Source organism: Nymphaea colorata, chromosome 6 (genome assembly GCF_008831285.2).
Source record: "Nymphaea colorata isolate Beijing-Zhang1983 chromosome 6, ASM883128v2, whole genome shotgun sequence".
NCBI classification, from domain to species: Eukaryota; Viridiplantae; Streptophyta; class Magnoliopsida; order Nymphaeales; family Nymphaeaceae; genus Nymphaea; species Nymphaea colorata.
In genome coordinates this window covers 12,090,965-12,235,143 of record NC_045143.1, presented here as the reverse complement: position 1 = coordinate 12,235,143, position 144,179 = coordinate 12,090,965, and the positions used below count along the sequence as shown (strand labels likewise).

The window sequence follows — 144,179 nt, the reverse complement described above, 5'->3', positions numbered from 1 at the left end:
GCTCACATTTATCCTCCCTCTCTCTCTCTCTCTATCTCTCTCTCTCTCTGTCTAAGTTTTCTCTCCCAATAGAGGTTTGCCAACTAGCAACAAGCAAGGGCAGCTGCAGCCATCGCTTGCATATATGTATTCACATATTTGGTTATTATAGGAAATCAATGAAATAAATACTGAAGTGTGTACACATCAGCAGTACCAACATTCTACGTGTACTGAGAGCTTCATGCAATTTAAATCCCCCACAATGAGTTATCCATGGTCCGTGTTCATTGTTTTATATGTAAAACAAATGATATGCTTACAACTCATTGTACAGTTTGAAATGCTGGACTAGAGCCATCACGCACTGAAGTTTTCATTGCCACTCAATCCAGCCAAAAACAGAATTATTCTAACCTGGAGACTAATGAAGTCATTGTAGGTGTCGTTGAAGGTCATATGTATGTACACATGTTATACTTTTTTGTGTTTGTTAGGATCAACTCTAGGAAAAGATGGCTATCTTTTCTGAGGGAGCGATTGATCAGTCTGGAACTGTGACATTCTTTCTCAAGTAATTGGAGAGGATAAATATGGCAGAGTTCACACCATGGGGCTTGGTGTTAAGTGCCTCACATTTTTCTAATGCTGGTCCAAGCAGAACTGAGCTTCTCTAATGAAATGAACAACTAACAGTCAAAGTATCCATTCTAATAGGGAAAATCATGGAGATGGGTGAAGAGATGATGACTTTGAAGTCTCAACTACAACAAATCTTGGATGCTGCATCATCAGGTTCATGCAGTTAAGTCATACATAATTTTCATGCTTTAATTTGTTATTCTATTAAATAGTGTCAGTTTTGCGACATATCTTTTCTTTATACGAAGGTCTGACCACCTCTTGATTCGATAATGTGCACTGGATCTTCTTTTTTTGGTGTTTTATAATTGAAACTTAAATGTATCAAGTACATTGAAAATTTGATGTCTGCACTCTAGTAGTCTCATTAAATATTTTATAGTTTCAGTACTGTTGAAGGTATTTAACACCTACTTGATTATGACTGAACACTTACATTGTTGTGTATGTTATTTTTCCTTTAAGTTAAACTCTATTTTGCTATGCAATTTCTAATTTTCATGATACGTGGCTTTTATGAGGGAATTTAATGGTGCAACAAAAGTTGATGGTGACATTGTATGTAGTTACTTATATACTCTGGACTTTTTGTGAATGAACTTATTGATCATGTTCCTTATGCAACTCCTTTCTTCATATACATGCTCTTAATGCTAGTTGAAGAGCAATGTTAACGTAGAAACTGGATTTAACTAATATAGCTATGAGGTTTGTTCTTAGGCAACCACAACCTTTTCTGATATTTTTTTTCATTTTCTAACCACCAAATTGGGGTGCATTTGTTTCACTATTATTTGTTGACATGCGGATGTATCTGTTTGCCAGCCTAGTCAATCCTTGTTGTGTAGCTTGTTCAAATAACCATTCAGATGAACAAGTTTGATCCAATCAAATGATGTACTCACATTGGAAAACATGTTCGATCCAATGAAAGGATGTAGCTGGAGAAAAACTTGTGCATATGTCCATAGTTATCATGTATATATATTGTTTTGTATGTATCCAAATTTGGAAAGTTGTAATACAAAATATGCTATAAAAAATTAACATGAACATTTACTGATGTCTTCATGCATTAGAAAAAGAAGCATTTGCTGACCAAAATATTTAATGATGCAGGCACTATGTCAATATAAGTCGGTATACTGAAGTAGGTACAACATCAGAAAAAACCAGGCACTATGACAATATAAGTCGGTATACTGAAGCAGGTACAACATCAGAAAAAATGAGCCCTTGTGATTTTTGATGAAACAAGACCCTCAGAAACGATGGATCATCAGTATAGACCCTTTTTTAAGCCATACGGCAGGGATTGCTGCTGTGGTTGATGTTAGTAATGGTTGACATTTACTGACGTGCTGCAAAACGTTAGAAAAGATTTCAGTGACACGCTGTTTGGCATCAAGCATGACATCAGTAAATGTTTTATTGACCAAGTGAAAAGTGGTTTTTTTTGTAGTGTGCTCAACTAGTTTTGTAGAGGATGGAGTGAGGGATATTGAAAACATTACACCAGAACCAAACAGTTTGCATGTGCACAGACTTGATGAGGCACAATCTGCCTTCCAAAGACACAAGAGGGACTTTCCACATTCCCAATTTCTAGTCAATCTTCAGCACTAATTGCTCACACCAATCTAATTTGAGGGTACCAGAAAATAGAGGTAAGCCCAGATACATGACAGGAAGGCTATTAACACTCCATTATGTTGTCCCTATCAGCTCCTACATAGCATGCACATTCACCTTGAACTAATCAAAGTTGACTAGAAATCGAGACCTACTTCTCATATTCAACAGGAGTATCTTCAAAGACAACGAACCCTTATCTGCATTACAAAAGACGAGGAAGTCATCTGCAAAAGATAAGAGAGAGGAAGATTGCCTAAGAATTGAGGAGGCCTAGGGACCCTAATATTTTTGCTGTTTACAAAATCTTTGAAACGTCTAGAGAACACTTCCATTCTGACAACAAGAAGGCCAAGGTAAAGGGAGCCTTCTTGTTTCAAGCCTCTTCTCATCTTATGGTACCATTCACCTGCACTTTAAATGACACCGAAGACACACATACCATTATACGCTGAACCAAATCCATCAAGAAGCCGAATTCAAGGAGAGAATTTTCGAGACAACTCCAACTCACCCTGTCATAAGCCGATGTCAAGGTCAATGGGAAGTGAGCCCTTGACTAGTTTCTGCAAAGAATGAAAAATATCATAGGCTCATAAATATTGAATATATGATATAGAAAGATAACCAATATTTACACCACCACTCTTAGCCATTTATGTGCCCACTGCAACGAAATGTGCCCTCAAAAGATTGGCCGAGTCCCTTAAAACATGTGAACGTCATGTTTGCTCAATCCAAAATTATGTCTAATATATATTTTAGAATTTCATTTTCTGAAAAAAAAAACTCAGAAAAATATCAGCATCAAAATGCATGAACATTTTTAACTATGAGTTTAACGTGTTCAGGATAGGGCTATACACCAGCCGAGGTCAACTCAAGATCGACTCAACTCAAAAAACTCAAGTTCTATCGAATAGGGTCGAGCTCAAATCGAAGACACAGGATCGAGCTTGAGCTTGACTTGTTTACATCGCTTTTATTAACTTAACGTATCTCATTTTTTTTACTCATTTCTTCTAATTCAACTATGAACGGCTATCTAGAAGATGATCTAAAGAAAGGACGCACATATTCTGCATCCAAATATCCCATAAAGAAAAACTTTAGCAATAGAAAATCTCTTATTTGTTTGAGTAGAACCGAGTTTAGATGCGCGGAGTTCTTATAATATAAACTTGACTCATTTAATATCTCAATCATAAATTTAACTCGAACTGGAGTTCGCTCTATCCGGAGATGAGCAGCGTGGTATGAAAAGAACGCGTATATCTCTGTTTTATATGTACTTAAAAGACAAAGAAAAATAGTGAACCGGAACACCTAAAAAAGTTCGGCGGCTATCTGCGGCCTCGCCTTCAGAGGGCGGAGGTCAATCGCCATTTCGTGCTGCAGGTACACAAGAAGCTGCATGCAGGGTCAGTCCCTATGGAGAAGGTGCATGTTTCTCGCCCACCAATGCGCCAATATGGAGCAACTCAAGGCCGTCCATGCGCTGTTCACAACCAGTGGCCTGCACCGGAACATCTATGCCATCAGCAAGATCGTCTCATTCTGCGCCACCTCCCCCTCCGGCGACGTCGGTTACGCCACCCTTCTCTTTTCCCGGCTTGCCTCCCCAAATCCATTCATATACAATACGATCATCAAAGGAATGGCCATGCGTCGTGATCCTTATGGTGCCATCTTCTTCTTCAAGTTAATGTGTCGGGACCTCGGCGCTGACCACTATGCCTTGTCTTTTGTTCTTGGCGCTTTTTCTGAGCCGTCAACTGCTGTCTATGGCAGGCAGATGCATACCCACATCGTGAAAGGCGGATATCTTCTCCATGATGTGTACATTCAGATTTCCATTCTGCGGATGTACTGCGATTGTTTGTGTATGGTTGATGCGCGAAAATTGTTTGACGAAATGCCTCAGAGAGATGTGGTCTTGTGGAGTGTTGTCCTGAGTGGGCATGTCCGAGGTGGTGACTGTGCGGCAGCTCTGCAGATGTTCCAGGAGATGCAGGTTTCTGGTGTGCAGCCTGATGAGTTTACTGTTGCCACGATGATTGCCTCTTGTGCGCGCTGTGGTGCACTTCAGCAAGGGAGATGGATACATGAGTACGTAATTAACAAGAATCCGATGAATCTGGACGTGGTTATGAACACTGCACTGGTCGATATGTATGCTAAATGCGGGTGCATTGAAGAAGCAGTGCGCGTGTTCGAGCACATGGAGGAGAGGAATGTCCTGTCGTGGACTGCCATGATCGGCGGGTTCGCTGTCCATGGATTAGCAAACTATGCTCTGCATTGTTTCCATAGGATGGAGAGATCAGGTATTGTTCCAGATGACATTACAATTCTTGCATTGCTTTCAGCCTGCAACCATGCAGGCCTGGGGCAGATGGGATTTAAAATTTTCAATTCTATGCAAACCAATTACGGGATTTCTCCAAAACATGAGCATTACGGATGCATGGTCGATCTTCTATGCCGAGCCGGATGCTTGTATGAGGCCCTTGATCTGATAAATTCTATGCCAATGAAGCCGCTTGCTTCTGTTTGGGGCTCGCTTCTGAGTGCCTCTAGGAGCCATGGAAACATTGGACTTGCAGAACATGCAGTGGCTGCACTTCTCGATCTTGAACCTGAAGGTGATGGCTTTTACGTGCAGTTGTCTAACGTGTATGCCAACGCTCAGAGGCTCGGGGATGCAGCGAGGGCAAGGAAGAAGATAGGTAATGTGGGTATCAAAAAGACACCCGGTTGCAGCCTCATTGAGGTGGAAGGCATGGTGGCAGAGTTTGTAGCAGGGGATGAATCTCATCCTCTGAGCCGTGAGATATATGAAGCTTTGGATCTCTTGTACCATGATTTGGCTAATGATTCCTTCCATAGTTGTTACCTCTCACATTATGGTGCCTCGTGGCATCAGTAGTAGCATTCATTGAGAGCACACGTTCAGAACTCGATTGTTACCATTTTTCTCATAGCATCCCGGAATATTGTTGCTTCGGGCAAATTCGACGAGGCGGTTGCATTATTTTTGTCTCCAGTCTGAATATCTTGACGAGGTCCGTTGCACACCCCCACCATATCCGACCAAGATGGTCGGAAACAAGTTCCTCCACTGCCAGGAATCAGCCACTGCTTACTTCGAACAAACTCCAGTTGATGAATGCGTAAATTGTTACTGCAAAAGTTGGTTTAGATTCATGTGAAGGACAAAGCTGATGGTTGTTTGAAGTAAAATGGTCATCATGAGACAGGCATCCTTGTTGGTGAGCTGCTTTTCCCTTACATCTCCTGGTGTAACCAGAATGATGACACTGAATACCTAAATGTGTTGATACCGGCTCGGTGTGATGATCTTACTAACTAAAGGCTGAAGGTGAACTGGCTTCATATCGGTGGGATAGTCTAAATTAGTCACCTTGCTACCTAAATGTGGAATAAGTGCCTAGCATATATTTGAGCAGACAAAGTTTGTTATCAAACTCTTAAAGTTCTACTGTTACTAATCATGTAGCACTGGCACAAGCCAGAGATGTTGAAGCCATTTGACAACATTGGATCCATGTCTACTTTCATTGCCATTACCATCACTGAAGCCGGAGCAATGAGAATTCCCAACCATGTAAACCATGAACAACTGCATTGTCTTCCTTTCTCTGCCATCTGTCAACAGATTGTGGAATTGGTTTGACAGGTGAACTGCTCGGAAAAGTATAACCCAGGTCCTATATAAAAGTTGCTATGTTGGTATATGATTCTTCTGGACATAGATGCCTGCAATGCCATGTTTGAGTGAAAATGAGGATCAGGACCTGAGTTATTTGAGCCCGGTGGCAAAGATAATTGAAATGTAAAACCAGTTAGCAAAGGGGTTATGGGTTCCTTTCAACACGGGGAACATCGCATTTGGACAAAACAATGGATGGATGATCCTAACTTCTACCTACTAGCTTGAAAATATTGGTGGTGCGTGAAAGGCGAAAGTCACCCTTGCTCTAAGGGTCTAGGACTGCTTGAGGACTGGATGGTTCTACGGTACATCCTTCAACTTGAATGTTGTGTCTGCCACTTTTTGCAATCCAGTATAGTAGCACCCATGAGAATCGAATTGAAAAGGTATTCTCTGTACATCCTTCAGGCCGATCAGCTATGCTACGGCCCTTGGGCCAGCTTGAAAACATTGAAAGTGGAAACAAGAAGCATGAAATATAAGAACTGGCAAAATCCTGGGTATTTGAAATTCGAAAGAGATTTGCATTGCCTTCCCTTTCTCCTTCAGCTTGAAGAAAACTGACTCATCACGAAGAAAAGAACCGTAATCGTTCCTATCATGCCTTCATAAACTTTGTTCAACATGCGCCACCAGTGAGGATTTTACTGCCATGTCGGTGTCACTGGTTTGATGAGAACTTGGTTTGATGGTTATTACTTTGGTCGGTCCCTGTTGATCTGTTTTGGAGCTGCTGAGTGGTCAGATGTCCGTGTGGTGATTGTATACTTATGTTGCTTTTATGAGTATCCGATTTCTTTCATATCTTTGTGATCTCCTATTGAGTTGTTAGTTGGAGAAGAGAGGGTGCCAGCTTTCAAGCCATTCAATTATTTCTGCCACTATCTGTCAAAATGGTCGGACAATTATGACCCGTTACTCTTTTGATAGGGATGCACCGCTCAATCAAGGCCATGCGACATGCTGTTGTTACTTGAGAATTAACTGCGATCCTTTAGCACGTCACGTTTATGTTTGGAACTCATCTCAAGTCAACATCAGACCGGCAGATCTGCTAAAGCTGAACGTGCAGAATTCTTTTTGGCCTTGTTGGATGCACCTCTAGAAAAAACAGGTTGGATGAAACGTGGTTTTGAGATTAATATGTTTTTGAAACTTAGTTTTGCTGTTTGGATAGCATGCCAGAAGCCAAGTTTTTAATAGTGAAAACCTGGTTTTTGTTTGGAACCAAAAAATAGATTTTGGTATTGTCTTTACAAACTGATTTCAATTGAATGATGGTTAACTTACAATTAGTCAGGTACTTAAAAGTTAAAACTGTACTCCTACTTGGGTGGAAACTGTGCTGGTAACAGAAAAACTGTTGCTTGGACTGGTTGCAGCTGGCCACAATGTCGTTAAGGCGCGGAACTGCTGTGGGTCAGGTGCATACATAATGGACCAAGTTGATGTAGTCATTAACCAAATGGGAACCTATATAGGTCTAAGTTCTCTTAGTAAGTTGGTGATACTACTGCACGTAGATAGGTAGAAGTTCTTGAACCGCAAGTCTTGGAGATCAGAAGTGGACAGAGGCCCATCAACTGGTTGATGTTGTATTAATTAAAGAATGGAAAGGGGAAAAAACAAATGAATAAAAATGTGCAACAGGCATTGGCTGTAGAAAGACACAGAAATACAAGCTCTTGACAGCCACATACAATAAATAATAAGAAACATTTCCTCGTGAAAACCAACCAAAAAAAGTGGGAAACAAAGTACAGAAAAAATCTATTTCCAAGTAGAGGCACAGTGAGTCTCAGAAAGGAAATTGAAAGAATAAAAACTATAAAGAGAAAAAATAGTGACATTCAAGAATAGAGAAGAACAAAGTTCAACGTCATTGCCAACATTGCAAGAAACAAAAGATCATATCAGTAACCTCAACGTCATATCGACCTTAAAAATCTTGTAACAAGTTGTAATGTTTTGAAAATCATTTGACACCTTTATGTACAAATCACACACTAGCAGTAAAGTGGACCATAAGAAGGAACAAGGAAGCAAAAGGTAGGAAACCAAAGAAGAGATGTTGAGAAATAGAGGTTGGTACATGAAAACGAATCCTTTACCTTCATCTCAGGCTTCCTTGAGGACTTGACCTCTTGCCTTTCCTCCATCAGTCTTTTGGGCTGAGGTTTTTGAGATCATCAGCTGAGCGCAAATTGATGACTGCCCACAACTGGAGGACTCCTGAACTGTTCGTGGAAAGAGGAAACATGAAACTTAAAAACTTGAACATATTACTACTAGTTAAAGAAATATTATTTCATTAGGTTTATTGATTACAGCCTTAAAGTTGGTGATTCATGGAAATGATGGTACCATTTTCCAGCATATTACACATTTACCATATAAGAAAATGCATGCAAGCATTTCCCAAATAGGTATCAAAATGCCCTTGGATGTCAAGGCCTCTTATGTGGCAATCAAGATAGTTGAATAGAATGGGTCATCATATTTGTCACCAGCAGCTACTTAATTTAAGTGTTCCCATGGTTATAACGATATATTTGAAGGTAGAACAGAAACAACATATATTCTAATAACTAGGCCTGGGCGTCGGGCCGGGTCTGGGTCGCACTTTTTTTCTATCGGGCTCATCTTTAGTGAGCCCGGCCCACCCCGGTATCTTAATGGGCCGGGCCTGGTTAGCACTTTCTAAGCCTGGCCGGCCCGACGGCCCGTTAGGTCAATCATGGGATGTGGCAATGTTCTCCACTCCTTACATTCAAAAGGGCCTGCTGTTCCCCATGCCTCCCGGGCCGCTGGATGCCGCCATCCAACACCTAAAGTCTTCCCTCTCCCGATGCCTGCTGCACTTTCCCTTCTTGGCTGGGCACTGGTGAGATTCCGGCCATTGTGAACTCCTTCTTCCCACTGGCCGACGGAACGGTCATGGGCTTCGATGGCTACTTTTTGCCTCTACTTTCCATTCAGGTATCTAGATCTATCTCCTTCCTACCCCTTTTTACCCTCCTAGGAGTGAATCCTCTCGTTCATGATTCATAGAGTTTCCAACTTTTGCAACACTATCACACCCAGATGGAGTTCGAAGAGGCATGAGCCTAATTAATGGTGTGTACCACGCGATTCCATTCCAGGTGGGCAAGTTGAGCGACGGCGTATTCGTTGGCTGCTCCTTCAACCATGTGATGGGCGACGGCGAGTCGTTTTGGCACTCCTTCAACCCGGCCCGGCCCGGCAAACCAGTTAACGGGCCGGGCTGGGCCTCGGGCATGGTCAACCAGGCCCGGCCCGTCAAATAATCGGGTCGGGCTCGGGCCGGGCCGGCCCGGCCCGATGCCCAGGCCTAGGAATAACACTAATGATATCATACCAGGACTGGTGCTTCCAAAGTCTTGCAAGATATGCTTTAGAAAAATGTTCCAGATCTGCATAGAACAATTGCAAGAGGAGACTTAAGACAGAAGATTAACTAAACGAATAAGGAAGTGCTTAACGAGGGTGGGCAGGCACTGGTTAGCATGTACAGACACCACTAGATCACACAATAACTCTTGATCTTGAAAAAAGTGAATGACACATATAACTGGCCATAATTTTCCCCATTACCTACATCAGACCTTCATATTTTATATTTCAGAAGTAGAAATCTATAAATTACTATTATGTATAATAAATGATCTTCTATATAGAAATTATTGAAACCTTTGGAGATAGTAAAAGCTACTAGATCTACGCCTCTTAGAGTTAAATCAATTCATTGTGTCTAGATCCTCACTATTGGTCTCACATTGTCTTGTTTAGGTGGCATATCTGAGCAGAACATAACGTCAGTTCTCAAACACAAGTTCACAATTAATAAGAAATTGACGATAGGAATATAAATAGCAACCATAAATGTTCATCAGGTACTATAATTAAAAAGCTGAGCTAAATTACCATAAATATATCTGATAACCAAAATAAAGAATATAGATCTCTTTAAAAACATGCTGAAATAAAATTTCAAAGCAAAAATGGCAAATAAAAACATAAAAAAGAATAAGCAGAAAAAATGAAAATGGAAGCATTTGTGATTCTCCTGACAAGCACTTGTCACCGACAAATTTTGAGTACTTTCATTCAACTACTCAATCAATATAGTATCAATAAAAGACTCCATTTGACTACTGATTTGCAAAATCAATTTAAATAAATAGCAAAGATCTTCATCTTCTTATTGCATCTTCCAGATACGAGCTTCACAAACCACTACTGCTAGGACATACAAGTTGCAAGGACTGTATTAGAAAATGGTCTTATTGAATGGTTCAGATGTATTCTAAAGAAAGCCTACAGATCTCAACCACATGAAGAAGGAAAATTAAAATCCATTTGAGAGGTCAAATTTGTTAATTCAATTACTAAAGGATCACATCATGTGAGGGTCCAAAGAAGATCTCTAAGAAATAAATAAAAAAAGGAAAATGCCACCACGAAACAGACCTACACTTTCACTGTATATAGCTACAACAATATTGACTAAAAGAACAAAGTTGATAGCAAGTAGAAAGAAAATGGGAAAGAATAAAGCAACTCTAGCATGCAAATAAAAGTTCATATATTCCATTACCCAAAGTCCAGCAAGATTTACGTGTGCAGAGAATTTCAGAATTCATCTTAAGAATGTGGCACCCATCAAATACGAGTCCATACCAAACAAATAGTGCATATCAAACCCCATCAAATCTACATATATGAGTCAATATAAATCACACATGTAAAGTGTCAATTAAGTCCACAAATATATATTCTTACAGACCACATACATTAAGTCCCCATCAAGTTTACAAATATGACTCCATACAAACCATGCAATATATATTGAGTCCATATAAACCATCACTGTTATAGCAAGAAAATATAGCACTTACATTTTTTTAGCAATCTACGAAACATTATCATAGTATCTTTCTTCAACATAGTATCTTTGTCATGCAGTGATCTTCATAATACCTTCCTTGTGCAAGAAATTAAATTGCATTAATATCATCAACATAAAATTTGTTACTACACAAGAGTTATTAAGGGAAAGAATAAAAAATGGTTTCATCATCCAACATCAATATCTATCTCTTCTAAATTGATCTTTGCAAGACCATTTCCAACTCTGCAACTAATTTTCTAAATGTTTTTGCTGCATCATGCTACGTATGTTGAGACGTGCTCAACTGGACGTCCTCAACTAGGTTGACCTTCATGTGTTTGTTGTGGAATCTAATCTTCCCCATAATTTCTCGATATAAAATCATCAATCTTATTGATTCAAATGTAATTATGCAGTATACAATCTGCAATAACAATGTCACTTTGTGTATCAACAAGAATGGAATGGCGTATTTAAGATCAAAAATCTAGTTTTTAGAATTTAAAAACAACATTCAATTACATTCTAAGTGATGAATGTCTAAAATTATAAAAGTCTACATCATTCTTAAATGATTGTCTGTTTGTGAATTCTTTCAAATATTGTTAATAACCACATATTGGAGTAAGAAATTAGAGAGTCTTGACATATCCTGAGTCAACAAGATAATGTTTGCCTACATATGACAAATGTTATAGAAACTAAAATAAGACAAAATAGACCAATGAACATGTTATGTATGAGTCTAATAAGTGGTTAAGTTACATTAGCATTTAAAATTAGAAGAAAATCAAAGCTTGATCTGTCTGGAAGTTTTACTAATGTCCTAGCATCAACTGTAGATCCTTTTCATCATGCATAAATAAATTTCAATTGTAGATCAAATGTATAAGAACACATTACATATAGTGAGATAAATCTTCTTTCTTTTGATATCTAACTTGATATTCTACTGAAACTATCATTAGAATGTGTGTGGCATCAATTTTCATCTCAATAAGATTTCCTTTAAAGTATTGTGGAAATGCTTTAAAATGGTTTCTTGAGAATGTTGGAAATGGTCTTGCAAAGATTTATATTGATTATTCTATCCAATGACCATCATAAATATTGCCAACTGTTCTTCCATAGCTACTTATCATCTATCTCGTAAAAGACATTTTTTTTAGCGATTGAGCAAGACAAAGAAAAATCTGTGCATCCATATGAAACATATCATGTGACAATTGTTCATGGCCACAAAGTATAATGACAACCCATGATGCATCAAAAAAGTTCAAAACATGTGTAGGTTATTTATGTAAGAAGTCCATAATAGTTTCACATGGGGAGCCAATAACCCTATTTTCAACTATGCTTTGTTCATACTCATCTTCTATATTGTATTTGAGTTCATCACTCAAAAAATATTCAGTATCATTATTTGCTCTAGCACTTGAACTCATAGTTGTAAGAGGCATACGCCTCATGCCAAAAAAATGTGTTTGGAGGCATTTTTTCATAAAATGCTTCGAAGCACAAGGGTGAAGCGCAAGTGTCCATAAAGTGTATGCTTCATCGGGTTGAGGCGTATGCTTCAACCCAACATATACTCATATGTAAGGTGTACACCTCAAGGACAAAGACATTTTTTATGGTTTAAAATTGAAAATTAACAAAAAAAATTAAAAACTGGCACTGTTACAGTGAACCCATTGGTATTGTACCATTTTCCCCCTTTTCATCCATTGTAAAGCTTATTGCTGTTGCTGCTGATGGTGGAGCCACCACCAAAATCAACTCTACCACTGCTGCTGGAAGGTTCCTTTCTTGATCTTCTCAATTTGTCTTGCCACTCAATATCTCTTTCTCACTCTCTGTGTGTGAGTGCTGCTGGCCCTCCCCCTCTCGCTCAATCTCTACAAAGTGAGGGAGAGAGAGCAGCGGTCTGCCATAGAGGAAAATGGACAGAAAGCAGCCGCTTGACCATCACAATGCTTATTAATTTTTAGGAATGACCCAAAAGGTGAATTAATAAAGTGTTGATACGAACTGTGAATATTAGGAAATTAATTGGAAACTGATTACTTTTTATGAAAGTTTCACAAGTGCGAAAAATCCAGCCTCGTATTTTCTTTTGCCTTGTTCTATTCCTTGCCATCAATTTGTTTCAATTATCAACATCATGACCTCTGTGCATTAACAATTTATCAATGTTTGAAATTCAAAGCATTAACTTTATTAGTTTTAATGAAAGGGTATACATTCTCAACTTGATTCATTTTTAATGTCATGTACATTACTAGCATATAATGCATATAGAATTAACAAGTACTTATTATTACCACATTTTAATTGTCATTATTGTTGTCATCAAGATTGTCCAGAGATACTATGGGTGCTTGCACATATATATGCCCAAATGAATGAAAAGTTAAACTTAAAATCTCTTTGGTGACACTGTGGATAGCATGTCACTGGATTTTTGCATCTGCACACCTCCTCTTAGCATGTCATCTACTTGCATATGATATGTTGTTGCCTAGAGTCTGTTTTTTAAAATATTTTTTACTATTTATTAATGAACTTTGAATAAAAACAAAAAAATATTTCAACGGTTCACAAAGCAAAAAAATGTACTCACAAAAAATTGGTCTACTTTCATATTTTTGTTATTTTACTTGTTTTTTCAAATTTCATATTATTTATATAAATATTATATAATTAACAAATTTGACCATGAAGGTTACACTTCAATCACTGTCTCACCTCACCTCACCTCATGATATGCTCAACACTTTACCTCGCCTCATCACCTTTTACAACATTGCTTGAACTTTCCATGTGTTGTAAATAACATGTAAATAACTGAATTTGTAAATGACATGTGATTAGCATGGACCATATCACTATCAAGAAGATAACACAAACATTATATTTTTAATGTATATAAGACATATCACATTAGTAACAAAGCAAACTGACAGTAAAGTTAGCAAACATACTAAATAGAAAGATTATTATACCTCATTTTTCTTTCCTAAGATGATGCAACCAATTCTTACAAAGATGCTCCGGTAGCCATAAATGTTTCTTCATAACACTCAATATTAAATGTGTCAATGAAAAACATAATCAACTCCCTATCATCTTTAATCTTTACAACTTCATTTATGCAAGTAGTCATCGAATGTAATTCACACCATGCAACCTTTGCTTCATGGTATTCTAGGTGACTTTCTGTTCATTATTGGTATTCAACCATCTATCGGGTCTTGCTTCCAAAGATGAAGCAAATTGTGACATAGAATATGATATTTTAGACTTTTGACAACCATGTTTACATGGTCATTGTGTTAGTGTTTGAGATTTAGATTCTATGATATTTTCATCCACATGTTCTATGTGGGCATTATAGTAAAATGATTTGGCACTTTGATAACTATGACTTACAGATGTAAGAGTTGTTGGAGTTGTGTTATGAAAATCCATGTATTATTCATCTGTCAAAGGAACATATGATGTTTCCTCACTTATACATGTGCCTATAGGTAATGCACTTGGTCCATGCCCATGAGCAGTTGAATTTGAATAGATAATATTCATTTCGTCAATGAATATGAAGTTCCAATCATCTTTAGCATTACGATTACTCTTGCACAAGATATAATTTAGTTAGTTGCTATGTTAATGAGTATTAACAATATATAATTTAGTTGGTTTTTATGTTAAGAGCTTCTTATTTACTTGCAAATAATCATTTCATACCTCATATGCAACATCTATGCACCAGTACTTGGATCCAATCCAAAATTGCTTTGACTTAGCATGTCTTTCATGACATTGTACATTTTCTTCAGTACTCTAAATCAATTTTTACGTCATTCTTTGTCATAGTTTAAGTTATATTCATTATTGAACTCACCCAAAATCTTGTCCCAACCAGCCCTGTCAAACCCATTACATGTTTTCTTTCTATCAGTCGTATTCTTACATATAATGTCTAGGATTAACTTGTCCAATTTTTGGTTCCACTGAGCTTGACTCCTATCTCCACAATCAACTTGGTTCATTATACATTCATAATCATGAATGACATGTATGATGTATCAAAAACCAACTTAGTAAATGAAAATAAATAACCAATGTTAACATAAACTAACTGTAACATTGTTTGTCATAAACAAATATTTTTGAGCCTTTTCCAGACATGTTCTGATTTAAATTAAGAAGATAAATATGAGATTGTTGGAATTTTACTGAAAATGAATTTATGCAAAAGATTTGACATTTACTTGAAACAAATATTTCTTGTGTGTGTGTGTATATATATATACATATAGAAATTGGTAAAAACCAGACACTTAGGTCAGGGATAAAAATCAGACTCTTAATTTTTTGCTAAAAATAATTTTAAATAAAATATAAACATCCTAATACTTTTATAAAAACCATTTTTATATAAAACATGCTTGCAATCAATTTGTTTTTATGAAACATGTTGATTTTTCTATTATCAAAAAGTTGTTGCTATGAGAGCCATTCATGTTTGCTTTTTATAAGAACACTATTAAAACCCAAAAAATGATCAACTTAATATATATTTCGCATCAACTTATCCTTAAGATCATAGGTTAGATTAAAAAAATTTAAATATCATATTTAAAGGGTCTGGTTTTTGTTCCTAACCTAATGATCTGGTTTCTACGTAGCACAATCATGAGAAAGCAATAAAATACATTTTATAGCAATTAGGTGGAAAAAATAATTTAGACAATACACATAACATTGCACAATGATGTTATAAGTGGACGATGCCATTGATGAAAGAAGGAAGACAAACAAAAAGTAAGACTTGTAATGCAAACTGCATGATTATGGAAGCTGAAAGAACAAGTAAAAAGGAAAGAAGTAGGAGATTTGAGCATTTGAACCCCTGCAAACAGTAAAGGTCAAAGTGAGGCTGGTCACCACTAATTGTGGATTTTAACCGAATGCATGTTGACATCATAAATTCATAAATTTTCTTTTAGAAAATGCTCAACAAATTGTCATTAAATGTGAAGAAGGTTTTTAACAAATTGTGGCAAATTGTCTGCTTTTCAACCTACAGCTAAAACCTTTATTACAGTTTCAAAAGCCACCCATAGGTATTGCTGCTTGCCCACATTTGGCCCTAAAGGTCACCAAAACTGAATTTTTCATATGTAGTTGAAGGTATAGTGCCTAAAAAGAAAAAAGAAAAATTTAAAAACATATCTTAACTGCTTGTACCTAGACTTCTAGGATTTCTTTAACATAGTCAAAGAAAAGGGAATGGTGACACCGAAGATAAATTACATTTGGGATAAAGTTAGATGGATTATATAAGAACGTAAGATTAATTAGCAGTGAAATTTAAATTTAGTATATAATTCTATTATTGAATTTGGCAGGGTGAAAAGTACATGCATGTAAAAATTTCTATAAAAAGAAATTTTCTATATTTTGTATGTACAAAGTATTTCAGTTAAGCAACCTATTAGTCTAAGCATGCATAAAATATCCAATATCGATTTTCATGTCATGCTAAGATTAACTTCTTCCACAACATCTATTAATAAGCAGTAAGCACCCATCCAAATACAGCACAAAGTATGAGTGATTGACATATCAACATTAACAACATCATGCAAAAGTTAATATACTTCCAAGTCCCAAACAACAGATGTAAAAGAGTCTTTATCTTCTTAAAATATCTCAAACAAGAACTTCCATCAATCGACAATGAGCAGGGTTATGAACGCATAAATACGAAAAAAAAAAACTGATAGGCAATATGTTTCAAAGGATTCATATTTAAGGAGACTGAATCCATAAAATATCACCCAAAGAAAGACTATGTAAATGAGAATTAGTGAAACACATCCATAGATACACTCAGAAAATTAATATCAGCCCCTTTAATTGGTTAAAATAAAAAAAATAAAAAATATTATTGCTTGTTAGAATAGAGAAAATGAAAAAATTTAATGTCAAGAAGTTGAGTCACATCATAAAATGTAAAAATTTGATGAAAATTTACTAGACAAACAACAGTCATAATTATGCAGCAAAATAAATTAGACAAATGTTCCCAAAGACATTAGTTACTTAAGATGCGTTGTTCTGAGTCTCTTTCTCCTTCCCGCTTCTCTTTGTACAATCAACTGTAAAATTAAAAAATATAAGGTGATGAAACCTTCTTTGTCATTCATTTTAACATGATGGAAAAAATATGACAATGGTCTTCTCTTTCTTTTTTTTCAGACTACCTGTTCTTACTACTGTAGTTGGATCTCTAGGGACCTCATAATCCTATCCTTATATTGCTTTTCCATGGTGAGCCTTGTATATATCTTTTTTACTTTTTGTCTACAACAAATGGTTAAAGAGAAATTTCGCATGCAATAATAGCAAAGGTACTAATTCTCTAGAAAAGAATGTGCCAAGCAAAAAAAGATCAATTGCCTTGTAGCTAAATCAGATGAGGAAGTGGTGTCCAATAGATGAAAGTTGTTGAAAGTCATGGGGATTTAGCATCGACTGTCATGAGAAGTAAAGGACAAGAGATTTCAGATTAGCAGGAGAATTTTACTACCATCTCCAGTTGTTCTTCAGATAAAGAAACACTTTGATCCAAATGACAAATGATGTTCTTTTTTTCACCTTTTTCTTTTAATCAAATCTTAAAGATGGCTTGAACTGGGAAAATGTTTCAAAAGGTTCAACATATTACCCTTGTTATGATACTCATATTAACTCTATTGTACATGTCTAGCTCTTAGCATTTTAGCTTGTGCCAATTGCTTTCAGTTTGTATTTATACACAGTGAGGTTCATCGGTTTTGCATATGTGGACAACTGTATACATGTTATTAATATGCAATTGAGTTGGTCCAACTCACTAGAAGCCGATGGAGGTGATAGCCTTGACAGTTTTGTTCTGTCATTTGATAGCTGGGGAGCTAGACTGAGACTTTCATATACGACTTTGTTTTTCTCTTTTGTGTAACTAACTAAAATATTTTGAACTACACGCTATGCACACATGCATAGTTAACTATTTTGCTGCTTGTGTGCACGTGAATTAGATCAAGCAAAAACATAAACTGAAGGACCCATAATTCAAACCGCAAGCAAAATAGGGAATTAATATACTATTGTGAACACTCATCTCTTACATGGCACGAATGTATCATAATTCTATATAATTTAAGAAAACCATGTCATGGCAGCCTCTGATTAGGATGCCGCTGTACCCTTAACTCTTTCTATTCATTTCTAGAGTAAGCCAAGAAGCATGTCTCGTAAGATTGCATGCTTCGCATACTCTGAACTGCAATGGCATCTCAATGCAGCTAAAGTTAATGCACTTATCCTTTTTTTTCTCTTTCTTTTTGTTTTACTTCTCTAATTGCAACATAAGGTAATGACCCACTGATCGCTCATATTAGAATTGGCTCCCTTCAAATGTTTGTCCGAACTGCCAATTGGATGGTGCGACGTTGTAGCTTGTGAACGTTCGGCCATCACTGGTGGTCACTTGGAAGGAGAGGGCTTGCCCATTGAGGTAGGAGTTGCTCTGCCAGTTTTGGCCCCAATTTCTGGACATGGCCTGCCAGCCAGTCCTCGAACCCTTGATGGACACTGCATGGATATCCCCTGCACCTCCAACGTTGGTGATGAGTACCAAGTTGAAGTACGAGTGTCCATTGATGGTGAAACGCACCCCACCTTTCTTTACGCATGGAACCCTGCTTAACATAAAAGAGAATATATCTTGATCATAATTCAGTTAATTGCTAGATAAAGACCAACATAATCCCGATTATTGCTTCTATATGTAATTAATTATAATCTTACTGCATGCTTCCTTGATTTAATTTGTTTGTACAGTGCTTAAACGGCGATATGCCAAGAGGCAAACCCACAGATCAAATTCTTGACCTCCTTCTCCTTGGTCCCAATGGTCGACCTTAGTCAGACTATTAAAAAAGCACTTGTGACGTATGCTGCTTTCTTATAAGCTTAGAAATAGGGGCATTTTTGGAAATTGGGGCATTATTCTGTGTTCTTGCCCCCTGATCTACGGAGGTTGCTATAGATTCAAATACGTGAGTTAAGCGCCCAACTTTTCAAATTGATGTTAGGATTATTTTCTTTTTAATTTTCATTAGAAACATTATTTACCTGTTAAAATCATCTCTCCCTCTCTCTCTCTCTCTCTCTCTCGCTCTCTCTGCCCCCTCCCCCCCCCCCCCCCCCCCCCTCAACACACACACACATATATCATGATCGTCTTCTTCAAATTAAGGCTTACCCGAGTCCTGGAAGAAACGCATAACTGGATGGATCTCATGAACCATTAATTTTTCAAAAGAAGGATGTAGGTATCTTATTATTTAAAAATGTGAGCTAGGCAGCTAAATGTAAATTAACCATATATACGTATATTATGTTTCCCAACGTATTCCAGAGAAAAAAAAAAAAAAAAAAAAAAAAGCCAATGAGCAGGAACTATTTTGAACATAACTTGATCATCCTTCTTTACTGTATTAATTTTCTGTCCAGAATCTTACTTTGCTGGCTCTAGCTAAGGTTCAATTGAAAGTCACAAGCTGGAAAGAAGTCAAGACCAAAAGTAAGCATACTTAAACCAAACACGAATTACCTTCTGAATGATACAGGAACGATCCCCGCCCTATACTGCGCAATTTGCAGGAAGGCAGGCTCGGCCAAGTCAAAATGTTGAAGAGGAGGATTGCACCATCCCCCGTTATCATTAGACAACCCAAAGTTTGGCGGGCAGAAGTTCGTAGCCGTGACGGTGATGGAACCCGGAAGGCACCATCTCGGGTCGTTGGTACACCACATCTCGTAGCACGACCCGCAGCTCAGGCCGTCGTTGAACAAGGCCGTGCTTAGGGCCGCAGTCAGGGTCCCATAGCCTTGGCTGTACAAGTTTCCATACCCACAAGCCCCCCCTGCAAGAAGAAGATCTCAACAGTAAAGACAGAACAATGGAAAGGGAGACTGAACAGATGCCTTAGTTGCCTTAAAGGGTGGTTTGTAACGGGAACACTTCGTTCTTCGACACAAAATGTTACGTGTTACCAAAAAAGCCCTCATGGGAGATTACATCACGGTCAAGTTAAGGTAGATCCTAATGTTTTGTCTATTCACAATGAGGGTTCGAACCAAACACTCCCATTCTGGTGGCCCTCTAAGAACAATTTCAATATAGATGGAGCATGTAGCTGCTACTTAATCAAGAAAAGGCAATATAGACTCATCCCGGGAAACTTCAGTGTTTAAGCCAGATAAAGAATACCTACCCATGGTGCCAGATGCGTCACCTCCACCATAAAATGTGGCATGGCCATTCGTCCAACCTCCTCCTTCGTAGGCATCACACCTCAAGAAAGAGAGAAAAACAATTATGGATACCAACGTAAGGAAACGAAGCAGGCTAAGACCTGCAGACATGGCTACACAAGGAAACTAAGGGACAACAAGAGAAGGAAGAAGAGGGTGTAAGATTGTAAGTGGGAGATTGTGGCTTCAAGGAGAGGGATAAGGTTGTCTACTTATACAGTGAAGGGGTGATTGTGGCGATTGAAGCCTTCAATAATTTTGGGCTCAAAAGCATGGATGTTAATTTGGGGCACATGCAAGTGTTTGGGACAGGGCATGACCCCCTTTCCATCTCATGGGACCAGCTACCATGTGCTTTTTCTTCATATGTATGGTGGTGGTGTTCATGGAGAAATGAGCCATGACATCCATGCTTCATGTCAATCACCATTACATCGGTGAGTTCTCCAAAAAGTTCTTTTTTTTTTCTCTTAAATTTTCTAAACAAGAGAAAAAAATGCTAGCCTCTTCATGAGAACTTTTTTTTTTTTTTGAACTTTTGAAAGCTAGCCAGAGATGAGGCAAACCGTTAATTACAGTTCAACTCAAAAGTTTAAAATTTAAGTGAAAGGAATCTCTTGCAGGCCAGTAAGCGACAAGGACGAACTTTGCTCATTCGAGAATATAGGAGAAACTTGACGGTGCCGCTACTTGAAAATGACTGCAGTAAGTTGAAAATTCATGGCAGATGTTGCTTGCGGTAAAGTTCAAGTTGGCTGTACTGTTCAATATTGAGCCATAATTGGAACAATAAGGAAGGGGGACCTCCATGGTTTTACCAATACCAACCTAAGGTACATCTTTGTTCAGCGAGATATAAAAGGCCGCTGTCAGTCTATCGAAAGAAGTTGATGCAACAGTATAAACTTATGCAGGGATTGATTAAATGGCTTGATGTAGTCATCTGCGTACCTAACCACTTAATGTGGTTATGTTACGTGGCTTTTGGATTTTCTCACTCTGGGTGAGCAGAAAGAGTAATTCATTATACCACCTATGACGGAGCCGAAGCTCTCACATAATCCCTTGTCTTTTTAGGGTACAGGGTCTGCTTTGGATCCTCATGGTGCCTTTCCTATAGTGTTTCAATTTGTAGATGGGTAATCTTTCATTTACAACACAAAGAGTTGATGCTCCAAGGGTTTGAAATAGGAACGGACTGTTTAGCAGCCCCTATCCTGACTATTGCACTAACCCCCTAGGGGACTTTGGACTTCCTCATTAGTTTTATGACAATCGAGAACTTACAAGCCGTTATTGATCAAAGTAACATATCTCACTCAATGTTTCATATTTGCCACGAAAATGCATCCATGGCATTTTTTCTGAAACTCTTATATGATGATCAATGTTACAAACACAATTTATGATCAGGATCTTACTGTCTTGCTAATTTACAAAATTGGGTTTTTTCTCATTTCTTATGTTTGCACTATACTACTATTTTATATAATACAAAGGAAGTTGTCTAATGGAACAAGATATGCCGATGGTAAAATCATGAGAAGTATAAACAAATTCAATCTCTACCAAGGCATTTGCTTTCTTTATTTTCTCTATTGCATTTAATCATTGGTTTACGTAAATAAGCAAAAGTTTAAAGAGCAGACCCAATTTATCTATTGGACCAAGATATGTTGCTAATAAAATAATGAGAAGTATAACAAATTCAATCTGAAACAAGATATTTGCCTTCTTTATTTTTTCTACGGCATTTAATAAATGGTTTACATGAATAAGCCAAAGTATAAAGAGCACACCCGACCGGTGAACAAAGAAAACAACTGTTACGAAAAGCACCGAACTGGTGACAAAAGAAAACAAACCTGAGAGCAAACCATGGCAAGGGGGAGAAGTTGACGTGCAGGGCCTGCAAGCCCAGGCGAGAGAGAGCAAGACTGTGAGCTATGGCGAGAGGGAAGAGAGAAACACGAGGGTTTGAAAGAAACAAGACCTACCAGGGACTCATACTGTAAATCAAGGTTTAGGAATGGGAGCAGAGACCATTCCAACCTACAGAGGAGTTTGTAGTAGTGCTTCATCATAATAGACTTCCTTCGGATCACCGACAGTTGAGTCAGTTAGTACTCATTTACTTTTGATTTAAGTGGAGTTTTCCACCTCCCAAAAACAAGGTTGAAGCCTTCTATAAGGTATAGAGTTGCAACTATTCAACTTGTGTATCAATGGTCGACATTTCTTTCTGCAGCATAAAGACTTGCATGCATGCATGCCTTAGGTATTCGAAATAGAGACTGGCGGCTGACCAAGCCTCCAAAACAAGTTATATACACCACGACATGCATAAATTTTCATGCATCAATATAGTCATGACTAAAAATGCACATAGTTAATAAAAAAAAGTAAATTTTTGTAGAGAAAAAAAGAGATTTTGGAATTCGATAAAGCTCAAACTGAATGATTGTATTTGTCCATTTATGTAGATCATCATTACCAATATACCCCTCTGAGCAGCAAAAAATATATCTTCATTTTTTTTTGTCATGCTTATGTCATTATCTCACACGGCTATCATTATATCATACACCTATTATTATCTTATACTCATTATCTCATACATTTCTTATTATCTCATATCATCTATTATTATCTCATATATCTGTCATTTTCTCATACTCAAAGTTATTATAACTTTGTGAATATAAAATAATGATAAAGGTATGAGATAATGTTACGAGAGAACAACAGAGACATGAGATAACGACAAAGATATGAGATAAAGACTGGGGTATGAGATAACAACATGTTAAAGTACATGTGGGAATTGAAGTAAATATGTATAATGATAGTAAGATCTATCCCCTGGTGTACGCTCATTTAGTACAATGGATTGACGTAAAGAACTTGATCTCCCAAGCCTTGCCCTTTGGGTTGTGCCAATCCCTTGGGAAAAACTAGTCTTGTAAATGATGATCGATGAGAACCCTTTTGCTTAAGCTCTTATGGTATTGTAGATGGCCGTGGGTGGATCAGGCCATCAAGGATAGAGGGAAATTACCAGCGTGGGAGCTTAGTTAGCCATTTTTTGTATTATTCAGATCAACCATACGAAAGTTTTTTTGGACTTAAAGAAAAAGATTATGCCTAACTTTTCCCCAATATTATAACTATCAAAATAGTAGGTGACCAGCCCTTTCATTTTCTGAAAAAGCCCAATAAAACTATACCTAGGTTTCTCTTCAATGACCTTGATTCAAGGATTATCTAAAAAAAACATCTGATATACTAATAAAAAATCCTTCTGGTTTGTTATAGTTGGAATTTATCTACTACTGCTGAGTGTAGTTGAAGACGCTCGTCCATATTATCGCATACAAAATTTAATAATGTTGGGAGTATTTTTTGTTACTTCATCTTATAAAACCAGCTTAAAGATAAGTTTGATTGATGGAAGTTCAGTCTTTTGACGGTACTTGCAAAACTTGAATGTGTATTAGCAACATGCAAAAGTTACTTCTGATATTGACTGCCGTTGAATTTCTACTTTTATATGAATAAAAAAGGACCTTTTGATGATTGGCTACTACAATATGACGGATTAGTCCAGCATGGTCCATGCCTGCAGTGCGTGTATCTGATATATTTTTTAACGTCAATAAATAGTCACCGAACTTTTCGAACAAGTTGTAAAAGAAACGCCTCACTCGTAAAGATAACTACGAAACGTTCTTTTTTTTTCAAATATCATAATTTTCCTCCAATATGTGCCAGGAAATTAAAGAAATATAGATGATCATGAGCATACATCGGTATATAGGGATAAAATTAAGACGCATCACAGGGAAATCCCGACTTTCAAGATGATCGAATGGCTCTAGCTGCGCACCAAGTCTCGCCGACAACTATATATATATATAATTAATGCACGTATATAGTTGAAAAAGAAAAAAGGAGAATTCGAGAGCATGGCATGTGGATGGTCGGGTCCGCGGCAATCCAGCCATTACTCCCATGGGCTCAACCACACTTGGAATAGATCACCAAACCAACATTCAGAAAAATTGAAAGGTGACTTCTTGCATTATTAGAAAGTTACGGAGAGCTCCATTTTGGTGACCAGAATTTGTCACTTTAAATGAGTCTGATATCTTTGAGTTTTTCAGTATGGATCTCTGGTGCCACGACTCGACGTACTCCATGTTGCGCTCTTCTGGTTTGGTATATCCCAACACACTTCTATTAGTTTTCGTTTGTTTTCCAAAAGAGATAGGAACAATATTTTTTAAGTCCCTTTAGATTCTTTAAAAAACTAAGCTTTTTAAAGTAGAAAATCACATTAGCCTATGAAAAAAGTCAAATGTTTGGGTACTAACACAAAGTTCCGTGTTAGGGCCCTCAAATTATATAGATGGCACTCGTAACTTAAAAGGAAGACTCCTAACGATAAAAACTTAGCCTTTTGTACAATGCTGAAAATATCTACTTTTCAAAAATGAAAAAGATATGTCGCCTCGTAAAGAGTACAATACATGGCCTTCTGTTAACTTAGAATGAGTTCTATATGTAAGATCATTTGGTGGGTCGGCATATGTCTATGAAGAATTTCAGACATTATGGCTGTCTTAACGTAAATATCCGCTTAAGTGATTGCATTTTGGAATATTACGTTATTTTAGATGGTATGGGGTAATTTTGAAATGTATAGATACCAGTACGCAATTACGGACTCTTTGATGGGTTGAATCCGTAATTGTGCTCATTATAAAATGGTAGTGGTCTCTGGGGTCGTGCAAGGGTTACCTGAAACAGTTGTTTTGGTTTCTAGGGTTTTCTCTTCCCCATCTGAGAGAGACCTCACGCGCACCGCACGTACCCTGGAAGACCCTGCTGCGATCTTCCCATGCACCAGATCAGATGGATTCAGGTACGCTTCCGCTTCAGTTTAAAGTTTCGTTTATTTCAATGATTTAGCAAGAGCATGATCCTGTTTAGGGTATATACGTTTGGTTTTGTATATGCGTTATGGGGAGAAATCCCAACATTTGGTATAAGAGCCTATGTTCTTAGTTAAATCGTTGAATTTTTTGAATGATTTTGTGCGTCTCCTCATTTGGTTCTTCCCTGTTCTTCGGCTGCAAGTTTTCAAAAAAAAAAAAAAAAATTGGACAGGGGGCGATGGCCTCCATCGCGTGGGCGATGGAAGCCATCGGCTTCCGTTGCAACCGGAGAAAGGGAGAGAAGGGAGGGGCGCAACGGCTGGAGTCAGGCGTTCTGGCGGGGTAGGAGGGCTGCGACGGCCGGTTCGTGCGACGACCGGTCGCCTTCTGTGCGCCCTACCTTCGTTTTTTGTTTTGAAGGAAGGGCAGCCAGGGACGATGGCGGGAGAAAAGGGCTTCGCCCACCTCCGTTTGGCCACATCCAGCATCGCCGGGGAGTCCACCGTCACCAATCGGCGCCGTGCGACGAACTGATGCCCACCCAATCCCTTGCCGGCGGTTTTCTGGCTGCCGTTTCAGTCGTCCAACTTCAGAAAGGGGCAGAATGTAGCAGAAGGGGAAACCGACCAGAATCGGCAGGTTTCCGGCGGGCGTCGGCCCGCCATCGTGGCGGCCGACGTCCGGCGACGCTGGCGGCACCCGCCGGCGGCCACCCAAGGTGTTGGGTGGCCTGCCGGTGGAGCTTCACCGCCCGCCTGCCGTTCGGCAGGCGGCCGGTGGAGGCGACGCCCGCGACGCTCGGGCGGTCGAGCGGGTCAGCCCGGGTCGGGTCGTGACAGACCCGATCCGGGTCCATCAGATTTTAAAAAAAAAAAAAAAAAAAAAACCTTTTCCCGCCTCGCACCCGAGCCCCTGCGTTTTATTTTTCGGACCGGGTCGGGTCCTGTCGGACCCGACCCGTATCCATTTGGTTTAAGTAAATCGGTTCATTTTTTTAAAACCGGTTTTGGAAAAGACTCGAACCAGTTCATTACGATTCAGAACCGATTCAATCCGATTCAGACCGGTTCGGACCTTCTAGGGACCGGTTCGAACCTTTCAGATCCGTTTCGGACCATTTGGGGACCGGTTCATTCATTTCAGAACCGATTCGAACCATTTTCGAACCGATTCAGGGCTTTTCAGAACCGGTTCATTCAGTTTTGGAACCGATTCTAGCATTTCAGAACTGATTAAGTTGATTTTTGAACCGATTCGTGCATTTTCAGACCGGTTCACTTGATATTTAGACCGGTTCATTGAGTTCTGGAACCGTTTTTTAGCCAATTTTAACTGGTTCAGTGGGTTTTAGAACCGACACGGTCTAATTTTGACCGGTTTGTCCAATTTTTAGACCGGTTCAGCTCTATTTAGGGGCATGTGGGTGTTCTAGTTGCGGTTTAAGAACGATAAGGGCCACTTTAAGGCCGATTCAGTGGTTCTTGACCCACTTAAGCACAATTATGGTATCGGTTTATAAAATTTTGGACTCTTTTGGGCCCACATCATTGAATCATTTGGTTTTGGATTTAATGTAGGGCAAATTTGTATGTAATTTGGTTTATGCATCAGGTTTTGGATTCAATGAATGATAAATTTTGTATGTAAATTTTAATTCATGTATCATGTTTTGCATGTTATTAAAATTATGGGTGTACTTTAGATGAATGTTTGGATTATGAATTTTGATCTTTGGCCATGTCTGTTGTTTTAAATGAGTACGTTTGTACTTTATGTCGCCAAAGTGACCTCTGTTGTACGAATTTGCTTGTTTTAAACATTAGATGATAGTATACTTGATCCATGTGGACAATGATCAGCCCAAAGGAGGATTGTTGTTTGGTCAGGTTTAAGTATACAGGGCAATGAATATGTGATAATTTTTTCAGGTTTCCATGTGAATAGCGAGTCAATCCAAAGATAGGCTCGTTGTTTGACAGGGTTAATCATCTATATTCATTGTTGACCAAGAATACCACTTGCAGTTAGTATTTCAATCCAAAGATTGGATATTAATGTTGCACCGTTACCTTGTGATGGGATTCAGGCCATTGTATTTAAATTCATTTATATTTGTTATTTCATCTTTGTACATGTATTGATTGTGAGCATGTTTGGTATTTTTGTTGTTCTTTGTACAGTGAGTTCTGCTTCTATGATATCTGTAAATTTGAGTACTGTTCCTGAGTTAAATGGTTCGAATTTTAAGGACTGGAAAGAAACTATTATGATTGTTCTGGGTTGTATGGATCTTGACCTTGCATTTAGGGAGTTGTGCCCACCTCATCCAACAGATCAAAGTTTCCATGAGGATAAGCGGTACTTTGAACGGTGGGAACGCTCAAACCGCATGTGTTTAATGATCATGAAGAGGTCAATCCCAGAAAATTTTAGGGGCTCTATTACTGAAAAAGCTAGTGCCAAGGCGTTCCTTGAAGAGATTGAAAAACGTTTTGCTAAAAATGAAAAGGCTGAAACAAGCACTCTTTTGAGTAAACTTGTGACGCTGAAGTATAAAAATAAGGGGAACATACGGGAGCACATTATGGAAATGTCTCATCTTGCTTCAAAATTACAGGCGCTAGGTCTGAGGTTACCCGAAGACTTTATAGTGCATATGGTTCTTCTTTCTCTTCCACCACAGTTTGGACAGTTTAAAGTTAGTTATAACTGTCAGAAGGAGAAATGGACTCTTAATGAGCTCATTTCGCACTGTGTGGAAGAAGAGGAGAGATTGAAGCATGATAGGATAGAAAGTGCTCACTTGGCTACTACGCCTAAAAGTAAGAAAATGAAGGCTATTAAGGAAATTGCAGTTGATCACGCATCCATTAAGAAACAGAAGAAGCATAAGGAAGGCAAATCAAGCTGCTTCTTTTGCAAGGATGAAGGTCATATGAAGAAGGATTGTACTATGTATCATGCATGGCGTGAAAAGAAAGGTACGATTCTTACTTTGGTTTGTTCTGAGGTTAATTTAATTTCAGTACCAAGGCACTTGTGGGTAGATTCAGTTGCTACTACTCACATAAGTGTTTCTGTGCAGGGCTGCCTAAATTGTCGGACGCCAATTGATGCTGAAAGATTCATCTATGAGGGCGATGACATGAAGGTGAAGATTGAAGCCATAGCAGATTTTTTGAGTTATTGTTAAAGACTGGTTGTTATTTGAATTTGATAGAAACTTATGTAATACCGCCTTTTAGACGGAATTTGGTTGTTATTTCCTTACTGAACAAATTTGGTTATTATTGTTCATTTGGAGGAAATAAATTTAAGTAGTTTCTGCATTCAAATTTGAATTCCACTGGTTCTTTGTCTAGTAGCGATAACCTTTATTTGCTTGATATGGTTGCTTCATATAATGAAATCTTGCATGTTACGTCTAGTGGTACTAAAAGTAAAATTAGCAAATTAGAATTCTATTATGTTGTGGCATTGGCGCTTAGGACATATCTCTGAAAAGAGAATATAAAGGCTCATGTCAAAAGGAATTCTGGAGTCCCTTGATTTTGCAGATTTTAGTGTTTGCATTGAATGTATAAAGGGAAAATGAACAAACATTAAGGGGTTATAAGTTTTATAATCCATTCAGTAAGTCTTTCTTTGAAAAGGGAAATGCTCATTTTTTTGAAGATATTGAGTTTGGAGAGGTGATCAGGTTAGAAGCATTGCTTTTGAAGAGGGACCTGAGTCCACTCTATTCAGAAGAAGGCAATGATGTCTCCATACTGAAGAACAAACTCAACAACTTCAAGAAAATCAAGTAGAGGTGCCACTGAGGAGATCCACTAGAGAGAGGAGAAATACAATTTCAAATGATTTTGTCTATCTCCAAGAACATGATGTTGATATGGGCTTAATGGAGGATGATCCTGTCAACCTCCAGCAAGCAATAAAGAGTTCTAAATCTCTTGAGTGGATGGATGCCATGAATGAGGAAATAAAGTCCATGATGGATAATGATGTATGGGAAGTTGTTCCTTTGCCTGAATGTGTGAAACCCATTGGTTGCAAATGGATATTTAAAACCAAGAGGGATTCATTAGGTAACATTGAAAGGTATAAAGTACATCTTGTCGTTAAGGGCTTTACTCAAAAGAAAGACATTGATTATACAGAGACTTTCTCTCCAGTTTCGTTGAAAGACTCTTTCAGGACTATAATGGCACTTGTAGCTCATTTTGACTTAGAGCTGCATTAGATGGATGTTAAAACAGCGTTTCTAAATGGAGACATTGATGAATTGATATATATGGTGTAACCAGAAAAATTTGCTTTAGGTGATGCAAAGAAAATGGTCTGCAAACTCAAGAAATCCATCTATGGGCTAAAGCAAGTTTTCCAGTCAATGGTATTACAAACTTCATCAAGTTATAGTTTCATTTGGTTTCGAAATTAATATGGTTGATGAATGTGTATACTAAAAGTTCAGTGGGGGCAAATTTATCTTTCTGGTTTTATATGTCGATGATATATTGTTGGCAAGTAATGATGTTGGCATATTGCATGAAACTAAGATTTTTAGTCAACAAAGTTTGACATGAAGGATCTTGGATGTGCATCTTTTGTATTGGGGATCCAAATATTTCGAGATCGTTCTCGGGGTATTCTTGGATCATCACAAAAGACCTACATTGATAAGGTGCTTCAGTGATATGACATGAAGGATTGTAAACCATGAAAGACTCCAGTTGCTAAAGGAGATAAGTTTAGTCTCAAACAGTGCCCTAAAAGTAAAATCGAATCTAAAGAAATGGAAAGGATTCCCTATTTGTCTGTTGTGGGAAGCCTTAAGTATGTTTAGGTTTGTACTCGTTTGGATGTTGCATTTATCATTGGAATGTTAGGCAGATACTTAAGTGATCCTAGTATGGGTCATTGGAAAGCAGCCAAAAGAGTTTTGAGGTACTTAAAAAAGAACATAAGATTTTATGCTCACATACAGGAAGTCAGACCAGTGGGAGATCATTAGGTATTCAGATTCTGACTTTGCTGAGTGCCAAGATAATGACATTCAGTCCGGTTTTGTGATTGCAGAATTTTGTCACGAGGCTGCGCATTATGTATGGTATAGAAATACCACTAAGGTTGTTGTGTGACAATAATTCAGCAGTCATGTACTCTTATAACAGCCACAGTTTGTCAAAGTCGAAGCACATTGACATTAAGTTTTTGGACTGTTAAAGAGGGGATACAGAATGGTCAGGTGTCTTTAGAGCATATTGGGACAAACTCTATGATTGCGGATCCGCTTACCAAGGGTTTAACACATAAGGTCTTTCACGAACATGTTGTTCGTATCGGGGTGTTATCCTTGGATGATGTGCTGGTTTAGTGGGAGTTTGTATTTTGTTTGCTCTTATGTATGGACACATATTCAGTTTTCTGCAGAATAAAGTTTAAAGTTCTTTGGTTCCATTCTGTGTTTATGTTTTGATCTCCATAAGGTTTTAAAGTTGGACCAGTTGAGAATAGACATGTTGTAATCACATTACATGTAATTTTCATGCTATACATCCATATCAGATCTATGTCATTGATTATGTTAACATTTGTGATCATTGAAGGTTTAGCTAATTTTTATTATAGCGAAAGCCACTTTGGTTCTGTGTTGATATGGTCATGGACGAGATTGGTGAAAATGACGTTTATAAGATAGCAATTATGAGCTCCTAAGGTTTTATGTAATGTCTGAATGTATTAAGACATATTTGGCCCAAGTGGAAGATTGTAAGATCATTTGGTGGGCCGGCATATGTCTATGAGGAATTTCAGACATTATGGCTGTCTTAACGTAAATATCCGCTTAAGTGATTGCATTTTGGGATATTACGTCATTTTAGATGGTATGGGGTAATTTTGAAATGTATAGATACCAGTACGCAATTACGGACTCTTTGATGGGTTGAATCCATAATTGTGCTCATTATAAAATGGTAGTGGTCCCTGGGGTCGTGCAAGGGTTGCCTGAAACAGTTGCTTTTGGTTTCTAGGGTTTTCTCTTCCCCATCTGAGAGAGACCTCACGCGCACCGCACGTACCCTAGAAGACCCTGTTGCGATCTTCCCGTGCACCAGATCAGATGGATTCAGGTACGCTTCCGCTTCAGTTTAAGGTTTCGTTTATTTCAATGATTTAGCAAGAGCATGATCCTGTTTAGGGTATATACGTTTGGTTTTGTATATGCGTTATGGGGAGAAATCCCAACACTATACTCCACCCCTTGTACACGCAACAAGCATATGCTAGGGGTGGACCATATTAACAATATGTATATTTACTTAATGACTTAACACCGCAGGTACTTGTTGTCTCGTTGTCTCTTACCCTCGTTATTATCTCAGCGTACCTCTGTCATAAAATAATAACATGGGTATGAGATAATGACAGGATTATGATATACAATAGAGGTATGAAATAATGATAAAAGTATGAGATAATTATAAAGGTATGAGATAATAGGTATATAATAACGATAAAGGTATGAGATAATGTGTATGAAATAACGGCATGAGCGGGACAAAAAAACACTTCTTTGCCGCTCAAAAGGGTATATGGGTCAAAGTAATCTGCATATCATGACTAAAACAATCATTTGGTTTGAGCTTTATCAAATACCAAAACCTTACTTTTTTCGGTTGTCTTTTCTGTCTCTACAAAAAAGTTCTCTTTTTCTATTAACTATAGACCTTTTTTGTCATTACTTTATTAGCGCACAAATATTTCGTGGACTGCACATAACCCACATCGAACCTGGAACAAAAATCAAGTAATTGAAGATAATAGAAATATTTATTGTTTTTCAGTTGCCAAGCTTATATTTAGATGATCACTTGGTTCTAGAAGATTATCCAAAGTAGTGCATTTTGATTCTCTACTTCTTAATTATACCTCATGTGAAAACCTTCACAGACCTGCACAAACCACAGGAAAAGCAAACTGAAATTAGATTCTTGCCAAAACAGATGCAACACTGGTCATGCCAACCAGACCACATAAAAAGGATGAGAAATTTCATAACTCTGGTTTTCTAAAATTCTCAATTTCCCATCCAGGCTACTCTAACTGTATATTTTCTCCTAAAAACAAATGCTTCATAGTCTAGTGATCATCTGAATGCATCACTAGACACTACAACAAAATGAGTCAGTGCCCACGGTCTACCCCCAAGGAAAAGGCCGCAGGTGTTGGTATACCAGCTTCTTGTATATGCATATGATCCATATCCATAAGAGGAGTTTATTTTGGACTTGTAATCGCTGAAGGATGAGTTAAGTTTGAAACGGATTGAACGATGGGGTTTCGGTCGAGAGCTACGACTTGCAGAGAGGAGAGGTTTGTTAGGCCGGTGAGCAGGACTATCCACATGAGAAAGCCAGCGTGAGAAGATTCCATCGACTCGATCAGCACAGCGCTCTCCGATCACCGCTTAATGTGGTTCACCGATTCACCATCTGAAACTCTCAAGGATCACTGCTTTTCTGTTCCGTTTTTCCTTGGTTAGCTTCTGTCTCTGTGTGCGGCTTCCTCTTCGTGTTTTTCTTCTTATGGAGCTGGAGGTTGTCTGAGCAGGAAGGATGTTGTTTCGACAGACTTCTTCCCTGGATGAATATGACAAGCTTGTGATTCGGATGACCGTCCCCAAGCCTGTTGCTTTGTTTCTTTCTTCAATTTTTTTTTTTTTTACTCCAACTTTAATCCAAAGGAGATCCCTGAGTTCAACCTTGCAAAGCCATGGATTCGTTGATTTTCTGATTTGGGAGGTTTGATGTTTGCATCGAGACTTCGTTTTGGCACTCCATTTCTTTCTTTTCTCTTTCTGGATTTCTATTGTTCGGCTTCTCTAGTCCTGTTTCTAAGTAGTTTCAGTCGGTCTGGACCTCCGCCCTGGATATAGGTTCATTTCTCCCTTTCGATTTTTTTTTCTCTCTTTTTTGATGATGTGGAATAATCACTGGTTCCATGGAAAATAATGAAACAAGGTAAAAGGGAGATGGCTGATCGGTTACTCTAATCTTGAACAATTACTTTAGGAGATAAGTGCAGCAAGGAGTTTTCTCCTTACATTTTGCTTCTATTTAGTTTATTCGAAAATATCACATAAGAGAAGCATGATACGACAATAAGGATCTATTAAAACCAAAATCTTGATACTGCTCTTAGGTTGTTGGCAAGACAAATTCTTGAACTCCGTAGCTTCTTCAACTAAATTTGAGAAAGCTTCAGAACTTACAAATTTGGAAAAAAAATTTATAGATGTCACCAAAAGTAACTAAATATTGGAAAATCTGGATGTGTAAAAAATTGATTGGATCTGCTGTCAATTGTATATTCTCAAAGCTGGAAACAAGTTAGAAATACCTAAGAAATATTGGCCGATACAGTCCTCGTCTTGGAAGTGAACAACTAAGTTCAACATGTTGTGCCCATTTTATAAGAAGATATCTATGAGAAACAGCAAAATTGCTGCTGAATAGATAAACCCACAAGACACATAACCAAATTAGACTGACTGTAACATGTCCCTTTAGAAAAATTCCTGGGATAAAATTATTTTATATATACATATATCTACATCCATATATCTTAAAATGCAGAGGAAACACAAGGTACTATCCTCCACATGAGAATAGAAAAAGATACTACAAAGAAGACAACTTTAGTCCTGCATGCTACTATGACATCTCTCTGTTAATTAGTTATCCTAAAAGAGAACCCCATGCCTTGTACCTAAGGAGACAAATTCATAAAGTTAAAATTAATTGAATGAGCAATTCAATTAGAGAGGAAGGGAAACAATACTTCAAATTATTGAGTGCTATGCATCCAATGCTGAAAGGAAATCATTTAACTAGATCTTACCTGATGCTCCAAGCACCACCATTTACAAATACCACAATAGGTTTTGGCTCCTCCAAGTTTAACGGTAAATACAAATCCAGTCTATGCAGCGATGCTTGCAATATGCTAAAACCAAATTACATGTTTGGTCCATTTGAAACCTTAAACAATGAACACAAACATTGAAACTAATAGAGGAAAAAAAGTAAGGAACCATATCGTTTTCACTATGCACATGTATGCATATGTACATTGTTGAACCAAGTCATGAATGATCAATTTGACAAAAGTTTTTATCCTATTTGCAACCATACTCCAAAATGAAATATATAGTTGATTTCCCATGCACTTTTCAATATGTCAACTCAGTATTGCCATAATGCTTTAGTATAACTAAATACTGCAAAGGTAGTTCAATGCTGTAGATTGTGCCATTGATCTTGTGAAAAATAAGCAATCTGTAGCATGTTATAATGTATATGAAAGTGAAGTTATAAACTACATTGATAATTACATCATGAGTGATATTAATATGTTTATCTATGAAGAAAATTGCTAGCTTTCACCTCTCATTGAGAAAAACTGATCCATGTTGTCCTCCGTAGCAAGAAGCCTTTCTATTTTCTCTTCCAAAACTGGGAACTTGGCAACCTCTTTTTCAAGAGATTTGATTTTTCCTTTTACGTTTCTTGACTTCTATCTCTAAAGCCACATTTGATATTAACAATTCATGATGAGTAGGCATTCCTTCCAATACTTCTGATGCTTTCACACCAATCCGACATGTGAACACATCCATATTTTTTCAAACCAAGTACTTAGGTCAATATATTTGTCTGTGATCCTAGTTCTGTTTCACCATATGGCCTTGCAACCAGTATTCCCTTAATCTTGTCCTGCACATGGTAAAAGGCTAATCATATCGATGACACAAAAACAAAAGAAAGTTTACTATTAGAAACATAGACATGAAATTAAAAAAAAAAAATCTCTTACAATCATCACTTGTGTCCTTACAATACAACATATTGGATGATGTACAAGTCTACACCCAAAACTAAGCTCTAAAAGACTCAATTCTACTTTATTAGACCTAAGTCATAAAAACATATGCAACATGTCGTCATTTGTCAACATAATCACATAACACAATTAAGAGAAAATAACATGAGTCAACTGCTTTCAACTTACAATTTCATCTCTAAAGCAAGCAGAATCATTCATTCATGTGGCATATATGTAGCTCTGTTTGGAACAATTCTTTGTATTTTTTCAGCTTGAGGCCTGTAATTTGCAATAATAGATATGAAGTAACGTCATAATTTATCTTGTAAAGAGATAGTTGACATGGTTGAAGCTATACCTTTGATTTTTCAGTATCAAAGTGTTACATAAGCACTTGCCATTGATCTGGTTGGATGTCCTTAGGTCTATTTGCTAATTGATCATGTATATTGTTGAACATCATGTAGATGCCTCTAAGATCAGACCTCTAGTTTCTCCATAGGTTAGCATATATAGTGAAAACTCATTTCTTCAATTTTTCATCAATGGTATAACATTGCTGCATTGAATGCACTCATTGTTGACATTGTGAAAATTTTGACACATATAAAAAACTAATATTATAATTTAATGTAACGTTGAAAATAGTTTAAGGGTGTCAATACAAAACTAATGTTACCTTTACCAAATTTCAAAAGTCTTCCTTGTATTCTTTAGGAAGTTTTCTAAAGTAAAAGTGGGCCATGGGTCTCTTGTGGGAATCTCGAATTATTGTCCTGATAAATGTGCTAAGTATTAGCACCTTATTACGGATAGGTTGAAACGTTAAATTATATATATTTTTATGCTTTTCCAATAGGTTGATTAATAGTTGCTAAAGCCTGTGATGCTCTTTGCTTCCTTCAAGTTATATTGGGGCCTTCATAGAAACAAACATCAATTTTATCAACATTAGCATGGTGGAATATAAATATGCTATAATCTTTATTTGCATTAAACATTCCAACAACCTGTGGAAGCATCCTCTTCTTATTGAGTCTCAGATGCAATTATATTGCCCATGTCAAATATGTGCTATCTATAGAAGGTAAACATACCAATACAAGATAGAAACCAAATGAATAATGAACAAGTTGACATGACCAAGATGAACATCTTTTATTCTTTTTCAAACCAAATCAAAATGAAACTTAAGATATATAATAGTAAGCATGTCAAATTGGATTTAATTAAATACATCAAAGTTCACTCATCAAGGTTAAAGAACAAGATGTGTATTAAACCTTCATAAAAATAGTTATGTAAAGACAAATACAAAATCAAAAAGTGCAACCTACCATTGTCATGAACCCACAAAAATACTATCAGAATATAAATCGTCTATATAATTAACTGGTGTTCTCATGTGATGCAAGAATAGCTACTAGGTCATCATGTTCCATATGTAAATGTGTCCATTATTCTGTCGCTCCATAGCTTCAGTTGTTGCATCTAACATCATTTCTAACTAGACACATTTCTCTATCTTCATCATTTGAAAATAACATTGATCTATTGTGCCAAACGTGATTCAGCTCTATGTCATTGATATCTTCAAGCACTCCATCCACATCTTCAGTGGTTTCTACTAGTACATCACAAAAATCATAAGGTCTTTCCTAAATAAGAACTTGTCATTCTAATTACTAGGGTTCTCAACATAAAATACTTGTTTTACTTAACTTGGAAAGACACATAGTTCATCGACCAAGCAAAAATATTTAGAGTACCAAAGAGTGAAACCAAATCAGTCTATTTTAATGTCTTTTTCATATATGCTAAGAACATCATACCACTGACATCTAAATAATACAGAATTTGAACTTAGATGATATTGAACTTCCATGATGTTAGTGATGAAGTGATAGAAAGTAACATCGCTGACTACTGGATTTGGATCCCTAACACTTAAGAAGCACGATGTTTGTATAGTTACCACCAGACCATTGTTTTGTGTTTGTCTCTATTCTTCAATATTTTTTCTATGAAAACTATATCTATTAATAATGTATCCCTTATCCATTAAGTTCATCAATAATTATCACATTTTTTTCCTTTTCCATGCATTCTACAGTCATAAAACCACTCAAGAAATCATAACTTATGTATGCATTCTACTTGACGAGGCCTCTTTCTATTTTGACACCTCACCAATGCCAAGTGTTCCCTACCATGACAACAACAAGATCACAAGAGTTATAATTGTTAATGCATATAAATATAGAAGCACTTGTCTTATTCCTACTAACTTTGTCAAGATATAGCATCACAATGGAGAGATTAAACAATACATGTATATGTACTTATAAGAGAGTTGCGTTCTCTTGTCTAAAATCAAAATATCTACTCCGCCAACTGCACGACCTCTTAATGGAAATCCCATCATGTTTGACAAGGTCCCTTCAACCTCATCATTTTTTTCTTATAATTTTGTTAAATTTAGTCTCCATATTACGTAAGTATTTAAAACATAATTGAAGACATTTATCTATAATGTAACCCTAAGTGATACACCATTTAGTTATGGCTGTAAACCTTTCAGTATGCACAAGTACCTTTTAGATAGTGTTTAACATAAATTAAACATTGTAATTATTGTTAGCTCGACTAGCCAGGGGAATAGTTAATGTAGCATACCTCTTGATTGGGTACATCCAATGATATTGCACCAGCCCCCCTAATTGCATATTTTTTAGAAGATTAATGGTTAAATGTACCATAAATTAAAATAAGATGCTGAGAAGATCATTTCCATTGGACGTGGTATAAGCACAATACTTTCTTGTAGTTAATTTAATTTTATTTGTCATAATGTCTTTGAACATATTTTTTTTTTAAAATATGCACATCTCAATAAGAACAACACTTTCTTTGTTAGAAAGTGTTATTCGGATAGGCAAAGAAAGAAATTGATGTAATAACATGTGACAGTCATGACTCATTAGGCCTTTAACTTTCCTTTCTTTCAAGCTTACATGTTGTGATATATTATATGCAAAGTTACCAGGAGTCTTCATATCTTTAAGAACTTAGCTAAAATATTTTTTTCTTCTTTGCTCGTATAAGAGCATGCACCAAGTAACCATATTTTTCCACCATTCATTTGCTGATGCAATGCATGTTTTGTAGGTCCATGCGCACATTTAGATGATCTTTTGTCTTCCTTCGTATATGTAACAATGTGCTTACGATGCTGTCACAAAAATTTTTTCTATATACATTACATTCAAATTATGACACCACATATTGTGCTCCCAATAAGGCAAAGTGAAGAATATGTTTGCTTTTTTCTAGTTATAAGCTAGTTTGTCGGCTTTGTCATTCAATTGGTCCAATATATTCATACTAAATAGTAGTGTGAGGGCAACTCTATCATCAAATGCATATTTTAATAACTTGAACTTATGATCTACATGCAAAACCTTCGATGCCCCGTGTAACACATTTTACTATTAAGCTTCAGAAAGCAGGAGTGAGTATCCTTATTGCATATAAGAAATAATAGCTTTCCCTTCATATTCCAACCTGATAAGTTTGCATAAGTAGAAAAGTCGTTTATTGTCCACAGTAATGCAGCCTACATTTGAAAGTGTTGTTTAGTTGTGACATCATATGTTTTAACACCTTCATCTAACAACAATGTTAGTTCCTCGATTAGTGGCTGCAATAGAACATCTATTTTATTTCTAGCTGCTTTTGGGCTAAACAATAAGGTCAACATTACAGATGTCTATTTCACATAAGCCATGGAGATAAGTTATGTAAAATTAACATCACTGGTCATACACTATATGAGACACTTAATGTTCTAAAGGGATTAAATCCATCACTTGCGAGACCCAATCTAATATTTTGACTATTTGATGCAAACGTAGGATGCAATTGATTCTAAGATTGTGCATCGATGTAACTCCATCATTAGTATGACCTTCATGATTCCATCTCATCTCAAATGGTATCTTCGTAGACATAAAAAATCTTTTAAGCCCAAGTAAGATTGAAAAATAACATAGTATGTTAGCAGAGGCTTTGCGTGCTTTAATAAAACTTGAAGCACTTGTTGTAGAAGCTTTCTTTTCTCAACATTTTGACAAGCTACAATAATCACACTTTTCCTTGTGTATAGAAACTTTCCAATACAACTTGCAATTATTTAGGAAAACATTGATCTTCTTATAGTCCAATCCTAAGTCTGAAATTTTCTTTTGGCTTCTTTGTATGTCTTAAGTAGTTGCATAGGTTATAGAAATGCTTCAATAATTCAAGTAATTGTTCAAAGCCCTCATTGTTCAAACAATTGAAGCACTTGAAGTGAAACAAATGCACTAAAAAATGCAACTTTGACCAGCGAGTATAAGCAGGGTATAATTCTGTGTTGGCATCATGTACCTTGTCATAGTCCAAATCATCTTCAACATTCCTCATCTCATCACAATCATCCACATTTTCACATGCATCTCTTGCTCATGTATTTCATTACCATCTGCTTCTAGATTATCATCGTCAATGTTTTCAGGAGGTAAGATTGACTCATTGTGATGATACCATCATGTATAAGTTGTACTGAAACATGCCACTTTCACATGATCAATATAACATCTGTTGTTTGCCAAAATCAATTGATACACTTGCAACAAGGATGTTTGACTTTTTCATCGATAATGACATTGTTGTTCTTCACAAAGATGAAAAAAATCATATGTTCCTTGTAAGTACTCAACACTTGTCCTCAACAACATGTCCAAGTTATGTTATCAAGTGATCAATCCAATATATAAGCTTAATTAAACAATTTGATGATATATTTTACCTATTTTTATTAATCCAGCTTCTTCCCTCCATGATAGACACAACAACATTCACAAATTTTGTCTGAAGAACTACCCTTCAACATGTAAACTAGAAAAAATAAGTACATAATAAGGCCAATAAATAGAAATGCATAAATGCATTATACCATTTGTTGTAGTTTTCTGATTGTTTATCATAAGGTGTAGTTGTAAAACATAGCATTTATACATGTAGCAGCATGATTTCTCTTTTAATAAAATATTAGGAGGATAGCTCCCAATGAGATTGTTATTTCAGTCTCTTCCAGCATAGACACACATTCCTTTCTTCTTAGCATATGTACATTTTATCTTGCTTCTAGGAGTGTATGAATAATTATTTCAATTATTTTTAGGTAGTATTTCAAAATCCAACCATGTGAATGGATAGAGGATTTAAACAAATTATTAATTCCTGAAAAATCATATACATAGATCAAATTTTGTAAATATTTTGAGACTCATCTTACAAAATTTGATCGAAGCATCCAACTTGTATGGTTTCTATGTTCGAACAACTGTTGATCAACATATATTTGATACAACTACTCTTATGGTTTCTTTATTATTACATCTGCTGATCCACGTACATCTGATAAGTTTAGAAAAATAACTAAAAAACTAACAGCAGACCAGAAGGTTGACAAACGAAATTTTGTAAATATTTAATAATGAACTTGAATGAATATACGGAGTATCCAGAATGCAAGAATAAAAAGACTGATCTTATAATATATGCATGTATTTTTACTCTCAGCTTACAGATCTATTTTCCAAAGAATATTCTAAATATACAAAAAATGCAATACATTCTCCTTTTTATACTAGATTATGACTGTACTACCATATTCAACTACAGAATATTCAACTAGTTGCCCCAATAGTAAAAGTTGCTAGTCCCACCAAGACCGCTCTTTGAGTTACAAGGCCAGTCTTCAACAGAAACCAACTGAACATCATGGAGGTGAATGTTTACCATGTGCTAATAATAGTTTTTTCAGTGTAAAACCCCAGGGATTACGGTGAGACCAGAAGGTGGGTCTGCATGTCCAGCGGGCCCAACAGCAGAGCAGCATGATTTTCCTTTAATTTGACATAACAGAGAATAATCTCTTATCCAACAACAATATCCCCACATGCAACTTGACAATTCTTTTTCCTCTCAAGAGTGAAGTTCCTTGCTAGACCAATGCCAAGGTAATAACTTAATCGATTTATACATGACTAGTTCTGCAACTTCCCCTCAAGAGGGTCCAGTGGTTGTTTAGAGAGGGAAGAAATTAATTTACCACTGGAGAATGATCTATTCTATTATTTTCCAATTTATCACTAAGTCAGCCAACTGAATTGTCAATCTAAGCCAATTGATTTGATTCATTTTCCAATTTTAATTTTCCACAACTTTGCTTCAGACTGCTAAGCATTGGATTGCATCAGCTTGTATGATCTTGGTCCACATAATAATAGATACTTTCAAGGTCGCAAAGCTGGACTATGTTTGAAAACCATGGCAAGAGGTTGTAGGGATGTTGTTCAAGGTGGATATCCAAATAGTGATTTGCGAATGAAGGATTTGGTGGATCGTGATGAGGAAGGCTATACCAATATATATGCATGTGTTTCTCTTAGTTCCTAATTGTGCTCAAATAACACGGCAAAAGTTTGGAGTTTACTGGACCATACTGAAATCTCAATTGTCTTTTCTTAAGTCCTTTTTTCCTCTGATTATGATCAATTACCACAAACTTGCAAAGTCTTTAGTAGACCTGGGTATCGGGGTTGGGTACCCGGTACCCGGCCTGATCGGGCCTAGGGCCAGGCCTGCCGGCCCAATAACAAATAATTTTTTTTATTTTATTAACAATATATACTTTATTATTAAAAATATATTTTACATTCAAAAAAATTATTTTATATTTTAAAAACATTTTTTTCTTATAACTGGGTCGGGCCCAGGCTCGGGTTTTGGGTATCGGGCCCGGGCCCAGGCTAGGGTTTCAGACATCGTGCCAGCCTGATGCCCAGGCCTAGTCTTTAGCACCCAACTAAAGCTTATTCCAACGAAACATCTATGAGGGAGATCCTCCCAATGTTATTGAAAAAGGGATGAAGTATAAAGAGAGCAAACCAAAAGGATGCATGGCCTCGAGCGACAGTTCACACACCAGTAGCTGGATCGAGCTGCTCACTACAGAAATTCCGTATAGAGAATGTTGTACAAAATAAAACCACAAAAATAATCTGCAGTTAATTGATCTATTGGTTGCTATATAACTATAGCATAAGTATCTCTATAGATTAACTCAGGCAAGAACCAATGAAATATGATGCACTCTAGAAAGGATGGAAGACAAAACAACCATGGTCCAGGAGCACCATACTTAGTTTCGTTTTGTTTCATAGAGTGATTTATCTTCTTTCTTAGTTGAATTCTAAACAATCGAATCTTCAGTTTTCTTTTTCCCAACATTTGTAGTTCCCTGTCCTTTTACTACACCAGGAGACCCATAAATCAAATGAACAAACAAGTGCAAATGAGTACAGGCTGGCTGTTCTACGCCCAACTAAACTAGCTTAGTTTCATCATCAAGACGCAGAGAATGAGGACAAACAAATTGACCACAACTTTCTCTTACAAGATAGAAGAAAATAGACACTATATCAGTCAAGAATGAAAATTAAGGCATTCGAAAGAGATTTAATGCACTAATCCCAAATCAAAAACCAAAAAACCAAATCTAATTCAAGTAATCAATAATGTCAAATGAAAACAAAGAAAAACACAAGAACAGGAAGGAGATAGAGAAAAGGAAAGATATTCAGACCTTGTTCCTGATCCGTGACCACGCTATTGTCAGGTAGAGAGGACCGAAGGTGAAGATCCGTTGTTGCCTGACAGAGACGATCGAGGGTGTGATAAGCTTGCATGAGCGCACAAATGCTTGGGTTTCTATAGGGAGGATGAAAGTTTGGTGAAATGGAGAGCGCTAGAATGAGAAGGGTGGTGATAGACGACACAACTGACATCATAGGCAAAGTGAAAAAGGTTGCCTGTCGGTGGGCATGGAAGATCAAAGGTGCGAGTTGCAAAACAGCTTGGTTTATAAACAAATGTCGTGCAAATGCTTTCAGTAATCTTGACTTCGTGTGTAAAATGTTTCTTTTTGGGGATTGTTCAAGTAATGTTAGCGATCTCTCGCTGGCGCTACAGGGACACCTAGTGCCATGAGGTGTAACTTTTGCAATGCGTGGGGGGTTCTCTCTGGCACACCCAAGCCAAAAGAGCCTCCTTCACTAGTTCTGGTGCTGGTTATCTCAGTGGCAAAGTCTTTCATGACACTATTTTGCTGTAGCACCAGCACCAGATACCAACACTTGCACTCTTCCTTGCAGCACTAAAGCTACCTAAATAGTGCCTGTCATCTCTGATTTTCTTGTAGTGATTTCACAAAGCTCTCTTGTACAAAAATAGTTGGCCACTAGAGTTCTTTTAAACCCACCATACCTCAACGTTCTTCAAGCACTCTAAAAATGTAAGGTGTATTTGATGGGTTTTTAACCATCGAAAAAGTTCTTAGAATTGGTGGAAGAGAATTTTCTTTCACCCATTTTATTTCAATTCATGTTTGATAATCGCAGAGAATATATCTGGAAAATTTTTTCAAATGTTTGATAAGCATGAAAAATGTCCTAGATATAATTTTAAATAACCCCTTAACCAGAGAATTGCATACACACACACACACACACACACACAAGGTAATGAAGCCATAATTTTTTCTTTATTTTTTCATTATGTATAAACTCAAAAGGGTATTGGCTTAGCATATTATATTGAATTGTTATACAATCATTGTGCTGGTGATGATGGAGGTAGAGGACATGCATTTACTCATGCTCTACGTTACATGTCATTATCTTTTTTCTATTATCTATTTGAAGCCATATCAAAATTAACTGTTTGAACTTTGAAGACAATATTTTGTGTCCCTAAATTGTATATGCACAATTGTTATTGGATTTGTTAGCCAGAGTTTCATACACAGCAAGATATTACTAGTTTGTCAAGAAGGATTGAGATCAGTGATGCCCTGTCAGCTTCTAGATTCCTAGTTGTTAATGGTAGTAGGCTGATCAACTGTTCAGGCATTGGAAGTGAATGAGCATGTTGTTTGTGTTCAACTTGCTTGTGCTTTACTATTATGTTGTTTATCATATCCTTTCCAACTGAGCAGTTTATATATTTATGTCTTGTATTGGTTTCACTAATTATTAGCTAAGCGAATATTTATCCAACTCACAACAACAAGCAGTATTTTTTGTGGCCCAAACCATGGCCGTTAACTACATTGCCACTATTACAAATATTTTTGGTAATGGCAGTGTATTAGCATTTGCTAAGGGCCGCCCTAGCTATAGCCTTTGTATCAAAATATCATAGGACCAGGCAGCAGCTATTTTCTAAAATTTTTGGGCACAAGGGCGGTTGTCAAAATGTTTTCGCGACAGCTCAAATTGCTATTTGCTGTTCGAGGAGCTATGGTCAATAATGGGTCTGACCACTTACAGTAGATATATCTTTTGCTGGATTCTATTGCAGAATATATGTATATATATATATAAGAAAATAAAAGAGTTTCTACAAATTGAATGTGTGTCTAGTCATACCAAATGTATACAAAGCCAAAAAAATTATGTAATGTCCAGCTTTTACAAAATGAACTTTTTATTGGATTGACCAGAGTCTATGGCCGGCCCAGTTGTTCAGTGTCTTCACTTTTTTATCTTCATCTACTCAAATTTAATTAATATGTACATGCACATCAGCATTGCAAATCAAAATTTTTTGAAAGTGTGCAAGAGAGAAACAACATCTCTCCCCTAAAGAGAACATATATGATACCAAAAATTGCAAACCTAAATAAACATAAGAAAAAGTAATGTACATTAAAATGCAATTGGATTAATGGATTGTATTTGGACCAGATAGCTAAAAATTGATAAAATGGTAATCGCTCCCTCTTTATCATTAAACAAGTGAAATAGAAATCTATTTTCTAGAATTGTAGACCATGTGCTTCTCCACATCATGATGCTCCAAATATGGTAGTGTTTCTAACTTCTGCTTAGAGTTCCAAAAGGATTATGACCACTTGCAACCCTTCCATTGCTACTCAATGATAACTCTAAAGCCTAGAAAGAAACAACTTAGAAGCTGACATGCATTATCAATTAAAGGTGGTAGATGTTATATGAGCAGAAGAAAAGATGGAAAATCTCCATCAAATGATCAAAAGTGACTGCATAAGGCAAAAATGTAGCATCTTACATGCAAATTCTAGATATGGCTACCGACTGCAAGGACTAAACAATAGTCACAAATATAGTTCTCATATTGTTAACATAAAGTTTATATTTCCAACATTTCTAAAATTAGCAAAACTTGGGGACGTAAAATAAACATGCAGTTTTAACAATTTTTTATTATGGATTAAATAAATATATTAAGCGAACCATAGAACAAAAATGAGATGGAAAAAAACTTCTTTTGCTGGATCACAAGCTCTATTGTTGACTTTGGCCTGTATTTGGTAACTGACAATTAATTGCAGCCACTATTACCAGTACCTGATTTAGCTTGTTTTAACTGAAAAAACTTATCTACATTTAATAATGGAAATATAAATAATCTCAAACAACAAAAATATAAGGAAAGTTTTCAAAACAAAGATATGTAGCAGCACATACATATTCATACCCATATTGTAACAGAAATACAAACATAAGAATGGGGGACGAGAAGGCAATGATGAGGAGTGCTCATTGGAGTTAGCAATAGGCGAATAACTGAAGAGAACAAGATACTGTCAGACTGCAATGATGAGGAGTGCTCAAACAGGATCATGTTCAGTCACCGGTCCATGTTCTCTGCTTGAAATCAATGAACTTGTCATCAGCAAAAACACATGAACACAAGTTTGTACTCAAGCAAATAGGTCTAGAGCTACACCACAGGACCCAGCTAAATTCAGAAACAGAACAATTCATTATTCAAGTTGATCAAGTATTGATTAGTTTGAGCTACACCCATGGCTGTTTTATTTGAAGCCCAGGTATTTTGGCTAGTCTCTCCCATCTTGGAGCTAGAAAATCAACCATCAGCAGTCAAAACATTGGGACAAGAGAACTATATACAAATAATCAACCCAAACGAATGTGTAGAAGTATAAAACATGAAGTTTCATGTGCAAGCATGTCTATCAATGCATCTAACAGAAGCAAATATCCCTATAATGCATTTACCTATGTTTGTGGATTAACTGCTTGATGATAGCAGTCTTGCATATCCAAGCTCTAATTGATTGTACCTTGATCTGGTCTCTGATTCTACTTGCTCTAGTACTTTCTTCAATCATGCAACTATGAGTTTCAAATCTTTGTATTTTTCGTACAAGAGGTTATACATCCATTCTGTAGTTTTGGCTCTTTTGGAAGCTTCAGTTGCTGCTCTTGCATATTCAGCAAACGATGAGTAAAAGCTAAATACATCATCTGGAGAAATACCTAGTTCATAAATATGAACACGTCCCTGTGCCTTTGGTCCCATAACTTTTCTATAAGCAACATCTCTATAAATGACATGACATGAACTCTCAGTCATTCCAGCTAAAATTCATTTTATTTTTTTCGTTCTCTTTCCTACCTGGGAAAGTGAGGTTGTTCCGCCTCTTGTCCCCGAAGATGAGTAATATGTTCTCATACAATGTTGCTCCAATCTGACTTAGCTGGCAAGTGATCCCTGTCTAGGGCAGAGAACAAGACCCTAGGAGGTGGCCGGGTGGGGCCCAGTTCCATCTTTCCAATTCCACTGTTACATGGATCAGGGTTTTTTTTCGTAAAACAAAACTCTCTGTGCACTTCGGAGCATGGTCTTCTGTTAGGACCTCTACGGACAAGAAACCCTATTGGATATACTCTATGTAGGCAAATGTGTCATTTTAAGTTGTGTATAGTTCAGCATGAAAATGTATACAACTGAAAATATTATATAGAGATTCATAACGCTTGTTTGTGAGCTACTGGCTTATTTTGATAAGTCGAATTGTGCATCATCGTTCTGCTTGGTTATCGGCATGCTCTATGTTTTTTAGCTTTTATTCAAGTAACAAAAAATAATATTTTCAGTCATGCACTATGGAATATTTAATTGTAAAACATGTTATGTAAATGTTTTTACCTTCCTCTACAAGATATCAAGCAAGGCTCTTCATTGCAAATGATTTGCATGGTTGACTTTGTTTCTTCTGCTTTGACACTGTAATATTACAAGCTCATGTTACGTTAATGTGTAAAATTAATATGCAAAATCTTGAATTTTGAAATTGTAATATAACAAGAGCATGTTACCTTCGTGTTATTACTTTCCAATATTTCATCAAGTTCTCCAGCTATTCTTAACAACTTATGTAGAGGGATTTTATTCTTCTTCTTTGTCAGTTTCACACGAATTTTCATCATAAAAATGAATCCTTTTCAAGGAACGATGTTGACATTCAAGATGATGAGAAGTAGTGGACAATCAAGCAGATGTGCCACATGGAGATGCAGATGGGGAAAAGATTAATACCTATTATCATGTGTGAGATAAATGTACAAAAGCATAGACCAACATACTGAGACTGGCTGTAACTCACACACGTGCTTCTGAGCAATAACAGCTACATTCCCTCCTGGGGCAAGGGCTGCCTCAACCATAGCATAGCCTATGGTAGGTTGAGCCAATCAAGGACAAGTTTATTACTCCATTCGAACGTAGTGGAGCAAGCTTGCATGGCTCACAGAATTTCTGAGCTCCATATGGTGCTTTTCATAGCCATTTGCCAACCAGTGGGGCAAATGATGTTAGCTCCATATCTTCTAGCTGGGGCACCTGCACGGAGGCTAACCAGTGAAGACCAGTCCATCTAATAGACAGGGCTGAGGAACCAAGGGACGTTACTCCAAATAATTCATTATTCCAGTCACTTGGCAATTCGCTCTCTCTGAAATGTGCCCGGGGCTCTTGCGCCACCACACCTATTGACCCTCATTTACAAGGTGGGCATGACTAGCTCCTTTCATTTCATAATCAGGTTCTAATGATTCCCCTTTTAGCTCGGAAAGTCCATCCATGCCTTACTGGTGGTGTGCAACCTTTACCATCCCGACCCAGCTCGACATCACATTTTGCTCAGACAAATACTCAAACAAAACAATGCACCATGATAATCATTCAACAGGTACCCTCGTGGCAGCTAACTATAATATTATAATGCACTGTACCTTGCATCACTTCACTAACTGCGAGTTACATGGACAAATATCAAAACATTTGTGCAATATATAAACGCATGCAACATCAATGTCTGCAGTGCATCGAAATCGAGATGTTCTGCAACAAGAAACCAATATCATTAGGACCCTTGGTCCATCTTACCTGCATTGCAAAAAATAATTCATCATTATATTCAGGGCTTCAGCCCGCACTAGCCTCACTACCATGCATCAAGTATGCTGGACTCATCACTGGTCCAATGCTGAGTATCATCATAGCATTCATGCCAATGTCTGTCTTGTGGAGCCAAACCATCCAATTAATGTTCCAATTCCCAATTCTCGAAGCTAGATAGAGTGAAGCCTATGTAAGATCAATGTAATTTAAGAATACACAACGTATATCTCTAATACATAGAGGTTCTCAAGTTCAGTGGCCAAGAAGCTGGGGGTATACATTATGATTACAGCATGTAACTTGTCATTAAGTGATGTTATTCATTTCTACAGTTCAAAGTGAGGAAAAGGACATCCCATACCAAGGGGGAGGGTGTGCGCTAACCCCTATGGGAACACTTTCTGTTCATGTTAACATTTGTTAAAAACGTTTTTGTAACTTTGAACTACAGTGAATCAGTTGTATTGAAATATAAGTGTGAACATTTGCTATACCTATATGTTTGGCTCATGAACATGTAATTGTTTCATTTATTGCATTTGATAGATGGAAAATGTAAGTAGGTATGTTGTATATGTACTGATTTTCAGAAACGTTATGTTATACTCAAATAGGGAAAAAAAGTTAAAAGACTTTCACCATCACATAAATTTGTGTCGATAGCAACATTAGGTAGATGTCGTTTAAAGTTTTACTAACTTCCAGAGATTTGTCAATGAAAATTTTTATTGATGTCCACTTGTATGCCGATAAAATTACCAACGTCCATGTCCATTGTCGGTATAGTTTTTGCTACGGCCTTTAAGATTTCAGAAATAATTGATTATTATTGATGAGGTCGGTCATCTATAATAGTCAATCTTTACCTACATGTAGACTGTGCTGGTGATATTATACACCGATGAGCTGGTCTAGTGTGTCGGCATGATTTTTACTGACACACTCTTCACCAAATGATATCATGAAATGTCAGTAAAAGCATTATTGACGTGTGTCTTTGTTTCACTAACATTTTCTCCATGTCGATAGTGCCTAGTTTTTTTTAAATAAAAAAAAAGAGAGAATAGGAAGAAGAATGGAGGGGAAGAAGAAGGAGAATAGGGATTGAGGAGTTGCAGCTAGAGATGGCAAAGGGAAAAAATGGAGAAAGAGGGTGTGCGGTTAGAGGGAGAGAGAAATCGTGAAGACAAAGAAAAGTGAACGGAGAGAAAAGAATGAAGAAACAAGGGGGGAATGGAAATTTTAAAAAGATTAAAATCCATGATTGTAAATTGATTTAGAAAATTGTTTTGAATTCTCTTTTAAATTTAGCTGAAAATTACATTGATTTTTGCCACTTTTAAAACCAATAGATTGATTGAAAAATCTATTGAATTTGGTTTTAAAATCTTTTAGAATCACTAGAAAAGCTTTTAGGAAATTTTTGAAATTTGACTTGAAATTATTGAAAATTGATCTGAATTTGTTCTAAAACCCTTTAAAATTAATTTAAAAAACGTACTAAATTTGATTTTGAATCAACTACGAACCTCTTGAAAATTTTAGAAAAAAATTGAATATTTTGCAATTAATCTCTAAATTTGTTTGAAATGAGGGGTAAAATGGTCATTTGGCCAAATGAAAATTTTGGCGTTCATAAATGGTTGAGACTTCATATCTCTATATTTTGCAGCATAATTGATATTACAATGCTTAAGACTCATATATTTATCAAGGATGACCTGGTTGTGCATATGAAATGATTATATGTTTGTACTGTTATCGTGTTAGAGCGTTTGATCTGTTATTGATATGCAACTTCAGAAATAACCTAAGGCCAATGCAGAGTTTCTACTTTCAGTGGCATTAAGTCCAAAGAATTGTTTTTTCTACTTTTAATAAACATAAGTTGATCTGTCTTGTTGAACTATATCCTAGAGACTTCCATAGAGCATACTAGCATAGACTTGAAAGCCAACTGGAACAATATATTAAATTGAAGGCATGAAAAGTACTGAAGAATTTTTTAATATAAAATCTTTGACCGAGCCTTCTGAAATGATGATAACAACTAGAAAACATGTAGCATTTTGTCAAATATATTTGTTAATTAAGTTGACACTAACTTTACCAGATGTAATAACAAAGTGTCGAGAAAGCGTTGTAAGTTATGAAGATTATTAGAGCTCGTCTTTATTACAAAATGGGAGATGAATGGATGGATGATGCTTTGGTTACTTGCAATGATAGTGACACATTTGACAATACCAATGATGACAGAACATGAAAGGCAAACAAGGCCAATTTTAAATTTTGTTCATGACTATAGGTATTTGCTTTACTGTTTAAATAATATTGGTTTTAATTTGCAATCTCATGTATTGTGTGTGAGTGTCTCTCAACCAAAAGTTCCTGGCTCTGCCAATGGTCTTGGCTGAATAATTTTCTCAACGACAGTTGAAGTAGTCAGTCATTTACACATCTTGATTTAAAATTCATTTTTAGATCCTTGAATGAATCACAGCACCATGCAAGAAACCAGTTTGTCTCTTGCAATCCTATTATTTCTCTTGGAAGCTGATACATTCATGTTGATAGTTTTGCAAGTTGGCCTATTTGTTCTTTGTTGGACATAGAAGTCTTTGGCTTAGATTGGTTTGAGGTTATTATTGTTACTATCTTCTATATATAGTACTAACAGCTGCTACTTAACTATTTTATTTGTGCTTTTATAATGAATTATTGTGTATACTATGTGATGATGGAATTATCAAATAGATTAGTTTTCACATCCTTATCCTATCTAATCATTAAATAATATACCAAGGAATATGACTTGAGAAGAAGGTCTGGGTTCAAGCCAGCTTCGACAACAGAACATGTTGATCTTTGATAGCAGCTACTTCAGATAAACAACAACGATTTTTTACTTGGACGTTACCTCAATGTCAGGCACTTGTGGACAATATGAATACAAGCAACCATCAAGTTTATATAGGAGGATCTTTTTTCGAAAACTTATAGCAGTGATCAAATCACCGGTATAAATCTATGCCGAGTAAGGCAACCACCATGTAAACACCTTCAGCAGCAGCGATGCTTTGTCCCTCGATAGATCCATATGGGCAAGATATAATCACTGTATAGCGAATTCTATAAGTGATGTCAAATTCCTCGCCACAGATTGGTTACAGAGCAGCAATGGTGCTATTTCTGATCAGAGGATTCCACTGATGTAGTATAATGGTGATTTCAGCGGTAGAGGTCTGTTCTTCCTGCACCATATCCCAGTTCAACCCAACTGCAACCATGCAAGAATGGATCAACCAAATTTTACCAAACTTCAACCCATTCCTAATATAAGATAACGGTGCACAAGAGTGTTGACCTGTTAAAGATCATGTTCAGCACTCTAACCCAATTGAAATCAAATTTGGACTCAAAGTGAATGTTTTTAGCTTAATATAGGATGACTCGCTTAATATCTGATGAATATATTGTTCCATATCCTAGTTGACTTTTTTTGTTTTTTTTTGCTTTGGGCCTTGTTATAGGATGGAAGTTAGTAGAACTTGCGACCAAATTCGGATATACAAGCTGGTTGGATCTATTTTCTTTACCAGATGTGGCTAATTGGACTTCACTAGTTGGTTGATCCTTAAGATCCCTATTGTAAGATTGGTTGACTTGTTATAACGAGGATAGAAAGAGTGATGCACTCAAATTATTGAAGAGAGATATACAATTAAGATGTCATAATTAATAAAGAAAATTATTCATGAGAGATGTGCACTCACGTTATGACAATTACTAAAGAACATTATATATATTCAGGAGAGAGCGGCAGATGTACAATCAAATTCTAGGTAGGGGGAAAGAGACAGAGATCACTTAGAAAGAGAGAAAGAGAACTATGCAGTTATGAGGCTTTATAGTAAACAAACTTAAATTATTTCATTTTATTTAATTTATGCTGCTAAACATGCATGATATTTTACAATTTCTTTCTTACCCTCTTATACAAATAAGCTTTTGTGGAAGCTGATCCTTTTCTCTTTATCTCTCCTTTGTGTTTCATTTTAAACCCTTAGTATCATTTCCTTTCCCTCCATCTAGTGCCAAACAAAAAAAAAAAAAAATCTGCAATCATCATAAATTACATACTGGTCTTAAAATCCCAAGATGCCAACCATAAAAAAGGAAGCATTGAAATAGGCAAGTTATATACGTCTTCTTGATTGTGATATGTAACTGCACCGAACATATTGGCCGTCGTGTAGGGACTTGGGTACTCCGACCCGACTTTGGTACCAAAGAAAACGGCGGACCGGACGTCTATTCATCTAAAATCTATGTTAAAACACCTTTGTGATTACCCAAGGACCTGCCACATGCATATTTCAAGATTTCAAAGACAGTTTTTTTGTCTTCTTCCTCCATGCTACTTTAAGAAACAAAAATACTTTTAATGTACCGTAGTTTGTTACGATATCGTTAACCAAAACAGATAATATACGTGCACCCATTTATTATTTTCATATGCATACGCATTTTCGTGATAATATTTTCATTGGTTTTACATGTTTTTTGGGGTGAGTAGGAAGTTAACTACCCACTGTAAAAAAAGAGAGTCCCAAAGGACCCCTCCCCCTCCTCAAATTCCCCTTACCTCAGGCACCATTTAATTTAAGTACCGCATTCCGCCATTTAAGATGGTGGAAACATAGCACTCATAATAAGTCAGAAAAATTGAACTAGCGGCATGCCTCTTTCACTACAATAAGATTCAAAATGTTCAGTAGTGCAGCCAAGCCGGTGCCATCAGAACTCATTTAGGGCATTCCAACATTTGGCCCACAGTATTGACTTCCTCTGTCTCAATGTTTGTTTCGTTTCCCAACCTCCATTCAAACTTCCTGTTTTTGCGCGAGGCACGCCGGAGAGAAGCGGTTTAGCCATTGCTGGCTCTCGACGCAGTAACTTGGCATCGTTCTTTCCAGTCGTCGCTCAACCAAAAGAAAAAGACAGTCACAAGCGCTCCACTGCTGGCTCTGCTCCTTGGCCCCATTGAGGTGCTGTTCAATCATGTTCTTCTACAGTCAAGCGCAATCACTTCTCTCGACCTGTCGCTCGTCCAGAAGAGGAAGACGACCCATATTTGCCCTGAGATTGTGATCTTCCCTTGTCTTGTCCAGACGGCGAGGCGCCATCTCTGCTATGTCGATCAAACGTTTGAGGCACTATCTCCCCTGCATTTAACCAATCTTGCTGCGGTTAGTATTTTTGGTGGCTTACGGTACGCCCCACAAAAGACATTTAGTAGTTCATTTAAAATGCAAATAAAATAATCCATCCTGTAGTGTTTACGGGCTCTTGATCTATTTACTAGCGTTTATGTTGAACTTTCTTGATGTAAAATAATGATGCCATATTACCGCTATCAAAGGCTTATCTATAAATTATCAGGTCCTTAAAGATGGCTGGTAAAATACACATCTGACAATATGAAGAAGTATCATATATAAAAACTAATAAACTATAAAATCATAATGCATATGTTGAGCGTAATTTTTTTTTTTTCCAAAAAATGCAATCTTTTTTTAAAGCCAACCTGCAACAACATACACTTTTCTAAGAATATTTAGAAGATAATTTTTTTTTTTGCTCCTTAAAATGCTAAGAAATGAAGAGTTAAGAGGTTAAAGTTATCAAGTTCGAAAGGAAGGTTCACTCCAGTTTCAAGAAAATCGTAAGTGTCGCTGTGTCGGAAAAATAGAAGTTATTAATTGCTTACATGTATGGCAGAAAATTAAGCATGCAAGCAAGGGAGGAATACTTTTTTGAGAGAAACAAATTTTTGATGATCAAATTCAGAGCAGAGGAAATATTTATTTACAGCCCGCAGTTACCGCTAAACAATTAAATCATTAGATTTCATCTACATATCACACTCTAGCAATAATGGAATTGGAGTTAAGTAGACAAACACATGAATTGATACGTTGACTTCCATCCTTCTCTTGAAAAATTCATCCAAACGCAATTTTTTGTTATAATTCCAAAAAAAGTCACATTTCAAGTCCGTTAATTTGGGTCCGGGTGTTATGTTTTGATGCTGACTATGCAAAACAGGTACATGTATATACACACTTTCATCGTCATATACATATATCTATATATATTAATTATAGCAATAGAAAACACGCATTATTTAAAAAAATTCATTTAAAACATTAAAAATGGGTCGCTCGAATAAAACACAAAAAATGCATTTTTTTAAAACATCAAAAATTTGAGAGAAAACAGATTTTATTAACATTTTTCCCTTTTTTTCATTTTTATACTTAAGATTTTAATTTCACATTTTCCATATTTTATACTTAGGATTTTGGCCACTGTTGTTTTTTCTTTTGTCGAAACGGTAAAGTTGTTTTTTACCGTTTTATACATGTAAAAGCATTTCCATTTGAAATCCAAAAATAATATATGTAGCTTATATATATATATATATGTGTGTGTATGCTGCGACTCCCCCTATTCTTCATTTTTTCATGCAAGCGAATAAATTCCTGTGACATGAAAGTGTGTTAAAAAAAAAAAAAAGAAAAATCATAATTAAAAACTCCCGTGTTCAAGGTAACAGACTCCCCCTGTTCTTCATTTTTTCCTGCAAGCGAATAAATTCCTGTGGCATGGAAGTGTGTTAAAAAGAAGAAGAAAAATCAAAATTAAAAACTCCCATGTTCAAGGTAACAAATTAACTTAATTTGGCACTTTTTCCTTAACCATAAAATTAAATTGGCAAAGCATAAGTGACCTGTTCATAAAATTATGAATAACTGAGAGACACTAAATGCAGCCTCTCAAGGGCAAGGAGAGAGGGGGAATAAAATAGAGGTCTCATCTGGGGAGTGTTGCAGGCCGGCCGATTCGGCGAGGCGACCGCTCAGTTGCTGTGATCATACAAAGCAACCCTATCGATTCCAACTCTATCACAAGTAATTAAGACAGTCCCCGCAGCAGGTCCACCGGTCCCCTACTCTTCCTCATCAATGCTCTCTCTCTCTCTCTAAACCACCAAGAAGGAAAACACTACCCTCTCCACCTCTCTCAGGTCCCTGAACCATCCCTGAACCACCCAAGACAACGAAGAAGAAAACAAGCCAAGCAACAACCGGTTTCTTCACTTCACCTGGGACTCCTCAACCTATGGATCCTCAATATCTCGTCCTCTCCACTCTCCTTCTATTCCTTTCTACCACCATGGTTCCTACAGCATGTATCAGCCCCTACACCGCCTGCTCAGAAGCAGCTAACAAAAGCTGCTTCCCCTTTCCCTACTTCACCTTCCCCTTCGCGCCCTCCACCCCCAAGGGCTGCGGCCACCCCAACTTCCAGGTCGAATGCACGCCAGGTTCCGCCGCCGTCCTCACTATCGGCTACAATAAATTCAAGGTGCTCAGCCTCGAGAACCCGGCGGCTCCGACGGCCCTTCGACTGGGGTTCGTGGACCCAATCGTCCAGCTGTGCGCTATCACGGTGAACAAGACGCTCTTCGACATGTTCAAGTGGCCGTTTTACCCTAGCAACCGGAAGAAGGTCTCCAACGCGTCGGGGCCGCCGGCGATCAACGTGACGGGGTGCAGGACGTCGCTGGGGTGGCTACCGTGCCACCCCTGCGACCTCATCGAGCAGTTCTTGTCGGGGAACGTGGTGACCGACCTCAACAATGCCGAAGACCTCATCCGGAACGGCTTCAAGGTCGAGTGGAATCAATCGGACGACAGGTTTAGGAAGTGCAAGGAATGCGTGGCAAAGAACGGCATCTGCGGTTTCGACGCCTCTCAACCCACCAATCCCTTCCTCTGCTATCCCCATGTCACCGCCCTCAACGATCCATCTGGTAAGTTTATTCTCTCTACCATTCTTCTCTTTTCTTTCCTTTCCTGCGATTTTTCAGAAAAATCCATCCATTATTGTTGGTGATCTGATGGTGAGAGACGTTGCGGCGAGATCAGTTTAAGCTAGGTGCTCACTTAACCTAGGTGGTTCTACCATTAATGCCCAGCTCGTGAGAATGCATGAAAAAATTTCCAAGTTTTTCGAGGCACTGAGTTCTTTTGGGAGTTAAACCTGCCGAGAATTGAGTTTTACCCTTTTCTTTTTTGGTTGTTGGTTACGTAAATATTAGAGATCAAACTTTAGGAGTGTGCGTGTTGCCACCGGCAGGACAACTGCTAAAAAAGCTGAAGCCAACCTTCTTGGGCATGCAAGCTTACAAATTTAAGACTATTTCTTAGGGGTTGTTGTTTTGTTTAGTTGTTTTTTTAGAAAAATTAGAGTAGATTTATGAAATACTATGTTATAGAGTTTTTTGGATCTGTCCTAATTTTTAAGCAGTTTTTCTACTGAACAATAATAGTTTGTTACTAGTGTCAAACAGTTTCTTAAGGTCTCAATTTCTTATCTAGAATACATCAGCTTGCAGTGTAGGAGCGTTCTTGATCCTCTGGTTCCAGGGTTCCGGGCCATTATTTGTCGCTATAAGAACAAGGAGTTTAAACGACGATCTAATTATCGGGACATAAAATCTTATCTTTTTTTCTTCATTGTTCCTTGTCGACCGACATCGAGAAGGAAAGATCCATTATAAAACTTCGAACTAACCGGCGAGATCCTTGTTGAGATCGATTCGCCATTTCTTAAGCGGAAAAAAGCGATTGATATTTGTTATAACGTGGTTGCTGCTCTCCAGATGTCTTCCTCTTGTATATGTTTTTCTAACATTTTCGTTGAATATCATTGTTTTATTATTATAATATTAGTCTTTTCTTCTACTTCTTTCGGCCACGCCTAAAAAAAAATTCACGATCGTTGACCAGCTACCTACTAACTTTATTCTCTAAAAAAGAAAAATCCGCAGAATTAGCAGTCATTCTATTTGGGGATCAGTGCATTTCTGCTGCTCTAAGAAGTATAGTTTAGAATATATGATAGTTATCATACCCATTTTTGAGTTCGACATAAAAAAAAGTAGGAAGCCCTTTGATTAATCTCATGACCTCCCTTCAATGTTCGTCGCCAAATTAAAGGAAGATGTCCACCTGATGAAGGAAATTTAGCTCATGTGAGTTACAAACATGTTCCAATTGGAAGAGGTTTGTCACATATTTTAGCACAACTGAAATCCCAAATCTGTTCAAATTGAAGTACAAACCTAGGGTTATGTATTTCCGGCGAATGAAATCCGAACTTTGGCATTTAAAGCTCATCTACCGCGTCTGAAAAGGTGGTGGCTATCAATTCTAGGAATTAATGGCTATTAACTCTTGAAGCTGACTCAAGTTGACCAAGTGAGTGGAAGGTGCTCAATGAGTTACAGTAGAAAACATTGCCTGCCTGACCAAGGTGGACTCCTCTACACATCACACTGATGGCAATTGGTTGGCGAGTTTGATTTTTTTTTTTTTTAATTTTTTTCAGGAGTTTAGCCCCAGGGCTTGCATGTAGGGATATCAAAGGATCGGATTCGGATCGGATACATTTTCAACCGTATCCGTTTTTTCGGGTATTCATATATTCGGATTCGGATTCGAATTCGGATAAAGCAAAGTCATATCCGAATCTGAAATCCGATTTTACAATCTGAATCCGATCCGAATCCGATTTTTATATTTATATCTGAATCCGAATCCGAATTTTGAACCGAAATTTGTCATTTTTCAAGTATTAGATTGAGGATATTTATCTAAAACTGAATCCGATCCGAATCCGATCCGATATTCATGTATATCCGAATCCGAATTCGATCGGATGTCATTTATTAAATCTGAATCCGATCCGATTTCTTAATCGGATATTAAATTTTTATCCATATCCGATTTTTTCGAATCGAATCGTCGGATATCCGATTCAAATCGGATATATTGATATCCCTACTTGCATGGTAGGCCTTCTCTATCTCTAGGTTATTGGCTGACAACAACTCACGCAAGTTGAGTTGGCTAAGATCAAAATGGGCCCCTCTTCTTTCTGGTTTTGAAAAATAAAATTTTATCTATTCAAACTTTTAAGAATTGCATTTTGGCACCTGTAAAACTTTCCAAAAAAAGTTGTTGGCCACTGTGAAAAAAATTGTTGTCCACTGTGAGAATCCTGCACGTGTGAACTCAACAACCTTCTCATAAGCTATATAGTAATTTTCTAACAAGATCATGTTTGTCATAGCCCATGGTCAGAGTCTAGATTGTGACAGACTGAAAGTCATATGATCAATCAGATATTTCCGGCATATTTTATGATCAATCAGAGTCTAGCTTTTTACTTCCTTTTAACTGTTTAAAGGTAACACCAGATATTTCCGGCATACACTTTTAACATTTTGGGCTTGTGACATCCTGTCAAGCTCGTTGATAGTTTAAAATCAATCTCCTTCTCCTTCGAAAAGCAAGAATATTGGATTTTAATAATGTGAAATGCAGTATAACATGCAAGTCACCGTTGAAATGTCTTTGCAATATAAAATTTGAGGAAGATAAGAAGATTGATTAATTTTGGGTTGTGAAAGCAAGCTGTTTAATTAATTTCGTGGGTATCTTTCCTCTAAACTCTAAGCAGTGGTGTGATTAGTCAACCATAAGGCCCAAATGGCAGACAACTTATCACTGACACTCTATATATATTGTGGATTCTTGTACACGTGACGCCGAGTGGTCTTCTTTCTTTTGACCACGATTCAGCATGTTTCCTTTTTGTTTTTATATCCTTTCCTTTTTTTGGGAAGCCTTTTGATCTGAAGAGTTTGCAGTGAAATATTGCAATTATCAATCTAACCTCTCTCTCTCTCTCTCTCTCTCTCACTCTCTCTCTCTCTATATATATACATATATATATATATATATATTAAAAAGACAAAGCTTAGTCCTTCTTAACAAGGAGAGTAAGTTGTGGCTCCCGATTTTACGTTATCCCAACTAGCTTTAATTTTTGCCTATTTTTTGGCTCACAATTTTCGCTTAATTTATTGGCCTTTTGATGTTTGTGATCATCATCTGAGCCACACATGCATACTATTCAATATTCAAATACATAAAGAGGTTGGAACTGTCCAGGAGAAAAAAAAAATCATCAGTGAAGGAAATCTTTATGACAATTTGGCAGCAAATCCCTGTCAAAACCTGTATAAAAAAAATTAGAAAAACGCAACTTGCCATGAGATCTCGTGAAGATTTTCGGAGTTCTTAAATTCCTGGGGTGTCTTCTTTGTCATTAAAAAATCACCAGAACAGGAGAGTAAGTTGTGGCTCCCCAAATATCGTGCTGTTATTTCTGTTTTTCACGTCCAAAGACGCATTTCTACAAGACTGCGACTTTGCTCAAGCCCGCACTTGTAATTTGCCATTTCTTAAGGCCGTTTTTCTGCTTTCTTAAATCGTAATGTATATCAGTCATTACGATGAGCTAAGCAGTTGCTTTTTGGGTCTTAGAAGCTCCTTTTTTGCATTTTGATAACGACAAGTCCCAGTAATTGCTCAGTGGTCAGTAGGGCTGCACAACGAGTCGAGCCAGCTCGGGCTCGACTCGAACTCGCCCGGTTAAACTCGGCTCGAGCTCGACTCGTTTATAAACGAGTCGAGTTCGAGCTTACAATGAAACTCGAATGAGTAAACGAGTCGAGTTCGAGTTTTAAGAACTCGACTCGTTTATACTAGACTCGACTCGTTTATACTCGACGAGTAAACAAATTTCATCCCACGTCATGAAATTTACTAGATATTTTAAAAAGAAGGACATATTTTATTTAGACGAGCTAATCGAGTTAATCGAGTCGAGCTCGAGCTCGACTTTATTTAATCGAGTCGAGCTCGAGCTTGTGTTAGGTAGCTCGACTCGAGTTCGAGTCGAGTTCGAGCTCGAGCTCGTTGAGTCGAGTCGAGCTCGAGCTGGGCAAGCTCGAGCTCGACTCGGCTCGTGTGCAGCCCTAGTGGTCAGTCCATCAGGCTATGCAGGGATTCGATTCAACATCAGATTTTTAATTTGAAGAAGAAAAGTTGAGGTTCAACAGCTACGTGCTTTTCTTGTCAGGAGTTTAGGTATCAAGCTTCGCATACTTTTTTTTTTTCCTTCCAACTAAATTTGACAAACGATTTCTTAAGTTATGCTAGATTCTATAATTAATCTGACTCCATAAGTTATTTCCTTTAATTGATTTAGTAGAACCGACAATTGTCATGCTTAGAAATATATTTACTCTAAACGTGAGGGCAAAAAATGAATATATATATATATGTATGTATTTTAATAAATTCATTTTTTGGACAATAAAGCTAATTCTGCCGACGAAGAAATCTCTCTCTCTCTCTCTCTCTCTCTCTCTCTCTCTATATATATATATATATATATATATATATATATATATATATATATATATATATATTATTTATTTTTGTGTGCCACCCTATTGGTCCCCTACATTTAGTGCTTTACTGCAAACTTATCCAGCAGCTGGTCCAGACATGCAACTGGTAGTACTACATCCAACTACCCTTTTACAGCATCCATAAGTGACAATGAAAGCCGATGTCATTACTTCCTAGCAACTGCCATGTGGTAGATGCGAGCAATTAATGCCATCATTAAGATACATAAATTTATTACAAACCAAGAGAAAATTGGCATTTTTATTTTCTAAAATTAATGTATATTAACTAGATTTAGGTAATGTTATTAAAATCGAATCGAATCGGCCCCTTGCCAATTCGCTTCGGAGACTGATTCATCAAGGCCGCTCGATTTACGCCTGAATCGGCTGAAATCAGTGCAAAATCGGGCGATCTTTATCGAACAAAGGAGGACGACTGACCGGCGAAGATGGGGAATGCCAGCTAGAGGATGATGAAAGAACCGGTTGAAATAAAGGATAGCATCATCCGAAGGGTTCGAGGAGCGAAACAGGCGAGCTCCTGTATCCCGTTATGGTGCTGGTAGGCGATGGCGATGGTATGGAGCCTAAAGGTACCAGTCGTCGAGCATCCACCTGAAGGAGGAACAAGATGAGCGTCCTCCAAGTTCGAACCTACCACCATGAGAGGGGCAGTTTGTTTTATGATCTTTACAAGATGGATCATTATTCTGCTGCGGCTCAGGCGGCGCCGAAACGACAGGCGAAAGTTACCTGGGTAAAAAAGTCGGACCTTCTGGGTAACTTTCTGGATGACCCTGAAAACCGATGAATTTTTTTTTTTTTCGTTTGATGCAGGAGGGAAGTCGTACGAATTTCTTTAATTTACCACTGGTGGTGTCTGTGGCAATTAGTTCACCGGTTTGAGTTTTTTACCACTTCTTTTTTACTGTCTTTGTGGTTGCAAGGTAGCCGATGGCATGATTGCCTTTTTTTTTTTCTTTTTGAATTGCCTTTTTTTTTTCTTTTTGAATTTTTCATGAGTGAAATTTAAGAATGCAATAATGTTTGAAATTATTTTCACATTATATTCTGGTTATTCCAACGCTTAAGCGGCCTTAATGATATGATTGTCTTATTCAGACATTCTACTGATTACTGCTTATTTAAGAGCTATTTAAGCAGCTAAACTGATATCCATGTATATGATCGTCTATCGTGAGAGTATGTGCATGAGTTCAAACAGAGGCATAATAAAGCAGTGAGGATGAGGTCCTGCTCAGCACCTCCATCGGGCCTGCATGTGCTCATCGACTGCGGCGATGGCTGAGAAGAAACTGTCTCTATATCTTCTCCATTGACTCTGGTCAGGAGGGGCTTCAAAATTGTAATGTAAAAATTGGTTGAATTCTCAATTAATTTGATTAGGTATACGTAAGGCCTTGAAATTAAAGTCGATAAACTGCCTGATGTTATCGCTTTTTTGGCATTGAAACATTCCGAATGATCAACAATCGAATTTCGTTTATGTATTTGAGAGAGAGAGAGGAAGGGGAGCCTGATTTATGGGAATCTGTTTATGCAAATGCCGAATACCAATTAGAGGATGAGGAAACTTTCGAAAACTAACAGATTACATGCAAATGACTGACATCAACTATTTGATTTTTAACCACAGGGACAACAATGAATAACCAAGCTGCTTCAGGTCCCGATTCTGTTAGATCGAGAAGGTCGACAAAAATTGCCATAATCTGTACGTAAATTCCCCAAATCCATCTCTCCATTTTTTCTGCTGGTAAGTTAATCTCTGTACCTAGATGCGTCTAATGATCTTCCTGCTTGTTTCAATTTCAGGCGCTTGTGTGGTCTTTGGTGTAGCTTCTTTTGCCATCTCTTTCACCTACCATTTCTTCAGAAATAGACCTCCTGCCATCACGCCGGACGAACTTCAAGACGTCGCCGTTGTGGGTGGGGACGACCCGAACGATGACGGCAAGATGAAGAAACTAGCGCCCAAGGAGATGGATGATCACTTCCCCACATTCACCTACGCAGAGCTCGAAATCGCGACTAATTGCTTCGACAAGGCGTTGATCCTCGGCGACGGCGGCTACGGTTGCGTTTACAGAGGCTACCTCAACAATGGCAGCATCGTTGCCGTGAAGCGCATGATGCATCAGACCAACACCCTGAACCAATTCCACAACGAGATCAGGATAATGGCGAAACTGAAGCACCCCAATCTGGTCTGCCTTCTTGGCTACTGCAAGGCCGACCGCGATCTCCTGCTTGTGTACGAGTACGTGAGCAATGGAACCCTAGCGGATCATCTGCATGGAGCTCGAAGAGGTAACCACATGTCTCTCGAGGCGCGAGTGAAGATCGCTATGCAGACTGCAAGAGCGCTGGAGTACATGCACTTCTACGTTACACCAACTGTTGTTCACAGAGACATCAAGTCCAGCAACATTCTCCTTCAATCAGATCTCTCCGTGAAGCTCGCGGACTTCGGCCTGTCCCGGGACTTGGTTGGTATGGAAGGAAACAGCCATGTGTCGACGGCGCCGCAGGGCACACTTGGTTACGTTGATCCTGAGTATTACCGGTCGTATAGGCTCACCCAAACCAGTGATGTCTATAGCTTTGGCGTGGTGCTTATGGAGTTGATCACTGGAATGAAGGCACTTAACTATAATGCTGCTGATAAAGGGGAGATCAACTTGGCCAACCTAGCCCTCTCGATGATTCAGGCTGGGCGGCTGCTGGAGATCGTTGAACCGCTCTTGTTGCCGGCGGAGGAGGACACCTTGCAGCGGAAGACGATCGAGGAGATGGCGGAATTGGGGTTCATGTGCCTTGCCCCATGCAAGGATGATAGACCAAACATGAAGCATGTCGCTCTGAAGTTGCAGCAGATTGAATGGTGTCTGTCTTCAGCCAGCACCACTGCAGCAAAACTTTGACGTGAGATCATAGAAGAGATGTTTTGTTTATTTTCTTGTGTTTTTCCACTTTCTTTTTGTTTTGAATTTCCTCTTCGTCTCCTCCAATAACTTTTTATCTTAGCTTATCATGTTTTCTACTTAATCTGTAAATTCGATATGCTAAGAACTGTATGTAAATATTTTATAGTAGAAAGGAACCAATATGTGAGGAAGATGTTGGAGATTCGACTCTGTCTCGAGCAGATGAGCTTCGTTCAGCTCAATTTCATGGTTGCCAAGTATACTGGAAAATTACAGAAGAACCTTGCTATGGATTTGCGCCAATATCTGAGACGAGAAAGTATCATGTCCTAGCAACATATGATGCAGCGATGAAGAAAAAAATGATTGTCATTACTACTTTGAAATGTTACCGTTCGATGTTTAACTTTTGCCAATGCATGTGCAGTTTAATTTATTCCAAGATAGCTTGAAGCTTAGTTTAACACTTTATAAGTAAAAGGACATAGAGGATGCATGCCAGTATGGGGTCACACACACACATGCATTGAAGCGAGACCACCAACATCGTAGAAGATTAACGTGCAGCGGAAGTGAAAACGTGAGAAAATTTTTAACAACATGGTTGATTATACTCGACCTATCCTGATATATATCTGTGTCATTAGTGCATGACATGATCTGTTAAAGACGGAGGGGGAGCCAAGGGGGATTGGCAAGGGCCATGACCCCCCATCATAATTTTGAATTGCGTTTGCCCCCCATAAGATTTTGGAAAAATGTGTTTTGCCACTTGCAAAATTTTTCAGAAGTTGGCCCCCCTCAAGCAAAATTTCTTGCTCCACCCCCACATAACTCTACCAGTATAACGTAAATGTGAAATCATGCAACACAGAATGTTGTGATTTAACAAACATTTATTTACGTCAACATACATCAAAACATATCATACACATGACAGTCACAAGCTGAGGTTCGCACCAAGTACAAAAAGTCCTTGAGAAACAGAAACACTAACTTAAGGTCTTCATTCATAAATTGCAATATGGAACAAGTTTGAGATTACTTGCACAACCAATGGGAAAAAAAGCACTTGCCTCCATCCAATTGATAAAGATTAGATCCATCCTATCGGTACAAGGATCGAATATTCCCGACACCTTTATCCAGGGTAACTAATCCAAGGTCCAAACTATGTTATTTAATGCTTAAGACAGTACATGTTTCGCCATGTGAAACACAAAATGCAGATGCTCATAGGATTTCAAAAAGAAAAAGATTTTGAAATGCTAAATGGCCTTTAGGATTTTAGAAATAAGGTAGCATATCTCTTCGATGACTCTTTTCATCATTGGGTCATGTTATATAATCCTAAGACTAATGATGCAGGAAAATACAAACTTGAAAAGTGATTGTGAAATCAGTTTTTGAAAATCAAGTTGAAAATGGAAGTTTGAAAATGGATTGGTAAGCTATAGAGGAAAAATTGAAGAAAAGATGATGCTTGTTCTGAAAGGGTATCATAGAGGATGTCAAGGTTTTTAAACTTTGCCATGTAGAAGTCTCTAGAGGATTACATAGGTCAAAACGAACCCACTTAGCCTCCAAAAGGATGGCGAGTGTGTGAAGATCATTCATGTTGACCAACAAGTGCAGTGATTGAAAATTAATGTGTGTGCGATGCATGACAAACCATTTCACATATGTAAATGTAAAAGAAAAATTATATGCAATGCCAAATTGAAATAAACATAACAAGAAATGTGAGAAAATGCATATATGCAATTGGGGGCCACTTTATGAAATGTGAGGATTGTAGAGAAGTCTCCCTCCATTGCACATGGTCTCCCAATGCAAACCTATAGAAGCAACATATGTGCATGAAATAAATTATAACATAATAACAAAAATGCTAACAAGAGCTGCCAAAATGGCCAAAACCTATGAAAATAGATGATAATATGTTAAATGTGAATGAAACGCATTACCAAATGATGATATGTGACAATTCATGCTTAATAGCTGATGTGAATGCATGCTAGATGAATGCATCTTCACTTGTTATGGAAAATTCTTAAGTTATGACATAACATGATAGGCTTTGGAAGAATGACTAAAGAACTCTAGGATGCCTCTAAACTTGACAAAGACTTATTTTCCAATGTCAGGATGTCTAACCAAATGATGACAAATGAAAATTTCATGTAAAACACAATGGAGAGAGCAAACAAGGAAGATAACACCTAACTTTTAATGAAAACGGGACATGACATGGACATAGCAAGACAACAACCTAGAATTTAGATAAAATAAATTAAAACCTTTGTAACAAGTACATAATGTGTACAAGACAATTATAACGTGTGAATTCAAGAACCTAGGAACCTAAAATATAAAACCGAAATGCAAACAAGTTTTAATGCATGATAATTGTCATACTTGACAAACTAAGCACACTTAAAATAAAATAAACAAAACAACATGAACACCAAGTAGAAGAATACAAGGTAACATCCATATAATAGGTATAACATCCAAATATGAAACTAGCAACCACACTAAGGTACCTACTTGAAATTGACATTTTAAATGCTTCTTGTCCTTGGTTTTATATAGACTACACTAATCTCATGTTGATCATGGCTATAATTCTATGTAAACAAGGATGCATGCATGGAAGCTTAAAGATGACATGCATAACATGGATGAAAACACAACAGTGCATGATAGACAATAGCTTCATGTAGATAATGACAATTGCATGCTAATCACGGCTTCAATTGCATGAGAGTCATGCATGACACATAACATAACTGAGAGAATACAAAGAGATGAAAGTCATTTAAGGGGAAATTACATCCATGAAGGCAGTCTCAACTTCTTTTAATGACCTTCAACAATGACAAAAGCAAAATATTAAATGCATATAAAGGGAACAAATGCAAAACATGACTCCAAACTCTCAAATGAGGTCGACCTCTTCACTATTTTTGAATATCATGCTAAACGCTAGACTAGATCCATCAAGAATGCATCTCCCTTTCTCATTATCTGGTTTTAATAGTAAGTAGTATCTCAACAAATCAGTTTTTGTAATTCGACTAGTGGATGATGGAACAGAGGACATTGAAAACTCACGAAATAGGGGTTGTTGAAAAATAGTTATGACAAGGAATAACCTTTCCATCAAGATCATGAGATACTATTTGTTTTGCAAGCTATGAAGCCATGAGTAAAGACGAATTTCTGTTCCTGAAATTTTATATGCAAAAATAATTTCCTATAGTTTGCATGGCAGAACGGGCAAAATAAGTCCAAAATGCATGAAAATAGTGCCAAAAGGAAGCTAACATCCTGGCCAATCCAACTCTTACAAAAACATTGAAAAAGACATCCTAGATATGTAACGAAGACTTTGACAAATCTGATGAAATTTGGTTGATGGATAGGACAAAAATATATGCTCTTTTAGCTTGCTACATGTGTGGTTACATGCATGGCAGTGCATAAACGTGCCCTAGATAATTTTTAGTGTGAAAATTTATGCATGACGAAGAGAAAACATGATGAAATATTCTATATGCATGCTGCTAACCAAAAAATATTATGAGATTCACAAAAGCATGAGATAGACATGAATCATGAATACACCTGTTTTGCTCACAAATAGAACAAAACACCATGACAATGGTGAGGATCATGCAGTAGATGACTAAAACCAACCATCCGTGTGGCGATTATGAGTCTATAAACCAAGAGATAGACTGGACTTTGATGTAAATCCTTTAGGAAATGCACCATCATCTCGAGTGCTCTCTTCAGAGAGTTGATGGTGCTTGTCTAGTTCATGGTTCAAGGCAGTCATGTGCAAGGACAACCATGCAAAGGCATAGAAAAGACCTATTCTATAATGGAAATAGAAGGTGGTATTGGAAAGCTAAGAAATCTACCTGGAATATGTTGCACAAATACTTGAACCAATTGTAGAAAGGCTAGCTGGCCTCTTCCTTCGTCTTCTTCTTCTTACTTGAGGCTTAGGCTGTTAGATAGCTCCTCTAGGATGGAGTCAATTCCAAAGTGCTCTCCTAGAACCTGAGAAAAAGAGTATAAGTCAGAAAATTTTATAAAAGAGTTAAAATTAAAGAAGAAAGCAACCTAGAACCTGAGAAGAAGCAATTAAGTTTGAAGTTATTCTAAAAAAGAGTATAAATTTGAAGAAGAAAAAAATCATACCTAAGAAGAAGATGCTAAATTAGAAGATGGAGGACCCCCCTCACCCCTCTCTTTGAGCTATTTATAATATTAATAAATGACATTTTTGTGAAAGGTCTAGAGGTAGAGGCGGCAGCCCTATAAGTCTGTCTAGATTATCTTCAAGGAACCTTGGTAGACCTTGAAATAGATGGTTCGGATGGACTTGTCACTACATGTCATTATACGATGATTTCAGATTTTAGACATGGATTTCAAATCTATATTTGAAAGAAGGATTTTGATTAAATATTAGATGAAGGATTTGGATTAAAGATCTAGACTATGATCTAGGTTAAAGATTTGGATCTAAAGAACATCACATTACATATTTTGGATCTAAATCGTTTAGGAGTTTCGATCTGGATTTGATCTAGAAAGTTGGGGGGCATCGACTCTTGGGTCCCACCAAGCCAATCTGGCTTGGGTCTAGTTGACCGAGACTGAGCAAGTCAGGTCAGATTGGCACTAGTTTTATTAGACTTGGTTTATGTTCGCACCCCACCCCTTTCTCAAAGGGGGTCGAAATGCGAATCAGCAAAATACTTTTAAAATTGAGGATTTTGAGAAAAAAAAATTAAGAGAGATCCAACCGTTCCTACCACCTTTAACAAGGGTAATTGGACCAAAGACTAGGGATCACTTGGATCATGTATGAGTTATTGATGCAAATCCTATATGCTTATGCATTGAGGTTTTGGATTCAAGAACCAAAATTCATTTTGAATATATGATTTGAACTTGTTTTGAAAATGAATTTGAAGATTGAAGGGTTTTCAAGTTGATGTAAAAACCTTTGTTTTAGTGCCATTTGATTTGAGATCCACAGTTCTTGGGGATTTTGAAGATTAAATTTGAGTTCTTTGTTGTGAACGCAAGATGATTCATGAGTTAGAATTGTGACCATCTTATGATCAAAATTGATTTTGAATTCTTTTTTTTTTTACCAAATCATGTGATTGAGACTAAGATATTTAGAAACTTGTGATGATGAAACATAAATTCCAAATTGTTAGAAAATGTGTTGTTTTCTAAATACATTTTGGCCAAGATTATGAATGCATTGCTTGTGTTTTCTTTTGAAGTTAAGTGAAGTTTACAAATTCTTGTTGCAATAATGGTTACTTTTTGCAACTCAAATATGAATCACTTAATTTTTTGAGAATGTGCATGTGATGCTATTGACTTTGGATGAAAGTGAATGCATGAAATAAGAAGAGAATCTACATGAAACATATCCTTCTCTCTCTCATAATCTCTCAAGATTCATTTATGTAAAACATACATGATTTGTCCAACCCAGAAAAACCCTTATTAATGTGTACATGTTAAAATGCATTCTCCATGATATTCTTATATTTAGCCCAATGAGAGCTTTCTTATGTTATTAACTTTTCATTATATATATGTTTCATTTTCTCCCATAACCAAGAGTGGGAGGAATAAATTTGGTCGTAATAGATGAATAGTCATTGTTTTGCATGCTTATATGAAAATATTTTGAATTTTGTTTCCAAAAAGAATTTAAAAAGTAAAGTCATCTTCAATGAGGCCTTAGAGACTTAGCCTAGGTTCTTGCATGAGCCCAAGTTTCTCTCCTACTCACACAAAAAAAAAATCAAAATCGAAAATACTTGAAGTTAACTCTTGATTTTAATATATATATATATATATATATATATATATAGTCTATCTCTCTCCTTTTAAAATCTCCTTCTTTCCAAAATCTCTTTCTGTTTTTCTTTCCCTTTGTTTCTTTTTGGCTTAAAATTATCTTTGATAAATGATCATATATGTAAGTGCATATATTCATATATATACATATACATATATAATTACTTTCTAAAATCATTCATTCTTTTCTTTCTTTTGCTCATCCAAATATCTCTTTTCTAAGATCAATTTTAAATGTCATCTGTCAACTTCACTAAGAATGAAACTCAAGTAATAACCCAATGTTGGAATCATGCTTAATGGTCTACAACCTCATCCCACTTTCAAAAATATTTCTTTCTTTACAAGAAAATTTATAACAAAATATGCAAGCAAGGTAAAAAATCTAGATGTGATGATAAAAATGCTTTTAGATGAATGTTATGGTGGAAATGAAGAATTTATTTTTCAAACATATAGAATCAATGCATTCACACATTCACATTCACTTGTGGAATTCTCGAATAATCACAAGCACTTCTTTAAGAGAACTTAAACAAGATGAAATAGAGCTCTAGCTAGGTAGTAATTAAATTATAACAAAATATTAAACCTACTTAAGATCCTAAAAAAACACTAAATTGATTCAAAAATAAATCTTCAAAATACCTACATTAGTTTCCAAAGATCTGTAAATGATACTTGCAAAAATTTCTTGATTCAAAATTGTCAAGTTAAAATGGCTTAATCTCTCAAATGATACTACAAATTTTCCTCATCAAAAATTTTTGAAATATCAATCTTCAACATTATTTCTAGGCACCATAAGGTATAGAAAATATTTATGTAAAAAAAAAATGCATCAAGAATAAGCATAGCTCTTGGATTAATTGCCTATGGTAAAGGTGCTGGGAATGGCCAATCATTGTACTGATGGGCAATTCCTCTGATCTCTTTCAAAACAAAACCTAAGTTTTCTAAAGCACTCCCAAAACCAAAAGAGATTTTGGCATGCACATAGTGACCAATCCTTTTTCTTGACTTAAGAGGAAAGAGATGAATAGGGGCTATTGTTGGCCTGAATCACTCCTTCACAAAGCATCGCAACCACCAATTTTTCAGTGTCTGATTTATGTGCATGGTTGTAATAGTAGGGCTGCCGATTGACAAGCTTTTCCCCTGGCTCTGTCTCAGTTTTATGATCTATCACATGTGAGGAAGGTAGGCCTTGCAGGTGACTAAATACATCTATAAAAGAAGCAACTATAGGCTGTAGTACTTGTAGAACGGCTTGAAGGTCCATCGCAGCCTCTTCCCTCGTCAAAGGGGTCTACATCACCAGCAAGAGATGCATTCAAGCTCCTTGGCTGCTAATCTTATGCAACTAAGACTCCCCCTTTATGTGCTGTCAATCCAAAGGAGCAGCTTGCAACACAATCTCAACTTAGTCCCCTTCAAACTTCATTCTCATATGTATGAAGTTCCACTCTGCATTTTCCAACTGTTTCAGTCATAGCATTCTCAATACCATGTTTGCCCCTCCCATGGCTAAGGGACATAACTCTACTTGGAAACACTACCTCTATATCTCAATTGTTTCTTACAGACGCTTTCCTTTTCATATGAAGATCTCCCATTACCGACTACAACCTTAAATTTTGGTTGTTCCTCCGTAACACAATCACATATTCATGAGTTATGTAGTCCCTTGATAAAATTTCATTTTGAAGAGTAAGGTACGTATATATATATATATTGTTATATATATACATGTGCAAGCTTTTGTTAAAAATCATTTTCCTCTCTTAAAATCAGGTTGGAACTCGTTTCCAAATTGGTTTTAAGGAAATAGATCATTTTATTGATTTTCATAGCACAAAGCTATGAGATCACTTTCATTTCATCTTAAAATTTGTTTAATTTCAGCAATCCATACGTAAGGTGTATGTAAGTTGTTGAAATCATACCTTGTTTTATAGAAATTAGCTTTAAAATGTCAAATTTTATATATTTGAAAAGCCAATTTTCAGCCACGTGGCTATATTTTGAAGAACAATAAAAAGGTTCTAGCCCTACCTAATCAGCTCTCTAAAAGCATTTTAGAAATTTTGATTTCATTCACTAATTTTCATATTTACGTGTGATTGATTGAGTTTCAAGAATGATGCAAGATCATACTTCAAAAACCCTAATCTTTGTATCCCTTAAAGACCAAGATCAAAAGTGTTTTAATAGTTCAATAAATGAATGAATCTTCTAGGACAAGAATCTAAAATTTTGTTTGATTTTGAGGAGAAAGAAAGGTTCTTAGAACTCCATGACATGAATGAGAACATATGGCACATGATTTTGGCCAACTTGGATGTTTGGTTCATATAGAGTAAAAGTAAAACTGAATTTCATCATTTTTCAAGAGTCAAACACTCTTGGAATCAATATTTTAATTTTAATCCATTTAAATCAGAATAAAATCTGATTGTTATGACAATTTTGAGGAAAATGATGATATCGACGTTTCCTCTATATTTTAAAGTTTGATTTCATCATCATTTGCTTAATTCTTAATTGTTTTGAGTTTTTCATCCATGACTCAAGCTTGTGGACTGTATCTCTAATTCATATGCTTAATAAATGATGAGCACATTTAGAGAAAGTTTTACACTTTAATTAAAATCAATCTTCATGCATAGATTGTATGATGTGTGATTGCAATGAATGGACTTTGAAGAATTATGAGAGAGTAAAGAATGTATGTTTCATACAAATGAATCTTGATGGATTATGAAAGAGATGAGAATGAATGTTTCATATAGAATGAATGTTTCATATAGTCTCCATTCTCATTTCATGCATTCACTTTCACTCAAAGTCAATAGCACCGCATGCACATTCTTAAGAAATTAAATGATTCAAATTTGAGTTGCAAAAAGTGACCAAGTCATATTGCAACAAGAATTTGTAAACTTCACTTAACTTTCAAAGAAAACATAAGCAATGCATTCATAATTTTGGCCAAAATATGTTTAGAAAACAACACGTTTTCTAACAATTTGGAACCTATGTTTCATCAAAAGAATGAGTTCTACCTAACCAAATCATAAGTTTCTAATATCTTGGATCAAATCACACGATTTGGCAAAAGAATAATTCAAAATCAAGTTTGATAATAAGATTATCACCATTTCAACTCATGAATCATCTTGAGTTTGCAACAAAGAACGCAATATCCCTAAGAATTGTGGATTTCAAATCAAATGGCATGTTTTTATCAATCTGAAAACCCTCCAATCTTCAAAGGAATTCATTTTCAAAACAAGTTCAAATCACTAGGTTTCTTGAATCCAAAGCCTCAATGCATAAGCATATAGGATTTGCATGAATAACTCATACATGATCCAAATAATCCTTAGTCCTTGGTCTAATTACCCTTGTTAAAGGCGGCAGGAATGGTTGAACCTCGTACCGACGAGCGAACCCCTTTCTCTTAAAAATTTTTCTCAAAACCCTCAATTTTAAAAGAATTTTGCTTATTCGCATTTCGATGCCCTTCAAGAAAGGGGTAGGGTGCAAACACTCACCTTATTAAGCTTCTCTCTAAATATCACACCTACCCAAACCGATTGCATCATCACCAGCAACCTCTGTTCAACTTCCATCAAGCTTTGTCCCATGTCTTTATAGTTCTTTTCCACAGACTTCAGATGGCAATGCACAATCTGCCTAGACTCCTCTATTTGCTTTCGCAACTTTTCCAATGCTGCCAGGGTGTTTGGTCCTACCATCCCTCTCTTCTCCATGTCAATGTCTTTGATACCAAAATGTTAGTTCTCCTCTCCCTAAACCCTGCCCAGTAGAGAGTTAGAAGAAAAGAAAAGGCTAAATACCCAAATTTAAGTTTTCCCAGCCTAGCAAGAAAAGATTTCATTAATCACAAGATTGATGGCCAACAACTAGTAATTTCAGCTTATATATGATAAACATAGGATATGAGTTGACCCACAAGGGGACCAGATGGGAAGGTCTTATTACAATTGCAACTTAATGTGGTTTACTAAAAGGTGCTCTAAGTTTTCCTATTTTGTATAGGTAACACTTTGTCTCACAAGCTTAAACCTCTTCCAGTAGAAAGCTCAACAGCAAGACTTCACTCGTCTCTATGGTTAGCAGACCGGTAGAGTCCTCTTTTCACTTAAACACCGTCTTTCCAAAGAATTCCGTCACACATGTCATTCTTGTTTTCTCCAAAAATTCAACTCAATCAACCATCCTAGGGGAAACTTAAAAACACTTCTATTAGAAAGCTCAACAGCATGACTTCACTTGTGTCTCTTAGTTAGTTGACTGATAGAGTCCTCTTTTCACTTGAACACCATCTTTTCAAAGAATTCCATCACACATTTTGCCATTCTTGTTTTTCCCAAAATTCAACTCAATCAACCATCCTAGGGGATCTTCAATCTGCCAAAAAAGGACTAAAGATTTTTGTTCATAGCCACAAATTGATTGCAGTCACAACCTGAGCATGCCAATGTTGTTTATGGAACACCTCAGTACAAGAATTTCATACTTCATATTTGGCACCTCTAAGGCACCTGACAACTCCTGGGTGTTTTACTTGATTCCTAAAGCACAAAAGTTTTTATATAACTATATTCAAAACTAGATGCCAAAATTTAAGTAGGTCTTTGTATCTCATCCTTTTATGAAACCACCATATTTAGTTCCATGAGAACATCTGAAGAGGGAGTTTTCCTCTTTTTAATTTTGGCTTATATAAATGAAAAAGAACTGCAGGTAACTTCAGATTCAATCCCTTTTTAAATTTAATTTTAATCTATTTTCCTCAAATACTAACATAATTCTAATGATGCTTTTTTGCTTTATTATGTAGATGTTAACATAGATAAGCTTGATTTTGAATTCTTGCGAAATATGAGTGGATAACCCTACACAATTCAAACAAATGTTTTTATTGATGGATCTGATGGGAGAGATGAGAGTATGCATGGTCTGACAACAAATTTGCATACACAGTGAATCATATAGAATCTTCAGCTTTACCATTGCGTTATTCCTTTGAATTTTCTATATTACCATGTGTTTTTGCCTGTCATGCTTTTGTCCATGAAATCAGAGGTTCCTTTTACTCATTATTCTCAACTTGTTCATCTAGTATATCCTAAATTATTTTGATTACTTTCTCGATAAAAATGGCTGAAGAAACTGGTTTCTACTTCATCGACAATATACATTTATTGAACAACAAATATCACCAGTAAACTCTACATGTGGTTTTAAGTTGGTTCAAATAATTGTTTCTTGTTGTATCACATAGTATCAAAATTTTGATAGCGGAAACATCCACTTTCTTTTTACAAAAATAACTTGAACTAAGCCATGATTCTTACTGAATCAGTGTTTATAAACACATTTGGAAGTTCATATTTGTTTAAAAATACTTTCTTAATCCAAACTTAAGAGGTCTGGTTGTGTCCCATGCAAAAATGGTCTGGTATTTACCAATCACACATACACACACACACACATTTATATATATTTATATATATATATATATGAGGTTCACCTATATATTTGAATCAAAACTAAAACAACCGAAGTCATATGAGCACTTATCTTTCTAGGTTGTGTTCAGCTAGAATTTCAGGTCTCCTTTGGTTTATTTTAGTTTAATGTGTGTTTATAAGATAGACCAAGTGAGTTTCTTGCCCTCAAACTTTTGTTCAAGTTATTCCATTGTTAGGTGATGTTGCTCATTGAGTTTCCTTCATTAGGACTGAAGTCTTGGATGGAGTATTCATCTTCCTCCTTTCAAAAATCTCTCTCTCTCTCCCTCTCTCTCCCCCCCCCCCCCCCCCCCGTACTTGTGTCTGTGTGCGTATGTTTCTCTGCTTCTTCTTTTCTATATGCATTATGCATATCTCTTTAAGATTGTCTGACACCTTGATTCGAAGTTCTCTACTTTGAATCATCCATAGAGTTACCAGTTCTATTTTTATTTGATGGAAAATAACCTATATTATATGATTTTCTATTTTTTCTACCTATTGCTTCTATTTATGGTTAACTTACCTTTTTGGTAGAACTTATCAGATCCTTGTCCTTAAGGCTCTCAGTGCAGTTGCCTACTGCTTGAAAGTATTCGAGTACGTTTCCTCTTTTCCCTTTTCAATTGCTTGTAACAAGCATATATGTAGAGTTCATATAATTTTTCGAAGGGAGTAGATGACAGATTCTTCAGAGGCAATCGCTACTGATTTCTACCATGGTAACTCTCTTAAACTGTAAATTAGTCTGAGTGGTCTTATGTCATATAGTTGACACTAAGGTAAGGTTCACTTTTTCATTTTCTCGGTACCACTCCATGTGTTAATCGTTCCAATTAGCTTAAAAAATGCATATTCATGATTGCTTTGGGAGTATTATTTCCTCATACATGCTGGTTAAATTGTATCTTTTACATGACTCACTTTGTTACAGATTAAGTTGTAGATATTAATGAGTGCATGACTGCCATTATTTATGATAATATATGTTGGGTCACATGATTTGGTGATATATAATCCTGTTACATGTAAAAGATTCTCTCTCTCTTGTTCTCTCTCTATTTCTATAAATGTTGGGAAAATGTGATTGTGCAAAAACCTTCTGTTCGATTTATCACTTTGTCAGAATAGAGAAGCCAATAATTTATGAGCGAACAAACAGACAACCTCATAAGAACCAAAGCTTTTGACTTGAAATAAGCTTTTCAGTTTTCTTCTTTTTGGTTGCTTCTGCACAACCTGACCAGGCAACCTCTCCTTGAGTTGGCTTTGAATAAAAAACTAAAACTATGGCGCGAGATGGTGCACTGTGTTGATGGGCATGAACATAATACATAAAGTTTTTGAGCATATGAAAATACAATGGTGGAGAAGACACTGATTCAATAGGAACAACCTTTCATCAATCACATACAAATTCCAACTTTTGAAAAGCTAGGTACTATATAAATTTGTGTATAAATATATACGTTTGTATAAGTTTTATGTATAGCTGTATACATTATTGTAATATTTTTTTAATGAATTTTCAATTGTGACAACTTTCTGACAATTTTATTTGATATATATATATATATGTGTGTGTGTGTGTGTGTGTGTGTGTGTGTGTGTGTGTGTGTGTGTAGGACACGCGGATGTAGGTTTTAGGCAATTGGAGGGTAGACATATTATTCTCCACGACATGCACCATAGCAAATAGGAACTTGAAGTTTGCCAAAAAACTTTTGAGCAATGGCTTCCATCATAGCAAATACGAAGGTGACTCGTGCCCAAAAACTTTTTAGCAACAGCTCCTGCCTTGCACAATTATTTTTTGGGCACAATGCCTATGGCAAGGGTGGCCCATAGCAATGTGGACCATTTCCAAAAACATTTTTTGCCAACACATAGTCAATCAAATTGTTTGTTGTAGTGGATCCACAAAGCTTGGAGAATGAACTTTGTAATCGAGTGATGTGCCACCCGATTCTAAAATGCACTGTGTGCATTGTTTCAAAGAATGCTTCAAGGTTTAAAGTTTTGAGTGGCCAAAACATTCAATTGCTTCACCAAGTGAAACAAGTCCTCCGGGTGCTAGATACCTATTTAACATTTAACTTGATACTTTGTGCATCCAATTTTGGCCCTTAGAAGAAGGTTTGGACAAAGTTCCCTCCGAAAGGATCAAAGAATACACCACTGCAACGATCTGTTGAAATCAGGTGGAAGGATTACTACCTATTGGTCTTCATATTTTATTAATCTATTTCTGAATTTACATTCTTGTTGCCTACCATTATGGTGAAATTGGACTTTGTAATTCAATCTAGCCTAATGCCTTGGCTTTATTTCCCATGTTTACAAACTTTGCTTGCATTTGTATATTCCACCTCAGGTATCTATGCCACCTATTCAAGGTTGGCACTACTAATTACATGTTAATTATATGTCAACATGATACTACTGGGGAGCTTTCTTCTCAAGGCAAAAAGTGGTATATTCTTCTTTTTGGCACATATATGATCAAAATAATGAAGAAATCAAAAGTGAAGGTGCTTATTTATTGTCCTACTTAACATATATGCGTTCAGCCTTACTGTGATACTTGTTGTAAACCATTTTGACTCTTTTTCCTAGATGCTTCTAAGATGCTTCCCAGCTACTATCATCATGTTTGAGCCTATGAAAATACTCTAGTTACCACCTAAGTTCTTGGTCTTCACTTATTTAAAACGGTTGGCTCGCAAAAGGTAGGGATTCTGATTCCCATGTGAAACTTGCTCAAAGTACCACATTTGCAGGCTTTATGGTTTGAAAGGATCACCAATGGTTGTATTCATATTGAAGCTGAGATGAAACCATTACATTGATGGATATTGAATTCAACTCTATGTTCCTATACAGAGGTCATGGTTTCAAGAATTTAGAAGGTAAATTGCTATTGTACTCTTATAATGTTCAATTACCGAAAGTAGGATAACATTGTGCCCTCATGTTGGTGAAAAAAAATTTAGTACTTTGCGTGTTCCCTCTATCATGGTTGTGCTTTGAAGCCTACTATTAATGATCAATAAGAGAGGCTCATGCCCTATGACGTAGATCCGGCTGCTGCTGTTTTTATTTTTTCTGATGAACTGTTCTTCTCATACGAATAGAGTTGAGTGATGCAAGTCATGGAATATGATCTAGGGAAACCATTTATTGGTGTGAGATTGTGGAAGGCAGGTGAAGATCATATCAAGGAAAACTTTAAGACTTAGGTGAAGTTGTGGAGGCTATGATCTTGGAAGATCGCACGATAGGGCAAGTTTGTGGGTTTGGTTTCATAGAATTCACAGACCTAACATTTATGGACAAAATTGTTTTGGAAAAAAAAATGACAGGTGGCTGGATGGTATGTTATTGACTAGAAGCTACAATGGTTGCTTATTCTTATACGCTTTATAGAGATTGGTCTTCTGTATGTCATTATCTAGAAGCTACAATGGTTGCTTATTCTTATACGCTTTATAGAGATTGGTCTTCTTAGTTATTCCACACATGCCATGTTATCTTCGAACCATTCATACAGTTGAACTTTTGTCACTATATTCAATATATTTGCATGAATGCTTCTAGCTTCCACGGGTTACTTCTGGATTCGAAGGCATATGTGTCTTCGATCCAAAGCAATATTTCTAAAAAAAATGAAGGAACAAAAACTTTCAGGTTCAAGCAAAGAAGGTTTTTCCTAGAGGCGGCCAATATACCTAGAACTGAAACTTTAGCAACATTCATGGGTCAGCAAGTCATGCACAGACCAAAATATTTTCATGGGTGGTTTGTTTTCTACTGCTATATAAAATGATTTCGATAAGTTTTGCACAATTGAAAATGTTGTATGATGTATAAACACAACACATAGAGAATTAGAGCATTTAGATTCATAACTTATGATTCTGCAGATGCAGTGGATAGGATCACTAGAGACATTCCATGAAGTAAATCGAAAGAGGGCAGAAGTCAAGACGGTACTACCAAAAAGGATTATTCACCAGTCCAAGTAGACTCTCTATCGAGAGTTTCTGGTTATCAAGTAAATCTATGTGTTACATAGTCTAGATTTTATAATTAACCAATGTAATACACTTCTATTACACATTTGAATGCATGGTTACAAATATTATGATTGTGTATTGTATGACAATTATTGAATGTTAATATAATTATGTCGCTTGTAATGTTTCAAAGTGTAGATTTCTAGTACTATGTTGGGCCAAAATTGCATTGTAGTGACAATATATATCTATTGGGTGCCATATGTTTAATATTTAAATTTTGACATTGAATGTTAACAAGGCTTTATTGGCGCTCTAAGTTGCCATAAAATATGGTCTGTAGTGGTGCTCTAAACTTGTCATGGATAATAATGGAATACAAAGTGCTACTGAAAGATCTTCAATGGCATGCATCGTGTGTCGTCGAAAGGCTCTTGGTAGCACTGCCTGACGTCGTCTAACCAATTCAAGGAAACGAACTTTTAGTAAATGCTAGCTAATGGCACTACTGGATAGCTTCCCTTACAAGGGATGTTATCCTACATAAAACAGGTAAGGTCCAGACCATGTACGGATACGAAGATGACAGAGAGAGATCTGTGCACTGGTTCCCAATCAAGTCAAGGCTTCAGAAGACCATTCAAATTTGAACGTTAACGATATGATGTTAAGTTACACTTCTCTTTCTCCTAATTTACGGAATGGTGCTTGGCCTATTTTGATAGTTCAAGTAATGTCATACAGTTGAAAGAGTTAATGCTACCAAATTGATTCTGCATTTAATACTGCAATACATACCTCTCCGTCCCCTTTTTCCACTTCCAACTGAAGATCAACTTCATCGATCAGCTGATAAGAATCAGATCGACAATAAAACAAAGGAACAACTGAACTGCTCATCTCAAGAGCGAATGGATTGGGCGGTCCAATTTCTCCTCATCCTTTTGCATTAGTACTTCACACTAGGATTTACCCACAACCAGAGCTTGGGCAACAGAAGGATTCCTTTATGACAGAGTTCGCCGACTTTAGCAAACATTAGTACACATAATCTTCACTCAAAAGTTGGAACCGCAGCACCTGTAAAAGTTAAGTGATTGCAGACAACATACTTGAAATTCTTTATCAGATTACAAATTCTGGAAGAAACAAATGATCCCCATCAAAATTCTTTATACCATGGTTACGCATAAACCAATCTTTGATGCACTCCCAGGAAAATGTTACTTGCAAGTCGATTTCCATGAGCAGCGCGTCTAATGCATATTTTAAGATCCCTCGAGTGCTAGGCCGGGTGGAAAAAGCAGAGAGAGACACACACACACACACAGGAATTTTCCCGTCTCAAGTCTCCACGAAGAGAAATTTCACTGATTGAAAAACCAACTAAAACAAAAATACGATAACATCTGCATTCGAGTTTACAGTAGATTATAAGTTTCCCAGAGAGAGAGAGAGAGAGAGAGAGAGAGAGACTTGGACCTGCCGCCCATCGGAAAAAACCAAAGCATGGTTGTACCGTAATCAAAAATTTCAGACGCTATTCTCAACAACACCTCCTCCTCCTCCGATGGTTCTGATGCGTTTGAGATACTCCACCACCTCCCTCATGTCCGGTCGATCGTCCTTCTCTCCTGCCACACACCTGAACGCCAGCTCCGCCACCGCCCTCACCATTCCCATCACTCCTCCCTTCTCCTTCTCCGCTGCCAGCTCGGGATCCACCACCTCCATCAATAAACCCACCTGAATTTTCGACACCATTAGGTCCGCCAACCCCATCTCCCTCCTCTCCCTGCTCGTGTCCACCGCCTTCCTCCCTGATATCAACTCGAGTAGCACTACCCCGAAGCTGTACACGTCGCTCTTCTCCGTCAGCAGGAACGATCGGTGATAATCTGGATCGAGGTACCCCGGCGTCCCCTGCGGGCCCGTCCATACCGATCCACCGCCAGCCGCCGTTCCAAACGCAGTGTTGGCTGAGGAATGTGATGGATGAAGCAGCCGGGAAAGACCGAAATCCCCTACCTTGATGCCGAAATCCTTGGTGAGAAAGATGTTGGAAGAGGTAATGTCTCTGTGGACGACGGGCGGCCTCACCCCGAAGTGGAGGTACTCGAGAGCCTGGCCTATTTGGAGGGCGATGCTCAGCCGGACGTGCCACGACAGGCCGCGATGGCGTCGTCGGTGGCCGTGGAGGTGATCGGCGAGAGTGCCATTGGCTACGAACTCGTACACGAGGAGGAGGCCGCGCGGGTCGGTGCAGTAGCCATGGAGGCGCACCAAGTTGGGGTGCTCCAGAGAGGAGAGGATGAGGATCTCATTGACAAAGGAGCTTGCCTTCTTGGCCCTCTGCTGCGTCGTCGCTCGCTCGTCTTGGTTGAGGGGATCTCTGTAGAGCTTCTTCACCGCCACGACCCTGCCGTCCTTCAGCTGGCCAAGGTAGACCGACCCGAACCCGCCGTCACCCAACTTCCGCTTCTGGTCGAAGGAGTTGGTGGAGTAATCCAACTCTTCGTATGTGAAGATTGGCGGCAGTTTCTGGTGATGATGGTAGAGCGGGCTCGGTTTGAAAGAGCCGTGGTGTATCGAGTGGTGCAATCGGCGGAGGAAGAAGCCCTCGTCCGGCATGGCGGGTCTGAGCTTCCATTTTTCACGAGACATGTAACCACAGACGAGCACCACCACAAAAGTCACCAAAAAGCAGAGTGCCACCACGGTGCTGCAAACCCCTGCAATTTGGGGATTTGGGGATCAATTAAAAGACGCCAAGATGTGATTGTCTTGAAGATTGGTAAGAACTTAGTTTTTTCCGTTCCGATTATTCTTTTACCTATTAAAATCTTCCTCCTCTTATTCTCCTCTGCTTGATCGCTATTACGGATGAGGGATTGAACGGAAGCAGACGGGTTCGAGTGCAGGAATCCTTGGAAGCAGAGGAATGGCTTCCCGGCATCGGAATGGTTGAAGCCGCAAGCTCCACCTCTGGACTGGCAGTTGCTGCAGAGCCTGAAGTAGTCGTCGTCCTCCTCCCATTCCACCTCGATGCCGGCCTGCAGAAACTCGCGGAGGTCGGCGGCGACGTCGTTGCTGCGGCTGCATTTATCGGTGCTGGTTTCGCGGCAGCCAATGATGAGGAGAGCAGGAAGGAGGAGGAGACGGTGCTGCCACCGAGTGAGGCTGCAATTGGAAGAGGGGGAGGAGAAGTTTATGGAGGCGCCGGCGTTGCAGGGGCGGAAGGCTGAGAGGCGGGAGCAGGCGGAGGAGGAAAAGCGGAAGGGGGAGGCGGAGAGGTTCACGGGGCGAAGGGGAAGGGCACAATGTGGGCAGCTGGTGGAAGAGGTGATGCTGTCACAGTAGTGGGGGGAGAGGAGGATGGTCCGGTTGGGGTGCGGCTGTTGGGGGAGGGAGAAGGAGAGGTTGTTGATGGTGAGGGAAGGGGATCTAGCGCAATCTACCTGAAATGCTGGGTGGCCGCAGCCCTGGGAAGCGGAGGAGACGGCGAATGGGAACGAAAGGGGAGCAGATAATGGAGGACAGGAGGCCGCGGTGGAGGAGGAGCAGATGTTGCCGCCACCGCTGCTGCTACTGCTCGGGAGGAAATGATGGCAGAGTAAAATTGTGGAGATGATGATGACCATCGGATGCATTCTTTTGGCATCAGCGTTTTAGGGTAGAACAAGCATCAGGATTTATACTGAGAGAGAGACCGAGAGAGAAGGAGAGAGAGAGAGAGAGGGGGTGTGGTTTTTAACTTTTTATTGCCTCGACATAGTTGCACAGAAAGTGCAGGAGAGTTGATAAGCCTTTTCAACGAGAAAGAGGGAGAGAGGTGGAAGGCTTTTCCGATGTTTGTTTCAGAAAACAAAGGGGAGGGAAGGGTTTTTTTTCTTTCTTTAATTCCTCCATTGATTCATTTCTGGAGAAATGGGAACTGTTTTCCATGTTTGAGAGGGGGAGAGCCGTAACTATTCGTTTTGCTGGTGGCTAATACATAACGAGTGAAAAGAACTCAAAAAAGAGGGAGGTGCACGTGATTCTTCAGTGCATCGTGTGGGTCAAAGGGGGAAGAGGGGGAGAAAATGGACGAGCGTGTATGTGACCAGAGAAACAGACACAGACAGAGGAGCAGAAGGCGGTAGGGGACTGGGCCTGTCTGGCCCAGCATGTGCTTCTCTCCCCTTCCCCACTTATTCTTCTTCTGAACCACACTTATGTGTATCTCTCTCTCTCTCTCTCTCTCTCTCTCTACTTCTGAGCCCCTTGACCTCATCCCTCACGCATGCAGACAAAACAAGATTTTGAAGGAGTTGCAGATTCTTGGAAGCAAAAACCTTGAATGGACCACCCTCTCTCTCTCTTTCCTTACAACAAGCGGCAGTAACCTTTCTGATTACGTTACAAAGAATAAAAACCAAGAGAGGTGGACCTCTGCATTTTCTTTGGCTGTTCTTTTGCTGCTTGTATGAAAGCCTCTAATGGAAGATGCTAGTCCAACAATGACGGAAATCTGAGGTGATTGATTCTTGGGGAGTTGCCTCTGGTAAACTGAGGCTGCAAATTTTACAGGTTCCCCACATCCTATGCTGTTCCCCACATCCTATGCTGTTCTACTTGCTACCTTGTTGGCTCATGGTTCTGGTTCTTTTGGGGAAGGCCTTGTTCGAAAAGAAAATACCTCAGTTTTTCTAAATCAAAGACTGATCTCTAATTCTGGTAAAACAATAATTCCTACGTCTGTTGATCAAGGAGAATTAATTTCACCTAAAACATAAGTTTTAAAATCCGGCTTCGTGTTTTATTCACAAGTGGAGATTGAAAAGGTCTCTCCCTTGAATTTCTACCCGAAGCTTTTAAGCCAACCTAGCTACTTGATGAAGTATCAGATTTTTTAACTTCAGATCTGCAACTAGAGGGCTTCAAGACAACTCCCAAAGCAGATATCGGTTTTCAACGTGGAGTTTTTAAGATTCATGGCAGAGAAGTTGGATCAAGGTGTAGTCCCCCAGGCCCAGCTGAGTGGCCCTGGTTTCATTATTAATAAGGGTTCACCGGGCCGACTTGGTCTCAATTCCGGGGCCCAGGCCTTAAAACATGGGCATTGGTTGGGCCCTATAAGTTATTTGACCAGGTTTGAGCTAGCTCATAGTTTATTTAAAATATAATATATATATCTATTATTAATTAATTATATTTATATATTATATTGTGTTTTCTTATTATATTTATGATACTATGTTCATGAAAAGGGCCGAACCTCTCCCTCATCCCCAAGATACCAGACTTGATGTCCTATGTCACCAGGGTGTGGCAACCCTAGTGACGCACCCACGTTGACGCGATGCGGGTACGGGTGCGACTTAGATTCGCACCCAACCCGCACCCTATTGATTTCAGTTTTTTTTAATTTTTTTATCAAATTTGATATTATTAATATATTATATTAATAAATTAATAATAATAATAAATACCCTCACCACACTGTTGCACGGTCATTTTTTGAAATGCATCCCACTCACACCCACACCCCCGCATTCTCATGACATAGTTCATGTCCCAAAAATCAAAACCAAGTTCACCCTACTCGTACATATGACGAGCAACGTGGCCCAGAGGGCAAGGAACCCCAAGAAAATGTAGAAAAAAAAAACAGAAACTAATTAGTTTGGCATGTAAGGGAGAAAACATCACCAAGAGTTACCTCGTCTCACACGTGAAAATCAGATGAACTCTCTCACCTCATTTAAAGTAGAGTAAGGATGTGGAAGCCCCAAGAAATAAATAAATGTCTATTACATAAACAAGGACTACGTCCCATCATGTTCGCCTTTCCTTTGCTTTTGAATTGCAAGTTGGTACCCTCAATTTATTACTTTGCGTCTTACCACAATCACGCATGATGTGGGACTTGACACGTGAAGGGATTTGTACAGACTTTGGATCCCAAATGTCTAAGCACGTAGGCATTTATGAGCAACCTTTGTTGGTGTGAACTTTTAGGAGAACTGGCCTTTCGTATGCGAAATTTTTTTTTTTAACACTTTTCAATTTGATGAGAACCGTAAAAGTAGATAGTTACGTTTACCTGATCTCCTTTTCAAGATGAAAAATAGCCGTTATATTTTCCCCCCTGAAAAGCAAAAAAGTTTTTACTTAAATTGGACCTGTACGTTATTTGTAGGGATAATTGTCCTTGATTGCGAACGAACGTGAGCAAAATTTTTGACTTGAAATAGTTTCTCTTTCAACTCAATTTTATGTTAGAGACACATATCACCCAAGTAGAGAAAACTTAGTGTGGGTATGAAGCATGGACAATCTCCACTTCAAATATTTGAGGTACTAACTTTTTGTATCACAAACGATGGACTATCAGTGTGTACGATGAAGGCAGTATCTCGAGACAACTTTGTATCTTGTAAAATAAGGAATTGGGTGAACGCTTCAACTACCGCATTCATCCAAACAAAAAAGTTGTATCTTGTAAAATAAGGAATTGGGTGAACGCTTCAACTACCGCACTCATCCAAACAAAAAACTTATCCATATAATCCTGGCGTTGTATTTGAAAGTAAAGCAAATTAACCAACGGCTTTATGAATTTAAAGTTTAAACACTCAATAGTGCTTATTTTTTGGTTTGATGGCTTATTTCCGTGATGACGCTATTTATGGGAAAGAATTTGATGGCCCCATACGTTGTCCTTTTAAACACGGGACAGTTACATATATAAGATAACTTGTTGACTTTAGGTGGTGACTTTGATTTTTTCCTACCGATGGGCAATGAAGATTGGCAAAAAGAGAGCTGCTGTAATGATTTGTAATGATTTGTGTATGTTTCAAAGATTGCGGCAGATTAACGATGCCTTCCAATTTGAACAGATACATAGAATACTGAAGAAGTATATTCTTCAGTTGCTTTAGAGACATTTGATGACAAGTGAATTCAACCAAACTGCCATCATATGGAATAATTTTGTGCTTTTTATATTTTTATAAGACACTTTTTCTTTTGTTTTTTTTTTGTTTTATCATTTAGGTGGCATTTGATAGCCCTGGCATCATTATTATGGAATTTTCAGGGTCAATGGAAGAAGAATATTGCTTCATCTTCAGCATTAAAGCTGGTGTTTAATGGAAGAGATTGTTAATGAATGGAAGGATTATACTCCGTTTGGAAAAGAATTCCAATGATGGGTAATTTGCCATCATTTTGGAATTTTCTAAAAAGTCGTGGGTAGGCTTGAGATCTTCTATAAAGGAGTATATTCATTCCTAAAATTTCTAAAAACTTGGGGGTGTCAATGTAATTTTTGTAAGTATGTGCTTCCTCAATTTTGAATTTGTGAAATACTATGAGGCCTTCATGAAATTTTACTTGAACAAGTATTAAAAAAATGTTGGATGCTTTATTTTTCATTTTCACTAGTTTGATTTTATTTCTTCAGCCCTCAGAGGGTTTTACAGTTCCTAATTCATGTTTTCATAGGCTCTGGTGATAGGACAACTTAGGTGTTGCAGACTACCAAAGCCACCAACAATCAGACAATAGGTGTTTCAGATGCTGGTGATTGTTAGCAATGTGTTACTTGATGGTGGCTTATATTGCTGCAAGTAGAAGCTCATAACAAGCAACATGCTTTCGGTGATTGGCGACACATTGAATAAGACAAAATTGTAACGATCCGTCCCACTCAAAGGTTCAGGCCCTTGGTATGCAGATCTCAACTCGCCCCATAACAGTTTTGGTTTCAGACTGAAAAATGCTAAGAATCAAGACCATTAACCACTTAACAACCTCATCTATAAGCCCCTTAAAGTTCTCTCGCAATCTTCAAGATGGGTCTAAATTTTAAGGGTGCTACAATATACCCCCTTAAAGCACACGCATCTGCACGTGTGGAACATTAAGTCAAAGTGTTGAACCATGGTTTGATGTCATTGTAATGACTCAACCCATTCCTGGGCTTAGGCCTCTAATTTGACGGATTCTAACCCGCCCATAGTAGTTTTAGTTATAGCCCGAAAAAAAAAGCAAAGAACTAAGGCAAACAACCTCTCTTATAGGCTCTTGAAGATTCTTTTCAATCTCTGATATGAGACTAAATTTTTGGAGTGCTATAATCCACCTCCCTTAAGGCACACACATTCGCGCATGTAGGATGTAGGACCTCAGGTCCGAGTGTTTAACCATTCTAATACCACTATAATGTCCCGACATACTCCTAGCTCAGGCCCCTAGTTTGGTGGATCCTAACCCGCCCTCTAGTAGTTTTGGTTACAATCTAAAAGACTAAGAAATAGGGCAAATAGCCACTTAGCAACCTCATTCATAAGCCCTTGAAGAACTCTCACAATCTTTAATACGAAACTAAATTCTTGGAGTGTTACAAAAATGGTTAGCACGGTCCTAAAAGTTTAAATGAAAGGCATGGTAAACATATACAAAATTGTTGTAGAAAGATAACAGGACTATGTCCAACTCTAATTTATCAATGTCATCAGCTTTTTTCACAAAATGTAATTGTAATTGAAAAGGTGAGGTCCTATCAAACAATCAGCACTTTCAGAATTTCATCATTCTAATGTGCTCAATGTATACATCTAATTCTTAGTACCTTTCTTTCTTTTTCTTGATTTTGTGGAGTTGCCTCTCTCTAACTATCTCTCTCTCTATATTTTATGTAGATCCATGTGTAGTTGTAATTCTAGCAAGGGAAGAAATGATGCCTTTTAGAACCCGTTTGATGCATAGGAAGTTTTTGCAGGGTAAAATTTTTAAGAAAAAAAATTTCAGAAAAATATATAGTGGAAAGGAATTAACTTTTTCCAAATCCAGGTCATGTTCGATGGCCTGAAATTTTTTTTTCAAGAAAAAAACTTTCACTGTTTGATGAACAGGAAAAACCTACTGTGGATAAATTTTTGAAATGTTGCTTTTATAGTCCAACAGCATATAACGTCAATGAAACATTGTAAAACAGTATACCAACATTTGAGTCTCAAAAAAATAATACTATGACAACAAAAAGAGTGTAAGAACTCGTTAATGCATCTTTGATTTCTCAATATAAAGAAAATCTGACTAATGGTAGCAACAGTCTTCGCAGAAATCAAGAACCCCGAAACCCCAACCGATCAAGAAACCCAAAGGAACGAAACTGTGAAAGACCCCCTGAATATAAAATTAAAGCCCTAACATCAAACCCATACTGAATTCACACATCACAATATTTTCCACTGCAAATTTAGGGCAGAGAGAGGGAGGTGTAGAAAGAGAAAGATAGAGAGCTACTTGTCTCTGATTGTCTCCTGCTCAAGTAATTGATCATCAGGTACACGAAAACGATGGTAGGAGCACCAGTGAAATGCTGGTGCTTCTGCCATGAAACAAAGATAGGAGGGGAACAATGGGAAAGCTCTACCGGATGTGATCTAGGAAGCGAGCGAACTTGATTTGTTGAGGAAGAAACCACTATTGAGGAGCTGCTATGGAGGAAGAACCCACTGCTGTAGGGACAAGATAAACAACCACAACAAGAGGGGAGGCCCAACAAGAGAGAGAAAGAGAGAGAGATTTACGTGATGAAGCAACGGGTAAAAAAAAATTCGCACAAAAAAGTTGGATCCCTCTAGGTCTGACTTGTTTGCATGCGAAGTTTTTTCGAATCCAATAAAAAAACACAAGGTAAAATTCCTTGTGTTGTGGTGCAGGGGAAAACCTTACAAACTTCAAAAAAAAATCCGTGTTGCACAGTATTTTTCCTGTGCATCAAACGGGGTAAGGACAATACATAGATGACAACATGTTGGCTTTGATTTCAACTAGTCTTCTACCAATAACGTGAATTCAATTGAATGTATATATATATATATATATATATATATATATATATATATATATATATATATATATATATATATATATTTATATGTATATATTATATTCATGTTTTGATAAGAATGAGTTTTGATGACAATAGACATATTCAAACGTATGTTTTCTCTAGAAAATGGGTTATATTCAAAGGTTAACTCAAAAGTATATATACTCTCAGTTAACTTGACTTATGTGTAAAGTTAGTCGCTGTTTACTTTTTATCTAGTCCTCACCTATGTTAGCTAAACCCGAGGATAATTATGATAGTTTTATGTTACCCTATTCATATTTTTGAGAGTGTTAACTACTAAATTTCAAAACTATAGAATAGTGATATTTATTTGCTTGCATTGAAAAATGTCAATCAAAGAAATTTTAGACACATAAAATGACCTTAATTTAAATTAAGTGGGTTCCTAAATTAATCATCGGTAACTGCATATAGCATGTGGAGATTAGTTTACTAGGGTTGTTCAGAGACAAAAATGGAGGCTATAGAAGTGTTGTTATGCGCCGGTAGAGTCCTATATCGGGTGATGTAATTACCGTTGTAGATATGCCAATATAGATCAATATAAAAAATATGAGATCCAGTATGGATATTTCTGCCAATATTATCAAATTTACCAACGTAGATCAATTCCAAGGTAAGGAACATCAATGCACTTGTCGACGTCAAATTTACTGTCGTAGATCAATTCCTAGGCAGACCCTTTCGGCTCTATATTAAAATTGCATTAGTGTGGCTAGACACCATTTTTGAATTCACAAATGAGGTCAAATTTTCATGAGTAAATTGCTCTACCTATGCTATATATATTGATGGATTCTCAAGCAGTAGAAGGTAAAATCTGGTAGTTAGTCACTTTACTCAGCCATGTCTTCTAGTTTTTGTTAATAGCTTGAATCATTATAACCTTGCCTTGCCATATCAACTACTTGAAAATACAAAATTTCCCGTGACTTAGGATTAATTATGCCCCAATCGACCATCTAATAAAGGCAAGAGGATAATCTCTTGTTCTCAGCCTGACTAAAGCAGCTCGACCAACTTCATTATTCCAGTATGCAATATGAATTCTCATAAACCTACTACTATCCCAATGCCAAATCCCTGCCCAAATTCAAGTCCAAATCTAAGTTCTGGTGCTTTTATCAATCCTTGCATTGTTTGTCAATCCACTTGGATAGTCCTGCAAGGACCTGGTGAGGGCTATGAAGCATTTCTTGCTTTTATGCTAAGGCCACTATTCCCAAGTTATGAAGAGGTTGTACCTCTTCTTCAAAGCTGTGAAGCTTGTTTCAAGTTATCTTCTTCACCACAAATGGCTATGTTACACCAGTAAGGACATGGAGCTTATTCTAATCATGGATGAGGAGGCTATGGTGGTTGAGGACCATGCTCTTACTACAACAAAAATAATAAGAATATTAATTAAGCAATGTTTCTCAAGGATCGACCGCCAAATCTGATGACAAAAACAAAAAAGAGCTCATCATTTGTCAAATATATGGTATCATTCTGCTGTAAAATGCTTTGAGCACTTTAATCATGCGTACCAGGCACAAGACACCAAACAGGCTCTTGCTGCTGTCACCCTTGGCCATTCACATGATTCTAATTGGTATGCAGATACCTACCGAGACTTCCTCACATATGATCAGAGATTCGGGTAAGTTAAATCATATTGTTCCTTCTCAACAACATGATAAAGTTATGGTTGGAAATGGGGACCTTTTGTCTATATCTCATGTCCAGCATGTCTTTGTATCTTCTAATGGCACTCGTATTCCTCTTTCAAAGGTTTTATATATCTCTAATCTCAAGAAGAGTTTGCTTTCAGTTAGTCAACTTACTTGTGATCTATCATATGTTTTTGAAGTTGGTGGTTTGAATTGTGTCATAAAGGACAAGAAATCAATGGCAATAATAGCTCGAAGGCATAAGCAGTATGGCCGTTATTGCATCAAAAATGGTCAATATGAGTCAGCTTTCTTCTCCAATTGGTTCACATGCATCACTGAAAAGCGGTGGCATGCTCATCTTAGTCATTCTCAGTTTCAAATAGTTGGACATTTGCTTCAAAATAAATCGATTTTGCTTTTTCAGAGTCTCTAATGATTATATTTGTGGTAGTTGTCAGCTTGGAAAATCATGTCATCTCTCTTTTATTGTTGAAGAGAAATTTAAAAGTGTTCCTTGAAAACATTCCTTCAAATTAATGGGGGATAGACTCCTGTAGTTTCTTATTTAGGATGTAAGTACTATTTATTATTTATTGATTATTGTAGTTATTTCACTTAGCTCTTCTATTAAAGCTGAAATCAGATTTAATTTCTTTGATTGTTTTGTGCACTTCAAAAAAATATGTTGAGATGCAAGTTGATAAAAGAATCAAAGTTTTCATGTTTGATGGTGGAGGAGAATTTTTTAGTAAGAGGTTTTCTTCGTACGTAAGTTATTTGGGAATAAATCAACAATTCATTGCCTCATGCCAAAAAACAAAATGGTTTGGCAGGGAAAAAACATAGAAACATGAAAAAATTGGGCTTCACTATGCTCTTTCATTTTCAAATTCCCCAATGCTATTGGTTAGAGGATTTTACTACTGCTGTTTTTTGTCAATACATTGCCATCTTCGTCATTAAAAATGGTTTCTCTTTATTACAAGATGTTTTCAAGCAGCCGAATTATAATTTTTTGCATGCCTTTGGATGCAGTGTTTTTCCTGTTTGAGAGATTATACTAAAAATGAATTTGAACATCTCTCTCTCCCGTGCAACTTTCTTGGATATAGTTTACACCGTTAAGGCTACCAGTGTTTGTATACAAGAATTAAAAATCTATATATATTTCTCGACATGTCCTTTTTTATGAGGGCAATTTCTCAATCCTGCTAGTCTATATGATGGTAAAGAATTTACTGAAAATCTCTCTTCTTGGACTGAATATAGAGATGAAGAAAATAGAAAGGATGCCCTTTTATACTCTAGATAATGATATGATGTCTATTGACGATAAATGCTGCAAGGAGACATCTAGTGGATTTAGTTTTCTTTCTTCAATGGACAACCAGAAGGATACCAATGAACCTCATGATGTGGAAAATTGTTAAAGGATCGATGGATGATCAGCCTTCTATTACTCTTAGTGAATTCCAAATTAATGAAGGTACTCCACCATTTCCTAGTGTGAAACCTGTCCATGATCCTCCACTCTCTAATATCTCAGATCGGTTGCAAATCGAATCCCTCCAATCAAGTCAAAATGCCTTTCCCAGTCCTTCCTGCACTATGGTGACTCGATCTATGGTAAGGACTCGCAGTGTCTATTTCAGGACATACCTAACGAGTCATCCAATGTCCAAAAGCCTTCAATCATCACGGTGGAAATGTGCCACGGATGAAGAAATGTGTGCTTTAAAGGAAAACCAAACATGAGAATTGTGTCAAAAGGAGGGAATTGATTTTTAGAAAACCCTTTTCCAGGTCATTTGACTGGCCAACATTCATCTTGTACTTTCTATTGTTGTGATAAACAAATAAAGGTCAAACAGCTAGATGTCAAAAATGTGTTTCTACACGGCTTTATTTCTAAAAATGTTTACATGTAGCAACCACGGAACTACAAAGATGATGCTAATCCAGAACATGTTTGCAAGCTAAAGCATGATTTTTATGGCCTTAAAAAAGCATCAAGAGCTTAGTTTTCCATATTGCGCAGTTTCTTGTTTGATTTTGGTTTTTAGGCATGTGTTGTTGACCCTTCTATGTTTGTCTTAGATTTTGTTCATAAACCGAAAGAAGAATTTCTTGGAAGGCTCCAATATTTTCTTGACATTTTGAGACTCGACGAGACTATTTTTATGCCAATCTAAGTATTGTAATGACATACTTGATCGAGCAGAGATAACTGATTGCAAACCAACTAGCACCCCTATTGCTTCAAAACTTTTCCATAAAGAAGAAATGGAAGGGTTTTTGAAGACCCGACTCTATTTAGAAAGGTAGTAGACTCTTTGCCATATTTAACCTTTTCACAACTTGAGATTGCTTTCACAGTAAATTATGTAAGTCCATTTATGCAAAAAGCCCACGCAGGGACATTACCAGATCATTAAGAGGATTCTCAAATACCTAAAGGGGTGGATCCATATGGATCTTCACATTGTTGGTCAAAGCAATGTAAAAATTAAAGGCTTTTGCAGACTTGGATTAGGCAGGTGCCACCAAACAACTTTCTTGGAGCAAATTGCGTGTCTTGGAGCACGAAAGAGCAAGCTAGTGTTACACTCAAATGTCGAGGCCGAATAAAGAGCCTTGGCTTTAGTAGCTGCTGAGTTGATGTGGACTCAATTTTTGTTGAAGGGTCTTAGAGTATGAATTAGTTCAGTTCTTACTCTTTATCGCAACAATACTAACCCCTTCCATATGACAGTCAATCCCGTGTTCCATAATAGATAATAAAACATTCACATTAACAAAATTAGAGAAAAATCGAGAGAATCCTCTCATATGTAAATCCATCCACAAACTATAACTGAGTTGAATATAAAGCAGGATAGGTTTCTGTATTTTTTAATTCAATTAATAATAATATTCTCTCGTGCTCCCCTCCGTGGACATAAATCATTTTTCCGTTTCCCTCTTTGCTTGTTTGCATTCGTTTCTTGAAAGTTTTCAAACAGTTTCTGTGCTTCACCAACACAACGAATTCAGTTTTGAGTCTTTTGACATTCCCACAACAGGATTGTCTTCTGCCCAGCTTGATCGAAAGTTATATCCAACTCTACGCAGGGAAATGATATGCTTCGCTTCTTCACATCCTTTTGAGACAGAACGTAGTGAGGAGCAAGAGTGTATGCCAAACATTGAAGTTGGTCTTCCATTAGGTGTTTTGCCTTGGCATCTAAGATAAAGGGTCCAACATATATGAGGTGGTCAGAGACCAATACTAATTCGCCTTTCTCCATTGCTCCATTGTCTCCTTCTATGAATGTTTTCCCATATCAACTTCCCTAATATGCAGCTAGAGTATAATGAAAGATGTCATTGTAAGCAAGTGAACATGAAATGGATATTTTGGTCAATTTATTTAGTTAACTGGCTTAAGTTAATGATTGCCTAAGATTTCATCAGAGAAAAGTTATTTTGACTAACAATGCAAAACTTTAAGTGTGTTTTTAGCAATATGGTGTGTTTATTAATAACAATTTTACCCATCATAAACCGGATATTGATTCTCTCTGTCTTCTACATATATTTGATCAACACCAAATGAGTTGATACAGACTTCGACGTATAAGATTATTTTTAAATGGGTCTCTGTATTTAGATAGCTTGTAATGTAATGAATGATTATCAACATATATAGGCCCACTAAATAGATTTCTAACAAGAAAGACTTCCTGACTGCAGCAGCAGCTAGGGGAGTTTCGAGAATGTGCGAAGATTCATTTATAGCTAGCTTCTGGAGGAGTCACGAGAACTAGAGGTCGTCCGCTTGTGGTTGGATATGGATTTCGTTTCAGATGATTGGCCAGAGTAAGGTAAAAACAAGCTTTGCATTCAGATTGCCTCGTCCACTACAGGTAGCAATCTGTTCTTGTGTTTTGTTGCAGGACTTGGACTGGTGAAGAGTGTGTCTCCGGCACTTTCAAGAACTACATGGATTTATGTAGAAGAGTACTCTCAATCATCTCGTAGACACCATCAAACCTCATCGGCGTTGTACCACCCAATTCAATTCCTTTCTAACAGAAAGGATTGGCTGGGCCGGCTCAAAAGTCAGATGAAGATCAGGCCCGTTTGGTAGCCTCCCAGAGCAGTGTAAAAGAATAGGTACATCGATTAAGAACTTCGAAGGTTAACCTAGTGCACCAGGTGGCGACCAGGCTTTCACAGATTTTGTAATTGCTGGATGCACCCTGTGACCATTTTGGGCTCAGTTTTTTGTCAGTTCTCTTCTAGGCCGATTCTGTGTTTGTATATATATTTCTGATTAATAAAAGTGGGAGGCGTACCTCCAGGAGGTTGGCACGAGTGTGCAGAAAAATGTAAGCGCACATTGTTTCCAATACTAAACAAAAAAGTAAAACCAAACCACGACATGAAGGAAAAACATCAGTTTAATAACAGAGAAACCTCACCCGACGGACAGGGATGATCTGCCTTACAATACTCGCAAGGAAACTAACAGATGGACACCGATGTCTAAACAATTGAGTTCTTTCACTGATTTAAGAGTGCTAGGTGTCATTTTTTCATTTGTTTTAAAAAATAAAAATAAAAATTTTCGTTTTTAATTAACTTTTATGTGGTTTCATATATTTTTTAATAATTTTCCAACATTTTTTTAACCCATCCAGAACCAGTTCAAAGGATTGCTACTTTCGGCCGATTGACCTAATCGACAGCTTCCCTAATCCAATTGCTGAACCAATTTTTACAGCACTGGCTTTAATTCTTGAAAACCATTCGTAATCCCGGTTTCGTCACAACAGGTGGGGGAAATTTCGATACATTCAAAAAGTGAAAGCCGAATATGCGGTTACTTAAGCAATTTCTCAACAAGGCAAGGATTTAATTCGAATGTTCGAAAACTAAGGCCACCTAGTGTAGATGGACAGCTAATGATGACAAACACACAACCTAACTGGAGACAGCTAAATCGGAAGGTCTCCTTCAATCAACTGTCATGCTCCATTTCAGATCCTCCATTTCAGATCATTAGTAAATGTTAAAAGAACTACTAAGCAGCAAGCTGTAGATTCACCATCCGACTTTAATTGTCTAAAGTACTCCATTTACAGCCATAAAGGTCGTGATTTATTTACAAGAGGTGCAATATTTACTGATTACGTGCTAAAGTACCAGTGGCATTTACACTTGAAATTTAGCAGTAATTATTTAGAACAGCCGTGAGAGTCTGTGACTGATGAACAAAATGTTTATTTCGAGGATCTCTCAACTAGGTTTTGATCGATTTTAAATGGAGTGAAGCTCTTCCTTAGCATGCTGTCTTGAATGACCAGGTTTGAAAAATTTAGTTGGTCCACTTCATATCTTTTCCCAACCGCAGCCTGTCAAATACTGACTGAAGAGCTGCTCTCTACTCCGTGATTAGCATCGCCTCTTCCATTACAGGCTCAGGCAACTGCACACGAAAAAAAAAAAAAAAGAGGAAGAGGAGTTGGTCTTTGCCAAGTATCAAGAACTAATTTGTTGAAGCAACAGGCAATGCATGAGATCCATCATGCAGCCTTCTACCAAGAACTAGCAACGATAGTCAAAGCAGAAAACAGGAAGGCACTAGGCACACAAAGATCTGAAACTAAGATCATACTAATGTAAGGGAACAAAAATTGACGAATGCGGCTTCAAGAATAAAGAAAGAGCAGGATAGATGTCAGTGAACTTTCTCAAATGAGAAGAGAAATTCATCTTCACGCATTTATTTATTTTAATGATACTGCTGAAAAAGAGAGTAAGGCAAAGGGAGTAAGGCAGGCAATCTTCACAAACTAACAGAAGAAATTGAAAAAAAAAACATCAACTTTTTAAGAAACAAAGAAATAGACAAAATGGCAAGGAAAATAAGCAATATATTTAAGCAATTGATAAGTGTCAGCATATTGCCAGGCCAAATTTTAAGGAACGATGAAGATTCAAGGAATGATGAAGGACAACTTCCTTGTTCAAGCCCTACATAGCAGGGTGTAGGTGAGATTAAGTGCAAGACCACAAAGAATCATTTTACACGTTCATATTTTCAAGATGGATGGCTGAGAGAAAATCAAGAGGAAAGAGTTATTAACTAATGATGGTTGACAAAAATACCCTCTTTTTCCTCAATTTTCTCTAAATCATCCATCTTGCAAACATCAAAGACCAAGATGATTCCTTATATTTGTCACACTTAAGGGACTCATAGGGTCATACCCCTCTCTCTCTCTCTCCATATATATATATATATATATATATATATAATGTTACAAAAAAATAACAACTAGACAACTGGCAATCTTAGTGTGTACTAAATACGAAAGATCAAACAGAAGCAAATGAAAAGGCAATGCAGAACCACCAAGCAGTCAAATGATAATCCTGTTATAGCTACAATCACAATCAACAAAAATATCATAGTTACACTCTCATAATTTTGTAAATGCACAACCAAGTAAGCAACTATCGACAGTTCAAAGAAGGTAATGCACACAAGAAACATGCTTCATATGACTGAAACAGAAATGTACATCAATTAACAAGAAAGAGAAGAGGGCTTCAGTCCCTCCTCATTCTAATTTGTAACAGGGAGGGGCTGAACCCGTTCCCTTCACAAATGACCCAGGAAGGAGAAACAAAAAAGGGACTTTCCCTCCTTTTTGTGAACAGAAGGGGCTCAGCCCCTCAATCTAAGATCAACAAAAAGAAAGGTGGGCCAAACCCCTCCCTTTTGTTCAATCAAATAAACAAACAATGTGAGAGGAGGGGCCCATGCCAACTTGCCATGAGAAAACGGAGGAGTGGCTTATGCCCCTCGTCACCTTGTGAACAGGAAAGAGGCGCTTCTTCCCAGAAAATCACACAAGGGACCAACACTCATCTGCCATGGAAGAGAAAGAGAGGGAGAGAGGAGGCGGATCTTGCCCTGCCCTCGACCCTATTTTTGTTCGTCTTTTCAAAAACATAAGATAAAAAGTGTGAACGGCATTTGACTCAGTCAGCATCAATGTAGTCCGTGTCTTAGAGCAAGAAAAACAGGGTGCACTGCCGGGGTGTTTTGGCCATGTTGAACTCGTGGTTGAAACAAGTCCACCATGCACTAGTTTTTAAACAAAAATGTCCAAGTCTGACCACATTTGGGTTGGTCTAGACAGGCTTCTGTGACGCCCAATCCAAGCTGTGTCAACATTGGTGCAACAGCCAATGTGCACCCATATGACATAGGCACTTCTACACAAACCATGTCAAATTGGAGTTTACTTCGGCCATGTTATTAATGTATTTTGCATGTAAATGATTTACAAATTCTTCAAAATCTTAGATGGTTTCACCATACAAACAAAACCTCTAATAATGTGAAGAAAATCTCAAGAACAAGATTTGTAATTGCAGTGGTGAATGCCAATCAAGAACTAGCAGATATTGTTAAGCACCATCCATGGGTTAAAGATGAGGATCTAATACTACTATGACTGATCAGTCTGATCTCCAAACAAGAAGCATCCAACTTTTCTATAGACAACCAATTGGCATTTGAAACTTTAAAAGGAGAAGGATAGACAGTTAATAGTTCTGTGTAGGCACTCCTGAAACCCAAGCTCAAGTGTTGAGCATGCTAGGCACTGACAATGACATGGACAGGTCTGGCCAAGCAACAAACATGTTATCTTCTGAAGTGCATTTGTCCAAAAAAAGGACACATTCATTGCTAATTAAATACTTTATCAAGTGCATTTCTCCAGAAAAAGGTCCACAGAGAATGACCCTATTTCAAACTCATGAAAATAGCTTACTCTTTCAGTGTTAAGAAAGTTTAGTAGCCAGAGAAGTAACCATTCCATATAAGTACTGTGCACAAATTTCAGTACTGAAACCCAAGCTCAAGTGTTGAGCATGCTAGGCACTGACAATGACATGGACAGGTCTGGCCTAGCGACAAACATGTTATTTTCTGAAGTGCATTTGTTCAAAAAAAGGACACGTTCATTGTTAATTAAATACTTTATCAAGTGCATTTCTCCAGAAAAGGGTCCACAGAGAATGGACCTATTTCAAACTCATGAAAATAGCTTACTCTTTCAGTGTTAAGAAAGTTTAGTAGCCAGAGAAGTAACCATTCCATATAAGTACTGTGCACAAATTGCAGTAGTAATTTTTTTTTTTATCATAGAAGCCTCAAAGATGATTAGGGCTTTTCAGCCTTATTTTCCCTCCGTCACGTTTTGTTTTGATTGCAGCTCCTTTGAGACGGGCAAAAGTTGGACATGTGGGATAAGGGAGAAGGCCACCTATGGTATGTTTCATTTTTTTTCAATAGTTTTTAACTTCTTCTTTTTTCTAAATTTTCTTTACAGATTACACTTCATGCCCAAAGATATGTCTTTTTACGTTTTGTTTTATTGATTCAATTCTGCCATTGCACCATAGACTCATAGAGTTTTGTTATTTTAAGAGAGAAGAATCTGTCAACTGTCGCCAACTCCAACTTCTGGTTTTCAAGTCCTGTTTTACAGCTTCATTGAGCTGCTTGATTTTTGCCGTAGGTAGATTCAGGGCAGTAAGCAGTTTAGAGTCTCAAATATGCTTTAGTTTAAGCTGATAAATACGTCATTATGTGGACTCAGTTGGTAGCTTGATTTTTGGTTAACTTTAAGTTTAAATTGTGATTGTTAAATGTTAGTTTCAGGTTTTTAGTTAAATTTAAGTTTAAATTTGATATAATAATTTAATACATTATTTATTGTTATTTTATTATTTTTATCTTCGAAATTTTTTCATGGCTCCTCCTTAGTTTTTTGTTTATTTTATTTTTACCTAATTTTTTTTATTTTGTCTATTTTTAAACAAAAATTGCCGAGATTTTTGCAAGGAAAATAGCTTCACCGTACCCGTGAAAAATCTCACAATAATTTTCTGAGAACTATATTTGTGGCTGTGCATAGAACAAATAAGTACCACATTTATCAATCCCAAGTAATTCTAATCTAACTTCATAAAAAAACACAAACACAATGCTTCCTGGTCATCAATTGAATTCAACACTAAAATAGTTTTGAGTTTGAGAACACTTCATAAAGAATGAAGCAAGAAGCATCACAAGACTCGAGAGAAGAACTAAATCCCAAAATAAAGTCCAGCACTACCAGATGGCAAGCCTCCCTCTGACACTAGTAACGCAAACAGTGCCTACATCAACAATGATCTTGTCCCTTTCCACATTCCAATTAACATGGACGAAGATTTGCAAAGACAATCTAGACCTTCTCTTTGAAAGAACCCTAGCAATTCCTTGAACATAATGTAGACAAGCAGGAAGCCATGCTTATACTGAGAACTAGGTGTTACAAAGACAACGCCCATTAACTTAACATGCTCCAATTTTTCTAATGAAAGAATAACTAGAGATTTTCATAAAAGATATTATAAGTTCACACAGGTTGGATACTTAAGTAACAAATTGGTGTTAAAAGTTGCAACAGACTTTTACTAAGGAAGAATGTATACAGAACCCGTAAGACACCTCAATCATTTAGAGATTAAAAGCTTCTATGTAATGATGAACGTTTGCCAAAAGACTAGATAAGTGTGTAGTAACAGTGCCCAATTATGCGAGATAGATGCTTGAGTCTTCTATACAATAAGATATTCTACTTATCCTCGAACAATGCAGGATATCAAAGCCAAGACACAGTAAGTTAGCAACTAACCTAATAAAGAAACCTAATAGCTTCATAAACATTAAAAGGAACAAAGAATTAGGACTAAAACATGTGATAAAAACAAGGTATCTGGTACATAAATTCACCTGAAGAACATTCCACGGAAATGCATGCACGCAAACCTTATTGATGGAAATATGGAATACTTACAGTAGCACATTAACTGTAGGGAAATCGACAAACTAATTAACAGTAATAGAGAAGAGGCCATGGAAAGTTTATGATAGTATATTGAAGATAATTCAGAAACCGTATATTCTGCCTGAGATAGGAAACGATCAACCAGAGGAACATCATGTTCCTTCTTCCCCCGGTGATGAATTGGATATCGACAGTAGATAGACAGAAGCTAGTTCGGAACAGGCAATATATAGCCCATCCTATGGAATTTACCTCCGCAATGGTGCCAGAATATACCCCATCGTTAAAGAGAACAATGTCATCACCACAGGACCCCGGCTTCCTTAAAGCTCTTTATTTCCAGTCAAACAAAAGGCAGAAGCCGAAATATCCCTCTCTGGCAGAAGGTCTGTCGTTTTAGGGCATATCAACATCCACCATAAGATTCATACTCCTCGACTTTCTTCCTTAATTCACCCCACTTTTAAGGGGGGAATCTTCTCTAATTCCTCTCAAGGGCTCCGGACTCGAATTGGTACCGTTTCCTCTTTCATTACAACTCCCAAACGGCGTTCCTCTCCTCTGTCTCTCCCCCCTCTCTTTCTCTCTCTTCGTTTTGGAGTCGAAGACCGAACTTGATCAATCGACATCACAAATAAAAAGCCAAAGCTTCATTCATTTCCTCACTCGTCCCTCAATCTTTATAAAGATCAACGTACAATAGAAAGAAAGAAATACGACATAGCAAAGAAGGAAGAAGAAGATACCTCGAAAGAAACGGAATCCCACCATGTACAGCCACCTTCTCGGCAGGAACGAGGGTTGGCGAACTGGGCCACGTCAAGCCGCTTGGTGATGATCCCCACCTGGAAGTAGATGCAATCGGAGGGCGGCAAGTCGACCTTGATCTCGTCGATGTCCAACCAAATGAAGAATTTCCTCACCTGTATGCCCTTAAGATCGGTGATGCTGCCGTAGCGAAGGGTGCCGGTGATATTCACGTCATAGTAGACGAGGTACTCGTACTCCACGTAGCAAGGCTGCTCAAGCAGCACCAAGAATCTGCCGTCGGTCTCGGAGAAGGAAAACGACTTCACTCCCTGGGGTAAGAGTCCTCGCGGCAGACCAAACTTGGGCAGCAGCTCGTGCACGCCCGTCCCGTTCGCCGGCAACGCCGTCGCCGGACGATAGCCTAACCGATAAAGCAGAAAGAAGGACAAAAATGTGGAAACGAAGCACCGGTGTTTCATGGCGACGACCACGATGATTCTTTTCTGTCTCTCTCTCTCTCTCTCTCTCTGCATCCGAGCGAACCAGGAAGGGTGCGTAGTCAATCCGCCGAGCGTTCGATCCAACCAACCCCAAGGTGGTGACGCCAGCAAATAAAGGAAGTTCCGTGAACGCCCATTAAAATGGAGTGAGGAATCTGCAATTGACAAACAAATAAATCAAAGAGGTGGCGTTAAATGCCCCTGCGCTCCCTCTTCGTGCGTGAATAAAACGTTAAGGTAGCGTTTGATGGCTGGAAACGTCTTTTTGAAAAAAAAGTTTTTAAAAATTTAATTTTGACATTGGTGGATGGAAAATAAATTTTTTTATTTTTAAAACCAAGTTGTGTGTTGGTTAACTTCAAATTATTTTTTTTAAAACAAATTTCATGGTTTGTTAATTTGAAATTAAATTCTCTTTCCTCTTTCCCTTTTTCCTCCCCCTCCCTTCTTCTTCCTCGCTCGCCCCCTTCTTCCTCTCCCCTCGTTCCCTTCTTCCTCCTCCCTCCTTCCTTCTTCCCTTCTTCCTTCTTCTTTCATCACCTCCCTTCTTCCTCTCTCGCCCCCTCTTCCTCTCCCCTCCTTCCCTTCTTCCTCTTTCTTCCTCCTCCCTCCTTTCTTCCTCCTTCCTCCTTCCCTTCTTCCTCCTTCTTCCTTCTTCCTCCACCTCCCTTCTTCATCCTCCTCCCTCCTTCCCTTCTTCCTCCTCCCTCCTTCCCTCTTTCTTCCTCCTCCCTCCTTTCTTCTTCCTCCTCCCTCCTTCCCTTCTTCCTCCTTCTTCCTCCTCCCTCCTTCCCTTCTTCCTCCTCCCTCCTTTCTTCCCTTCTTCCTCCTTCTTCCTCCTCCCTCCTTCCTTCTCCCTCCTCCTTGTCCCTTCTTCCTCCCCAATGGTAAAAAAAAAACCAGAAATATTATTCCGTCTCTCAACTGGAATAATATTTCCAAAAATATTATTTTGTTTTGAGCCTCAACGATAAAAAAAAAATTTCATGTTTGATGAAACAAGAAAAATTTTGAAAATTTGAATTAAATTTTATGTGTTACAGTAAAATTCCAGCCTATCAAATGCTACCTAAAGCATTTTAGTAATGTCGTTGGCTTATGATAGCATTTGTCGGTACCTTGTAATGGTAATATTAAAATAAAATATATGACAATGTTGTTTCACCAAAACAACAAATCAAACGTTGACGTTTTTTCATTCATAAAAGGTATGTCTTTGTTTGGTTGATATTTGAGGTGTCAACTTTAGAAGCCAACTTTTTGTATAACAAAAGAAGGTCACTTGACATGCAAGTTGAAACAGGGTGAGGAACATCATCTCAAACACTAAAAATAAACTACGTATCATAAAATGATGAAGGATTGAATTGAGACTTCAGCTTACAAACTATATATCATAAAAGGATGAAGGACTAAATAGGGACTTCAGCTTTTTGCGAGGTCATAGGAAACATCGCTCACCCAATACAGTACTTAGATGAGTTTCCCAACACTCTTATGAAGAAAATATGGAGAAACATTATCCAGATATGAAACCCCCGTCTAAATAATACTTCAGTCTATTACTTGAGAAATAATAATGTATACTATTTAATACAATTACAATCAATTAACGCCTCAAGTATATTACTAGAACATACAAAAGCTTAAGGTCTTTCTTGAGAGATTTCAATTTTCTTTTTGACAGAAAGTCAATTATAGATACATTGGTTCATCGTCGCCTGATATAAAAGGTCGTAAATCTAAAATTGCAGAAAACTTTAGAAAAATTTACAAAAAAAAAAAGTAAAATACCATCCAAAATAAATCGAATGTTCATAGTATTTGAATGAGAAATTGTTGGCGCATACATAATACCACTGTAAGAATTTTAATTTGAAACATAGTCAAAATTCAAATCTAATAATGCATTGAAATCCATGGAATTTCTTTTACTAATTTTAGTTCATGAATCTTAAACCAACACTATTTCTGACACTTTATTAAATTAAAACATAATCAAATAAATATATATAACTATTCTAATTCTATCCCAAACTAAACTAAACAGAAAATTAAGTTACATTATAAAATAAATCAAAAAAAATAAAGCTAACTACAAACATGTGTAAAACAGTAATAAAAGAATAATACTGCATATTCTACTCTAGACTAGCTTAGCTCAATGGACTCAAATCTCGTTATAATAAAGCAATGAATCAAATCCAATTGTACTAAAAAAGCTACGGAGAAGATAAAGTTTAAATTTATGGAACAACCTACTCTTACTTTACTATAGAATTTTGGCCTAACCTGCAGTTAGCTATTGGAACCATATTGAAGTTTACTACAACTTTCGACCTACAAACATATTAATCCAGATCCACAACAAGATTTTGGTGCATCACTGGTGCTAAAATAGCATTAGTGAAAATGTTCATTGGCACTAAGTAAGCGCTATAGGACTTGCCACACCTGTAGTCTAGGTGCTACTCCCTTGTCTTGCACTTTTGCACAGTGCCTGTGAGGAGCTTTTATCAATAGTGCTCGCTCATGTTTTGTTATTTAATTGTAAGAATGGTTAAGATTGACTTGTTAAAATTCTTCTAAATTTTCAAGGGTGGAGTTTCATGTGTTCTTTATTGTTAATGCATTTCATTTTAATTTTATATTGTGTCATCTATTTTTATGAGATTTTGCTACTTAGACACCTCTCTGGTTATTGCCTCATGATGTGTTATGTTATATTTTCATTCATGAACACACATAGTTTTCCTTGGGAGTACATTGAAAAACAATATGCAAAGAAAGTAGACTTTTCTCCAAGGTTCACATGTCGTCAAGTGATCTTGATTTACATATACATTCATCTTTCTTCTCTTCTTTGTTATGCTTGCTTTGTTTTAGCATAGAATGCATTGCATATATTTTTTATTTTGTGAAAGCATATGCAGAATAGTTTGTCATGTCATGCATCATGCACACTCTAATTTTCAATATCTACAGGTGTTGGTGCTACACAAATACTCTCCACTTCCACACCATCCTCTTGGAAACCAAGTGGGTTCGACATTATCCATGTAATGGTCTAGATACGTCTACTTGGAGAAGATCAAAAACCTTGGGATCCTCTAGGATATACTTTTGGAATAAGCATCATGTCTTTAACAATCTTTCTAAATTCTTTCAAAGTTCATTTTCCAACTACAATTTTCAACTTGACCTTGAAAATTTGTTTCACAATCACTTTCTGAATTTACATTTTATGCATCACGTAGTCTTATAATTGCATAACATGATCCGATAATGAAAATAGTTATCCAAGGATTACATTATTTATCTTTAAAACCTGGAGGGTTCTTTAGTGTTCCAAAATCAATTCCCATTTTGAAATCTTAGGACCATGAGTATTTCATGTTACAAGTTGCAGCTAGGTTTGAAACACAACATTTAGAATCTTAGGCACTAAACAATGTAGTTTGGACCTTGGATTAGTTACCATAGATAAAGGTGTCTAGAATAGTAGATCCTCTTACCAATAGGACAAGTCTCATCTCTATCATTTGGTACAAAGACAAGTAACATTCTGTTTCCATTTGTTATGTGTGAATCCTCAAAACTTTGCATGTAACCATGAGCAAATGAAAGAGAAGGGGATTCAACCCACACAAATGTAGATATTATATGACATTTGGTAATTTTTCAGATGATGGACAACCATGATTAGCTTTGCAGACCTGGTGCCATCTGGTGCTTATGGATCTTTGTAGGTGAAGCTTATCAAATTTGATCCTTTAGTTGGATCTTACCTCATCATGCTTACTAGCTTGATCTTAATTTATCATATTTAACAAATTCCTTTTAGATTGAACAAGCTGGCATTGATTGGGCTAGGTGTTGATTAGATTCAAGCTAGATACGTTGGTTTAAAGCTAACTAGCTAAGCTTGGGTTGGGGTTTTGGACATGTATCAAAGCTAGACCTAGTCAAGGATGAGCCAAGTTAACCAGTACATGTTCAACTAAAAGCAGATGAGTAAACCGAATTTGGGAATATGTCAGCTAAGCTCTGATATGGGTGCTTAATTTCATGCATATTCTAAATATACAAGCCAAATAAAGATTAACTAAGTATAGAACTTGTGAAAATATGAGACAATGCAGTCATGCCTAAGGATGAAATGCCTTAGGTGTTTCACGTCTAGTTTTTGGTGAAACTATGTGATAGAAGTCATACTACATCAAAAAACATGTAAACAATCTCCTATATCTGGGATTTTATGACAAACCTCCTGCCAGTTTATTTAGAGATTGAGTTTTTAGAAACTAACTAGATTATTTTTTGGGAAAAGGCACTAGTGAAGTGATTGGAGTGCACTAGAGATTACAAATTTTGGGTATCAAGCCGAGGTGTCTTGAACTGAGTTGAGGGGCTCAGGTTAGAGTTGTTTGATCACAATGAACTGAAGAATAGAACAACTATGATGAGAATTGAGCTAGAAATTGGCTTGGAGAACACCGTAAGTGTCACTAATGAAATGACTGAGCCTAATGAAAGATGAATGATGAATTGAGCTGCCCCCAGAACACTTAAACTCAATTCGAGCTGAAGGTAAGCTAAATTAAATTGAAGAAACACAATGGTGAAGTCAATTCATGCTTAGTGCTCTCGATTGAGCTGAAACTAGGGTTTAACTGAGTATAGTGAATTTGTCTGAGTGATGGCGGTTTTACTAAGTTGAGCTAGTTCTAGGAGGTTGAACTTCTTGAGCTACTAAGGATGAATTTCTTGAGCCAAAATAAGATACCGAGCTTAGCTAGAAAATTGACTGTTAAATTGTGCTGAAACAAAGTCATTTCATCAAGAATGAGTTCCTTTTAGCTCAATTTTGACTGATCTAAATTAAATTGAACTAGCTAGGAGAGGTTATACTTTATGAACCACTAAAGTTAGACTAGCTTAAGTGGGATGCACCTATCCTAGGCTTGATTTGTGTACGATCATAGGATTGAGTTCAAACTGAGCTCATTTTCTAGAAAATGAAGCTACTTTGGCTCAACTGAATAGGATTGGGTACCTTAAATTGGGGTTTTTTTTATCACCGGCAGTTGGCTTTTACCTAGAGAATGTCTAATGGAAAGATATCTAGGTTCAACATGGATGGGTTTTGAGCTTTCCGAGAGTTTTACTTGGACATGAGTGCAAAATGATAAAAATGGAGTAGGGTAGTCCTAGTGAATAAATGGTATGCTAGAGTTTAAGTATTCCTAAACCTAAATTGGATAGTATGGATCCATTTTTGGGCAAAGAAGCCAACACAAGTTAAAAACATTAGAAAAATGAGTACAAAACTGTTCAAAAACATATTGAAAACAGACTGAAGATCATTTAGAACTCGATTGTAAGTCACCAGGAGCCTGTGTATAGATCAAATGGAAAATTTTGGGTGTTAATCAAATTTAGTCAAAGGACCTTCTTCAAGATGGAATGATCAAATTAACAACAATTGCAAATCACATCACATTTCACTGTGTATATATTTCTGCGTAAAAATTATAGATTATGGTCGTGAATGGAGAGCTTAGCTTTCTTCTTTAGCTATTATTCTTAGTTCAAGTGAGTATGAGGAGAATCTAACTACATGAGTGAAAGCCAGAACTCCCTTTTTCTCTGTCCTATAGATCTAAGGTCATGTCTGTGTCTTGGGAATACGCCTATAGTGCATCATTCGCAAAACAAGGGGTGATGCAATAGCTCGAACTAGCGACTGAAAGCCCAAACCTCCCTTTTCTCTCTCTGTCTTATGGTTCCAGGGCCATGTTGGTGTTTTGGCGATGCACCGGTAGTGCATCATTTACAAAACAACGCGCAAGTTCGAACTAGCAACCGCCCGCGTCCCCCCGGGGCGGGTTGTTCTTTGTTGAGTTTTCTCGAGTGCCACGGCTTAAGTAACGCCGCAATTCTGCTTTCCCCACGGCGGGTCGCGGACCTTCACCTCGGCAGATAGGATAACATGACACCGCTTCACTGCCGTTCTCTGTTCATCTTACCTCTTGTCTTTTCAACTTGCTTAGGATAAGGAGGGAGAGTCCGCATCTCTGGAAGCGATAAGGGCAGGAGTGCCCATATTGCGGAACGTTGAATTAGAGGGAACGGTTTCAGGACGGGGAGGAGGATAGCAGGGCTAGGGGAGCCCCTTATGCCCGGCAGGAGGCGCCGGAGAGGCAGAGGACCCCTATCTGCGACAGTGGGATCTCAACAAATAGAAGAACCCCGCCGTTAATTGGTTTCAGAGTCTGTTTCAAACCCTTCTTCTTCCCCAGGTAAATATAGTTCACCTTAAATTAATCTTTTGACGCCTCTTTTCCTTGTTCCCAACATTTCAATTACCTAGCGGCTTAACATCATTTCGCTGTAGCGACTTTCTTCTTGTAGGTCTTCGTCGAATCGATCCGTTATACCGTGGCTTTTCTGGAAGTTGTGTTGATTTTTTGAAGGGAAAAAGATGGATATTAATGGGGGCGTGCAACAACAAAGCGTTCTTGGATTCCTCAAGGAGAAAGGCTTTGACGAAAAATGCGTGGGGCAGATGCTCCAGAAATGCAAGCGTTTAGAGTTCACAGAGGCGGAGAGAGCGCAGGAGAACTGGAAATACTTTGGGGATATGGGGATCCCAAGGAGGAAGCTTCCTGCTCTTATACGCAAGTGTCCGAAGTTGCTGGTTTTGGGTCTGGACGAGAGGCTGAGGCCGACGGTGGAGTGCTTGAAGGCGTTGAGTAAGAAGCCCAAGGAAGTGACCTCCGCCATCCTCAAATTCCCCTACATCCTCTCTCATAGCGTCGAGGAGAAGCTCTGCCCCTTGCTGGCATTCTTTCAGGCGCTGGGCATTCCTGAAGCTGAGGTCGGCAAGCTGATCATGCTTAACCCAAGGCTAATCAGCTACAGCATAGAGTTGAAGCTCCTGCCCGTTGTGGACTTCCTCACCGGTTTGGTTTCCAACAAGGAAGGTGCGGTGGGCAGGATCCTGGTGAAGAATCCCTACATCATGGGCTACAGTATAGAGAAGCGTCTGCGGCCGACGGCCGACTTCCTGCGCTCAATCGGACTGAAGGATGAGGGCCTACAGCGGGTGGCCATGACATTTCCCCAAGTGCTGTGCAGAGATGCAGAGAAGACGTTGAGGCCGAATCTGGAATTTCTTCGAACAAGCGGCCTTGGCCCTTCCCAGATTGCCAAGTTGGTAGCTGGGTTCCCACCTGTTCTGGTTAAGAGTATAAAGAACTCGCTGGAACCGAGGATCAGGTTTCTGGTCCATGTCATGGGCAGAAAGGTCGACGAGGTGGCTGAGTATCCAGAATTTTTCCAACACGGGCTCAAGAAAAGGATTGAATTCAGGTACAGATTAATGGCTTACAAGCAGGAAGAAAATTGCAGCTTGGTTGACATCTTCGAGTGTAACCAAAAGAAGTTTGCTTTGCGCTTCGGCTTGCCCAGCGTTGCCACCCCCTTCTAAATGAAACTGCTGCTGCCTGCCATCACTTTTGTAGTTTCAACTCGATTCGAGGCAGCCCTGCTTCGAGATAGAGCTTCCTTGTACTCGGCAAGATTTCACTTTTGAATTTATGTAGTTTCTTCCACCGCCCAACACATGCTCGTGTTCGGGGGATTGCTGGGGTTTGACTTGAGCCTCTCTCTCTCTCTCTCTCTCTCTCTCTCTCTCGTTTTGCTGTGTACCTTCAATTCACTTTTAGGTTGCCCTGGGTGGACGTATGAATTCCTTGTACCTGCAAAATTTCACTTTTGAATTCACTTTTTGTACATGAAAGTCCCAACCGAGACTCACATCAAGGCTGATTATGGCTCCCGGCATAGCTGGTGAGCTGGCTTACATATAAATAGTGCATTGGGTGCTATGATCCTAGATTGCAAATGGTGATGTGTAGCCTCCCAAGTACCGAAGCAGGCTCTAAACCCATATTGCTTATGAATAAAAACACATGGATCAACCTTAATTACTTGTTCCTTTACTTGCATGTCTTTCTCATGCTTTTACCTCAATGGCCTTCTTTAGATAGATAAATAAATGGGCACATAAGAAAAGTAAGGACCAGAATTACATGATTCGGTCGCATGCCTACATCCATGAGAGAAAGAAGCCAACGGCTATATTACTGTATTTATGCAGGTATCCCCTTCAACACTTGCACAGGGATAGTAAGCAATTACAACCTAACCGTCCTTTAAAATAGGAAAGATAAGAAAATGAAAGATACACTGTCAAGGATACAGGATATGATCCAATTAGGATCCTCCACCAAACACCAACACAAAGATATTCTTTCTTTTAATGCTCCCCCTCAAGGGGGCGTCCGAGTTTATGCAGCCTCACTTGTATTTAATATCATTGAATTGCATGACATTCATACCCTTAGTATGTCCATCTGCCGATTGATTTGAGCTGCAATCTCCTTTCTTAGCGCTTTCTTCTGCACATAATGCCAATTGATTTCTATATGTCTCGTTCTCTCATAAAAGATTGAATTTGCTGAAATATGGATATGTCTGGTTATCACAATACATGGGAATAGGACAGTCGACTTTGAAACCGATCTCTTCAATAAGAGATTTAATCAAGATGATGGCTCTACACTCTGTTTCAGCACTAGAGACTGTTTGTTACTTTTTACTCTTCCAAGAGACCAAGTTTCCCCCAACATAAACATGATACCAAGTGATAGATTTTCTGTCAAAACTTCCTGCCCAATCTAAATCTGAATAAACTTCTATTTCAACATTTTTATTGATTTTATACCTCAAACCTTGCCTTGGGGTTTTTTTCAGATACTTAATGTTAAGGAAAGAGATGTCAATGGATGAAGATTGGCTACCGTGTGAAGAATCATCTTATTAAGGAAAGAGATGTCAACGGCTAAAGATTGGCAATCAAGGATTACCGTGTCAAGAATCATCTCAACGAGGAAAAGATTTCAACATTCAAGCTGCATCCATAACTCCTCGTTTGTAATATTACCATATATATAGCAGCCTTGTAACATTGTACAGTTGTGTAACGTTATTGCCAAATAACTCCAGCTTTGTAACATCTAGTCAATACACTATAAAATCTAAAGAACACTCTTGCAAAGCTTAACACAAGAGATTGATTCAATTGCCTGAGTTGTCTCTCTATCTCTCGTCCTCTTTTACTTAAGAATTCTGTCAATTGCTCTTACATGTATAGATTTACATGCATGCATGTATCGACTAACAAGTCTCACCACTTACATGATATCTAGTCTAGTAACAATGAGATATATCAGCTTTCTCATAAGCCATTGGTACTCCATGATGTCCTCTATAGTCTCGTCTTCAATTTTATCAAGTTTCACACAAGGTTCGACAGGAGTATCAACAGGTTTGCTTCATGCTTTCCATGTATCACTCAAGAACATATTTAGGTTGAGATAAAAACAGCCCTTTCCTTGACTTAGATATTTCTATTCCCAATAAGTAGCAGAACCTACCCCAATCTTTGATCTCAAAAGCTCGATTGAGAAACTGTTTAATTTTTGAAATATTCTCTAACTCATTTTTTGTAATAATAATATCATCTACATATATAAGAACATTAACCAGTTGCTCACCTAAGTTGCTCACCTAAGTAACGGATAAACAAACAGTATATGCGTAACTTCTTAAGAAGTTTTTACCTTCTAGAGCTACACTTCCTTGGTGACTACTTCAATCCATATATGGATTTTTGAGTCCCGACACCAAGTTAGGATTCTCTTCTTGAGGATGGCTAGGAGACAACTGCATATACACTTCTTCGCTTAAATCTTCCACCAAAAAGGCATTTTTAACATTTAATTGAGGGTCATTCAAAATTACAAGCAAGATACAAGAGAACTATAATAGTATTCATTTTTGCTACAGGATCAAAGATCTCTTCATAATCTAAACCATGAGTCTGTGTATATTCTTTGGCTACCAACCATGCATCTCTCGATGGTCCCGTCACTATTATACCAGTTGTATGTACCTATAAACATCCAACAGACTTTTTGTCCCTTGGTAGAGAGATGATGTCTCATGTACGGTTCTTGTAAAGAGCGTCCAGCTCTTCTTTCATTGCATGGATCCACACTAGTTGACTTTTGACTTCTTGATAAGACGTTGAAACTTTGACAAGAGATATTGCTCAAGAAAGCCACATGACTAGTAAGCATATGATCATAATTCAAATAAATTTTTTTAAGGATATGAACCAACAACATAGGTGACATAATCATTAAGATACCTTGGACGTTCTATAGCCCATTCAACTTGTCGCACCACAAGTTCACCTTGCTCCTCCTCATTTAGTTGACGAGCTTCATGATATCCAAGATTTCAAAAGTTCCTTGATTGCTTTCATGTTGCTTGCTCTCAACTTGGCCTTGCCTAGTCTCGTCTGATCGTTGTTCGACCTCATTACGAATGATATTTTCACAATCACCAAAGTAAGATTAAGAAATCATAATGTCAAATCTCTTATATTCATCCATGAGAGCCACACAACTGTCCACTAGGATGGACTCCCTATCTTTCTTCACGATCAACTAAAAACAAGGGTGTGTTTTCATCAAATATGACATCACAATATAGGAAGTCTTTTTTATGTAGAATCATAGCAGCAATAACCTTTTTGATAAGGAATATCTCAAAAACACACACTTGGTAACTTTAGGACCTAGTTTATATACATATTGGGTCTTAACATAAATAGTGCACCCAAAATCATATGACTGATATTGATTTTCTTATTCAAAAGAATCTCAAGTGGAGCTTTCCCTTTCAAATGCTTTGAAGGAGTTTGATTAATAATATAGCAAATTTTCGTCAAGGTGTCTCTCAAGAACTTTTTAGGCAAGTTTGTTTGGAATAAGAGCAACCTAGAGGACTCAAGAAGGTGCCAATTTTAGTGCTCAGCAAATTTGTTCTATTGAGGTGTCCCACAACACATAAATTGATGATGTAAACCATGCACTTTTTCAAAATTTTCAAAAAAAAATCATTTTTAAACTCAGGCCTATTGTTAGACCTAAGGATCTTAATGCAAGTCTCAAGTTTAGTCTCCACCATTTTATAAAATTCTTGAAATTTAGAGAATACTTCATCTTTAAATTTCAACAAATAAATCCATTTTGTCCTAGAAAAATCATTAATAAATGACACATAATATTGAAAATGAGAATAAGACTCCACTAGGGCTGGTCCTTGAACATCAGCGTGTATCAATTCAAAAAGAGCTCATGTCATGTTTGGAACCACAAAAAGGCAGCCTAGTCATCTTTGCAAACTTGCAAATCACACACAAACTTGAATAAAAAACAAACTATGCATTAATTTAGTCAATGCATGACTTGAATGGTGACCATCCTCTTGTGCTAGAGTGCTCCTTCTCCATCAATTCTAGCCACCAACCCTCAAGCTGCACAATCCTTCATTTTGTAAAGACCATGTTACAATTGGCCTTCACCAATCATCTTCATCTTTGCAATGTCTTGAACCATCATAGTAGTTGGAGTAAAATTAACTTGGGAATGCATATATGTACTCATCGTGATACTGAAAGTAAATTAGATAACATATTGCACATGTCCAACACTTTAGCATTCTTATCAATATCAAGTATAGACAATTCACCAATCTCTTCTACTTTCATGGAAGACCCATCAGTAATAGTGACTGAGTTCTAAGAAGCATGAGAATATTTTTTTAACAAGGCATACTTCATTATCACACCTAAGTTGTCAACCCAAATCAAATGAAGGCATACCTTTGTTAGCTTGATTTTTTAGACTAGCTCATCCAGTCGTAACACCTTCTTGGCCTTTAACGCAATTCAATAGTTCATTTATTTTTTCCAACAAAATAGGAATTTTAGAAGTTGTTATCATGAGTTGCAACAATTTTGGCAGTAGTTGAAGACTCTTTTTTCTCATTATTTTTCAAGTTGGGTGGCTTCCCGTGAATATCCCAACACCGCTCATGGGTATGTCCTCCCTTTTTACAATAACTGCAAAACCTCTTGGAGTGAGACTTCCATTTGCTAGCATGACCTCGTTTATTAGTTACATGAAATGTCATCTTATTTGGGTCTTCCTCATTAGTGTTTGTTGTCATGTTCATAACTCCTTTACAATAATCATCTCTGATCAAAATAGAACAAATAATAGAGAGAGAAGGTAACTCGGACATCATTAAAATCTAACTATGTATAGTTTCATATTCTGGTCCAATACTAGTCAATACTCAATAGTTCAAAAAAAAAATATGTTCATGTAGCCTCTCTTTAGTTCTAAGATTAGCAAATATTCTAGTAAGAAAATCCAACTCATCCCACAATACCTTGCATGTCACGAGGTACTCACTAAGAGTTTATTCCTCCTTTTCTGTATGCCAATATACTTTTTGATAGATGGAACATGCATGCTATATCATTTTCTCATTGTGCAATTCCTTTGCTTTTCTCTAATTATGCTCTGTCATCTTAGAAAACATAAACCCATGTTAAGTCTTGGGTCTATCAAATTGAATAGTCAGGCCATCACCATATGGTTGTTAGATCTCCACTCCTTGTACATGGGGTTTGACTCTTTAAGTTTACGTAAGTCACAAGTAACATGTTTGAGTTTGGACCTTCCATTGAGATATAACATAACTGATCATGACCATGCTAAGTAGTTGGTCCCCTTCAACAATGTGGTGGTGATCTTAACTGCAAGACTAGTTTGCTCTTGCACAACTATTTTTTAATAAGCTTTCCATTTGAACTTTCACTATTAAAGTTTGACGCTTCAGCCATTGCTGCAACCACCAGTAGCACCAACATGTCTCAACCACGAACACCAAGAAATAATAAAAAATGAAGTTCCATCCCGTGCTATATACCATGTTCAAAGATAAATAAAGTATACAATGAAAACAAGGCACCAAAATTACATGGTTCAGTTACATGACCTACATCCACAAGAGAAAGCAGCCAACAACTGGATTATTTATTCATGTATCCCCTTCAACACTTGCACATGGATAAAAATTGATTACAACCTAACCACATACTTTAAAGTAAGAAGGATAAAAAAAAAGGAATGCATTGCCAAGAATATAGGATATGATCCAATTAGGATCCTCCACCAACAAAAGAAAATGATAAACACTAATAACCAATGCTAGCACAAAGATATTCTCTCTTTGAACAATACTTCAATGTCCTTCATGACCTTTAATGATTGTTTGCTAGGTTTTCATAGGAATGAGTTGCAAAGAGTCAATTGTTATCCTTTTGGTAAGCTTAAATAGTCTTTATCTATTGTAAGGAATGGATTAGTAAGGGTTGATCCTCATCTCTATACACGTTCATTTGTTGCCTTATGGAGTATTCACATCAAGCATATTTACGATCGACTTGTTGATGCGATTTTCATATGAACACTTTTGAAATGATACTTGCATTGAAATTAATAAAAGACACTCACTGTCTTAATTTTCCAACTTCCATAGTAGTAGTGGTAGGTCCGGTTGAGTCCATAAGGAATGTGGTCAAGTAGCATGTGCACATTGAAAAGGAATTACTTGCTTTATTGGGACTTGATAATTAAATCTGCATTATTTCAAGGCAAATGCATAAAAGACAAAAGAAATCTAGTTGTGCTTGATACATGTTTCCAAACAACAATAAGCTATAAGCAAGAAATTTTTAAGATATTTGCTTAAACTTCAAACAACTATCCTTCCTCTTGGTTTGCAAGAAGAGCAGTTCTATAAAAACAATTAAACATGCCTTTCTAGGACTCAATTCAACATACTACAATATTAAAAAAAAAAGCAGAACATATACCCTAAACTAACTCATGACACAAAGCAATTAAACATGACAAGACAAATCAAATCAAACCCCTAATTGAGACACTTTGCTAACCCTAATATGATTCACTCACATGGGCTGATTAAGCTAACCTTGATGATCAAGCACATGGTCAACCCCACTAAAAGATGCATAAGATGTACACCTTAAAGCTCGCATCATTTGCTTAGATCCATAAGAACTAAAGCTAACATCATCTACTGTAGATTTTAAATAATTAATTAGGTTAACTAGCTTACCAAAGTTGAAGTGAAGACTCAACAAAACCCTAATTTAGATTAAGCTATGTATCAGGTGGGATGGGACCTACATGAGGGTGGGGCACAAGGTTGAGCAGTGGAGAAGTATGCTAACTATACATAGGACCGATAGTCAACCATAATAATTAGGGTTCACCTAAGTTAATTAACTAAATAATGTAAAATCTAAATGACCTAAGATGAAAACCTAAAGTAACTAAGTAAAATGCAAACCTAATGTAATGTATAACCATAGGGATGCCATGGAAGAGGGAGAGGGAAGGATTGAAAAGAAAGAAGAAATAAAAAAGAAATGAGGTGGCAGAGATGATGTGGCATCTCTTAAGGAGTTGACATGTAAATTATGTAATTTATTTTCTAGATGCATATATTAAATGAAAAACAAACCGAAATAAATTGGATATTCTAAAATGAAATCATCTGAGGTGGGGCTCAAGGGGAAAGTTGGCCCCTATAATTATAGAGTTAAATTGCTCTGGACCAAACCAAATGGGCGCCCATGCTTATCCCTTAAGCAAACCTTTTAATTGATTCTAGAAACTCTAGCTACAAAACCTAATGCAACCATATGAAATCCTAAATCTATCAAATATTATGAACCACAATGTAAAATGATTAAATAACTAACTTAATGTGGCCTATAAAGAAGACTATCTAGCATGCCCTAGAGGCGTATGTCTTTTGGAGCTCATGCCCCAATAGAGTCCAACATAAGCTCATCCACTAGGGTTTTAGATAATTCTCTAGGAAACCCTAATTCTAATTTCTATACTTGAAACTCAGCTAAGTAAAATGCAATAATGAAAACTTAATTGAACTAATAAGCATCCTATATGCTATTCTAGAGTAATCCACCCATGAAGCCAGAAACTAAGGCAAGCTTTTAGGAAGCTTCAATAATGAGAAGTTTCTTAACCTAACAAGAATTGAGAAGTTTGATTCTGACTAGTCCTAAGATTCCTTATGAATCAACTAATGTATGGCTTTTAATTAACATGATCTCCTAATTGGATTAGGACTCTAACTAAGACTCAAAATCTAGATGAAGCCAAACATGAGGTTGATCTTTAGATGAACTACTATAGAAGGTGAATCAAAGGCTAAAATTTAGAAACCGTTCTCCTAAACTCTAGGAGGGATAAACCCTAGTTTGTTCCTAAACTACTCATGATTGAAATTCTTACTGTCAAAAGGACCTAATGCATTTTTAGACTATCATATCACATAAATCATAATAAGAAGTAACAACGCAAAACAAAGCATAAAATCCTACCTCGAAGGCTGGTACACGGCCCCAACCAGCAGCTATTAACCTCACAAAACACATGCAAAACATAGGCAAAACAAAGTCCTTTTCAAACATGGCCACAAAAATCCCTACAACTATGTGCTCTAGGATGCAAAGATTGGCATCCTAGATGTTGACTCTCTAGCTGCAAGACCTAATCAAATTTGGTAAAATTTACACCAAATATATGCTTGAATAGGCATGTCAAACATCGAAAAAATAATAAAGTAAACCAGCAAACATATATCATCTAAACATCTAAACTATTTCTAAATGAAACAAATATGAACCTACTCTAGTCTAAACATAAACATGAAACAACATGAATAATTAGACGTGCATAAAAAAAATTCCTAACATGCTACAAACCATGGCATGAAGCATGTATTGAACATGGTTCGGGACAACACATAAAACACTTAATCAAAAATCAACATAAACTAAAGTTTAGCCTACTCCTATATCTAAAGAAAGGGGTGAAAATAACTGAACATATTGCAGTCAATTTCAAAATGTCCTCCAACTTGATCTCTAGTCTTCCCAGGTGTAGCAGAGATCCAATAAACACAAGGATGGAAAATGGGAAGACATGGAAAGAGTTATAGGCAGTCAACAACTAAAAAATGCTTGAAACTGCTAATGGCACCCAACCAACTCAAGGTGAGGAGGGAACTCCACTTTCTCCTTGCTGCTATTACAAAACCAGCCAGCAAAACAAGAAAAGGGAAATGAGTGGAAAAAAAGCACCAAAACAAATGAGGAAAATGGAGGAAATTGTTCAACCAACTCAATAATGTTGATCAAGAAAGTGAAAAGTGCCCAACCAACTCAGCTGCATTCAAAGAAGGATGCACGACAATTCTGATATTTGGACAAGGGACTCCATTGCTGGACAACCCCTATATGTTTCCAACTTTTAGTAAAATTACAAAGCCCTCTTATGTTGAAAATATTTATAAAATAGTTTTCATAGTGGCACTTTTGGATGCCCCATAGAGGGCACTTTTGGGCCTTTGGACTTATAAAAACATGAAATCTGAGTCTTGAGTATGAACATGGGGCCAAATCTAATCCAAGTCCTAATCAAAATCCATTTGGTTGGATTTAGATCTGGATATTGGAATGGCATTGCTCCAATCCACTAAAACACATATAAATCTCTTATTTCTACAATGAAAGCTAAGAAATTTGGACGAGAGTTTGTTGACATTACCAAGTATTTTAAATCTATAAAAGCATGGATAGATGCATGAAAATAAGATGATGCATTCCATGCGTTATTACTTGTTTTGCCTTATTGTTGGAATTCGTTGATTACATGTGTGGAGAGTTTCTAAAAACTTATAGTAGTGAAAAGGATAACAAGGTTTCCAAAAACATCAAACTTTCTATCCATCTTCATCTTCATTCAGTAAAATGACATAAAGCCATGAAGGAAAAAATAGTATCGTGGGAAGTCATGTTCAATAAATAAATAGAGAAACAAAACAGCCCAATTCATTATTGGGTACCTCATTATTATGTCATGCTTTTGTTCAAAATCATGTATTAGCTACATTGCCATATTGTCATTCAAAAAACAAAACTTTATTTCAACAGTTAAAAGCTTGGTTACAAATACAAGGAGAGAAGGCTGCAACAACAGTTTCATGTGATGCAAATTTAATCATACATTAAAACAAACTCATCTTTGGCTAACTATAAATCAAATCATGCCCTTAAACTAAACTGCCCCACCATTCACAAACCTGAAAATAAAGCACTTATGCTTTTGCTACTTAAACTAAATGACAAATTATGACAAATTAAAACAACGCTGCTGCTCGTACTACTGTGAATAAAATTGGCCTACTCTGTTTGTAGCTACTAATTGAATTGCTTCATGAACTAAATTCACCGTATTATTTTTCTCTTCAATTGTCAATCTCTTTCATTACATAAAACTAAATTATTCATTGATACTAAATCACACATTACTTTTTGCCAACTAAATGTTAAATTGTGCACTAAAACTAAGTTGCCAATCAATATGCCTGAAATTGAATCTTTCTTGCAACTAAATGGCCCATATTTTGGCCTATAAACTAATGAATCAAACTTGCCTAGCTCTGTAAAACTAAAATTCACATATATTTTTGCTCATTTAAAATTTGAAAGTAATTAAATCTCTTTTTTTTTCTCCTTGATTTCTCTTAGTTTTTCATCTAGAAAATATCAACAACCAAAATGACTTTTATGGTCTTGCACCTAATCGTACACCTATCCATTTTTATATATAGGAAAATTAAAATAAACCAGCTACTCCTACAATTGGATGGCTTTTTTATTGTGTGTTGCTAAAATTCTGTTGCAGAAGGTGCATTTTGTTGCTAAAAACATTTGTCAAGTAATTGGCCATCCATCCCAAATGCTCCTTTTGCAATGGTTTTTTACAACACATAATAAAAAATAACCATTGATCATAAAGGTAACTGATTGACATATATATAATGTCTTTCGTCACGCCATAAAATAAAATAAAATAAAAACAGCTAAGGGTCGAATGCCGTGGGAGGGGGTCATGGAGGGTGGCACATCTCGCCGGCGACGACAAGGAGGCGACGGCCTCCCCCTTTTTTTTTTTTTTTTTTCTTTAGCAATGCCCCATCCTCTTGTTAAAAAAAAATGTGATGGAGTAGCCTCCTCCATCACATTTTTGTTAACATTCACTAAAAAAAAAAAAAAGAAAATACAAGAACAGGGGAGGGCCGTCGCCTCCCCTAGGCGGTGGGAGGTCGCTGCTTAGGGAAGGTAATTGTCTCCCCTGTTCTTGTAATATTAATAATTAAAAAAAAAAAGTGTTGGAGGCCTCCACTCACCGCCGGTGACCTGCCGCCACCTTGCCATCACCGGTCGGTCCACCGGCCACCACAAGGCAGCGACAAGCTTCCAGCGGTGAGGGAAGGCCTCCCCTTCTCGTTGATGGGGACGGAGGCAAGCATCCCTTTCCTCCGACGCTTTTTTTCTTTTTCAAAATCATGAACGTGCACCGCTTAGCGAAAACGCTTGCCTGGTACTTGCGTCGTAAAAACACTACCAAACCCTAATATGTCAGATTTGGAAAAAATCATTTAAATTATTTATTTTAAGTCAATCAAATGATAAAGATTAAGTTGAAAAATAAAAACTTAGTAAGATTTTCAAAGACTGAAATATACTTAAAGGAGCCATGAGTTTCAATTAAGGGGAATCATTTGTTTTCTTCCTTGAGGGGCATTTTGGCCTCTTAAAAATACAATGATATTTTTATCTTTTCAACTCAATGTCCATATCTAATTTGCTTAAAGTTAGTTGCTCAAACGATTCCCATCAAATCTAGTATGAGAGTGTCTAGTAGCTATGAGTTTTTCTATATGTGTATGTGTGTGTAAATTGAAATTATCTTAGAATTGGTAGATCTAATTAGAGGGAAAATACAGCTTTTATATAAAAATATTTCTTAAAGAGTTGTTTGGTTGTTTCATAAATCTGACACAAATTAATGAATACCTAGTTTTAGTATTTCATAAATTTTCTTAAGATAGATTCATGGTATACTAGCATGTATTAACTGCCAAAATATAGCTCATTTCAAGAGGTCACCTGTACACATAACGTTTGAAAGAAGAAGGCATACTTTTCTCATTGTGTTTACAGGCCTAGTTTTTTCCAACAATTATCAAAGAAAGACTATCTTCTAAAGCCAGCTTGGGCGATAGTATTCCATCTTTTATTCATATTAGTCAGCTAAAATTTGAACTATTTTAAGAGAAAATGAATAAACATTTCGGAAAGGATAATGTGGAAAAAATGCAAATTTTTCATGTTGTCATGAATTCTCATAAGCGTGAGATAAAAATGGTTCCCTAGATGGAAAAGTGGCTTATTTTTTAGATTGTACGGGTTGGATTTGAGTATCGACTTCTCTTGTCGACCCAGACATGGTTAGGAACCGGAATGCGAAGCCCACGAGCCCCGAAGGGCCGCCCACTACATAATAAGAAATGCTGCGTGAGGTTATCCCTCGAACGGTATATTCTGTTCAAGCCTGAACCCAAAAGAAGGGGAAGAAAGAAGAAGAAGAAGAAGAAGAAGAAGGGGAAGGAGAAGAGGACGACGCCACGACTATTAGCCATGAAGACGACGAAGGGAGGGAAGGTCATGAATCCTACCGATGCGTACCGGAAGGAGCTTCGGAGGAAAGAATTGAAGAGGGTACTGCTTCTTCTCATTTCTTTCTTCTTATTGCATTTGTTCCCTGAGTGCCAATCCCGCTTCCTTGATCGGTCTCCTTTTTCTTAATCCTTTTTGTTCGCTTCTCTCCACTTCCGATATGGGCGATTGGCCAACTTGTTGTTTGTTGGTTACCTTTTGATGGCTCTAGGGTTTGTTGGCACTATAAGTCTTCCGTTGATATATGGAAAATGAATGTGTTGTTTGGCAGTTTTATCTGCTTTCTTCATGATTTTGAACGACTTTTGTAGTCATAGACTCATCATCGATGGAATCAGTCTGTGTGAATTGCTGGTGTTGGATCCAATCTATTGTATTTTTGAATTGGTACGTTATTGATGGTGTCAAATGAAATTGGCATTCGAATCACAAATTCGTAGTTTGGATGCGGGCACGAGGTCAAATGGTCTGTTCTCCAAATGGAGGAAACAAAAGCAGCGACTATCTTTTTCTCGGGCACTTCCATCTAGCTGCGTCTGAAGCATTATGTTACTGTCTTAACTAGTTGTGCTTTGACGTTGGTGACTGAGGAAACTATCTGGCCTACTTGTTGCCCTCTCTCCTTGATCAACTATGGGAATCTGATTCTGTATATCGAGAAACCGTTACAAAAAGAATGGCAGCTATTGGATATATAATGTGTCCACTGGAACTGCAATGCTTTAAGCTGGTTTTTATAGTGTTAGCTTGAGGAATAGTAGGCCGCTGCGTTCGTGAGCCTTTTTGTTGACAAATTTGTGGTCGTACATTTTCTTTTTGGGAATCGGTTTGCTCAGTTCTTGGTGGACCTTAACCAAAATAAAGATTCGACATACCTCCTTTTCCCTTTTGTGTACTAGTTATAGCGCTCATGACAATCATCTGAAGGTCATTTACTCGAGTGATTAACCTTGTAATGATGGTGATATGTTACCGTGATTCTCTTCCGGGATCATCTTTTCAACAATTTTTTATTTAAAAATCCTGTAGGGAATCCTGATTGTATTACGTCTACATTTCACAGCACTGTTTCTTTACAATCCCAAGCATTTTCATGTCAAGCTTTATTCAATTCCTTTCAACCTTATGTCAATGTGGTGAGAGTTTTATTCCCTTCGAGAAAAAGGCAGGGGTAAACCTTAAGTACGAGTTCTGTGGTTACATAGCATTTTCTTGTTACTAAGTTCTTAGTACTCATTGTCAATGTAGCTGAGTTTTGCTTCATAGTTACATATCAGAAAAGAAAAATAAGTATAAATCATTGCATAAGTATTCTTACAGGACCTTTTGGGCTGGCGGTGAAGATAGACTTGCCTTATGTTTTAGTACTTCAAAAATATTGCAATTTGGTTGACCTAGGTTGTTCTGTTTGAAATGCTATTGTGTACAAGTGCTAGGATGAACTTATGCTTATTGATCGGCATCTAGAGAATTAGGATCTGACAAATTCTTGTTTCTTTTGGAGGAAATACTTCTCCTGGTGTCGATTCAATGACCATCAATCATGTTTTCTGGAGATAACGAGAGAAGTCATGTGCATGAGTTTGCTGCATGTCTAATTTTTTAGATCCTCTGGTTTGGAGTTTTTTTATTACATCCAAGTGCTTTATTTGTTTTTCTTTTCCATACAGTTTTTTACATTGTTTTGTTTATGACTTTATGTGCTGACTTCTTTTTTTTGATAAGTGCAGAATAAGAAGGAACGGAAAAAAGTGCGTGAGGTTGGCATACTTAAGAAGGACCCTGAGACCATAAAAGAGCAAATTGAGAAGCTAGAAATGATGAGTGAGTGCTTATTCCCTTATACTATTTATTGTCTCCTGGTTCTTCCCTTATACTGTTTCTTATCTCCTGTGGGCTTGTATATCGATTTTGCTATTCTGGTAAGTGTGCATCACATTGTGAACATGTTCTTCGTTTAAAAAATTCTTGTTGACTTAGTTTTTATGACCTGCTACTGAAATTATTCATTTTGAGGAGCATAATGTTTATCATTGTACAGCTGCAGCCTTCTAATAATTTTATGGTTTTTGGGGTAATTGATATCCCTAATGTTTAATAAGCCAGCATTCTACCCTACCTCGGTAATGCATGCATGCATAAGCATTTGATGGGGTTCACAATTGACATGCCTACCTTTTACCTGTTTAATTGGATTTTAATTAAGAACTGAAACTTCGAGCATTGTGAAACCAACGGTACCAGTGCAATGGATGTTGCTCATGGATATAAGTTCGATTTTTCTCATTAGCAGATGATAGACTCTTTAAACTTGAAAAAAAGTGGGATCCATAAATTTTCTTTGTTTAATCCAACTATTGCAAATGAAACTTGACATGCTTGAGTTTGTAGTTGAATTTATAAAATGCTTACAGCATATATAGTCATGTATATCTTTTATATGTTTAAACTTTAAAAGAATAATGTTCGTATCACTAAATCCAGCGAATTTATCCACTAAATATGACAATTTTTCAGAATATTGCCAGAAATAAAATGCCACATTATCTTCTCATGATGTTTCTGATACTTTCTGGGGATTCTCAAGGAAGTTGTAAGAAATCCTTTTTCATATTTTTAAGCATATGTTTTTTTTTTCTATGATTTAAAATGTTTAACTTTTATCTACTTGGTTTTATGTATATTTTCGCAAAAAAAAGTACTATGAATATCATGACATTTTTACTTTTTTAATATTTTTCAAGTTTTAAAATTTCCGAGATTTTGCCAATATTTTCCTTTAAATACCACGTCTTCAGACAACCTTTCTGAGAAATTTCCAATAATGAAGTCCCTAACTGTACTATATAGTATTTAAGTGGATTATGAAGTTTTTCTAGTGAACAATGATCATCTTGATTTCCATTCTACGATACAAAATAAAGCTCGTACAACTACATGATTTCTCCAATCCATTCTTTTTCCATGGTGTAGATGCCTTCAAAAGAGCTCCAGTCTGTCTCACATTCAATTGCATTATGGAACCTAGATGAGAGCATTTGCCAAATGAATTCGCATTCATAGATGCCTTCACAAAGGTAGATTTTACATAGTAACAGAGATTAGATTTGTGCAACAGTATGCTATTTCATATAATAATTGTCAATCGCATATAAGTACTTATGTTTATATATGTCCTTTAAGCAAATATGCATAGTTGCATCTGCTTATGTAATTGGATCATGCTTCCTCTTTCGTTCCTTATCCTGGATTTATAGATCCACTTGGAATGGATAATTTTGTGTATTTACATTGAGATTATTTCTAGCGTTTATGTAGTTTTTTCGCACGTCCTCCTCTATGTTTAATCCAGGAAATTTGATTGCAGGTTTGAAGCAATAAGTTGCATCATGACCATCTTGTTGAGATTGGTGATACTGCCAATATTTTTCAATTCATGTAGATACAGCCATCTTCTGAAATCTTTTAAAATTCTTTAGAATAAATCGTCTCTATCATATCTTTGTGGTCTCATATATTCAGACACACATATTTTTTCTTGAAAACTTTAATGTGAAACATGTTTTAGTAATGTTTTTTGCATGCATCACCAAGATAATTAAGAACAGAGAATTATTAATCTGTTATGTAATATTTCTCCTCCACTTCTGCCTTCCTCTTCCTCGTCTTATGATCATCTCATTTTTCAATTGTTCTTCTACTTGGTGTGCATACATAACATCAGTTGATTGTTGAAGCATTGTCACTACCAGTCTTAATATGCAAAGGTTGTTGGTCATTCCAGAGGCTGACGGAGCACTTGACAAGGCAAGAAAGCACAAGAAAAGACAACTTGAAGATACTCTCAAGCTTGTTATGAAAAAGAGAAAGGTCAGCCAGAACTTTTTTTCTTTTTTGATTAATTCAATTATTCCTTCCCTATTCGTTGCATGTGTATCTTTTTTTTCCGTTTGGTTTTACAACTGTAGGACCTTTTGTATTGTGAGTTTGTGCAGAATGCAGATAGCATCGTAGGTGAGAACTCTTTCCCCCTTTTGGGGTTAGTTGCTATATTGCAGTTTTGGGCTATTGATGTTTTTCATTTCTAGTGGATCTTACTTTGTTGGTGTGTTTTTTACCATAACAAGAGAGACTTAAAATGCTTTGCTGGTGCCTACCTATTCTATTATGAGGTTGGAAGCGTTGGAAGGTGTGACTCTTGTTCCAGAACACAATTGGGCCTAGTTTTGTGTATGGTGTGTTCATGTCATGTTGAGGTGTATTTTTTTTTTTGTAGGTCTCTGCAGGAAAGCCACATCTGTTCTGGTTGAACATGTTCACCTTTGCTTATTTACATGAGCATCTCAACTCTTCATCCCAAGCCATCTAAGAGTGTCCTACAGGCACTTAAAAAAGTGTCTTTGACTTGGCTTTTGAAGTCCAAGCCACTCATAATGAGTTGACCAAAATGACAGGACAGCTGAGGATGTCATTTACCTGGTACTTCATTTCCAAGGCACTTAGAATGTGTTAGCCTTCATGCTAACAAGCAGCTCATGCACACTAACTCTCGGTGAAAGCCCAACTTTCACTTAGAAACAGGGAGATTTCATTCTGTATTAGGGTTTTAATCCTTGCTCAGCTTTATACATGCAATAAGTGGGGTGGGTTAGACTCTCTAATTACGTCCCCCCGATCTGTGTACTGGGTCCATTTACTGACCCACTAACTGGACTCCCTACGACTTAGTAACCTCAAACTGACTCAACTAAAGCAAATGATGCAATGGACTTTTCTTTTCCAAGCCACTTGCAAGTGACGTGACACCAAATCTAAGACACTAAGATATCCTAACCAAACCCATCATATCTAAAGATGTCCTAAGCTTTGCATGTCCAAGCCACTTTCAAGTGACATAATGCCAAAATAACTCCAAAATCAAACACATGGAGAGACACACACACATACACATAAAACACACGCACACACACACTCAATCACACAGAGAGAGAGAGAGAGAGAGAGTGATGTCATTGACTTTGGACATCTGCATGCACATGTATATATGTGTATATATGTATGTAGGATTCATGTTTGTACATAGGCATATTTGTACACAAGCAAGCTTATCCAGAGTCCCAGACATGTAATTCTGCAAAGGAAACTTGAGCTTTCCTCCAACTGATAACTTACTGCTTAGTATTTGAACTCATCGTGTTGCTTTTGTTGATTGTTTGTGTTCTTAACATCTGTTAGCCTAAAATCTAGTATATCATTAAGTTATTCTTACCTTTCTCAAATTGTTTATTTAGTTTTTGTCTGCCTTACTGATGTTGCAAAGTAGTGAAAATTTGTGTGCCATTCTCTTAGAAAGTAGTAAATAATTTTTTCTATTTCTTTCTAAGCTTGATTAAACTGCTTTATGTTCACATATGGCTTGCACATCTGGAAGTTTTGTGTGCAACGTTTTTTTGGTTTTCTTGTCCCATGATTTTTACTCTTGATTGTATGTTGGCCTCAATTTTAACAGGAGTATGAAGAAAAAATGCGTGACAAAGGGGAGGCACCAGTTATGTTCAGGTAGGCTACCATTAAGTGTAGGTTGACTCTTTTGGTTTTTCAACTCTTCTTTTGTATTCTTTTCTCTGTGTTTTATAACTAATAGTTTCATCACTTTGCCAGTCACTTAGGTCTCCCTCGGAGGCGAGCATCCGCTGAAGAGGAAAGGGCAACTCATCCAAAGCCAGAGGTGTGTTTTTTTATTCCAATGTGCCTTTTGGTCATATTTGTTCATACTTTGTAGTCATACTACTCTCTCTATGTGTGTGTGTATATATATGTATGTATTGATTTTTGTTTGCAGGACTCTGTCTATTACCACCCAACTCTTAACCCCACTGGTGCTCCACCACCTGGAAAGCCCCAATGTATAAATCATCAATAGGTACATTCCATTTTTTCGAGCCTTTCATTATTGTTATTATTATTATTTTGTTACCAATATGGTGATGTTATTGTTTTTTTTTCCTCTTTCTCATTGCAGGTCCAAGGATCCCCTTGTCAGGGGCAAGTACATCAGCATCGACATCAAATTCTAACTTGGAAGATCCAGATTTGGAGGTTCCACCTGTTCCACCCCCGCCACCACCTCCATTTTCAAATCCTAGTGAAGCAGTTCCTACTGAAGATGCTTCTCTTCCTGCTTCATTGCCTTTACCTCCACCTCCCCCAGTTCCACCAAAGCCAGGCGGTGATGCAGGTCCAGCATTGCCTCCACCACCACCTCCACCACCAGGGCCCCCACCCAAAGAGCCGCTTCCTGTTCGTACCATGCTACCTCCACCTCCACCACCTAGGCCTGCACAGCCACCTCCTCCAGGAACTGTTGAAAGCATCAGGGAGAAAGATCAAATGGCCCTATCAGATGGCCAAAGTGAGAATGAGCCTGATCGGGTGAGTACCTTCCCTGTTTTTTGCTCAGCTACACATGCTTTTGTATGGTATATATCACATCTTCGTCTGTGATAACTTCATTTTTATTTTCCTTGTTTTACCCACTCCTTTTCATATTTGTTTTAAATTTTTTATACTATTCCTTTGATGAACTTTCCCTTATTATTTTCAATACAACAGTTTTCAGGTATTCTCTAGGAGATGAATTCTCTATTAATCTCCTGACAACAATATGTGGGTGCTCCTTTTTATATCACTCAAAGCTTTTATTTCCCCTTGTTTTATTTTATGGATTTTCAAATATTTGTTTTCCTAGTTACTGATATTGCAGTACTACTTCTAAGTGGCAAATTTCTGTTCTTACAAAATGTGTTATTTTTGAAAAAAAAAAAGCAAGAAAATGAAATGCCGTTTAAAACTTTAAAAAAACGTGAAAAACGGGTCACTTTCTTTCCATTTTTTCATTTTTTTTAATGCCAAACAGTTTTCTTTTTATTTTCTATTTTTTATTTGTTGCAAATCTACTTATCTTTTGATGTTTGTGTCATTATTTTCTCACTTATTATATTTTTCCCTATTTTTAGTTTTTTAATTTAAAAAAAAATACCTTTTTTTTTTGCCTTTTTTCAAGCCTGTTGTATTATACCCAAGAAAAACCTCGCCGTTTAAAACTCCGATAACGTTATTTGTGGCTATGCTTACAACTATGAAAAGAACCTGTTTTTGTTGCAAACCCTCTCTCTTGGCTGTTTGCTGGGAAAATGTTGATTTTATTATTCATTTGCATGAAGTGCATAAAATTTCAATGTGAAGCATTCATTGGGTTCCAGAACGTATTGTTGTATTGTTCAACTCATAGTGGTTTCTTTGTTGCAGGCTGTAGCCATACTTCCACCCCCTCCACCTCCTCCACCACCTGGATTGCCACCCACACTCACAAAGCTCCAATCTGGAAGTACAAATTCTGGTCCTGAAACCAACGTTAGTGGAGTGAAAGATGCTTCTAGGAAGCTTCCACCACCACCTCCACCACATCCTCTACCCCATCCCATGCAAGCTGATGTTTTGCCACCTGGCGTATCTCGCTTCCCTCCACCTCCTCCACCAACGGAGTTGCGGCCGACGCTGCCTTCTTCTCTAGCTATTCGACCTGTGGTTCCTGGAATGATGCCACCTGGGCCACCACCTCCTTTTGGCCAGATGCCTTATGCTCCACCCACTATGTTGAGACCACCACTTATGGTTCCAGGACCACCTCCTCTTCATGAAGACGATCATTCTGCTGTCAAATCTGTTCCTCAGAAACCATCTTACGTTAAATCTGCAGTGTCCACTGTTGTGAAGAGGCCTCTTGCACAACATACTCCTGAACTAACAGCCATGGTAAGGTTGCCTATCGCGTATTTGCATGCTTAGTCGTTGATTATTTTGGGTTTAGAGGAGGTTATTTGTATGCTGTTGTGGTTATGCCATTTTCTGCTATACTGATCGACTTTGTGTTCTACAAAACAGTATCCAAATTGTTGCACCTCTCTCTCTCTCTCTCTCTCTCTCTCTCTCTCTCTCTCTCTCTCTGCGCATGTGCATGTTGGTTTTGCACTAATGCACGTGCAACAAGCATTTGTATGGTGCTGATACATGCATGCATCTGTGCTTCATGTATGCATGCATCTGTCACTGCTTATCTCTGATGTTCCTAAAAAGGAAAACTTCATGCATCTGTCTGCAGCATTCTGAGAGGAAACAAAGGTCCACAAGTCCCTTTAAGTAATATCTTAGTTTGTGAAGTTCGTTTTCTGATGGTGCCTAGCATGATCCAGCAAAAAGTACATGCTATCATCCTTGTTTGAAAATTTATGTGTTTTACATCTTTGATAAAGACATTTTGTGGTATTAATGTTTCCATTGTTAATCACTTTCTATTCTCTGGACAAACATTTGGAATACAAAACCCATATATAGATTTATGTAATCCAGATTTGTTGGAAAATCAACAGGTTCCAGCTTCTGTCAGAGTGAGGAGGGAGAGCGTCCAGAAGCCTAAACCAAAAGGTACGAGTGTTTCAGCGACCCCAAGCCCATTGTTGGCACCAACAAAGGCGGAGTCGTCCATCCAAGTCCAATCCAGCAAAGCTGGGCCCAAAGTGCAGAGCATTGATGATTCTTACATGGCATTCCTAGAAGACATGAAGGCACTGGGCGCACTTGACAGTTAGGTACTTCAAGTGAGACAAGTACGTGCCATAATCTTTTCACTTTAGAGGGTACCCGTGGAATTTGGTTGGTAGCCTCGTGCTTACCTTTGCAAAGGTGGTTCAAACCTGCCCAGGCATTTTGTATCCAGGGTAAAGGATGTTGTTACTGGTATATTCTTCATTTAGCGATTTAGATTTATGAATTCCACTGCAGAAGTGTCTGATGAGAAATATTAAAGGCAGGAACTGGTAAATAATTTTAGGATAATCATTCTCCATCTGCTAACTGTCATCCATCTACTAACTATAGCTAATGATTTCTCTGTTGGTGGTCACATTTTCCTGTAGTAGACTTGGACTAGGGTTTTTTTTTTTAATGATGATCTCCACAAGTATCTCATAAAGTAACATAAAACAAATATTTATCTGGCTAAGCGTGGTAACGAGGTGGTGACGATGATAGATGGTGTCTGTTGGGCTGCAAACGGGCAAAGTGTGTTCAAGGCAACGCAAAATTTTCTGGCTGGTCCTATTTAATACATTTGATATATGAAATTGGTTATCAGTTTCATACTGGTCAACTCAAGTTTGGATTAAGACTTGTAAATTTTTCAGCGTGCTAAATTATGAAAACCATTATTTCATGCAGTACTCAAATGATCTCCTTCACCGGGCGGGCCAAAGCAACGGGGATGCTTCTTCTTTATGGCGAAGGTTACTCGATGAGGTTTTTTCATGTATGGATGCAGAGCTGGTGACTTGAATTCACTTTTATCTATTCTCTTAATCTCTATTAGGGTGTGTTTGATAGCTGTGGATTTCAGATCCAACGTCAGAGATATGCCACCAATTTTGAAATCTGTGGATTTCAGATCCACTGAGGACCTGAAATCGATCACAAATCCGTAGATTTCAAGTCGGAGGGGTCCTGGTGGGTTTGAACCTATCCTGTGAATATCAGCTCCGTGGGAGAGGTTACGGCGGGAAGGGAAGAGATGCACCATAACTCCTGCCAGTAACCACTGACCTGTCTGAGGGATCTCTCTCTCTCTCTTTTGTCACCTCTCGATGAATGGCTTGCTGGAAAAAAAAAAAAAAAGGAAACCCTTAGCCGTGGGTTCAAAATTGAAAACTTTTACTCTGGCTGAGGTTTTGAACCCTTTTTATTTTGCTGTCAGAATTAGAGAGATTCAAACCCTTCTTTTTTCGGTTCACACACACGCATATGGATAGATAGAGAAGTCCAGCCATTCATGTGACATGAAAAAGACATCAAAAATGACATTTTTAATGGTTCGATTTTAAAAACCTTGGATCTAAGATTCAAGGATCCAAAATCAACTCTCGGATCCAATATTTGAGGGCATCAAACACAACCTGAATGACGTTGATTGGTTTGTTGGCGACTCCTCCTTTAAATATCATTTTCCAGAACCTTTTTTTATTGTAAGGCAGGGGTGCTGGTCCTGGACCCTTTGTGGTGAAAGGCCCAATCGTCCTTCCTTGACCTAATCCTTCTCTGCAGTGAAGATAAACGCATGGGGCCACAGGGCTGCAGACAAGCCGAGTAAAGATCTATATAATAGGCTTGAGCTCAACCTGACGATACAACGTTGAGCTTGAGCTCGATTAGTTTAACTTGTTTTTGTTAACTTAATCTGTCTCGTTTGTTTTAATTTGCTTAATTGGTTAACTTGCTGAACTGGTTTCTTTTAACTATTTCAATTATAAACAACCATCTAACAGAAAATCCAAAGAAAAAATGCACATATTATGCATCCAAACAAAGATTTTTTGTAGTCAGTGAACTGGTTTTTGTGACTTGGTTAAGGGCTACGATCACAGCATTCCATGTGATCCACCTGAGTGCCTTGTCCTCCTGCCAGCTCACAAAAAGGGAAATGTGATAGATAGTGCAACCAGTCTGGCTGTGTGGCATGTATTAACCACGTGCTCGGTTTGACTGTGGAAAGTGTAATCCAATAGCATGATGAGTATATATATAAGAGTGTGAGTGTGTTAGACACTTAGAGAGTGTATTCTCCTCGCATATGATGGCCTGGATTTATTAAATTTTATTTGAAATTCATGTTCTAGTTGTGTAATCCATACTAAAAAAAAATTATTTGAAATGTACGTTCTACTCGTATGATCCATACTAAAGAACATGAGAATTTTGGATATACTCTTGTCATTTATGAACCACCAAAAAGGAATTAGATACGAATTATGAAAGATCTGTTTGTTGAACCATGCTTGACCCACATGAACTTAATATTTTCTCTGCATGATCCAGATTTACGAACGCTTTGGTCTTCAACTATGTAAAATTTGAACCACGTCAATCAAGTGAGTTGCGTGTGCAAAACTCAATTTCAGAGGTCACACAGATTTCTTTGATAATCACATTAAAAAGTTACACCTTTCAAGAACCTGCAATAGTTGTCTTTCATTTTTACATTATTTTATGGATAACACCACTTTGGTCCTTGAAAATGAGTCATTTTAGAAAAACTGAGATGTTAAAATGTGCCAAGTTTCTTTTTTATGCCCGAAATGACAACGAAGCCGCCGGTTCGCTTTTACACAAACAGCATGATGGAGAGGGACATAGGAGAAGAGAAGAGGGCCAGAATGGAAACTGAGAGGTTAGGCTCTGAAACCACTCTTAACTAAAGGGGGGAAGAGATTGATGATTTCTACAAACGCGAAGGGTGGCGGTGGCCTTTTATAGGCATTGGATTTTAAACAAACTTCCATTTGAAAAAGGAATAGTAATCCTTTTCGACGAAGTAAAAGCGTAAAAGACAAAAGAAATAGATTTCCTCTAACAGAAAACGGTTACATTATTACAAAGAAGAAAGAACGTGTTCTATTGAACCCAAAGTCAAAATTGATACAATACTTAATAATGTATGCCACACTACAACAATGATAGCCACAGTGATTGCTACAGTAACAATATCTTTTGTTTTTTCAAAAGTTGAAACCGTTCGACATTTTACTGCCTAGCTTTTGACACGTGTAGACTCTTCAGGTAACTTGCCTCAGAGGTAACCCAAAGTTTATCATATGGGGTATTTGTAGGGTAAATTTTTGTACCAAAAAATTTACAATTGTAAAATTCATATTTTACTTAGAGAGTTTTTTCAAGGTAGATTTTGATGCGATGAGCTAAAACGCGCATCCATATTTGACTTGGTGGATTTTACCAAATAGAAGTTTGTCACACACCTCCTCAAACACATGATACTTGAATGTTACATGGAAAGTACTGTACCCATGAAAATTTTAACCAAAACTTACAAGGTCAAGTCTTACCAATCTTGACAAACGTTAGGCTACAGGTTTAAGGACTCAACAGTTTCGTCCTTACTTTTCTAGTTGTCCATGGCATTGTTTATGTTGGTCGTGTCTTCTTCTTCATATGCATAGTCATCATCCACATCATCTTCACAATCTTATACTTTAAGAATTGTTTTGATGCGTTGAGTATCACCTGATTGTATGGCTTTCTACTGTGCTGGTATCTAATAAAAGTGTTCACATATTCCTAGATTAATCTAAATATTGATTTGGTAGGGGATACAAAAATTTGCAGAAAACCTATGGCTGGAAATATGGATTCTAGTATAATGAATCTTTGTGACAAGAGGATGTGTTATGTTCCAACTGGCATTTGGCTCTTTGGCTATGGTATAAGATCTCCACTGTTTGAGCTCTGTGTAGGTATTTGTATTGGTAAAGGCTCCTTCAAGGTGGTCTATTGGTATTGTAGTCTATATAGGAAATACTCCATTAAAAATCTTGATTAAAAGTTTCTATCTAGCTTCATAGGGATATTCGTAGGACGAATGAACAGCTTTGATGTCAATATTAACAAATACATATGATTCTACCCAGTTAACTCTGAACAGATTTCTTACGAGCCAATTGACAATTGAATTCTAGCTCCTTTGTATGTTCTTATTTTATAACTCTAATCCTCCTCAAAAGCTATGAACTAATAACTGCTTTGGAGAAAATTTTATCCCTTGTATTTCTTGATCTCGCCAAAGCTTGAGGTTCAAACTAGCTTGGACGATAGAAAATCCTTTCTCACATTCACAGAAGGACTTGATGTTGTGGTGAACATTATGGCATTTTGTTAAACAAAAACCTAAGCTTGGTCGTCTAAGAACTAAACTACTCACTATTGTTCTAAGTAGGTCTTGCATGTTGATATGCTCTCTCCTTTTATCTTTTAAGACCATGTTGTAGATCTTGTCTTTCACTATTTGTGAGTTATGGGGGAAAGTGAAACTCTTTTCTAGCAGTTTTTCCACTTCTTCTTCTACATATTCCCTTAAAACTTTAACTTCTTCTTTTAATCTGTCTTTTTTTTCTTTCATCTCTATCTGTTCCGTTTTTCTCCAAATAATTTCTGCTTTGAGGTTCCTTTCAAGGGTAAGATAGGCATTGAGGCTATGTGATTTGAGAGAAACTGGTTCTATAGATATGTTTGGGAATGGTTTACATTGGATATGTCTATTCTTAATGTTTAAATAGGTTGTCATAAGTGAAAGGATTTTGGCAAAAGTGAGACTTCTCGTGTGTTGTCATAGGTTATCTAATAAAATGTGATCTTCAAAATCTAGGATGAGGCCAAGAGATGTATGGAAGATGAGGTTTGAGTGGGGAGGAATATGCATAATCCTAGGTCTGGGTCTATCAACTATGTTTGGCTTGAAGAGGCTATGGTTCATGCAAAGTAAAGTATGTTAGGAAAAACAATACATTCTACTTTGACTACCATGGTTAATTGCTACTTACGAGTAAACATAAAGCTATCATATATGATACTTTTCTTTCTCTAATGACAAGTTTTTATATTGTTGCTCCCACAATAATAGGGCCACATTTCTACTTATCTTAGCTTTCATCAGTTGATTAATCAACTGATGGAGCTTGAGCTCTGAGCTCTCTCATAGTGGTAACCATTTACTGCATCCTCAATACAATATCCACTAAATTATCACTAACTTGTCTTATTTTTACGGAAATAAGAAGATCTATATCTTATAGTAGTCCTCTAGACTGTTCTAAAAATCTTAGTATTTCATTTAACCTTCTAATTTATTATTCATACATGAATATGTCCCTAGTCATCTTTTAAAAACCTACTTAATATATTAGCTAAACGGTTATCTTCTCCCTTGATGTGCTCAAATTTTACTCTTTAATCCTGATTTATTAGGATGTCTTTAAAAACCATCCAATGTCTCTGACTAATTCTTTTAGAGTTTTATTTTTATAGAACTTTAATATAGCATCACAATTTGTCCTTACCAAAATTTTTTTTCTATTATGTATAAATAATTGAAAACTATTTAATCCATATATGACTGCTAGGATTTCTTGATCTATACTACTAGTGAGGCTTTTACTTTATACTTGCGACTACTATGCTCGTAAATAGCTTCTCTTGTTTTTTATGTGCATTTATTAGGTTTTCTTTTTTAAAATAGCTTCCCATCCATCGAAATGTCCATCTATTTCTACTATTAAGTAATCTGAATCTAAGGGGAAATACATTTTAGGTAGATGCTTATAGCTTCCTTAATTTTTTCTATTTGCTTCATATCTTCTATGTTAATATTTTTTACTCTTATTTGGCCTAGTTTATTGTATAAAGGTCTTAACATTTTTCCTAAGTCTTTAATAAATGGTCTAGTATATTTACAGTCCTAAAAATTGCTATAAGCATGCAATGTCATGGATTTCAAATTCTATATATTGTAATTTTATCTTACCATCACTAAGTGCTACACCTAGATATTCTATATTTTTATGAAAGAATTGTATCTTTGGCTACTAATGATTATTATGTTTCATATAATTAGCCTAAAATTATTTTTAAATGACTTATATGTTTTAATTTTGTGTTATTATGTACCAATATATCATCTATGTAGACACAAACAAATTCTTTATATTTTTCAAATCCTATGGAGTATTTGTCAAACCAAAAGGCATAACTAGTCACTCAAAACTTTCTATGGAGCAAGTAGAAACAGTCCATTGTATACTATCTTCATGCATTCTTATTTGCCAGAATCCAGAATTACAATCAAACTTACTAAATACTTTACTATGTCATACATTGTTAATTAATTTAGTCTTGTCAGAGATATCATATGAGTCATCTATAGTATTATAGATAAGTCTTCTATAATCTATTACCATTTGTGACTTACCTCTAACTTATTCACTATGTTTATTTACTATAAAGTTGGACTCCTATGAGGACTTATGGCTTTTCTTATGACTTTTAATTTTAAAATATCGTTAACATGCATTTCGAAATCTTTGATGTTATCATTTGTGTTGCTCTTGTCTTTTTATTAGAAATAGTAAACCCTGGATCCTTTTATCTCTAATTCACACTACACTTTATTTTGATCTTAGTGTTTCATAGGAATCTCTCTTATAATTTCTTCCTTTTCTAGTATCTGAATTAAATCATCTAGTTTTGTGCAATCAGTTTCTAGTTTACTGTATATTTTTTTGTACCCTTATCAAACTATTTTCTAAACTAACTCTAAATCTTCTTTTTTCTTTGCAAGCAGCGAGGATCTCATATTGACAACCTTCCGTCGTATTCCTACTATGTTTACACTCTTTTGCTATGGCTTTGCAAAATTCGCTAACATTTTTTTAGATTTGCTTTGGATCTAGATCGCCTTTATATATGTGGTCTCCTATTTTCTTTTCAGCATAGGCTGGAGATGGTTCAATAGTGCATGGGAAATCTTCCTATGGTTATCGAAGTCTCATGACCAAGGTACTTGGTTAGTATGGATGAAATAAAGGCTAGACCTAGTAATTACACATCCAGAGGTGTTTTCTAATATAAAGTTTAACCCTATAATACATTTAGTACTACCATGTAGCTTCATAAGTGAATGAATATTTTAGGTCCCGGTTGATAGCTATTATGTTCTAATTCTGAAGTTTTAAAGGTTATCTTATACTTACATATTTATTCAGTATGCTTCTATAGTGACCCGTCCTTTTTTTTTTTTTTGCTAGCACTTAGTAGGTGGGATCTAGCTGCCTATGATACTTTGGAGGTCCAAGTGCTTTATCCAATACTAAAATACTACATCTTGTATCCGTTAATACTTCTACTTCTAATACCTAATCATCTATCTTAAGTATACAGAAAGATCCAATGTAAACCATTCCCTGACATTTCTGTAGAAAGAATCTCTCTCAAACCATAGGGCCTCCATGCCTTTCTTACACTTGAAAGGAACCTCAAAACTGCACAGCAAAAAATTATGTGGTGAATGGAAAAAGAAGTGAAGTAGCTGGGAGAGAAAAGAGAATTTTTTTTCCCACAACTTATAATAGTAAAAGACAAGATCTATAGCGTGATCTTAAAAGAAAGAAAGAAAGAGCAGACTAATATGCAAGGCTTACTGAGAATAATCGTGAGTAGTCCCGTTCTTTGATGATCAGGCTTAGGTTTTTGTTTAACAAAGTACCATAATATTCACCACAATAATAATTCCTTATGCAAATGTGAGAAAGAATTTTCTAGTATACAAGCCAGTTTGAAACTTAAGCTCTGGCGTGATCAAGAAATACAAAGGATAAAACTTTCTCCAAACTAAAATACTGCTATAAGCAGAGGGAAAAGGGTTTTCCATGAGATGGGAAATTATTAAAAAAAGGGGGAGTGCATATATGTTTGAAACATTTCCCAAGTGATGTTTTACATCTTTGAGCCCGCATTGACCCTTTGATTGAATCACAATGAAAATCTAATTACACTACATATTTAGTTCTGCCGCTATTTGCATACAGACTTAAAGGTTAGCACTGTGAAGCCCTAACAAGTTTCTAAGAAATTGGCTGCATGGAAGGGGAGGCAATTATTGTTTATGAGAAAAGTTTGTTTGGTAAAGCATATAATACACCAGTTCGTAAGCTAATGGTCTATGATTCTCAAGTTCCCCAAGTGCATGGTAGCATTCAATGGAAGGGAATTCTGCAGGCTTTTGTGGGCGATCCTGAAAATTGAAGAAGATGTCATTTATTTGGCTGGTCAATATAGTGTGGTCCAGTTGAGAAGGGAGAGTGGGCTTGAAGTCATTGTTCCTCCTAAGTAAAGTCCATCTGATCTTTATGCTGATGCTAGTGACAAGAACTGGTCCGAACTGGTGAAAGCAAATATTTGAGAAATTGAAGCCTATGGGCCTGCAAAACTTCATCTACCATGTTTTGTTTCTACTGAAGTATCAGTTGGGCTAGGGAAGTGGTTGCTCATTAGATATCTTGAAAACTGGGGAATGGAAATAGTATTTGAATTTTGATTGATAGCTGGGGTTGGGTGATATTGGCTTTTTTAACAGACTCTAATTACTCTTTGCAAATTGCAAGGAAGCAGTTTAAAAAAAATGGCTGTTCAACAAGCTGTAAATACTCTCAAAATAGCTGCAAAAGGAAGGGCACCACCCCGATGCACCATAAAGCAGCCATAGACCTTGAGGGGATGAGGGGAAAGAGGAGGGGGGGGAGGGGGGGGTTTCAGCCTTCACTTAGGCCTACTCTCTATTTTCATTGGCACTGGTCATTGATACTGGAAAAATGGTTTAGTTTAGGTCACAGTTCATGATCTGAACGAGTCACACATACACCCTAGTACATGTTCCTCTACGCTGAGGGCATCCTCGAAGAGCAGGAGATTTGAATGAAGAAGTTTTGGTAGATCTTGATGGTTATCTCATGCGGCAGGAACAGTGTCTTTAAGTAATAAAGAAGATAAATTAATGTGGGGTCTAGTGGAAGCAAAGATTCTAAGGCGAGAAGATATATATGAAAAAATCAGGCTGAGAAGAGTGAATGACATCTGGAAATTAAGCTAGAATATGGAAGAGTGATGCTAGGAGGGTAAATTGATGATGTTTCACAGATGAGAATCTTTCGGTGTCAGCCTGGCAAATAAATGTTTGTTGTGTAATGAGAAGGAAGAATCTGTTCATCATTTAATAGTGAACTGCAATTTTGCCTCTCAAACATGGAAATGGCTTACCAATCAATTCGGTTTGGCTTGGACTCGATTTAATTCAGTTAAGGGTAAGAGGTTTAAATGTGTATGGGCAAGAAGATGTTGGCGTGCAGCTTTCCCAATGACCATATGGAACATTTGCTGAGAAATGCGATCTTGCATGATCTTAGAGTTAGAATCATATGGGATATTGAAGGGAGCATATGGGATGATGTGATGAAGATTAGCTGCAATGTTTTCTGAACCAGAAAAGCTCAAAAAGAGCTGGCTTTGTGGACGTGAATACGCGAGGCCTGGTCGTCCTTTGGGATTTATGATCTGGTGGTGCAATCATCATTACGGATGAGATTCAAAGGGTTGCGGTCATTGTGAGAGATAACAATGAACGTGATATTTACCATGCAGTAAGAGTTGCAGAGATATCCCTGGAATGGGATGAAGAAGATTTTATGGGGGAAGTGGTTAGTAAAATAATTACCTAGTGGGAGGCCCTTACAAATGGAGGAAAAGATTGAAGAAATGGGTATTTCTGCAGAAAAATGGGAGAGGAAGAGGAAGTCTGCTGGAATGTGGAAACAAAGTCAATATAGTTTAGTTGCAACCGTTCAGTAGAAGCCATGAGCCTATGCTTCTCCGCAAATAATGTAAGTTCTTATAGCGTTAAGGGATCCTTGGGCCATTTGGGAACAGTAATATTACGCTATAAGGGATCCTTGGGCCGTTTGGGAATAGTAAAATTGTCGTAACGTTATTGTCTCATGCATGTAACAGAAAAATCGGTAAGATTCATTAGACACTTTCAAAAGTGTTTTCATTTTTTAAGGCAAATGCATGAAACAGTTACACATTGTTACTGCTCCCAAAAAATCCCTAGAAACCCAATTGGCCTAATTGCTGTTGCCTTTTGGTGGTCCGCTTGAGCACAGTGTTTCTTTTGAAGTTTTTGATTCTTTGCAATAACAAGGGATAAATCTCCCAACACTCTTGCATCCGAAAATGCATCTGAATTATGCACCTTCAGTTAGAAAGTAGCACCCATTACTTAACCCTAAGTGAAGTTCATCGTAATTAAGTTGGGTAATGATATAAAATAACTAAAATACTAACAAAATAAATAATATTGAATATTTATCAGGTTGCCTTAATCCTTTTAATTAGCGCACTATACTCAATGATATTAACTTTTTTAAAAAATATTCATATCGGTTAATTTTTTATATTGATATTTACAGTAATTAGGTTAATCTTTTTAGAAACTTGCGAAAGAGGAAACCTACGTGTACTCACAAAATTGACCATATTTCTCATGTCTTTTAGAGGACAAAATGATAGCCGTGGACTAATGAAATAATTGACTTGAGTTAAATAAACTCCTGAATCATTTTAGTTAACAACAGAAAAAGCTTAGTCGCGTTTTAATAATATGAAAATGTGCACTTTTTCTATTCTCTCCGACTCACCAAACATTTTATATGAAAATTTCTCAGAAAAGAAAAACTTATTCCAATGACATTGTTCTCCCCCAAGGCTTTATTAAAGCACGAGGCAACATTATTTTGTTTTTTAGAGTGTCCAAATTTGTGGACATTTTTTTTATAAATGCTATTTTTCATTCAAGAGTAGACAAAACGGCAGCATCAAGTTTTCATAGTCATGGGATTTGTAATCATGTGATGAGCAAGGAAACTCTGTAAATAATTACAGTAATCCAGTCTGAATTATGTACAGTGGATCGTGTCCGGGTTTGCGAACAACCGTCTGAAAGGTCTTTTGAAGCCACTATCCGGCGCCTTACTGAATCCCGCGCCCGAAAGATGTTATACTTATATCTCCCAATCTGGCAGGACAGCGAGGCTCCCACAGAGGGAAGAAGGGAAGAGTGAGAGAATCTGTAACGCCGTTTATCGGGCCTCTCATGGTCGGCATCGGCAATTCCTAATGTTGTCTATCTACTTGTCGCCCGCCATAATCGCGCCATGGCAGCAAAATCATCGTCAAACCGAGACGGTGGCGAAAATGTCTAGAAAGAAGGCGATTCTCTGCTTCACCAACAACCCAGAAACCCAAGTAGTGGGTGCCCTCATCAAACAGGGGGAGGTAAAAGCTCGTGAAGATGCTGTTTCCGGCAAGAAGCTCATGTGGGTCGATAGGCCGACGGCAACTACCGACGCCCAGAGGAAGGCCATCTCGGAGTTCCCGGAGAAAATGACCAACCGCTGCCGAGCCGTCCTCAGAAACATCATCTGCCTCTCGGACTCCGAGGAAGACGACCCATCTGACTTGTTGGTTTGGTGGGTTCGCGTAACGAAGCCCAAAAGAGCTGAGTGGCTGTTGGCTATCAAGTATCTGCAGAAGCTGCAACATCCCTTGGTGTTTAAGGTATGGTTATCAAAGTCGATTTAGTTGATGAACGAATTTATTTCAGGTTGATTCAGGCATGTTTATCGAACCTTAGATTGGTTCATGAATGGCTTTAGTTCAGATTGACTCAGGAATGGCTGCCGAAGTTCCGATTGGTTTAAGGTTATCAGAGACCTATCACCCAGGAAGCAGAGGCATGTAATTTTAGATCTTAAGCGGAGAAACATTTAGGAAAGATGAACATTTAAGTTCATAAACTTTCATGGTTTCCGTTTCAGTGTTTGCCGTCCTTGTTATGTAATCAAAAGGTAGAGCATATATGCAAGTCTTTTGGATAAAGTGAAATTTTCCATCTTCTTTCAACAGGAGGTGAAAGATCAATCACGTGTTGGAATTTTTTGGCAAATGTGCTCCAATTGCTTCAAGATGATCATTGATTTTTTGTTTCTTTTTTTCATCCTTTCATGAATTGTTAAAACATCTAAGACGTTGTTGTTGATCCAAATTTTTGCTGCAACTGCAATCAGGTAACGGAGTTTGCCCTTCTAGAAGAATCATTTGAAGCAAATATTCGTGACTACACCAGGTTAATTGATGCTTATTCTGAGGCCAATCTTCTGAAACAAGCTGAAGTCACGTTTGATACCATGAAAAGAAGAGGGTTTCAGTGTGATTCAGTTGTATTAACAGTGTTGATTCACATGTACAGCAAGGCAGGGTGTCTTGACCGTGCCAAAGAGGCATTTGATGAGATACGGTTGCAAAACTTGCCATTAGATAAACGAGCTTGTGGGGCCATGATCATGGCATACATTAGAGCAGGAAAGGCTGAACTTGGAGAGAGCCTCTTGAGAGAAATGGAATCTCTTGAGATATTTCCTGGAAAAGAAATCTACAAAGCTCTGTTAAGATCCTATTCCAGAGATGGTGATTCTGGTGGTGCTCAAAGAGTGTTTGATGCTATTCAATTTGCAGGTATAGTTCCTGATATTAGACTTTGTGCACTCCTGCTCAATTCCTACTGTGTTTCTGGCCAAATTGACAAAGCTAATCTTGTCTTGAAAAATTTGAAGAAAATAGGCCTTAAGCCGAACGATGTTTGTATTTCTGTTTTATTGAATGCTTATGAAAAAGAAAATGATCTTCATAAGGCACTAGCCTTCCTGGCTGAGCTTGAGAATGATGGAATTAAGGTGGGGCCTCAGCCAATGGCTACTTTAGTTGCATGGTTCAGTCGGCTGGGTGTTTTGAAGGAAGTTCAACATATGTTACAAGAAATTGGTAATAGCCAAGTTTTGTGTACAAGTTAGTGGAACTGCTATGGAATTATGTAAGAGATGTTACCTACTATTGTCGGGTGTTGGTGAGTGGAAGGTTCTTGAAATTTTAGTCGAATCTTGAAACTGAAGATATTAGATAATTAAAGGAAACCTGTTTCATGATCTAGTTGCCTAACTTGTGCCGCTGCTGTGAACTGTAAGAGAGGTGTTCCTCGAGCAGATCTGCATCGGTTTGTAACTTCTTAACGCCGCTGTTTTGGTTTGCTTGGCATCAGAATGCTACAATATGTCCTTTACATTCTGTTTGGATGGAGGGAATGGGAAGGAAAGGGATGACTATAGAACTTTTTTGGATAAAAAGGGAAAGAGCAACTCTTTTCCTTTCCTTCCCAATCCCTTCAAATTTGGAGGGATTGGATTTACATTGAGTTATCATTTCCTTTCTCTTCCTCTCATTTCCTTTCTTTTGCAACCAAACATGTTTTTTCATTTTGGTAAACAGTAAATTGGCTTGTATACATCCTAGGCATACCTGATTCAACATTTCAGTAAAGAACTTATTAGAAGACCGTAAGTGCCATGAGACTCATATGCTTCTCCCAATTCCTTTTCTCAAGGAGGCTCCTTGTAAATGTATTCTTTGTAAAAAGTTGTACTTCCCAAATCACTAATAAAGTCCCAATGCGCTCAAATGAACGAGGCAATCATGATCCTAACTCACACTTCGTCATTAAACATTGCCAAAGTAAAGTGTATAAAAGTGATTGAAATGCATGTTCAACATTCAGATATGGAAGTGGGTGGATCAGGGCTTTTAGTTCCACTTTCAGAAGGCCCCTTGGATACCTTTGATTAACCTTATCTTAGATCTTCAAGTTTTGAGATACATAGTTTCGAGATCCAATTTTTCTCAATTTTTAGATCAGACTTTTTGTCAATGTAAATGAGTAAAATGAAACATCAAATCTGAACCTTAGATCTTTTGCTATGTCAAAAGGAATATCTCCCAAGATCAAACATAAAAGGCGCCAAAGACAAATCTGGATCTCTACCGGATCAGATGTGATCCATGGCCCCATAACATGTGCCTTGTTGCCTCATTCACCTTTGTTCGAAGGCTGCCTTTGTCATGCATGCACCAAAATTGTTCTTAATGCCCGCTTACAGGTGGGTCACGTATCTGTCTCCTGTAAAGGTAGCCTTTGTGCTGAGGGTTGTGTAGGGAACAGAGTGATGCA

The 144,179-nt window shown here is 37.3% G+C and overlaps 8 protein-coding genes across 9 annotated transcripts; 5 read left to right on the top strand and 3 right to left on the bottom strand.

The window, feature by feature from the left end:
- Positions 1-3,429: 3,429 nt before the first annotated feature.
- Positions 3,430-6,918, top strand: LOC116255507 (pentatricopeptide repeat-containing protein At3g28660-like). The gene has a single exon (XM_031631356.2). It carries the CDS (start codon positions 3,668-3,670, stop codon positions 5,180-5,182), a length of 1,515 nt encoding a protein of 504 aa, XP_031487216.1. The 5' UTR covers positions 3,430-3,667; the 3' UTR covers positions 5,183-6,918.
- Positions 6,919-18,025: 11,107 nt separating this feature from the next.
- LOC116255508 (expansin-A8-like) lies at positions 18,026-20,476 on the bottom strand. Its single transcript, XM_031631357.2, has 3 exons — positions 20,237-20,476; positions 19,573-19,885; positions 18,026-18,655 (listed from the first exon to the last, which is right to left on the bottom strand). Exons 1-3 carry the CDS (start codon positions 20,385-20,387, stop codon positions 18,352-18,354), a joined length of 768 nt encoding a protein of 255 aa, XP_031487217.1. The 5' UTR covers positions 20,388-20,476; the 3' UTR covers positions 18,026-18,351.
- A 34,933-nt stretch (positions 20,477-55,409) lies between these two features.
- LOC116256829 (LEAF RUST 10 DISEASE-RESISTANCE LOCUS RECEPTOR-LIKE PROTEIN KINASE-like 1.5) lies at positions 55,410-64,012 on the top strand. Its single transcript, XM_031633327.2, has 3 exons — positions 55,410-56,342; positions 62,518-62,595; positions 62,697-64,012. Exons 1-3 carry the CDS (start codon positions 55,649-55,651, stop codon positions 63,803-63,805), a joined length of 1,881 nt encoding a protein of 626 aa, XP_031489187.1. The 5' UTR covers positions 55,410-55,648; the 3' UTR covers positions 63,806-64,012.
- Positions 64,013-80,605: 16,593 nt separating this feature from the next.
- On the bottom strand, positions 80,606-83,673 carry LOC116256698 (LEAF RUST 10 DISEASE-RESISTANCE LOCUS RECEPTOR-LIKE PROTEIN KINASE-like 1.5). Its single transcript, XM_031633115.2, has 2 exons — positions 82,105-83,673; positions 80,606-82,003 (listed from the first exon to the last, which is right to left on the bottom strand). The coding sequence occupies exons 1-2, from the start codon at positions 82,919-82,921 to the stop codon at positions 80,805-80,807; spliced, it is 2,016 nt and encodes a 671-aa protein (XP_031488975.1). The 5' UTR covers positions 82,922-83,673; the 3' UTR covers positions 80,606-80,804.
- Positions 83,674-95,936: 12,263 nt separating this feature from the next.
- Positions 95,937-102,146, bottom strand: LOC116256900 (uncharacterized). Its single transcript, XM_031633443.2, has 2 exons — positions 101,485-102,146; positions 95,937-96,309 (listed from the first exon to the last, which is right to left on the bottom strand). The coding sequence occupies exons 1-2, from the start codon at positions 102,019-102,021 to the stop codon at positions 96,265-96,267; spliced, it is 582 nt and encodes a 193-aa protein (XP_031489303.1). The 5' UTR covers positions 102,022-102,146; the 3' UTR covers positions 95,937-96,264.
- A 5,778-nt stretch (positions 102,147-107,924) lies between these two features.
- Positions 107,925-109,737, top strand: LOC116255538 (transcription termination factor MTERF6, chloroplastic/mitochondrial). 2 transcript variants are annotated; one of them, XM_031631396.2, is made up of 2 exons: positions 107,925-108,290; positions 108,403-109,737. In XM_031631396.2, exon 2 carries the CDS (start codon positions 108,473-108,475, stop codon positions 109,478-109,480), a length of 1,008 nt encoding a protein of 335 aa, XP_031487256.1. In that variant the 5' UTR covers positions 107,925-108,290; positions 108,403-108,472; the 3' UTR covers positions 109,481-109,737. The 2 variants fall into 2 exon arrangements, with proteins under 2 accessions (XP_031487256.1, XP_031487255.1); XM_031631395.2 differs by having other exon boundaries at positions 108,386-109,737.
- Positions 109,738-121,461: 11,724 nt separating this feature from the next.
- Positions 121,462-130,513, top strand: LOC116256231 (protein EARLY FLOWERING 5). Its single transcript, XM_031632526.2, is given in 10 exon segments — positions 121,462-121,660; positions 123,349-123,442; positions 125,403-125,488; positions 127,128-127,177; positions 127,280-127,346; positions 127,461-127,515; positions 127,518-127,541; positions 127,641-128,050; positions 128,927-129,433; positions 130,048-130,513. Coding segments are annotated over 10 exon segments (1,593 nt in total). The 5' UTR covers positions 121,462-121,579; the 3' UTR covers positions 130,267-130,513.
- A 10,494-nt stretch (positions 130,514-141,007) lies between these two features.
- Positions 141,008-143,103, top strand: LOC116255570 (pentatricopeptide repeat-containing protein At1g01970). The gene is made up of 2 exons (XM_031631438.2): positions 141,008-141,679; positions 142,189-143,103. Exons 1-2 carry the CDS (start codon positions 141,239-141,241, stop codon positions 142,969-142,971), a joined length of 1,224 nt encoding a protein of 407 aa, XP_031487298.1. The 5' UTR covers positions 141,008-141,238; the 3' UTR covers positions 142,972-143,103.
- The last annotated feature ends 1,076 nt before the right edge of the window (positions 143,104-144,179 follow it).

Excerpts from the sequence above, each read along its gene's own strand:
- LOC116255507 (XM_031631356.2), top strand. The coding sequence starts at position 3,668 with ATGCAGGGTCAGTCCCTATGGAGAAGGTGCATGTTTCTCGCCCACCAA.
- LOC116255508 (XM_031631357.2), bottom strand. The coding sequence starts at position 20,387 with ATGTCTGCAGGTCTTAGCCTGCTTCGTTTCCTTACGTTGGTATCCATA. Across the intron at positions 19,886-20,236 it reads TGACGCATCTGGCACCATGG|GGGGGGCTTGTGGGTATGGA; the intron begins GTAGGTATTCTT and ends TTCTTCTTGCAG. Across the intron at positions 18,656-19,572 it reads GTTCCTGTATCATTCAGAAG|GGTTCCATGCGTAAAGAAAG; the intron begins GTAATTCGTGTT and ends TATGTTAAGCAG.
- LOC116256829 (XM_031633327.2), top strand. The coding sequence starts at position 55,649 with ATGGATCCTCAATATCTCGTCCTCTCCACTCTCCTTCTATTCCTTTCT. Across the intron at positions 56,343-62,517 it reads CGCCCTCAACGATCCATCTG|GGACAACAATGAATAACCAA; the intron begins GTAAGTTTATTC and ends TTTTAACCACAG. Across the intron at positions 62,596-62,696 it reads GACAAAAATTGCCATAATCT|GCGCTTGTGTGGTCTTTGGT; the intron begins GTACGTAAATTC and ends TTTCAATTTCAG.
- LOC116256698 (XM_031633115.2), bottom strand. The coding sequence starts at position 82,921 with ATGCATCCGATGGTCATCATCATCTCCACAATTTTACTCTGCCATCAT. Across the intron at positions 82,004-82,104 it reads GAGGAGGAAGATTTTAATAG|GGGTTTGCAGCACCGTGGTG; the intron begins GTAAAAGAATAA and ends CCCAAATTGCAG.
- LOC116256900 (XM_031633443.2), bottom strand. The coding sequence starts at position 102,021 with ATGCAGAGAGAGAGAGAGAGAGAGAGACAGAAAAGAATCATCGTGGTC. Across the intron at positions 96,310-101,484 it reads GGGATTCCGTTTCTTTCGAG|TTGCCTGAGCCTGTAATGGA; the intron begins GTATCTTCTTCT and ends TTTCGTGTGCAG.
- LOC116255538 (XM_031631396.2), top strand. The coding sequence starts at position 108,473 with ATGGATATTAATGGGGGCGTGCAACAACAAAGCGTTCTTGGATTCCTC.
- LOC116255570 (XM_031631438.2), top strand. The coding sequence starts at position 141,239 with ATGTTGTCTATCTACTTGTCGCCCGCCATAATCGCGCCATGGCAGCAA. Across the intron at positions 141,680-142,188 it reads AACATCCCTTGGTGTTTAAG|GTAACGGAGTTTGCCCTTCT; the intron begins GTATGGTTATCA and ends AACTGCAATCAG.